Genomic DNA, 144,179 nt, shown 5'->3' with positions numbered 1-144,179 from the left:
GATTGATCTTTATATTACTGAGCATACTAAAGCACAGGAAGTGGTGATGTGGTGGGTAAAAACTTCCTGACATTATATTTTTTTGGTAGGTAATTCACAAAGTGGGTATATGCCACATGTACATATATATGAGGTCTGTCCAGAAGGTATCCAGCCACGTGATACGAAAAATAGACATTTATTGAAGAAGATACAAGATACAAGAAACATCATACTTAGGACAACGATGCATCAGTCCCTTTCAAAGTAGGCACCTTGGGACCTCACACAGTTCTCCCAATTGCCATCAGCTGCCCTGTTACATTTTCCTGAATGTCATCTAAGGTCTGAAATCTCTTCCTTTTCAAAGATGATTTTAGTTTTGAGAAAAGCCAGAAGTTGCAGGGTGCCCAATCTGGGCTGTAGGGGGGCTGAGTCACCTGGGTGATTTGATGTTTCACCAAAAAACTGCATGAGATGTGATGTGTGAGCAGGTGTGTTGTCGTAATGAAGCTGCCAATCACCAGTTGCCTGTAACTGTGGTCTTCTGAATCCAAATAGTTTCCATGAAGAAATGTTCAAGCTTATGGCAAAATTTGATGCAGATCCATTGTTCTACTTGCTCAGTCATTTTGAATGCGATGGCCACACAGTACACATGCTCACTCAACAGTGTCTAACACCCCCACTGACTAGTGCAGTGAAGTCGTCATTGTTCATTCATGCACATTCCAGCCCACTCTCCTTGGCTGCCAGGGTACATCAGTGTCATGCAAACAGTTACCACATTAACATTGGCTGGAATTTTTCCGGACAGACCTTGTACCTATACACATACATCTGTTTTATATCATTGGGATTTATTATATTTTTATAATTTTGTCCCTTGTTCCTACTGTTACAATATATATGCTTTAGAGACCCATGAGTCTCATAAGAAAATGTTTATTATTTTGACATTTATATATCAAATTGATTTTTAAAAATACAGCTCTGTTAAGTCTTCACATCAGAGCCAACAAAGAGCCTTTGTGGGAATAGGAATTAAAAACTGGTGGTTTTATTGTGAGCTTATTTGAGAAAGATCTATAAATAAAATAGCATGGACATTCAATTAGAGCTTTATATATTTAAGAATAGGAAGTGGGAGCACTATGGTCATTTTGGAAAATTGTGTTTTCAGACTCGTTTACTAATTGGATTGTCGAGTACAGTATTAGCGGTTTCAAATGGCATCACAATTCATTGCAGTTCTGACCTGGGGTAATAGATATTGAGGTAGAATGAAATCCATCTTCCTTAAGAACTACTGGTTTTATGAAATAATTAAATCTGATCTTAAAATAAAGCATTAAGTGAAAACCATTAAGAGTTCAAAAAATACTTATAGGTCCCATGAAAGAAGATTTAGTGCATTTAGCTTTCAAACAGTTTGCTCACTCTGGATGGAATGCCTTTAAAGTGATGTAAGTTATCATGCCAATAAATTAATAAAATAGGGGAAGTTATGTGTCTTCTTTTTGGAGTGGGCTCATCCTCCAGGGACAGACGGGCCTCTTTCAGACGACTTTCTTCTGAAGTGCGAAGGCGTCAGAGAAGTCTCTTCTGGGGTGCGCCTCAGCTCAGTGTGGGTGCTATTCAGACTTTCATTCAGTATTTTGAAAAAAATAAGTCATGCTGGAGAATTTCCCTGGTGAGACAGATACAAGTCTTAGAATTCTTTAAATCTTTCTATTTAAAGTGCCCAAAGCATATGTGATTAGGCCAGATTACACCTCTATTCCACGAACCCTGGCATAACCCAGGCCATTGGTGTTAGATGATTTGGGGGATGTCCTTGAGTTCATTAGGGACAAGGGAGATCCTTGGCTGGCTTGGAGGATGGACAGATTCTCTGACTCTGCTAAAAATGAATCTTCCACAGGGTCGCCTTTTCTTCTGACTCTAGCCTGAATGCTGTGCAATGTAAATAGTGATATTTAATGTTGAAATATATGTATGATTTTTTCAAATATTTGCATATCTGATACAAATACTAAACAAGTGAATTTATCACTTTATGTCTGAACATTTTACAGTCATGCTGCTTAGTGGAAATAATGACAATGAGTGTCTGTTGAGAATATTGACATTTTTCTTCCTTTCTCTCCTTGATCGTAAAATATCCTTGTGTATCTTTCTCAAAATGTTATTAGTAATATTGGCCATAGACATCCATTTTGGAAGTATTTGGAATTATTGTGGCTTCTTAGATACCCAGCTGCAGCATGGAACGGTTTTTTTTTTCTTCCCATTTCTGCCCCCTCTCCTCCCCCATATTTAATTGCCTCTGTGCTTCTACATAGAATTGATAAAGAACTCTACATGGACCTGCTTACTTTACAAGCGTGTTTGAGGAGTACCAGTGGAATGAGACTGAGTAGTCATTTCTTCTGTGGTTAAAAGTTTCTTACATTATCTGAATGTTAACTTTCAGCCAATGTTAACTTCTTTTAGCCTTAAAAAAAACATCTGTTGGGGTTCTCTACCTCCTCAACTGCTACCTTTTGGCTTATTTGTATTAAGAGATTGTTCTTCTTCCTTTCTCTCCCCTTGTCTTCCTTCTTTTTCTCCTTTTCACAAACAACTGAATACCCACTACTGGGTGTGCTGGGAGAGCCCTGAAGATTCAGTGGTGAATTGATGACACCATCTGTGTCTCCATGAGAGCCCGGTGGGAGAGAGGCGCATACACGGTGTGCTAGAGTGGGGTGAGAGCCATCCCAGAGCCGCGGTACAGTGCTGAAAAGTGGGGAGGACGGAGGGACTGACTGTGTGTGGTGAGGGCAGGGGGTGGGATAAGAGAATTGGGAACTGAAGTAGAGGTAGGATTTAGTATTTATTCAGTTTTTTACACTTGTCAATGTTGTTTAGTCTGCATGAACTTCAGGCATTGATTTTTCAGTTCACTGTGGTGGGATTTATAGTTGGCCAGGAGGTTTGAAGCATGTATTTTATATCTTTAAAAAAAGATCCCCTGTGATAGATTCTTTTTTGGTTTCCAGAGGCTTAGCAGGAGATATATTGTTGCTCTTGATTTCTTGCCTCTGCATTACTGGAAGCTATTTCTACCTGTTCTACAGAGAAGCCTATTTTGTCGTTTTTCAAGGAGTCTGACCTGGTCACTGAGCAGTCGTAATGATTAGAGTCTGTCGTATGAGTTGTATTCCTGAGGCTTTCACCTTCTGTATTTATTAATCTTTTATCACTTGGGTTACTTGAGTTTTAAAGAATTCTTACATTTAATGTTGTTTGTAAAATATTCATAAATCTTGGGAGGCCAAGATTTGGGTGAGCACTGGTGTAAAAGAAAGATGTGGTTTCCCCCTTCAGAGAGCTCCCAGTTGAGAGGGGAATGCAGAGAGGCGACCAGGCCGTTGAGAAAGGTGCTGTGACAGGGGAAGTGCATGGTACGTCTGGACTTGTAGGAAGGGCGCCTGTTCCAGACTTGGGGGCCAGGAGATGTGTTTTTGGATGAAGTGACACTTCAATTAAGACCGAAGGATAGGCAGAGTTTCTTCAGGTAAAAAGTAGAGTGATGGGCCACGGTGTTTCAAGCAGAGGAAGTGACATAAGCAAAAGTCAGAGTCTGTGAGACATAGGACTGTGAGAACCAACCAGAATGATGAGGGGCCTGGAGAGCGAGCTGGGGCTGAGTGCAGAGACTGCACCGTGCGTGTCACGTGGGCTCCGCAAGCCATGTGGAGCCCAGATCTTAACTCACGGCAACCGGGAGTGTTTGAAGGGCTTTAACAGGGGAATAGCAGGAGTAGACATTCATTTTAGAAAAATCATTTTGGCTGCAGTTTGGAGAATATATTGGAGAGGGCTGGAGATAAAGAGATCAGCTAATCGGAGGCTGGTATAGTAACCCCGGTAAGAAATATTGCAGCTGAGTGCAGGGAGATGGCCATCGGCTTAACAGGACGAAAACTTCAGTGTGATGGAGGCTCAGATTAATTGGACGTTGGGCTGTTTGATTTTCTGTCTTCATGAAAAAATTCTGGATTTTACATTGTTATAGAACAAATGTCTTAGAATATTAAAACATGATGTTTATGTTATAGATAGCAGTGAGTGTTATAAAGTGTACCAGACATCATTCCAAGCACTTATATTATATTCATTTATACTTTACAATAGTCCTATCAGGTAGCTGCTAATATTATCTCAATTGGACAGATGAGAAAACTCGAGACATGGGTTAAGTAATACACCCAAATCAGAAAGCTGGGATTTGAGCATGCCGGTTTGGAACCGGGGTCAGTGCTCTTAGTCCCGGCTCCCCAGCCCTGGACGTTTGGGGGACTAGGCATGAGCCCTCCTCTCCAACTCTCTCTCTTCTGTATCCATTCTGAAGAGAAGCAGATTAATGCTGAAGATGTTTTAAGATAGAAGGAGCATTTGTGGATCTAGGGAGAGGAAGGAGAGTAGAATGACTTTTAGATTTGTGGTTTGCCATTTGGGTGATCATGGAACCATTCACTGTAATAGGGAGCCCAGGAGGCTGAGGAGGGAGAGCAAGTCCAGGCAAGCATTGAGGGTGGAGGAGCAAGGTGAGCACGTTGAGTTTGAGGGGCTTCTGGTCATCCTGGCAGATCTGCTCTGTAGACAGTTTGTCGTTATGTGTTTAAGTTGTTTGCTACTGTTGACGGGAGACGCCTGGTTCTTCTTGCTGACCCATGTAAAGAATTACATATCAGCAAATGTAGTAGTATGTAATCAGTTTATTAGTGGCTCGCTTCCATGGAAGAGAACAGGACTACTGGATAGAGTACGGGGTGAAAGGCACAGTTTCAAGGCAAAGCAGGGTGAGAAAAGCAAGAGCGGCTGAAGACCAGGGTGGCAAGCCCCTGGGCAGCCTGAGGCAGGGTGGCCAGAGGCCTTGTGGCTCAAGAGCCAAGAGCCCCGAAAGAGAGAGAGAGAGAGAGAGAGAGAGAGAGAGAGAGAGAGAGAGAGAGAGAGAGAGAGAAAGAGAAAGAGAGAGACACACACACACACACACATACACACCTTTGTTCTCAGGACTTACATAGTTGGTGGAATAGGAGGTGAAAAGTTACATATTGTTAACAGGTAAATGTGGTGCCAGCTTTCCTGGGGAAATGTGAGTACCCAAACTTAGGGATGAATGGGGGTCTGTTCACTTGAATCCTTATCTTGCTCCAGACTCCATTTGGTCATCCTGTTGTAAAACAAATATGTGACAGGAGGCAGTTAATTAAAATTGAAGCACTTTCCAAAGTTACTTAAGGGCTCTTTCTGTAAGCATCAGGGACTCCCTCCTAAAACAGATAGTGACAATTGGTAGTCACTACCTCTGTCAAGTGACAGAGGTAGGCAATTAACCAAAGTTGTTTTATGGGCTCTTTCTTTGGGCACTGGGGACCCTCTCCCACATTCAGGCCTTGGGATAAAAGCACAGTTTCAAGGCTTTCTTTCCCAGATAGTGGAAATGTTACATAGAATTTCCAGAAAGAAGAAGGACTCTTCTTCTTTCTTGTTAATATAGTGTTTCTTGTGATATTGAAACACCTGGCAAGATTATCAGACCAGACTAAGGACTGCTGAGTTAGCATGTGAGACTTGTCTCTTCCTCCTCCCTGCCTCGGTTTACTATTTATTCCACCTAATTGGTAAAGGGAGTTCCCTGGCAACCAGGGTGATAAATGCTGGCCAGTGACAGTATTTCAGTCTCAGAGTTCTTCCTATGCTGTCTCCTGCCTTACTGCCATAGTAGTTAGAATCCAGGACAGCTTCCGTGAACTAGGCCTTGATTTACACAGGTCAGAGCCTTCTAGGTGAGGGAAGGATAGTACTTGATGATTTCCTGGTGAAAATGTGGGTGAAATGAGCAGTGAAATGGGAGCATCTGAATTATAGGCATTTTTTTTGGTAAATATTTTAAAATTTATTTTTAGAGGGGAAGGGAGGGAGAACGAGAGGGAGAGAAACATTGATGTGCGAGACATCAGTCAGTTGTCTCTTGCACACTGCCCACTGGGGACCTGGTCCACAACCCAGGCGTGTGCCCCGACTGGAAGTGAACCTGCGACCTGTCCGTTTGCAGGATGATGCCCAACCCACTGAGCCCCACCAGTCAGGGCTAGGCATTTTTATTTTTAAAGAATGTTTCACGTTGGCAACTCCTCCTCTTTGGCTTTTATTTTGTTTATTTTAGTATTTAAAATCATTTAAATTCATATTTAGTAGTGTGCCCTTGAATTACTAATATTTATCTGCAAAAGAAGAATAAAAAAATATCTGCTCTGTTTGCCTCATTGTTGAGAACTTAGAATGTCCTTTAGGAGACTTTCTATTACTGAGATTTTTATCCCAGGAATTAAACTCAAATGTTTGAAACTACTTTGTAAATGGTAAAGCAGGGATGTGAATGTGAATTGGTAGCACGTGGTGTTTAGCAGCGACTGTGTGGCTGTGTCTCTGTGTAGTGGCCAATGGGCAGTGGCTGCCGATTGCCTTGCTAAGGAAACTTATTTTATTTGTTTATGTATTTTTTTGCCTTGCTTAGGAAATTTAAATGTTTAGTTAATTCTTTAGCTAAATCTCTAAAATTTAGCTAAATTTTGGTGGTCTGGGCTAATCTCTAATGCTTATAGAATGGCTAGAAACGGTTGGATGTCACATCTTTTTTGAAAGAGGAGCTAGCAAAATTTGCTAAGAATAAGAAAGAGAAAAAGAGATGGGTGATGACTGTGATTTCCAAGTCCACACTACCACTTAAAAGAGAACATTAAATAACAATAAGTTCCAGGCACTGTGCCAGACACTTGATCTGGTTTAGTTGTCACAGTAACCAGGACTGGCCGCAAGTTCCAGAGGAAGCCAGAGAGGCCCGGAGAACTTGCCTGAGGTCGCACACTGGGAAATGGCGGGGTGGGACTTAAACCCAGGTCTTATCTACGGAGCCTCTGCATGGAACTGCCCTATTTATTCTTTTAGTTCAAAGTTTAATTACTTTTGAACGGGTAGTAGTTATACTTGATACATAATTTAAAAACAGGAAGGGTATACAGTGAAAAAGGTCTTCCTTTTGTCCCTCTCTGTCTTCTTGACACTCATTTCCTGACAATGAACGTCCTTTCCGAGATGTTCTGTTTGTATGTGCGTGTATGTGTGAACTAACTGTATAGGCTATGCATATACAATATGCATATACATGACATCTAACATCTGTTTTACACACGTGGTAGTCTACTATAGGTCTGCACCTTGATTTTTTTTTTTTTTTGCCTTATAATATCTAGATTGTTCCAGTTTAAAAAGAAGCATCTTCATTTTTAAATTGCTGCATTCCACAGTGTGGGTATGCAACTAATCCCCTGTTGAGGGGCATTTGAATGTTTTCTGATATTTTACTGTTACAAACAACGCTGTAATGAATAACTTCGAATTTAAGTTATTCATGCCTGTGTGAGTCCACTGTATAAGCCAAACAAGAATGTAGGGGATTGTTCTGAGTATGGTGAAACTCACTACAGGAAGAGATGTATTTTATTACTAATATGGAAGTTTTTTTATTTCAAGTACAGTTGTGCAATAAATCAACAAATATGTGAGTGCTTTTCCATCAGCAGGGCTCCACGTTAAGCACTGTAATCATATACATGTAAGGGCTTGTGATTTCAAAAATGAGAAAATAGAGGGTTATGGCATAGTTGACTGACCTGGAGTGAGAGATGTCTGCATATAGGCAGATATTTACTCAATAGAGTGAAACCTTCATTCCCAAGGGAGAATGACTCATTACTGCATGGAAGAACTTCCCTGGGGAGGCACTGATGCATTTGACCCTTGGTAGGATTATGGTACAATTCTTGCTCAGAAAAAGTCACCATATAGAATAGTTGTATGACTCTGTTGCCATTCAGAATATCCGCAAAGTGGGCCAAAGGAAAACTTCAGGATCTGTGTGCAAAGTGACGAAACCAAAGTAAGCTTGCATGGGAGGAGCTGCAGAGCCGTCGGCTGGAGTGGAGTGCGAGCGGCACTGAGACTGACGTCTGCGCAGCTGCTGTCCTGGTGGAACGTAAGGTGAATATGGGCGCACGTTAACACTGCAGAGCAATTTGTATTCTTCTGTGTTGATGGACAGTTGCTGGTTTCAGGAGTGGTTCTGGATATTTTAAAATTGACATGAAGAGGCTAGAAAAATAATATATGTCTGGAAACACCCTTAAAGAGGGTGACGTGGCAGATTCAAAAAACAAATCTAAGATTACTCTGTTTATAGCACATTGCATAAATAGTAAATTATAAATGACATTTGTGAAAAGTCATGGGGGCTTTTGAAATCTGAGCCAAAAATGAGTTTGATTTGCTCCTCTAAAATTTAATTTGCTAATTATGCATTCTTGGAATACCTTTGCTGATTTTTCTTTTTGGCTATTTTCTGTTTCTTCATTATTAGCATTAAAATCTATAGTTAATGAACTGGAGAATGCAGAGTAAAGTCACTTTAATTAAAAAATTAAAAATCTTTTATCCATAAATATAACCTCTTAGTTTATGTATAGTGTATTTGGAACATAATTATTGCATGTAAAAGAGTAATACTATCATATTTTGGTAGTTGTATCACATTAGCTTCTGTAGAACTCTGTTATAGTACTATACTATAGCACTCTGTAATAGTCGCTATTCTGAAATGAAATCCTTCTTCGTTCAAGGAGGTCTCCACTTTTTTCTAAATGAATCTTCCTGACTCACGACCTGTTTTGACACCTCCGAGTTCCTGCCATTGCCAACTGCTCTCCGTCAAAGTCTGATTAGAACAGAATATGTTGGGTGATTGATACATAAGCTTCCCAGTGGTTTCTGAGCCTTGTTGTGTAGCTCACAGAGGCGACTGGTCAGATGGTCTCATTTGTACGACACTTGACTGGCAGTGTCCAAGGACTTCTGTTCCCACAGTTTTCAGTTTCCTGGCACTGGCTCTGCGGCCGCGCCTGCAGTGTCCTGTAACACGCCGTTCGGTTCAGCCGGGCCTCCGGTGCCTGTGCCCTTTTTTGTCCCACCTTGTCTGCCTGCATCTTCCCTTCTCACTTATTCTGCACATTCTCTTTGCCGAAAAAGGAAGAAACTAAATGGGAATTGACACATCTTTAGGATGTGATTGTACATATAGCGTATTACTCTTTCATTCTTTTATGGACTGTCACGTTTTTATGGAATGCTTACATTTACATTTAGTCTGATAACTAATTCATTTACAAAAGCACCACTAAACCAACTGCTGTCACAGTCACCATGTCTCTGAATCAGGCGTTAGTTTTTAAATATTGTAGTGAAACTACTTCAACTTGTGATGATGTTCATCTGGTTATTTGGAGATAAGATGGAAAGCAACACGAATTTGGGGTTTATTTTAGTACTCTGGGGAGTTTTGCGAGAGCAGGAACTGCTGGAGTCTGTTGGTTGAGCTGGTTGGTTCAGACGTAGCGTCTCACGGTAAGCTCCGGCGTCCTGGTGTGCTGGTTGGCGGGTGTGTGACCCACACTTCACAGCTCGGAAGACTGAGGTGCAGAAGTTAGATGGCTGCCAGGGACACTGTTTAGTAATGTAGTGGGGGTGGGGTCTGAGTGTTGGTCCACTCACAGGGTCATTCTTGTTAGAGTCTCTGACTGAGATATTTCAGGTAATGGCCAGTATGTCCTGTGTTCTTGGTAATTTTGCGTTAATCAAGGAGTGGGAATGAATCTTAGTCATTTGTATGAAAATAGTTGATTACTTTTTTAAAGTTATACTGTGTGGTACATTCTACTTTGGTAATTGCTCATCAGTTTGTCAAAATGGTATGATAATTCTTTTAAAAACAATTTTAACAATATATTTTATTGATTATGCTATTACAGTTGTCTCATTCCCTCTCTTTATTCCCCTCCACCCTGCACACCCCCCTCACCTGCATTCCCTGAGTTTACTTCACGTTCACAGGTCGTACATATAAGTTCTTTGGCTTCTTTGTTTCCTATACTATTCTTACCCTCCCCCTGTCTGTTTTGTACCTACCATTTATGCTACTTATTCTCTGTACCTTTTCCCCCATTATTCCCCCTCCCCCTCCCCAGTGATAACCTGACTCCGCCCCTCCTATCGGTCTGGAGGAATGTTCCTTCTTTAACTCCTTGGCTGTTGACTTCCATACAGTTTGATTTTTTGTCAGTTCTAGTTATTTTTTGTTTTTAAATTTGTTGCTGTCCTTTTGGTTTTGTGAGGCAGTACAGTGTGTCTACTTATGCCTCCATCTTGGCCAGAAGTTGAGAATTCTTTTTTAAAAAGGAGATTTTAGGCTTAATAATTTGTTTTTCCCCCAATAAATGCTTTTTATATTTTCAAAAGGATATAGACTATAGCTTTTACACATTTCCATTTAAAAATTAAATTAGCATCTTTAAGTTCTAGTTTCAGAAATGTATTTTCCCCTGAAAGAACATATTATTAACATTGTATAATTATAAATACATATAGAAAACTTGTGATTCTTGTTGACTGTAATTTCTTAGTGTATTTGACTTACTTCCTTTTAACAGTATAAGTTTATTTTCTGAGTCCTAGTTTGAAATTGATGAAGGTTAAAGTACAGTTAGGTCACAGTTTGAGATTACAGATGCCTCTTATATGAAAAATGCATATTTTCTAATTTTTCATTCAATCAGCCTCAACATTTATTTTACTCTTTTTAATGACTAGTTCTTAAGTTAAACCAGTGGAACCCTGGCTGGTGTAGCTCAGTGGATTGAGCACCAGCCTGGGAACCAAAGGGTTGCCAGTTCCATTCCCAGTCAGGGCACATACCTGGGTTGTGGGCCAGGTCCCCAGTAGGGGGCATGTGATAGGTAACCACACATTGATGTTTCTCTCCTTCTCTTTCTCCCTCCCTTTCCCTTTCTATAAATAAACAAACAAACAAATAAGAAAGAAAATTAAAAAACAAAACAAAACAAATACCAGTGGATTGGTGCATGAAAATTGTTGAAAGCTATTTCTTTGTGACAGTCTGATGGCTTCCATGTCATATCCAGTATTTGATATTCACTTTGTGTTTTTTTTTAAACACCATTTTATTTTGAGACAATTATAGAGTCACATGTAGTTGTAGGAAATAATGTGGAGAGATCCTGTTGGACTCTTCTTCCAGTTTCCCCAATGGTGACATCTTACATAACCGTAGAACAATATCACACAGGGACATCGACATATACATGACCTTATTCAGACTTCACCAGTTTTATGTGTACATGTGTGTTTAGGATCCCTCACTCCACAAACGCCTTCCTCTTCTCACCTAACCCTAGAAACCACTGATCCAGTCTCCCTGACTATGGTATTATCATTTCAAGAAAGTTAGGTACATGCCTCTTACTATTTTTTCCCTTCATGTGCATGGGGTCTGAAAATAAGAACATCTATAAGAAAAAAGACAAAGGCTTCTCAATATTTGTTTCTACCATATTAGGTGTTCTAAGGTTCTCTTTGATAGAAAGGTAAAGCTATAGCTTCAGTGTTCACTAGATAAATTATTTTCTTTGGGCATAAATTATAGTTTTTATATACTAAAATGCTGAGTTGCTAAATCTATGTAGTTGACACATTAAAAATACATGTAATTCAGATTTCCACTTAATATCACCTTTAAAAGAGACTATTTTGATTATTCAAACTAAAGTAGCCTCCGAGTTATTTTTATCTCATCACCCTCTTATTTTCAACATGGCACATAGACATTTTATTGTTTATTTGTCCCTCTTTTCTTTTGCTTTAAATTTTTTCAATTATAGTTTACATTCAATATTATTCTGTACTAGTTCCATGTGCATGGCATGGTGTTCAGACAACCATATACTGTACAAAGTGTTCCTTCGGATATTTCCAGCATGCGCCCGGCATTGTGCACAGTTACTGCAGTGCTGCGGACTGTGTCTCTGTGTCTCCCACACTGTGCTCCACATCCCCGCAACCATCCCGTGACCACCAGTCTGCACTTCTCAGTCCCAGCCTTTTCCACCCAGCTCCCTACCTCCCTCCCCTTCCCTCCAGCAGCCACCAGTCTGCTCCCTGCATCCGTGAGTCTGTTTTCATTTGTTTGTTTACATTATTCTTCAGATTCCACATGTAAGTGGAATCACATGCTATTTGTCTTTCTCTGACCAACTGATTTCACTTAGCCCAGTACCCTCTAGGGTAGGGGAGTCAAACTCAAACTCATTTTCACCGGGGGCCACATCAGCCTTGAGGTTGCCTTCAAAGGGCTGAATGTAACTTCAGGACTGTATAAATGTAACTACTCCTTAACTAGGGGCAAGGAGCTCGGCACTGCTGCTGGGTAGAAACAAGGTGCTGGGCCAGATAAAACAAGGTTGGGGGCTGGATTTGGGTTGTGGGCCCTGTGTTTGCCACCTGTGCTCTAGGTCCATCCATGCTGTCATGAATGTTCAAATTTTGTCCTTTTTTATGGCTGAGTCATAGTCCATTGTGTGTGTGCACCACAGTTTTTTTTATCCATTCGTCTATTGCTGGGCTGCTGCCACAGTTCAGCTGTTGTAAACAGGGCTACAGTGGACACAGGGGTGCCTCTGTTCTTTCACATTAGTTTTGAGTTTCTTCAGATAAATTTCCAGAAGTGGAATCTCTGGATCATAAAGCAGTTCCATTTTTAATTTTTTGAGGAAAACCCCATGCTTTTTTCCTGTTTGCCTCTTAAAGTATAAGCTCCATGAGAGCAGGGCCCTCATTTGTGTTTTTCATTTTGCGTGTCCAGTGCTGAGTGGTCCCCACACATGTCCTGCTGTTATCGAACAGAATGCACTTCATAGGTCTGAAGATATATCTTCTAAGCTCATAGGTTTTTTAAATTTGATCATAAATTTTAATTTTTATGGCATCTGACTGTGCCTGAGTTTTGGTGTACAATATCAAAATGTTTGAATCATTTTACTAAAACTTTACTAAATCAACCAGTGATTTGTTTGGAACGTTAAATACCAGGGAGGTAGCGCAATTCTTTCACACCCCAGTCAGGGCTGTTGAGAGTCATCCAGGTTCAAGTCGTATCCCGTGGTCTTTTGTGAGTCGATAGAACTCTGCAATGCCTGTCACTCGATCCATTATGTGGCATCACTGGAAGAGTTTGCTCTGGTAGTTGATTCCCTGGGTTTGGAGCCTGTCTTTATCATTTATTAGCTGTGTGGCCTTGTGCAAATTACCTAACCTTTCTGTATCTTGGTTTTGTAATCTGTAAAATGGAAATAATAGAACCTATTGAGTAGAGTTGTTACGAGAATTAAGTGAGAGTTTTTAAAATGTACTTGGACCAATTCTTGGCACAGAAGATATATTTAATAAATGACAGCTATTATTGTTTCTTATGAGAAAGTTAGTATCTGTTTTATTCACACATCAGGCAGTTGAAATAACACAATTTATGGCATACATCTGATTAGATAATGGTAATGTATCATAAGAGTTTTGTCTATAATTGGAAAATTAATTTCAAGTTTGTTTTCTCTTTTTACATTAGATGGTTTTATGAACATCAAATAGTTTGGGAAGTGCTAAAAGGAAATGAAATTTTAGAGGCCTGTGAACACGCTCCCTTGACTGTTGATTGTAGTTCTTGCTTTGCATGAGAGTGGTCCCCTCAGAACACTGGCTGCTCTTCTCTTGTCCTCACGCATTGTGATTGTGATCGCGAGGGAAGGTCCCAGGCAGTGGTGAGCGCTGCCAGTGAGAGGCTGTCGTGGGGAGGCTGCTGCTGCTGGTTCTCAGCAGCCCGCAGCCCTCCTCCCAGACCCCTCTCCCCCGCCTCTGTCTGGGACACCCGATTTCTGCCCGCTGCCCCCGGGCACACCGTGGCACCTATGTTCTCTGTGTTCTCTATGTTCTCGGCCACAGATGTCGGTTTGTTAGTGATTGGCTAAGTCTTCAGATTGCGTGCGTACACCGCCCTCCCCTGTAATGGTAGATTTGCAGGAAGTTACCAAAAAAATGTCCAGGGAGGTCCTGTGCACTTTTACCCATCCTCCCCTGGTTTTAAGATCTTGCATAGCTGTTGTGTAGAATCACTGTCAGGAAATTGACATCGGTACAATCTAGGGAGCTTATTCTCTACATTTATTCGTGCGTTTCTGTGGGTGTGTGTGGTTCTGTGGGATTTTTTTTTGTCACAGGCGTAGCTTCGTGCGACTGTCACCGCCTTCCGTGTACGGAGCTGCACCTGAGTCCCACCGCTGCGGTAAAAGTTCCCGTGCGATGCTCCTTCACGGACACCTCTCCCCACCTGTGTGTAACCCTGGAAACCACTCGCTGGTCCTGGTTCTCCGTGATTTTATTTTTTCAAGAATGTTATGTAAATGGTATCATAAAGTATGTTACTTTTCGAGATTGGATTTTTTTTCACTAAACATAATTCCCTTGAAATTCATGCATCAAAATTTGTTGCATGTATTAATACTTCATTTCATTTTTATTTCTGAGTAGTATTCCTTGGTATGACTATACTAGAGTTTGTTTTATGTTTACCTATTGAAAGACATTGGGTAGTTTACAGTTTTTGACTGGTGTTACTCTGAACATTTGTGTACAAGTTTCTGTGTGAACATAAATGATCATTTTTTTTGAATAAATGCCCAAATGTACAATTGCTGGATTGTATGGTCAGGCCATTTTTAGTTTTCAAGGAACTGCCACGCTGTTTTCCAGAGTGGCTTTCTCATTTTCCATTTCTGCCAGCGATGCTTGACGGAACATTGCTTGTTTCTACACTCTCACCCTCATGTGGCGTTACCACTATTTTCTGTGCTCTTTTGCACATTTCCTTGGGAGATGCATCTATATGGCATCTTAAATGAACTAAAGCTGCTGTCTTGACTGAGTCATTTTGTAGAATCATGTCCACATTACAATTTTCAAAAAGATAAAACAATTACCCAAATTTCAGTGCTTACCTCAGGGTTCCCTCTTGGTGTTGTACATGGTGTGAGTTGGGATAAATATACGATGGATTGAACCCATCATAACGTCATGCAGAGTATTTTCGCTGCTCTAAGAATCCTCTGCTCTGCCCAGTCATCCCTCTCTCCCCAAAGCCCTGGCAACTACCGAGCGTTTTGCTGTCCCCATGGTTTTTTCTTCATCAGGATGTCATGTAGCTGGAATCACATGGGATGTGACCTTTTCAGATAGTTTCTTTCATGTAGTAACAAGTATTTAAGATTCCTTCCTATCTTTTCATGGCATGGTAGCTCATTTCTTTTTAGAACTGAATAATTGTATCATAGTTTATCCATTAACCTGATGAAGAACTCCTGGTTGCCTCCAGTTTGGGCAATTATCAATAAAGGTGCTGTAGACATTCATGTTCAAGTTTTTGTGTGGACATGAGTTTTCACCTCTTTTGGGTAAATACCAAGGAATATGATTGCTTTATTGTACGGTAAGAGGATGGTTAGTTATTTTCTTTTTTTAAAATTGAATTTATGGGGATGAGATTGGTTAATAAAATAATAGTTTCAAGTGTATTTTGTGTTCACCACTCCAAGTCAGCTCTCCTTTTGTCACCATTTATCCCCCCTTCCCTCTGGCCATCACCCTACTGTTGTCTGTTTCTATGAGTCGTTGTTGCTGTTGGGTTATTTTTGCTTAATCCCTTCACTTTTATCACACAGCCCCGAAACTTCCCCCTGACAGCTGTCAGTCTGTTCTCTATGAGTCTGTTTCTATTTTATTAGTTTACCTTATTCATTAAATTCCACATATGAGTGAGATCATATGATATTTGTCTTTCTCTGCCTGGCTTATTTCACTTAGCATAATGTTCTCCAGGTCCATCCATGCTGTCCCAAAAGGTCAGGTTTCCTTCTTCTTCTCCTCCTTCTTTCTTCCTCCTCCTCCTTCTCTTCCTCCTCCTCCTTTTTTTTATAGCTGAGTAGTATTCCACTGTGTAAATGTACCACAGCTTTTTTGATACACTTATTAGTAATGGGTACTTGGGCTGCTTCCAAATCTTGGCTATGTAAATAACACTGTTATGAACATAGGGGCACATATATTCTTTTGAATGTATGTTTTGGGTTTCTTTGGATTTATACCTAGAAGTGGATGGGATCTCTGGGTCATAAGGCAGTTCCATTTTTGATGTTTTTTGAGGTTATCTCCATCCTGCTTTCCACAGGGGCTGCATCAATCTGCATTCCCACCAACAGTGCACTGTCATTCCCTTTTCTCCACGACCTCTCCAACACTGGTTGTTTGTTGACTTATTGATGAGAGCCATTCTGACTTGCTATTTTTCATTTTAGCCATTCTGATTGGTGATATGTTATTGTGATTGTAATGAACATTTCCCTAGTAGTTGATCATCTTGTCATGTGCTTGTTTGCCATTTCTTTGTCTTATTGATGAAATGTTTGTGCATTTTGCCAGTTTTCTACTTGGATTTTTTAGAAGGTTGAGGTTTGAGAGTTTTTTTTTATATATTCTAGATACAAATCCTTTGTCAGGTGTGTGATTTACAAATATTTTTCCCAGCCTGTACTTGTCTTTTAAATCCTTAACTATGTCTTTCATAGAGCAAAAAATTAATTTTGGTTAGGTTAACTTACCAGATTTTTCTTTTATTTGTTTAGTTTTGGAAAAACTATGCAGTTATCTTTGATTTGTGGGTTTATAGTTTTCATTATGTTTAGAAAAATTTCAGCCATTATTTCTTTTCTTGTCTCATTTTTCTCCTTTTGATACTCCATTTATATACAAGGCATGTCCAGAAAATATCCAGCCATGTACTGTGCACAATAGAGACAGTTATTGTAGAAGATACAAGGAACATTGTACGTAGACTAGTGATGCCTCAGTCCCCTTCAAAATAGGCACCTTGGGACCTCACGCAGTCTTCCCAATCACCATCAGCTACTCCATCATATTTTCCAGAATCTCACTGAGGGTCTGATATCTCTTCTTTTTCAAAGGTGGTACTAGTTTTGGGAAAAGCCAGAATTCACAGGGCACCAAATCTGGGCTATAGGGGTGTGATTTGCTGTTTTGCCAAAAAACTGCATAAGACGTGACGTATGAGCATGTGATGAAGCTGCCAATCACCAGTCACTCATAACTGTGGCCCCTGAATCATCCAGATAGTTTCTGTGGAGGAATGTTCAAGGTTAATGCAAAATTTGATGCAGGTTTGTTGCTTAATCGCTCAGTCATTTTGAATGCGATGGCCACACAGTACACATGCTCCCTCACTGGTGTCTACCACCGTCACGGACTAGTACAGTGAAGTCATCATTGTTCACACATGTGCATCCCAGTCCACCCTCCTTGACTGCCAGTTACATCGATGTCATGCAAACTGTTCCCATTATATTTACAATGGCTGGACTTTTCCAGACAGACCCCATATGTACCAGAGGCACAGGTCACTGAAGCCCTGTTTATTTTTTCTGTGGCCTTTTTTTCCTATCTGTGTTTCATTCTGTTTGGTTTCTCTTGCTATGCCTTCAAATTAACTGATCTTTTCTTTGGAAACACCTAATCTGCTGTTAATCCTAGCCACTCTGTTTTTTATTTCAGGTACTGTATTTTTTGTCTGTAGAGCGTCCACTTGGATGATTTTAAAAATATCGTCCTTTTCTCTCTTACTGGTGTTCACGTGTTTCTGTAGTCACGTGCTGCATGCTGATGTCCGTCAACAATGGTTTTCCTTTCCCGAGCATCACAGTCCTGTGCTGTCTGTTGTGTGATTCATGAAAACTGCTGTATCACATGTTATATCCAGTTTTCTAGCAATTAAAGGCAGAAGGGTGAATCTTCTCCCTGTTATTCCATCTTGACAGGAAATGGAAATCTGTGTGTGTGTACATTTTTTAACAGCTTTATTGGGATAAATAATTGATATACAGTAAACTGTACATGCTTAAAGTGTACGGTTTGATTGCTTTTGATATGTGTATACCATCGCCACCATCCTGACAATGGACACATCCATGACTCTCATGCTCCTCCTAACACTCCCTCCTGTCTCCGCCTGCCAGGCCCCACCTCTCAGCAGCTCTTAGTCACTGTCTCTGTCACTACAGCTTACTTTGCATCTTCTCAAATTTATGTAATTGGAATCATCTAGTACTCTTCTTTGTCTGTTTTCTTTTGCTCAGTGTATTTACTTCAATATTCATCCATGTTGCATGTTTCAGTACTTCATTCCTTCTTATCACTGTGTGGCATCCCGTTGTGTGGATACACCACAGTTTATCTGTCCACTCACCTGTTAATGGACATTGGGTGGTGTGCATTTTTGGGCTATCACAGATCCAGCTGCTATGAACATATTTGTGTAAGTCTTTTTGTGGACGTGTGTTTTCATTTTTCTTTGGTATACACCTAGGCTATACCAAATTGGAATTATTTATTCATAGTGTTAGATGTGCTTAACTTTATAAGAAACTGTTAAACTATTTCCTAAAGTGATCATCCCATTTTATATTCTCAGCAGCAGCATGAGGTTTTTGTTGCTTTACATCCTCCCCTGTACTTGATTTTGACAGTCTTTTAAATCTTAACTTTTCTGAAGGGTGTTTAGCAGTATCTCATTATAGTTTGAACTTGTATCTATCTAACGAACTCATGTTTTGTGATTTTTTTGGATGCTTACTTACTATTCATATATCCTTTGTAAGGTATCTGTTTTTTTGCCCGTTTTTGTGATGCGTTGTCTTTTTATTATTGAGTTGTAAGAGTTCTTTGTAATTCTCAGTATAGCCCTTTGATAAATATATGTTTTAGGAATATTCTCTCCCAGTCTGTGGCTTGCCTATTAATTTTCCTAATGGTGTCTTTTGAGGAACAGAAGTTTTAAATTTTGTTGAAGTCTAATCTGTCAATTTTTCTTACATAGTTAATGTTTTCTATGTTCTTTCTAAGAAATAACTTATCTGAAAGTCATGAAAGTTTTCTATAATTTATTCTAAAAGCTCTGTAGTTTTATCTTTTGGATTTATGCTTATCACCCATTTCTAGTTAACGTTTGTGCATGGTGGAGGGCGGGAGTTGAAGTCAAACTTCTTCTCCACACACACGTGCAGATGTGTCAGCCCCATTCGTTGGAAAGACTTTTCTGATTTGTTGAATTACTTCGCCCCTCTGCCGACACCCAGCCGACCCCTGTCCTGGTCCACCAGTCTGCCTGTCCTTGCCCTAGCAACACAGTGCCTTTGTTATTGTGGCTTTATGTTGGGTTTGAAACCAGGTAGTGTGAGTCCTCCAACCTTTTTTTTTTTTATTGTTTTGGACTTTCTGGGACTTTAGCCTTTACAAATACATTCTGGAATGAGTCTGCCAATTTCTATAAAATGTGCCACAAAGTTGAGTTGCAGAACAGACTTTGGTAAAACCTACATCTTCTGCTGTTTCTCGTGAATCTTCTCTGGACATTTTTCTTAGGAGAACTAGGCTGTGTTTTCTTTTAACTTCCATATCTTTTAATTTCTAAAAAGGAATTTTAGGCCCTGGCTGGGTAGCTCATTTGGTTAGAGTATCGTCACCATACACCAAGGTTGAGGGTTCGATCCCCAGTCAGGGCACATACAAGAATCGACCCAATGAATGCATGAATAAATGGAAGAACAAATCACTGTCCCCCTCGCCCCTGCCAAATCAATAAATAAAAAAAAGGAAGTTTACATGAACAAATGCTTTTCTTTAAGTGTTTGCTTGGGTACATAGTTGCCTTGCGTGTTACAGTGTCTTTGGTAGAACTTTGTTGTTATTATTTCAGTCTTAAAAAATGTGTTGATTTAGTACAAGAAAAACAAGATAACATAGCATATCATTAAGTCTATCTACAAAGGATGTGTCAGAGAATGAGCTTTTTTCTTTACGATATCAGAACTGATCTTCCTTCTGCTACATTATATTTTCTAGACAAGCGTTGGGGAAACACTCAGCGACACAGTTTTAATGACACTGTATTTGGTAGCAAATACTGTAATGAAGTAGCTTTATTGCTTTTATATTTCCAAATAAACTAGAGTTCCTAAAAAACTTCCTACAGTCTATTTTTTGCTGTTATCTTGAAATATATGCTTTAATAGTGTTACATTTCTTGGTGACATTAAATTGCAGAAAGAATTATATGACAGTATGTATGATATTTTCTAGAATTTACCTCATGATATTGCAGTATTCATTTTTGTAATTATTTCTGAGTTGTGTTTTCACAGATATAAAATATTAAATACAATTCATGATTTCAGTTGCATAAATTGGTCCTTTTTAGTCTCTTGTAGTAAATACATGTAAATGTTATGAATAAGATCTTAGAGGAATTTTATGTCATTTTAATGGTTCATGTTTGTATTGAATAACTGAATTGCAACATTTAATTTCAATTTGGAGTGTTCACAGAATAAAAAAATTTGAATGAACTGAAATGAATTTGAGTACCTCAGGATAGCGATGGAAAGAACTAAAAACTATATTCATTTTATTAGAGTGATCTTATTGTTTTATGAGAAAAACAAGCCATTTTTCTCTGGATGGCAATTATTTGTAGTAAAGAAGTACCTTGGAATTAGAGATGATTTTTCAATTTTATGGGCATTTCTCTCAGCTGAAAATAATTGCTGATTTGGGCTTTCCTTAGAAAAAGAGGTGGAAATTATATTATTAATTTTGTATGGAGGCATCTTTTAGTCATTAACGTGCTGTATTACTCTGGAAGCAATGGAATATTGTTTTAAAATGTCTATAATTCTGTGATATAAGCCCAGTTAAAGAAAAAGCCAGTCGTATGCAATAGAAAAATCCTGCCTGTGTGCTCAGAGCATCTGAGACATGACTTAGCCTGCGGCAAGGGACTAACCGTATGTGCTGGGGACATTAAGTATAAAAAGAACTTAAAGGCTGAAGATCCAGGTGGTTTGGTTTAAAGGTTAGTATGTGGTGGCCTTTACCCTGCCCATAGTGGACAACAGAAGGACTTCCCAGTAACGTTCTGTGGGACTTCCCACAGAACGTTATCCAGCTGTAGTTCACTGGCTTCTGGTCTGTCCTCCTTGCTAATTATGTACAAGCGTAGCCCACTTGTTTCTGGAAACGAGAGGACTAACTTGACTGGTGCTTGAAACGAGAGGACTAACATGACTGGTAACTAAGTTGGTTGGTTGGCTGTAGCCTAATTCCTAGAGAAAGGTGTGCCTGCTAGGGCTCTTCTCCATGTTCTCCGAAGTTGTGATTTGCCTCTGACCATAATCTCTCCTGGGTACAAATAGTAATGGCCAATAATCTTATGTTAGTGAACTATGTACAACGCATTGTTGTAGATGCTTTTCCTGTATCGACTTGTTTGGTTCCCACCTCAGCGCCATGAGGTGAGTAATACTGTTTCTTCCATTTCACAGCTGGGCAACTGAGACAGACATTATTCAGGTAGGAAGTGACAGAGATGAGCTATGAACCAGTGTCTGTGTTAATCACCCTATTTTCTCTTCTGCTTAGCTTGAATTTACTAAGAAATCCCAAGTACATTTTTATTTTCAGTGTCTTAAACATTATTTTCACAAATCACTGCTAACTGGATCAGAGATGTCTCAACAAGCTTGTTCAGTAATTTCTGTAACTTCCACTAGAGGTCAGTCTATCACTTGGCAATGCGAACATTGCTGGCTTTCTGTTACTGAAGTGCAGAATTTTAACTGTTTTAAGTTAGAGGAGTATGCTGTGACAGAGACTTGGGCAGCAGAGTAGTTTTTTTTAATTAGAACATAACCAAAGAGCCATCTTGATAGTAGTAAAAGCATGTGTGACTATTACAAGACCCAGTATTGGCTCGATAGAGCATACTTGCAGAATTTAATCAAGATACCCTGTGAGATAACATCTAGTGTAGAAAAGGCTAATGACCTTCACCTTTCTTTATTGATTCTAAACTCACCACACATTAAACATTAAACCAATTACTAGCACTCCAAATTTCTTTTCTTGATTCATTTAATTCAATCAAGGATTTAGAATATACCCTGAAAGTAATGAAATAATGAAATTATTTAGTGTTCACTAATAGATACTGTCTGGTAAGTTTAAGGCAATATAGATTTTAGGCTCTTTAAATGTAGCCTAGAGAATTTTATTTCAAGTTTTGAAAATAAGAAGGTATTGAGCTGAGATGCAGAAACCAAGAGTCTTCATGTAGAAGAAGCATTTTGAAGCTATTTCTATGGCGGTGAAAGAGGAGAGTCCTATTTTGGAGGGATCAGCTACAGTTGTCTGGAGAGTCTAGGATTTTCCCGGGTACAGAGTGATTTATTGGCTGACCAGAGGTGTTTGTTGTATGTAAGTAATGATCTGGCTGCTGTAGGTTAGATAAAGCCCCTCAGGCAGCCTTCAAACTAACAAAACAATCTGACTGGACTTCAGATTTGTCATGCTGGAAAAGAATGGCAACATGCAGAAGAGGCTAGGCCAGGGAGGGAAGTTGTACAGGAGGGGGTATGTCAGCAGAGTCTGTAGGTCTGGAGAGGTAATAAGGTAAATCTAGGGGATCTTCAGTAGGGTGAGGAACAAGAAAGTCTTGTAGATAGAGATAAATAGGTAGAAGCAGAGATGATATCGGGGTTCCAGGTAGACAGGTTGCCTGTAAGATCAACAGAGAAGAACAAATGAATAGGAAGGAAAGAGTTTATGATTTCTAATTCTAACAGTACTTTCCCCTAATGTGCACTTTTACTTTTAACATGTAAGGTACTGTGCTAAGAAGCTTGATATACGAGGTCTGTCTGGAAAAAGTCCAGCTATTGTTAATATGATGAGAACAGTTTGCATGGCATCATGTAACCTGGCAGGCAAGGAGAGTGGACTAGAATGCCTATGTGTGAACAATGACTTCACTATACTAGTCAGTGGGGGCTTGAGTGAGCATGTGTACTGTGTGGTAGTTACATTCAAAATGACTGAGTGAGTAAAGCAATGAATCTGCATCACATTTTGCTTTAAGTTTGAACGTGAACATTCCTCCAAGGAAACCATACAAATGATTCAGAAAGCCACAGCTATGGGCAGCTGGTGATTGGCAGCTTCATCACAACACATCTCCTGCAGAGTTTTTTGGTGAAACATCAAATCACCCAGGTGACTTAGCCCCCTACAGCCCAGGCACCCTGCAACTTCTGACTTTTCCCAAAACTAAAATCACCTTTGAAAGGGAAGAGACTTCAGACTGTTGATGAGATTCAGGAAAATATGACAGGCAGCTGATGGTGATTAGGAGAACCACGTGAAGTCCCAAGGTGCCTACTTTGAAGGGGACTGAGGCATCATTGTCTTATGTACAATGTTTCTTGTATCTTCTTCAATAAATGTCCCTATTTTTCATAGTACGTGGCTGGATACCTTCTGGACAGGCCTCATGTATTATCTAATGTTCTCCTTCTAACAGTTGTATGAGCCAGAGTCCAATCCCCTTTTACAGACAAGATGACTGAATCTCGGAGTTTCAGTAACTAGCTTGGGGTCATATAGCTTATAAATGGTAGAACTGGTATTTGAACCCAGGGCTTTGTGACTCCAGCTTTCTGATGCAGAAGGTATTTCTTTTTTGCCCCAGTTTTATGCTGCCTGCAGTGTAGAGAGGGTCACAGGCTCACACCCAGTGGGAAATTAGCCCCACAGGTAAACCCCCTGCAACAAAAGTAGAGGGTTATAACTTGCAGGGAGGTGAGGTAAGGATATTTTTGTTAAAAATGTGAAGTTTCTTAACCTTTGCTTATAAACCACGGTAAAGACCTATATTCTCCATGTGGCAGTGATTAGATGGTGAATCTATCCCTTGTACTTCTCACTACTTTGTGGTTCTTTTCCCCCTCTCCTAAAACCCACTAATTACCTTACTAGGTGTCCTCTCTGTTGGCGCGGTTTCTCATAAATGACACTACCGGAGGTGCCCTCTCAAGGACTTTCTAGGGCCTTAATAGGAAGAGCAGTGGGCCAACCTAAAAGAAGTTTAGGGATCACTAATTTGGTCTGTCAGTATACCTTTGTCACTTTATTTTTATACCTGCAGGCAGCAGGGCTTCTGAGACCTTTTCGTCCTTTAAAGATAGCTTTGATCCCAGATCTCTTTCTGCTTGGGATATGTTTTTGAAGGGATGAGGACAGAATGTCAGCTTTCTTCTCCCAAAGGCACCGTTGCTGAGTTTCCCCTGTAATCTAGGGCTTTCATCATTTCCTCCATGTTGATGGTGGCACCAGACCTGGGGAATGGCATTTATCTTTTGTTTTTTGACCTAAGTGACTGGTTAATGGTGAAAGGGCCATCAGCTAAGAATGCTTTTAACAAGGCCCTCTTTCCTGTGGGCCGGCCAAGGCCCGTGGCTGACCACAGAAAGTATTTCCCAAGTCCTCTCACTTTTTCCATCTGAAGTTGCTTGAAGGTGATACTTAGGGCAAGCAAATGGAAACTTCTCTTTATATAGCGTTTAATCTCTGGGGTAAAACTTTGATTTACTTTGACAAAAATAATATAGAATTCTTAGCCTTGCAGTAGAATGTAGTGCTGGATCCACAAGCACCAGAAGTCCCTTTGAAGCTTTGAAGAAGAATTCTATAAGGCCAAAGTACCTGCTCTCTTGCAAGAGGCTTTTGGGATTGAATTTCCTTGTTCATAATCCATGAATGCCCAAAGTTAACTCTCTCTCCTACTTGTATTTCATAGAGAAGGAAGATAGTTGGTGGGCATTTCCCTACAACCCAATTTAGGAGCCCACTTGCACCTGCACGCATCCACTCTTTTTCAGGCAGCTTCCCAGCCAGCTTTCCTGCTCATTTCCACTCTGGACTTCCTTGCATCCTACAACTAAAGTCATACTTTACAAATACTAGTCTGATCATGTCGTTCTTAAAACTTATTTATTCCTTTGCAGTGCTCTTAGGTTGCAGCTTGAAGCTTTACCCTATTTACAGGGCCTGAGAGGAGATTGTCTGCCTCACCCTCTGTGACTGACAGTAGCGTAGCCCTCCTTCACTGTCCAGCCACAATGGCCCTCCTTGATTTCCTCAAATCTGCCCAGTTCCCTCCTGGTTCCTCCTTTTGGAATGCATTCTTTGCTTTTCCTAGCTAAACTGCTTGCTGTCCTTCAGATCTTGGCTCAAACAAATGTAACTCAGAAATCCCGATGTATTCATAGTTCTTTTAATTACCAAGTCAACTGAATTATTTTCTACATGTTCTTATTGCCAGAAAGTTCAGGGTCTCCCTTTTGAGGACTCTCCCTTCACTTTATGGGTTGTCTGAGAACCTGGAGGTCCCAAAGATGTGTTAGTTTCGTGTGGCAAGTGGGGAGTGAACTGGAAATGTGGTAAGTGCAATATAGCTGTTGCTGATGAAGACTGTTGATGAAGAAGACTGATCTTGAGTACCTCAAAGGGGCAGATTATCTGTTGCATTGTGATGACCTGCCCAAGCTACAGAATATTTCATTAGGTTACTTTCCTATTCTCAGTCATTGTTCCTCAAAGTGTACTCTTGTATTACGAGCATAGTGGTTGTGGGCTGGGCCAGAGTCACCCTTCCTTTGTAGACACCTGGGTTGAGTTACCAACTCAGACAGCTGCTGCTGAGCAGGTGCTGCTTCAGCGGCATGTACAGCCCTTCTTGTGCTGGAGGACTTTGGTCAGGGCCGTCTCAGGCTTACCCGGACAGGCTTCCTTCACTTCGAGTCCTGAGGAGTACTCCCAGAAGGCCTGTGGGCTTTGCATTCCAAGAGAAAAAGTAGTTATTTTAAGGTTTTACACCCAAGAAAGGGCCTATTATACCTAGATGCAGGGTACTTATCTTGCAGTCTGACATTAAGGGAAGCAACTTAAGTGACTCTTCACAGAAAAACAAAGCAAAACAAAACAATGCTTCAAGGAGACTTCTGACTCTTCCCATATGGAGAAACACTTCAGAGGTTTTCTAGCTCTAATAATTTAACCCATACCTCTTGAGCACTCTATTTAATCTCTGCTTTAACAGCCACCCTTTTATTCACTTATTGATCTAGTATCCTTGTTTAAATGTCTGCCTGGCCTACTATAATATAAGCTCCAAGAGAATGGGAATTATTTCTGCCTTCTTCATTGGTGTATCTTCAGTGTACCTCAAAGTGCTTTGTACATAGTTCACATTCTGTGCATATATGATGAGTGGATGGAACTGCAAATTTTCCAAAGTAGAAAGTTAATAGCAGCTATTCTAAAAATTCGGAAGATATTTAGAAAAGTGAAGGCATGTTAATTATATTCCTTGCCATGGAACTAATTAAAACTTAACAAATAGAATGAAATATACAGACAAACATTCCATGAAATTAGGAGCAGCTCAATTCCAGGCTGTGGACTGGTATCTGAGAAGTATAATGAACCACGGATCAAGTCTAGGAAGGACGCTAACAGCCGACACATGCTTTTCTGGATTGTAAGCAGACTATGAATTTCACTGCCAGCAAGTGGAGGGCCCTACGTGCTCCCTTCTGTGAGATTTAGGAGTTGGGGCAGGCCATGCAAAAAACTTGGAAAACCCTCCAGGAAGCCTGCTTTGCACCTCAGCACAGACAGAGAGATGAGACTAAGGGAGAAGCATCTTTCATGCCTGACTTCTGGCCTGTAGTGAAGTGAGGGGGAGGGAGAGGAAAGAACGACAGTGAGCTTCACACAGGTTGACCAGAATCCAGTGAACAGAGTGAGTAAACCACAAATTAGCAAAGCCCGAGTTGGCTCCACTGCTTTCTTCTAAGCATGCAGATGAAGTACGTTGAAGATTAAGACTTATTTTGAGGGACAAATTCCAGAAAAATACATCTGTGTTCACTTGAGTAATCCAAAGGGAACATAGAGTTTTTAACAATTGTAATTGGAAAGATCCTTAGGTGAGAATTGTGAGGTGTGGGGGTTGAGCTGCAGGCAGCCCTGTTCCCTACCTCGAGCTGGGAGTTGGTCCGTCTGTAATGGAAAGAGCTAAGTCGACTCTGAGAAGCAGAAATAAAAGATGAGAGGAACAGCCTGGTTGATGTAAACAGACCAGGCAGTAGTGGTGTTGCAGTCTGTGGTTCTACTTACCCCTGAGGCCCAGCCGCACCCCTTTATTTGACACACAGTATTATAAATATTAGTTTCAAGTGTACAACATAGTGATTAGACATTTATGTATCTTACAATGTGATCACCCTGATAAGTCTAGTCCCCATATGACACCATTCATAGTTATTACAGTATTATTGATTCTGTTTCCTACACTGCACTTTACATTCCCATGACTATTAATATAGCTGGAAATTCATACTTTTTTAATCCCTTTCACCTTTTTTAAAAAAATTATTTTAATCATTGGTTAAGTACATTTTTCTGTCCTTTACTCCCATTCCAGCGCACCCACCCATCCCTCCCCACCTCCCTCCCATTTCCACCCCTCCTTAGTTTTTATCCATGTGTCCTTTATATTTGTTCCTGTAAACCCTTCCCATTCTTCCCTGAAATTCCCTCCCCTCTCCCCCCTGGTCACTGTCAGCCTGTCCTCTATTTCAATGTCTTTGACTATATTTTGCTTGTTTCTTTGTTTTGTTGTTTAGGTTCCTGTTAAAGGTGAAATCATATGGTATTTTTCTTTCACTGCCTGGCTTGTTTCGCTTAGCATAATGCTCTCCAGCTCCATCTGCGCTGTTGCAAAGGGTAGGAGCTCCTTCTTTCTTTCTGCTGCATAGAATTCCATTGTGTAAATGTACCATAGTTTTTTGCCCTTTCACCTTTTTTTACCCAACTTCCCAACCTGCCCTCCCATCTAGTGACCATCAATTTGTTTTCTGTATCTACAAGTTTTTTTAATTTTGTTTATTTTTTTTAGTGAGAATAAGTGAAATTATATGGCATTTGTTTTTCTGTGTGACTTATTTTACTTAGCATAATACCTTCTAGGTTTGTCTATGTTGTTGCAAATGGCAAAATTTCCTTCTTATTACAGCTGATTAATTTTCCACTTTATACATGAACCACATCTTCTTTATCTATTTGTCTACCAGTGGACACTTACATTGCTTCCATAGCTTGGCTATTGTAAATAATGCTTCAGTCAACAGATGGGTGCACATATCTTTTCAAAGTAGTGCTTTGTATTTCTTTGGGTAAAAACCCAGAAGTGGAATTGCCCAGCTGCTCTTCATGCATTTCCCGGAGTGTGTGAGGTGCTCCAGTGTCCTTCCAGTACATCCCGTTTATCTAAGCTGGTTCAAGTGAGACTGCCGCTATAGGCTTGCAAGTAAGAGTTCTATCTAATACAGCACAGGTAATGAAGACAAGCAGAGAAGATACAACACATGCAGTATTGGTGTGCCTGGTAAAGGGAGCAGAACAAATGGATAGAAAAATTTTAGATAGTAATAGAGAAAAGTCATTCAGAAATTAGGGAAATTCGTAATCTGTAAATCAAAAAGGTGCACAGTTCTAGGTAAAACTGAAATAGGGTGATCAATACCAAGTAAGCATATTAAAGATAGTGTGCTTTAAGATTAAGAAAAGAATCTTAATAGGCCTTTGGGCAGAAAAAGAAAAAGTAAGTCATCCGAAAGGGAGAAAATCAATCTGGCCTCAGGCATCACGTAAACAGCTGAAGGCAGTGGAGCAGAGTCTTTAGAGCTCTGCAGGGGCATCTGCGGGTGTTTATGAAGGTATCCAACAGGATTCCCAAACACCCAGGGACCTAGTTCCTGAAAAATTACCTCATGCATAAAATTAGTCACCTAAGTGATAAATCAGGAAAAGAACTTGGCTGTGGAGAAGCAGATACATGGGAGGACTGGCAGAGCTCATGGCGTTCATTTAAATACAGAACCAAGTCGAACCTAAATAACTGTGTGTGTTATGAAAACAAGCAAATGTGAAGGCGATACAATTAATAATGAGGAAAGGGATTATGTAACGACCATAAAGTGGGGAAGATAGAAGAGGTGAAGTTGTGTATAAGTGAACTGCTCATTTTTCGCAGCGGAGTCAGATGCAGCCTACAGTCGATGACTTTGTTGGTCTGAGTTGAAATCTTGACATTGCCACACACCAGCTAGCAGTGCAACCTCAGATCAATTGAAACCTCATCTGTAGTCTCAGAGTCTTTGTCTGTGTCCCGGAGGTAATGATGCTAGCCACCTGCTGAGGTGGTTGTGAGGGTTAAATGCAGTAATGTTTGGGCAGTGCCCAGAACAGTGCCTGGCCTCACGTATACATTCAATAAAAATTACCTATTTTACTTGAAGGAGAAAATATGGGCAGATAGTTTTATAAACTCAGGACAGAGAAGGTCTGTCTAAGCAGAACTTTAAACCCAGAGGCCATAAAAGAAAAGATTAATAATTTGACTTCATAAAAAGTAAAAGCTTTTGCATGGCAACATCACCATGATAAGTATCAATGAACAGATACTCAAGTGGGAAAGAATAATTGCAATATACTTCACAGAAGAAGGGTTGGTGTTGTTAATGTTCAGAGATCATGGATAAATCAGCAAGGAAATACGAGCAACCCGATCTAAAAATAGGTAATCCAATAGGAACAAGTATTTGATAGAAAAATAAAAATAATAAAAATTTGAAAAAATTCTTAGCCTCACTTATAATTCAAGAGCTGGAAATTAAAATATGTCATTTTTCATTTATCAAATTGACAAAAATGAGTTTGAAAATATCTAATGATGGAAAGGGTGTGGTGAAATAGGCATTCTCATATCCTTTTTGGAGAGCAGTTTAGCATTTATCAAAACTGTAAATGCGGATACATGTTATCTTTGCAGTGCTACCTCTGAGAATATAGTCCACAAATATATTTATCTTAGGATACAAAGACATATGTGAAACGATGTTCTTCATGTCATTACTTACAATAGAAACAATTTGGAAATGATATACCTATCAATATTAATTTGTTAAATAATTGAAGGTGTTTATTTACCTTGGAACACTATATAGTCATTAAAACAAAAAGTGTATAAATATGTGTAGTAATAATGGAAAAATGTCCAGGCTATAATATCTAGGGCAAATAAAGCAAGTTACATGAGAAAAGTTGTAGTACAATCTTATTTATACAACTAATACATATTATTCTTATATAAATGCACAGAAAATTTCTAGAATGTTACACAATACACAAGAACCAATGGAAGCAGTTGTCTCTGAGGTGGAGAATGGAGATGCTGTGCACTTTCATTTTCATTTTATACCCCCTGGACTCTTCCCATTTTTATTAAGCAGTCATCTTTTAATTTTATAGTAATTAAAAACAAACACAAATAATCTTTGGTGGTGCTGGCGACTATGTTGCTTATGAAAATGGAATTTAATATTTTGGGAATAAAATTATTTTGGGTAAATAGAAAAACTAATTAACAAAGTTTAACTAATGTTTATTCAACAAAAATTGAGTAAAGCCCGACTTTGAGTGAAGCACAGAACCGAGCACGCTCGATGCTCACAGGACTTGGAACAGACCCTGAGTGATACATGCTGCAGACAGAGGTGCGAACACTGCTCTTCAAGGCTGGCTTTTTCCAACTGAGGCCAGATGAAGTTGGATCTGTCCACAAATACTGTCTGCACTACTTAACCATTGTTGTGATACTGATAGAAATGAGCACCAAGGGCAAGAAGAGTGCCGTGGCTAAGGTTTGCATGAGGCTGTCCGAGCTTGCTGGCTCTGTGCTTTGGTTACCATGATGAAGGCTGCTGAATGCGGGAAGGTGTTCTGCTGAAGACAGCAGGAGGAGAAGACCCAGTGTTCCTGAGAAGAACTAGATCTGCTCAAGGCTGCACTTACTATCAGTGTTCAGATTTTGTCACTGTGTACTTAGTGCCCTAAAGGAATGATTACATGGAGAAGAATACTTTCATGGAGCCAAGCAGACCTCAGCATTTTCCAGAGTTTGGCCATATGATTTTACAAATCTATTTAGAAATTTTGACTTTTCTCTTAGGGAGTCTGCGATTCTTCAGCATCTTGTGATTCTGTTCAGCTGATGACATGTGAGCGGTGGCAAGTGACCGCAGTGTCCCGGTGGCACCGGCTGTTTGCTTCCAAAGGCTCACTCACTCAGCTCTGCTGCGTGCCCCTGGAGGAGCTTGGTGCTGTCTCCCTCCCTGCACACCCCTTCAGGTCCTGCTTCTGCTGTGTGACTTTCACACAGTGCAGTGGGTTTTAGGAATGCAGGTGTTTCCTTCTATGCTGATCTTTTTGTCTTTTCATTTTAAATTTATATAGTGCATCAGATGTGTAAAGTTTAGTTGCCCAGCCTCTCGCAAATGAATGATTAAAATCGTATTTTTCCTTTTGTTGCTGGTGCTCCATTGTACCAAGTTATCTCAGCATTTCCAGGGTTAAGCCAACTCCTCTCGTTTCCTATGACAGTTGGTTAGGCCTTCCAAGTTTACAGGTATATGAGTGAATTGGGTGATCTTTCTAAGTTAAAATTTTGCAAAGTGCCGCATGTTATCATGAGGTCCCAAATGCTACACGTTGAACTCCTTTGGACCTCTAGACCTCTGAGACTTGAGGTTGATTGCATTGCTAATCTTCTTTATGTTTATTATAATGTGAGGAAAACATACCAAGTTTGTGGCATCAGGTAGCTACAAGTAGCATGTGGTTGACAGCCACATATTTATTATTTGGAAATGAATTATTTGTGAAGAAGCTTAACCTTCTTTCTTTGAGGGTTTTGTCTGCTCCAGTGATGGTTCAGGCTAGTATAAATTCTTTCATGTTGAATATTGACATTCTTTTTGAGGCTCTAACATGATATTGCGAGGAGTCAGGACAAGTGGACAGCTGCCTTCTTGACATCTGACTTATGATGCTAACCCCGTTCCTTATTCCAGTTCACTTAGTTTTTACGTTGTGGATTATTCCTGCAAAAATAGGAGCAGTAACAGGGTATATTTTGGCTTGAATATTTGGTTTAAGATTTTTGTTTTGGAAGTAGGGACTTGTATTCTGATTTTAGAAGATAGGAATTTGGCCCTAAGTTGAAATTTAAGATTTCTCTTAATCTTCTCTCTGAAAGAAAGTACCTTTGTCAATAGTACATGCAGCACAGGGGGCATTACAGCAGTGACCTTAAACCTTATTCTTCTCTTGTCCATTCATTCGTTCTTCATGGAACAAGTATTTGTTAAGTGCCTACTATGTGTTGTACTGTTGCAATATGATGATGAGCAAGAATAGTGTTGTCCTTCCTCTCGAAATCCAGTGGTGGAGATAGTCTTTAACCAATTACTGACCAAAATAATGTAATTACAAATTGTGGTAAGTGCTATGAAGAAAAAGTACAGTTCCTTTGAAAGAGAAAAAATAGGGAGACCTAATTTGGATAAGTGATGTAAAAAGGCCTTTCTGAGGAAGTGACATTTAAACTGAAACCTACAGGACAAGGAGTTTACCGGAAGGGAAAGGGGGCGGATGGATTTCCAGGCAGAGGCAGGAGGTTTTGTGATATCATTTTATAGTGCTTATGACCTTTGGAAATGCTTATATAATTAGGTACTAGTATATGAGCAAGACAGTTTATAGAGCTGTGTTACTGAAAAGATGTGTATAAATTACATTTTTATAAATGAATTCCTGAATTCCTGCAGGCTTCCATTACACTCACTGTGCTATATCATCTGCATTTGATTGATGTTCAGTTACTTCAATTACTGCTAGATTGATCTTCCTAAAGCGCAACTCTGATAATGCTTTTTCCTGCTCAGAAATCTGCACTCGCTCCCCAGTCACCCAATGAAGTCCAGACTTCTCAGCCTGATAGTCTCCAAAACCAGTCCTCATCTTGATATCTTACTTCGTCTTTAATTATTCCTCTTTCTGCAGTACTCTCTGTTAGTCAGCAGAATTTCTGAATGGGCGTGGATGTTTTCTCCTTACGTCCATCTTCACATGCATTGTTTCCCTTTCCTTACAGCCTGCCTACCTTTTTCGCAGGTTGTCTAAACCCCGTGTGTATTCTGGGCCCATCCCAGATGTTACCATCTAATCTCCTTGTCTTCCCCGGCCACCCCAGCTGGAAGTCACTGCTTTTGCTTCTGACTTTTTATGACCTTTTATTTTACCACCCTTTAGGCACTTCTCCCTTCCTACTGTATTTTGTTTTGAAGTTATTTCTAGGCATGTCTTGTCGTCCCAACTGGAATTGTATGCTTTTTGAATCCAAAGCCTGTAATGGATAAGTCTTTGCTTCTCGCACTGTGCTTAACACAGTCCCTTGCAAATGACTGATGCTGAATAAAAAATTTTGGAAGGAATTTATAAGTTAATTGTGGCTGCTAGATTGCTCTTAAAAAGTAGTTAATGATTTCTAATAAATACATCAAGAGACTGATATATGCAAAAATCCTTTTAATGTTAGAAATCGTAAATTCAGATTTTCTTATAAAGGGAATAGTACTTGCTTGGAATGTTTATATGTAATTTTCATGCATTTCTGTGACACTGATTCACAGAGATTATTTTAGATTCATAAATGGTTCTGTCATTTTCATTTTTGCCTCTCTTTTGAAGATTTGCATGCTCATTTAGCTGTAAAAAAGAACGAAAAGAACAAATTGACACCCTCTGTGGTCGTGTGTACCAGGCAGGGAGAAGGAGATCTGGAAGCGTGTCTAAGTCTCGTGCTTATTCTGATTGTTCGGGGTTTGCCATGTGCACATGGCTTCAGATAAGTTTGGAAGAACCCCACACAGACGTTCCTTACTCATAGGAGGCAGTTTTCATATTTGACTAAACTGGGGACACAGAGGTTTAAATTTCTTCAAGGTTATTTTGAACTGGAAATTTTGAATTGCTGTTTTTTTTAACCTTTTCTATTTACATTGTTCACATGATGAGTATTTTCTAAAGACTATTTGTTTTAACTGTTTAGTCTTGACATAAATTTGAAATACCTTGCTTTATTACCAAATGTGGTCAAATAAAGTAATAGTGTTTTAATTCCCATGATTAAAAATATATTTTTTGAGACCTGGCCCATGTGACTCAGTTAGTTGGAGCACTGTCCCGTAGACTGAAGGGTTGTGGGTTTGATTCTGGTCAGGTCACATACCCAGGTTGCAGGTTTGGTCCCCAGCCGGGGCACACAGGAGAAGGCAACCAAGTTGGTCTCTCTCTCTTTATTTTTCTCTCTCTCTACCCAACCTCCTCCCACCTCATTTCCTCCCTCCTTGCTCTCCCGTTTCTCTCTCTCTAAAAACAATGAAAAAATGTCCTTGGGTGATGATTAAAAAATTAAATAGATAAAATAAAATGCTTTGTTTCTTTAAAAAATATTTTTTGAGATCTAACCTTCAGGCATTTAAAAATGTTTCCATCTGCTGATTTGAGTTCCTCTTTTGGATCCCATGGCACCACGGCACCATGGCACGGGGCAAGGCCCTGGTGAACACGTGGTTCTCACCTGGTTGTATTTGACTCCAGGAAGCGGATGGATCAATGAGGAAAGATCTTGAGAACAGAAATTGACTCTGTATTAGGCAGCATCACATTGATGGAAGTAAGAAGTTATAAAAAGTGGAAACTAAATCTTTTTGTTTAAGATTTATTCATTCATTCTGCAAGTACTTGTTCTTTGTTCAGGCATGTTTGGTTGGTTCAGATCAGGTGTCTCAGCCGTGGCACTGTTGACACTACAGGCTGGTGAGTGCTGTGTGGAGGGTTGTCCCGTGCATTGTAGGTGGGTAGCATCCTCATCTGTGGTTTCTACCCTGTGGATGCTAGTAGCACTCTCCCGATTGACAGGTAAACACATCCCAGACATTGCCAAGTGTCCCCTGGGAGGGAAAGTAACCTCTAGTAGAGAACTGTTTTTCAGATGAACATTTATAAAGCAAATTTTTTGAAGTGTACTTTGCATTGTCCCCCCATTTCAAATGTTGGGACATGCTTCACGTGATTTAGTCTTTCAGTATTCCTGGGTAGTGCCCTATCTGAAAAAGTGACTTAGGTTTTATTATGGAATGTGGAAGTAGACAAATTACCTATAGAGATACTGAAAGGAAAACCTTACATTAAAAAAATTAACAGTTGATTTAACCATGATTCTGTAGCATTTATGACATCTTGGATCAAAGAATCTACTATTTCATGATCTTTTGAAAAGTACTTTGTATCTAGGAACAAATTACTACAAAGAAGTCTTCTAATGCTTGTTATTTTTCCTCCTTTAAGAATGATCATATTCATCTTTTGTTTTAAAGCCTCTGTAACTTGTTGGTACTGCATAAAAATTTCATTATTATAGAGACCATTCTCTTTCTTTCTCACCTGCATCCTTTTCTGAAGCTATGAGGGATGCAAAATATACTCAGAAAATTCATTCAAAGCTTTAAAACTTATTATACCTAGGAGAGACAGATTTAAGATTGCTGAGGTTTCTGGTTGTAGTACTTCAAGCAGAAATCCATACTCCATTAGGTTCTCTAACATTGTGACCTTAATTTTCCAGATATTTTGCCCTTTAAATTGAAAGCAGTATTTTAATACTATTTAAGTCTTCTGGAGGGGCTTGTAATATCACAGACTTAAGTTGTGAAACATTTGAAACAAATGAAAAGTAAAATAGCAACTGACTTAGGACTGTATCATTTTATATATGTGCTTTTATTTCAAAATATGCAGTGGTAGAAAGGTGTGCGCGGAACACACTTCGTGCGCTGGCGTTGGTGGAGGGGCCCCACAGTGAGGCGGGCTCCGGCTGTGCTCGAGCGGACTCTCTTTCATGGGTTCTTTCTGGGAGTCACTTAAAGGTTTCTCATTAGGAACAGTTGTTAAATTCTCTGAATTTAGAAAATTTACTTTGTGTAAAACTATGGTCTGGGTGAAATGAAAATCTACCTGGACAATAGCTGTTGAGTTATCTTGCTTCAGCAGATAAAGCAGGAAATGTAAAGCTGTATTATACTACTGAGTCCCCAAACCCAGAACTATTATAAAAAACTCCATAGAAAAGGAGAGATGAAAAGCCCTTTGTTCTTTCATTAGTAAATTAGGTCAGTTTTTAAATAATATTCTCATTGAAAAATGTACACATTTATCAAGTAATTGATATAATTTAATCCAATTCATATCTTAAAGGTATAAAACTAAACTGAATTCTTTAGGGGCCCTTAATTACTTCGCTCTTTTCTACTGTAAAATATTGTTTAGAACCTAAATTAATCATATAATCTTTAATTTGTGGCTCACTGAAGGATGATACATCAAATATTCTTTATTAACCTATAGGAACTAAAAATTTATACTAGCCTGTGTTTGTGTGTGACATTAGTTATGACATAGTTATTAAGGGGCCTCAGTAACCTCCCTGAGTTCCTTACATGTATTCCTGTTAGTTAAATGCCAAATAAATTGCAGGACTATGCTAATGCCAAGTAATGATTGCTTGAGTTTCCAGGGGCCGTGGTTAAACATAAAGGACCATTGCAGGTAGATTCTCCAAATGTCTTCCTGTCCTGTAGCAGTCCATATCTAGGGTAGTTGATCCCCATTGGCGCTGCTGTTTTTTGGGTGCCCCATTGGTTTAGGGTAAAGGTGGAAAGACCCTTCTCTGATGGCAGGATGTAATCCGTTTCTGCCGAGAGTTCAGTTTGGTGCGTCTCCAGGGCAGGTTCCAGTTTCCATATTGCCAGCTGTCTTACTTCTTCACCTTATTCACTGACCCTCTGTCTCCCAAATGACTACTCGTGGCCTCGTAAGACTGGGACAGGAGAGATCCATCACCTCTGTCCAAAGATGGCCAGCAAGCCCCTGGAGGTCTCGCCTTGCTACCAACATAAGAATGAACAACAATAAAAAATAAAAAAATGTCTTTTCTGTAAACTCAGCAAAGCATTCAGTAGGAAAAACCTTCTGGGTACATGTGACATGCTTTGGCTATGTCTGACATCAAAGGGAGAGCAGATTCTGGACAACTCTTCACCTTGTTCATCCCAGTTCATATCATCAGGATATTTAGAAACATTCCTCTTAGCCATTACATACCTTCCTGTTGTCAGAATGGTTAACTGGCCGGGCAGCAGTGGTTCATTGTCCCATAATTATCACCTGAAATAGTCCCTGACTCCTGACTTTTAGGGGCTTTTCTGTCAGGAGATCATAGCTCCAGAATATTCCCCTCATCTGCACCTTTTAAAAGGTATAGACATTCTGCAGAGACGTGCATGTGTCCATCCATCCATCCGTCCATCCATCCATCCACTCGCTCAGTTGTGAAACACCAGGCACTAGTGCAGGACACAGATGCTAAGTTTGAGTCATTCTGCAAAGTTTATGGGAAATTACCTATGTTCCTGAGCTCTTTGTCTTTCCAGAAAATTTCCTGCTATTGGCCTTTTTCTTTAGTTAGTGGCAACAAAGCAGCCTGTAAACTTACAGGTGTGACTACTAAAATGACAAGACTCATCCTTAATATTTTTCTTAATAGAACATGTCAGCCTAGAAATAGAAGATACAAAGAATAAGTGAAATTGAAATACTGGAAAATATAGCAGTGAAGGAAAACATTGCCGGTATTTAGATTTGTGCTTGACTGAAACCTAGTTCAGTGGTTAAAGAACAACACTTCCTCAGCGTGCTGTGCGGTCCTGGTTGTATCGCGCTGTGGGCGCCACATCACATGGTGAGACATAATATCAGGTTGTCTCACTTCACTGGGGCTATTAGTGATGGTCCGTGGGCGGGGGTGGCATCAGCCAGGTCCCCCTGGTGAAGTCTCCCCACCCTTGTTTCTCTTCGTTCTTGGTGTTCTGAACTTTTATGATTATTGATGTGGATCATTTGTCATTAGCTTGCTGTGAAACCTGTGGACTCTTTCAGTTTGAAAATTCACTTACTCCAGGGAAGGTTTATTTGTATTATTTCTTTGATATCTTCTCTTAATTTCCTGTATTCTTTTTTGCTTGAACTCTTGTCATTCAAGTGTTGGACCTCCTGGACTCATTCTTTAATTTTTTTTTCTAGTCACTTCCATTTTCCATCTTTTTGTCATTTTGGTCTGTTTTCTAAGACATTCCCCAAATTTATATTCTATTTCCTTAATTTAATTTAATTTTTATTTTTAGATGTTAAGGACTCCCTCTGGCCTCTGAATGTTCTTTCCTTGTAGCGTCTTTTTTCACAGATCTTTGAGCTCTTGGAGGGTACTTTTATGCGTGTGGTTAGTTCTGCTCCTGGCCTTTTCTCTGTTCTCTTTGAGTTCCTTTTTCCCTATTGGTTTGGTCTCTTTTGCTTTGGAGTCTTTCATAAAATGTCTAGCTAGCCTTGTTATTGTTCCCTGTTTAAGAAGGAGGTATTAAAATTGCATCCCAAGCTTTGTGTCAACCAGTGCATGTGACCTGGTGAAGATCTAAGTAAGCTCCTTTTCTGGGGGCTGTAGGGTGCTGGGGAAGAATCCCTGTATGTCAGCATCTGTGCTGTGGGTGGGTGGGGGGAGAGAGAGAAAGAAACATCGATGTGAGATGGATACATCGATTGGTTGCCTCCTGTTTGTGCTGCAACTAGAGATCAAACCTGCAAACTAGGCACGTTCCCTGACCAGGGATCAAACCCGCAACCTGTGGGACAACACTCCCACCTACTGAGCAGCCTGACCAGGGCTGTGTCTGTGCACTTGTGTGTGTGTGTGCACACGCGTGTGTGTGGCAGTTTCTCCAGAAAGGAAGCTCTGCTCTCCTGCCTGAAGAGATAAAAGCCTGGCCTCCAGCATCCTTGGAGTAAAGAGGGAAAGAGGGACGGGGAATCTCACAATGGTGCTTCACTGTTGATCACAGATATACTTGGACCCCAAGCCAGAATATGGCTGAGAGGATAACTTCTAGGCATTTTGTAGGGGAGGGAAGAGTAGTGGTCTGGCTCTGCAGGATCTGGTGATACTTTTTGAAATTTTTGCATTGATTGGGATGACTCAAATCTGTAAAGTGCTTTAGTCACATTTGAGACAATGAGACCAACAATTCAGTGCCTGGACCATTTATTGAGGCCTGGAAGGAAATAGAGGACAGTAACAGATGCTGGTAATTGGGACTAAAGTGGCAACTCCATTCCAGCGGTCATGGAGATTCACCATAGTCTTCTGACTCCTGTGCGAAAGAAATGATTTTTCTAAAACTCACTGCTGTATGAGGTTTAGGAATGAATTTCCATACCCTCCCCTTTCCTGGTCTCTTTCTAAGGTGCTTGGAACATTCCATCATCCCAGGGAAGTATTTGCTCTCCTCATTGCTAAACATTTTATCCAGTAGTATGCATTTCCTCAGAGACATCCAGGGTGCAGGGTCCCTTCAGAGGCAACCTCTTCATTGTCCTTCGTGTCTTAAGACCAGTAAGACCTCACAGAAATACACTTTCATTTCTGAGCATTGCAGACTGCAGGTCTCTAATAATAGCAGCTTCATTTCGGTGGATCATATGTCACTCAAACAGTAGAAGGCCCACTGGAACTGCGGATCACCTAATTGTCTTTACTGGATGATGATTTAATACATAACAAAGTTGCCTGTAGTCATTTCTGATGCCTTGGAGCAGTGGTTTCCAAACATTTTGACCCAGACCTCGGTGTGAAAAAGTTTACATCACACACACACACACACACACACACACACACCCGGCCCCCGCTGAAGCTAATGTAATGAAAGGATACCTTTATGAACAGTGTTATATTCTCATATTTTTTCTTCTATTTAAATTTAAAATATTGTGCCCCACAGGTGATCCACAGTTTGTAAATCACTGCATTGTGGTTCTTACTATTTTGGGAGGTATGGTAGATTGTGGGCCTTTTTGGCACTCTGCTGAAAGTACTGGAATCTCATCTCAGAAAAAGGCACATACACACATTTTTTCAGACATTTTCAGGAGATTGGTAGGCTTCAGGTATAAACAGGGACTTCTCCCTAGTTCTGAAAGCTTCTATGCTAGATAACATTTGGAGTTACCTTGCTTTGCTGGTACATTTCAGCCAGCGTGCCTGGATAGCTACCATCAACTGCCCAGCAGATATTCTGTCCTTCCTTCCTTCCTCTTGCTAAGTGTTATTAATATCAGGCTGTAGGCCAGAAACTATATAATAAATTAGACTTCATCTTGCGTACCAAGGTTGAAGGTCTCAGAGGATCCTTATTCTTCCTGGGTATACAGTTGTCTTTATACTATAGAGTCAGTGCACAGGGACCCGGGAGAGACAAACACTTGCTTCCGGATATGTCAGGAGCTGTTGCTCTTTTGCAGAGATGCTGCTTTGCCAGGACCTTAACACGCTGATCCCGGAGCATCTGCAGGCTGATTCCCCGGCTGTCTTCATCCACAGTGCAGAACTTACTCATCACCAGTCAGCTTCCCCTACTCTTCTTTAAACCACCATACGGTAGTCAGAATGGAGCCCCAGCTCTGTTGTGTGAACTCTGTTGCCTCCCCCCACCCTTCACTTTTCATTCTTCCTGTCCTTCCTTTCACAAATATTCAGTGAGTTCTTTCTGTGTGCCAGGCTTTGTTAATGAGAGGAATAATACACTGGTGAGAAAAACCCCATATCCGGGAGTGCATGGCTACCCCTTGCCTCATTCTTCCAGGACCCGGCCTCTGGCTCCTGACCCTGGGCCGTCATCCTCTGGCTCCTAGTGGTCCTGCCGCTTCCTTCCTACTCCCCTGGGGTTTCATGTTTAACTGTTACTTACTTGCCCACATTGGAAATTTTAATCTGCAGTTTTTATTCTGCCTAGAACAACAGACTTATATTTTCTTACGCAGTTTTCTTTTGTCTAGAACAAACAAATGCTTTCTATCCTTTTAAATGATAATGTAAATATGCAAATCTTAAAATATCATTTCTGATGCTATGTTCTGGGTCACTATTCTGGAAATAACATCATGGGAAAATGGTGTTAATGTGAAAAAATTACCCCCAAAGTCGAGAGTCATAATCTTTGAAAAATGTCTTAATGGGACATTTTTAGCTGATAAAATACAGGCTCATAGCATTGGAGCATTATCAGTGTTCTCTCAGGAGCAGACACCAGTCTCAGATATCTGGGGCAAAAACATGACAAAATTGGTCTTTATTACACTGTGATAAAATCCAAAAATGATTTTATCTTCTTCACTTTTTTATGAATGTAATATATTTGCATATTATTTCAATAACTTCCACAGCAGTTGCAACGAAATCTGATACATTGTTAATGGTGTAGTTAAAAGATGTTTGCATTACATCCATATTTTGTTGCAGTTATCCAAGAGTTTTTGAAAACGATTCTTGAGCTTGTATATTTTATAGTCCGACTCAGCAAATAGACCCTGTGCATGCTGCACGTTAGCTCCTTCAGGTGCCCGCGGGAGACATCTCTGAATCAGTCACAGCCTTCCTTCCCTGCGACAACCTCACATCCTTAGCACACTGACCTGGGTCATTGCTAACTGAGTGCAGAGAGCGCGTGTGATAAAAGCTATTTGTCATGTGTGTTTTGCACCTTAACCATTAGAATGAGTGGAGGACACCAAAAGTCTGCTGAAGTTTGGAGAAAGAGAGCAAACAAGGACAATAGAAACGACAGTACCTAATTAAATCACGTAACTGTCAAGCTTATGTCCAAGATTTGCCATCGTTGGTGTATCCAGCATTTTGGCAGCTGGCCTTCCGCAGAGAGTGAGAAAATAGCAGCAAAAGGGAGGCCAACTGTGACAGATTCTTAACTCCTGTTGTTTGTGTTTAGGTTCATGTCCACGGTTGTACGCGGTGGACCCTGGATGCCCTTGTCAAAACAAACTTTTCCAGCGTTCCCAGTATTAACCCCCGTTGAGCACGTAGGTCATTCCTCTTCGTGTTCAGGTTAGTTGGTCACATGCGCAGGTTGGTAATTTTCAGTACCAGTTTGGTCAGCCCTTAACCCTTCCTTGGTAGTGAAACCATTTTAGTCGAGTGGTTGTAGGGCATTGTGGCAAGACTGTTTTCAAAAATGGAAATGGAACAGACAGGAAGAGCAAGTAGAGCACATTATAAGTAGTGAAGGTATTTTCATGAAATATTTACTTATATGTATGTATGTGTATATTGGGACAAAATGTAAAATGTATTTGTTATTGTGGAACAGATAAAAAATGTTTGAGAAATACTCAGCTAGACTGCCAGATCCTTGTAATAAGAGTCCGATTAATCTTTGTGTTCTTCAGTTAATTTCATATTATAAGTGCACATGGAATGATTACAATATTTGCCTCAGTAGACACTGCACATTGAAAATGAAGGGCTTGTTTACCCAGTCAGTTTCTGATTTGGCTTCTGTGGATGTAGAAACTTTTTTTTAACCAGGGGTGCCTTTAGGTGTACCGCCCATTATCTAGTCTTCTTTAGTTGAGTGGGTTTGACATGGCCACACATTGTCTTTCCTCTTCTCCCTTTACTTTTACGTTTTCCTGGGCCTTTGTGTTTACCAGGAGACCCGTCAAAGACTCTTTGTGGAGACACGATGAGTGGTTTGGTTATGACCTAGACACGGTCCCCGTCCATCACCCCACAGCGTGTGTTGAGTGCTTACAGTTTATTGGACACTTTACGTGCATTCGTGTATTATATACAACCATTTTATGTGTATTCATTTACTCCTCATAATAATCCCATGGAAGGTGCTTTGCTCTCCCCAATGCACTAATGAAGAAAGTAAACACAAAGTACATTAAAGTCACAGACTCGGTAAGTGGTCAGGATTTGGACCTAGGCGGTCTGCAGGAAGGAATGCAGCACTACTGACGTGCAGAGAGCTAGGCTAGAGGGCTTGTAGGCCCAGGGAATTTTGCTCAATCAAGGCTCTTTCTTGGGACAAGGTAGCTAGACAGAAGGCCTCCTGTGGTCTTTTTTGTATGACTAGGCCCTGAAATTCAGTGAAGCTGGAAGAGAGACTGAATTCTTTCTTTTCTTTTCTTTTTTTGTATTTTTAAAATTATTTTATTGTTGTTCAAGTACAGTTGTCTGCATTTACCCCTTACCACTTGCCCCCACCAGCCATCCCTCCCTCCCACCCCTGCTTCTACCTCATTTTGGTTTTGTCCATGTGTCCTTTATCGTTGTTCCTGAAAACCCTTCCTCCCCTTCCCCCTCATTATTCCCTCCCACCTCGCCTCTGGTTACTGTCAGTTTGTTCTTAATTTCAATGTCTATGGTTATATTTTGCTTGTTTATTTGTTTGGTTGATTAGGTTCCATTTAAAGGTGAGACCATATGGTATTTGTCCCTCACTTGCCTGGCTTATTTCACTTAGCATAATTCTCTCCAGTTCCATCCATGCTGTCACGAAGGGTATGTGCTCCTTCTTTCTTTCTGCTGTGTAGTATTCCATTGTATAAATGTATAAACTAATTGGGTAAATTGTATAAATGTATAAACTGATTGGATAAATGTACCATAGTTTTTTGATCCATTCATTTACTGATGGGCACTTAGGTTGCTTCCAGCACTTGGCTATTGTAAATTGTGCTGCTCTGAACATTGGAGTGCATAGGTTCTTTTGGATTGGTGTTTCAGGGTTCTTAGGGTATAATCTCAGCAGTAGAATTGCTGGGTCAAAAGGCAGTTCCATTTTTAGTTTTCTTAGGAAATTCCATACTGTTTTCCACAGCGGCTGCACCACTCTGCATTCCCACCAACAGTGCACTAGGGTCCCTTTTCTCCACATCCTTTTCAACACTTGTTTGTTGATTTGGTTATGATGGCCATTCTGACTGGTGTGAAGTGGTATCTCATTGTGGTTTTAATTTGTATCTCTCTGATGGCCAGTGAAGCCGAGTGTCTTTCATATGTCTCTGGGCCCTCTGTATATCTTCCTTGGAAAAGTGTCTATTCAAGTCTTTTTTTTTTTTGATAGTTTTTTTTTTTAAGACTTTATTTTTTTTTTAGAGAGGGAAGGGAGGGAGGGAGGGAGGGAGAGAGAGAGAGAGAGAGAGAGAGAAACATCAATGTGTGGTTGTTGGGGGTTATGGCCTGCAACCCAGGAATGTACCCTGGCTGAGAATCGAACCTGGGACACTTTGGTTCCCAGCCCGCACTCAATCCACTGAGCTACGCCAGCCAGGTATTCAAGTCTTTTGCCCATTTTTTTTTATTGGGTTGTTTGTCTTCTTGGAGTGGAGTCCTGTGAGTTCTTTATATATTTTGGAGATCAAACCCTTGTCCAAAGTATCATTGGCAAATATGTTTTCCCAAATAGTTGGCTCTCTTTTCATTTTAATGCTGTGTTCTTTAGCTATAGAGAAGCCTTTTTTATCTTATGAGGTCCCATTTGTTTATTCTTTCCTTTGTGTCTCTTGCTGTAGGGGACACATAGATGAAAATACTGCTACATGGAATATCTGAGGTTTTCTGTCTAAGTTTTCCTCTAGGACTTTTATGGTGCCATGGCTTATATTTAAGTTTTTTATCCACCTTGAATTTATTTTTGTGTATGGTGTAAGTTGGTGATCAAGTTTCATTTTTTTTCATGTAGCTGTCCAGATCTCCCAACACCATTTGTTGAAGAGGCCATTTTCACTTCATTTTATGCTTCTACCCCAAATATTAATTGACCATAGAGACTTGGGTTTATTTCTGGGCTCTCTATTCTGTTCCATTGGTTTATGTGTCTGTTCTTATGCCAAGGATGTCCGCCTTCACCACTCCTTTCAATGTAGTATTGGAAGTCCTAGCCACAGCAATCAGACAAGAAAAAGAAACAAAAGGCATCCAAATTGGAAAGGAGGAAGTAAAACTGCCATTGTTTGCAAATGACATGATAGTATATATAGAAAATCCTACAGACTCCACCAAAAAAATACTCAACCTAATAAGTGAATTTGGTAAAACAGCGGGATACAAAGTCAATAGTCAGAAGTCAAAGGCATTTTTGTATACCAACAATGAAATATCAGAAATAGAAATCAGGAAAAAATCCCATTTGATATAGCAACAAGAAAAATAAAGTACCTAGGAATAAACCTAACCAAGGATATAAAGATCTGTACTCAGAAAACTACACAACACTGAAGAAAGAAATTAAGGAAGACACAAACAAGTGGAAGCATGTACCATGCTCATGGATTAGAAGAATTAACATTGTCAAAATGTCCATACTACTCAAAGCAATTTATAGATTCAATACATCCCTGTTAAAGTACCAATGACCTATTTCACAGATATAGAACAAACATTTCAAAAATTTATATGGAACCATAAATGACCCCGAATAGCTGCAGCAATTTTGATAAAAAAGAACAAAGTTGGAGGGATCACAATACCTGATATTAAACTGTATTACAAGGCCACTGTAATTCTCGCTTTTCAATTAATTTTTTGATGCTGTGTGGACAAAGCTTGAGATAAGTGGCCAGCTGCCTCGCCTTTTAATACAAATCTGTATTTAGTCTATCCCCACCAATTTATTTAAGGTTCTATTGGCAAATTTTCAAGGTCAACATAATTTTTAAAAATTTAGATATAATTTACATATAAAATTTGCCACTTTCAAGTATGTTGCTCCATGGTTGTACAACTAGTATTAACTTCTGGTATGAGAATATTTCTAATTAGAAAGCTTGTAACCATTAGCAGTCACCACGTTCTTTCCCTCCCTGCCAGGCCCTAGCAAACACTAATGTACTTTCTGTATAGGTTTGCCTATTCTGGACTTTTCAGTCAGTAGAAATTGTGCAATATGTGGTTTTTGTATCTGGCTTCCTTTACGTAGCAGAATATTTTCAAGTTAATCCTTGGTGTGTGTGTATATATGTCACATATTGTTATCCATTCATCAGTTGATGGACATTTTATTTGTTTCCAACTTTTTTGACTACTGTGAGTAATGTTGCTCTGTTTATTAGTGTATAAGTTTTGTGTGAATATATGTTTTTAATTCCCTTGGGTCTATACTCAGGAATTGCTGAGTCAAAGGGTGACTTTGTTTGACTTTCTGAGGAGCCACCAAATTGTTTTCTTTAACAGCCACACTATTTTCCATTCCATTAGCATTGTATGGAGGTGACAGTTGCTCCACATCCTGTCCACCACTTGTTATTTTCTACTTTCGTTTATTTGTTTGTTTTCCTGTAACTATCCTGGTGAGCATGAGGTGGTATCTCACTGTGGTTTTGATTTACCTTACCATGGTGATAAAAGAAAGTAAACATCTATTCATATGCTTATTGTCATTTGTATATCTTCTTTGGAGAGATTTCTATGCAAAAATCACTTGCCCTTTTTAAAAAAATTTTATTTATTTATTTTTAGAGAGGGAAGGGAGGGAGGGAAGAGAGAGAGAGAGAAACATCAATGTGCGGTTGCTGGGGGTCATGGCCTGCAACCCAGGCATGTACCCTGGCTGGGAATCAAACCTGCGCCACTTTGGTTCGCATCCCGCGCTCAATCCACTGAGCTATGCCAGCCAAGACCCATTTTTTAAAAAATTGGGTTGTCTTTTTATTCTGGAATTGTAAGACTTCTTTATAAATTCCACATACTAGACTCTCATTAGCTGTATGATTTGAAAATGTTTTTCCAGTTCTGTGGGTTATTTTTTTACTTTCTAAGTAATGCCCTTTGAAATACAGATATTTTTAATTTGATGAAGTCCATCTATCTAGTTTTGCCTTTGGTTGCTTGTGGTTAAGTGTCTTATCTAACTAAGAAGCTGTTGCTTAATATATAATCAGAAAAATGTATTACCCCTATGTTTTATTCGATGAGTTTTGTAGTTTTAGCTCTTACATTTAGGTCTTTGATCTATTTTGAATTGATTTTATATGTATTGGGAGGTAGGTATCTATACTTGTTCTTTTGTATATACATATAACTGTCTCAGCATCATTTATTGAAAAGACTGTTCTTTCCCCATTGAATTGTCTTGATAACCTGTGTCAAAAATCGATTGACTGCAGGTATGTAGGTTTATATTTGGAATCTTAGTTCTATTTCACTGAACTGAATGTTTATCCTAGGCCAGTACCACACTGTTTCAATTACTATAGTTTTAAAGTAAACTTTGAAATTGTGAAGTATGAGTCCTCCAACTTTGTTATTCTTTTCCACAGTGTTGTTTTGGCTATTCTGGTCTCTTGCACTTCCATACGAATTTTAGGATGGTCTATTTCTGGCCTCCCCTGCCCTCCAAAAAAAGACAGTTGGAATTTTGATAGAGAAGACCTCAAATCAGTAGATCAGTTGGGGGAGTATTGCCACGTTACAATAGTAGGTCTTCTAAAACATGAAGACAGAAGTCTTTCTAGTCGCTTTAATTTCTTTAACAGGGTTTTATACTTTTCACTGTATCAATATTGTACTTATTTTGTTATTTACTCTTGTTTTTTGATATTACTAGATTGAATTGTTTTCTTAATTTCATTTTCAGATTGTTTGTTGTGAGTGTGTAGAAATATGACTGATTTTTGTTTATGGTTCTGGTGTCCTGCAGCTTTGCTCGGCCTCTTAGCCTCTGTGTGTGTGTGTGTGTGTGTGTGTGTGTGTGTGTGTGTGTTTCTCAGGGGTTTTTATACACAGGGTCATGTCATTTGCAAATAGACATAACTTACTCTTTTTCCATTCCACCATGGATGCTTTTAATTTTATTTTTATATTTAATGCAGTCCAGGCTAGAACTTCTAGTACAGTGTTAAACAGGAATGGTGAGAATAGACATTTTTATCTCATTTCTGATCTTGAGGGGAAAGCTTTCCATCTTTTACTATTAAGCATGATGTTACCTGTGGGGTTTTTGGTAGATGCCCTTTGTCAGTTTGAGGAAATTCTCAGTGCTTTCATCATGAGAGAGTGAGGGATTTATCTGTTTTTTTTTCTTTAGATATTGATGATCATGCATTTATATTCTCCTTTATTATATTAATATTGTATAGTACACTGATTTTATATATTGAACCAACCTTGTATTCCTAGAATAAATCTTCCTTTGTCATATTTATAATCCTTTTTACATACTACTGAATTTGGTATTTTGCTAGAATGTGCTGCTAATATTATGCTGAGGAGTTTTGCATTTATAGTCATTCCCAAGAGTATCGTTTCGTAGTTGCATACATCTGCACATGTGTGCATGCATACTTGCATGTGTGTGGTATCTTTGACTGGTCTTGGTGTCAGTGTAATATTGGTCTCAGGCTAGTAGTCACTTCATGTTTGAAGGACAGTTTTTGCTGGATTTTGGTAGACAGGTTTCCCCCCCACTTTCAGAACTCTGAGTATATCATCTCACTCTCTTTCGGATTACATGGGTTCTGATGAGAATCAGTTGTTATTTTTATTGAACATCCTTTGAATGTGATAAATGATTTCTTTGTTACTCCTTTTAAGATTTTTTTCTCTGTCTTTTGACAATTTGGTTAATATGTGTCTAGATGTGAATTTTCTTAAGTTTATCCTACTTCAAGGTTTGTTTGTTTTTTAAGCTTCTTGGATGTAGAAATTATTTTTCATCAAATTTGGAAGCTTTCGGCCATTATTTCTTCAAATATTCTGTCTGTCTTTTTTGTTTCTGAGTCTCCTTCTGAGACTCCCATTATGTACATTTGATGGTGTTCCTATTAGTGTACAAAACTATGTTTATCTTTTTACTTCTATTTTTCCTCAGATTAGATAATCTCATTGGTTTATTTTCAAGTTCATTACTTCTTTCTTCTGCTTGCTCAAATCTGTTATTGAGTATCTCTAATGAAATTTGTTTCAGTCATTGTTGTACTTTTCAATTCCAGAATTTCTACTTGATTTTTAAAAAAATGATTTACTATTTTAATGATATTATCTGTTGGTGAGATATCCTCATACTTTTTTTGAAGTTTTTAGACATATTTTCCTTCAGCTCTTTGAACATATTTAAAATAGCTCACTTAAAGTCTTTGTCCAGTAAGTCCAACATCTGGACTTCATCAGGACCAGTTTCTATTGAGTGCTTTTTTTTCACCCCCCTTCTGTGTGGTCATAATTTCCTTCTTTTTTAAAAAAATTTTCATGTTGAATTTTGTTGTTGTTGTTGTTGAAAACTGGATATTTTAAATAAGTTGGCAACTCTGCAAATCAGATATTCTCCCTCCCCAGGGTTTTTTGTTGCTGTTGGTTCTTGTAGTAATAGTTTGCTTTGCTAATTTTCTGAACTAATTATGCTAAATTTTTGTTTCTTGTTTTCTGTAGCTCCTGAGCTCTCTACTTATTTAGCTTAGCAGTCAACTAATGATTAGAAGAGATTTCTTTAAACACCTGTGTCCAATAAGTCACCAGACTTTGCCAAGGAGCCATATGCACATGTTAGGGTACACCTTCAGTGTTAAGCAAACTTTTCATCAACTCTGCTGGCCTCTACTTTCTGCTGTGCAGAGCCTCAAGGTGAGCTACAGATAAGAGCTTAGGGGCTCCTCAAGTCTTTTCCTGTGCATATGTATAGCTCTATTCATGTGTAGCCTCCTAAATTCTCAAGAATATGTTAGAGCTTTTCAAATCCCATGTGGACATCTTATTTCCCAGCTTTTCCTTTTAAGAATTTTGGTTTAGTCTATTGTTTCTAGTGTTAATAACTGCCTCAGGCAGTTATGAAGTTAGAACTTGCTTGTAATTATTTTCAACAAATACCCCTTGGGAATGGACTTTTTGTATTGGGTGAGCTCTGAATCAGGTCAAGTACAGACTGGCTTATAAGTGAGGCCTCCCAGGGAATCACCAGAAAGTTTAAGTAGTGACTAATATTTGGGAATGAGGATTTGAAAGAGCTCCAGCTCCGTTCTTCTTTCCCCAGTGACTACTAGGCTGTAACAGGAATGTGGGCTATTAATTTTCAAGGCTCTTGCAGAGATGGAAAGTGGGAGATGGGACCGAGGAAAGTTAAAATTTCACCAAGCTTACTGTTCCTACCAAGATCCAACTATTTATTTATTTAATAAAAATGCCTCCTGGATGGCTGCAAACCTTTGGTTAATTTCCAGAACTCTGAAAAGTTTATTCTGATAACTTTTGTTGGCTTTTTTCATTGTTTTTATGGGTGAACTAAATTTTGGAGCTTCTTAATCTGCCCATTTTGCCAATAATCCATCATAGTTTAAGTACAACTTTTCAGCCTTCATCTTTCTTGAAAATGTTGAGCCATTTGGCTTTTGACCAACATTGTTGAGTGGCCTCTCTTTGTCTGATTATCCTTTAGAAGCTGATGTTTCTTGTGGTTCTGTTCTGGACTCTCTTCTGTTTTCATTCCTCAGATGCTTCCTGCGTGATCTCATTTACACCCTGACTTCAATTTCCTCTTCTATATGTGTCTAACCTGGATTTCTCTTTATCTGTGGGCTTATATATCCATTGTCTGTCAGACATCTCTCTTTCAGTATTTTAAAGTCAAACTGGCTTAGCATGTCAAACTGAGCTGATTATCTTATCTAAATCTGTTCTTTCTCCTCTCTTCACAGTCTTAGTGATTTGGTCCTCACCCCCCTCAGTTTTCAAGATGTTCTTGACTTTTCTCTTTCTCACCATGTTCATCCTAGTCATTTACCACTTCTGTCACTCTGCTTTCTGAATATATTTCCCTCATACCTGATGCTACTTTCCTAATTAGGGCCACATTTCTGTCTTGCTTAAACTATTGTTAATACTTTTCTTGCCTTTCCATCTCCAGTCTTGTTCAGACTTCTGTACATTTTCTATACTGTCAGTAAAATATGCTTTCTAAAATGCACATATACAGGGTCTGGCACAAATAATGCCCCCTTTTAATTACAAAATCATAAGCATGTAATTCTGTAACATAACAATATCACACTCAAGCACACCATATGACATTTTAGGTGAAATATTCAAATTAAAACTATAAATAATTACACCTATATTATTACTCTACCAACCACACTCAAACAGGCCTTACAGAATCTGCTGGACCCTGTATTTTTGTCACTCCCCCACTGGGTAAACAATTGGTAAAAGCATAGACACCATCCCTGCCTTGGGAAACTTTGGGTGTAGTGAGGGACGCAGACAAATACATGACCAAGTATGGTTCAGTGTGTGATTGAGCCAGTACAGTGCACACAGGAGAGGCCGACACCCAACAGAGACTCAAGAGCTCAAGAAAATTTCAGAGGAGATGATATCTAAGTTGAGATCTACAGAAAGCGTAAGAATTGCAACGATGGAGGGAAGAATGGAGTGTTCCAGGCTGTCAGTGCGAGTAGGAAGGCCTAGAGAAAGCGTAGGGCTGTCAGTGCGAGTAGGAAGGCCTAGAGAAAGCGTAGGGCTGCAGGAAGGAAGTTCCGTGTGTGGGACAACTGTGTGTTAGGGAAGTAGCAGGAGATAAGCCTTGAAGAGGTAAACTGAGGTTGTAGCAAACAGGCTCTTTTATGTTAACGACTTGTTTAATACCAGTGATGTTGGGAACCATTGAAGTAATTTTTGTTGGGAAAAAGACATGATCAGATTTGCATACTAGAAAGAGCACCCTGGCTGCAGTCCAGAGAATGCTTTGAATGAGAGAGCTGATTTGGAATCAGGGTGACCAGTTTGGAAGGGAAGGGACCAGTCAGGGAAGAGTTAGGAAGCTCTTGCAGTAATCCAGGCAAGAGATGATACTGATGTGGACATTTGGAATGGAGAAAATGGGATGGATTTGAGAAGTGTTTTGGAAGTAGAATGAATTTGTTATTGTTCAATGTGGAGACTGAGGGAGAGGGAGAATCTACAGTAAGTTGTTTGCATTATTTAGTTAATAATGCTATGTATTTCAATAGCTAGTTATTTAGAACATAAAGCTATTATGTATGTAAGTGTATTCATGACAAGAAAGTATATGGTGTTTTGTAAATGTTCTTTTAAAAATTATTGACATCTGAGTTAAGTCTAAACACCTAAGCTTCCTGAAGAGACTTTACTGTTCACTTGGTAAAAGCTAATAAACATAAACCTAATGCCTGGGTCAATTACTTATTTCTATGAGCCTAGCCCTGTATTTCCTATTGGGATTCATGATTAAAATCATCTTGCCTTTTCTAGTCAACAATTTTTTTCCTATCATAAGTATAAAACTACATAGTTGATTCCATCAGCTTTCCCAGGCTAAATGAAGATGTTTCTACTTTGAACTTTGCACTATAAAGCAATTAAAAACTTTTGCAATTTTCTATTTGTTACTAGTACAGTGGGAGATTTGAGTAAAGTCTTGCTGATTTTAGGTTCAGTTTCATTTGGTCACTTTTATCAAATGAATTTATGTCTGCATGACTAACTTTTTCTATTTGATTAAAAAGCATACTTTGAAATATGCATTCTTGGATTTTGATGGCCTTTTAAAAAGTTTATCATCTCATCACTGAGGCATGAAAAGAGAGTCATTGATTATTTTTGCAGAAGATGTTTGGAAACTCCTATTTTTGGACTTTCATATTCTTCTGCATGGACTTTGCTGAGATAATAATCTTACAAAAAACCACTATCCCCTGAACTATTCTAGTATTTGGTAAATGGATATGTGGTTGGAAAAGTATTGTTAAACACAAGTAGCTTTCAGTTTAATTTTAATCAGGATCATCAATCTATTTTTATTTTAGGAACCAAAGAAAAGTTTAATATTTTCAAAATATTACAGAGGACATTTTTTATCTTCATCATAAAAAAGAAGAAACATGATGATTTCCCTTTTAATTGAAGAGGAAAATTCTTTGGCTCGAAAAAAAGAAATCCTCTCTATTCTCAGTTGCCTTTAAAAATCTTGAACCTGTCAGTGAAATTGTGTAATCTAGTAATAACATGCCTGAGGCTTATTGCCTTTTCTTGGGCAACAGTATCAGCAAATGATGTGCTCTATCGATTTTAATCACATTGTTTTTACAGTTCCATTGCAAGGTTTTGAAAACTCACCAAGTAAATAGATCCATGGTTATAGACTCTTCCTTTCTCTGAAAATCTAACCATTTACATATTTTTCCTTCTTGATCAGTTGTTAAGGTATAACATAGACTAGTAATATTTTGGGAGACTGGTTTTAGCTAGGCTAAATAAAATGTTCTCCTTGATATTCAGAATTCATATATTTTAAAAATAGAATTGTTATAAATTCAGTATTTGAGTGCCTGTAGCATTGAGAATTTAACAGTTAACAAGCTGCTTGTGGGCTGGGCCCCCAAGCCGTTCCTGCTACACCTCAGCAGCACAGGTCTAGGGCACGCTTGCACGAGGTTGTGTTCTGAGCTGGAGATGAGCTCATTAGATGGTGGCTTGTTGCTTGGAACCCACATGGAACACTATTTGGAGCATCAGATTGAGAGATGATGACTTTGTTTACATGACAGGCCACTGGCTCTCTTACGCTAGGCAAGTACATTGTGTATTACATTCATAAGGTCTGAAACACTATTTCTGTAATTCAGTGATGACTTTCAATCAATAATCCTTATTTAATGGTGGCCTTTCACTGGATAGAAGATGACAGAACATAGTTCCTGTCCTGAAGGGGATCAGTGTTAAGAGAAAAAGTTTTTGTTGTTTTCTGTTTTTACTAAATTAATATGATTTCTACAGAAACTGGAAAACAGGGACAATGGCATCTGTTTTTGGTGTCTTGTTATAGATTGTTTGGAGTTGTCACATTTGCACAGAGGCACCAAAGGAAGAAAGTTGCCTGGATATCTCTAAACTGTGCAGCTGGTGCGGAGCGTGGTCTGGAGGGGCAGTGCCTTTTCTCATATGATGTGAAAGGTCTGGGTAGGAGCATCATATCACACGTTTTCTTTGCTAATGAGTTCCATGCAAAGTTGATGATTTGGGGTAGTTCATCTCCTCTGACATCCCTGGGAATATTTGGCATACAGGAAAGGCACTCTGACCACACTTATATTGATACGTTTTCTTAATGCAATAGTGTTGATTTGGTAAATGAAGTTTCTAAACCACTCAAATTTACCTTCAAATTCTTAATCTAATTGATCTATTGCTAATTGGATTAACATTCCTGGGTACATATTTACTTTGTGTGTGTGAGAGAACATTTAAGTTCTATTCTCTTAGAAAACTTCAGTTTTGTAACAGTTTTGACTGTTGTTGACAGTCACCATGTGATACATCAGATTGTGAGGATTTATTTGTCTTATGACTGGAGTTTGTGCCCAATGGGTGAAGTGATGGATGTGTTAATTTGGGGGAATCCTTTCACAGTGTGCAGGTATATCAAGTTATCGCATTGTACACTTTAATTATCTGTGACTTTATTTGTCAATTATACCTCAATAAAGCTGGAAAAAAAGATTCCTGAATAGAAGAACACTGTTTTCTGTAAGCACCGTGGGTGGAGCAGAGCTGACTGTCCATGAACAACCCTAGGAGTGAGTGGTTCTGCTTCTCCTCCGGAGTCTGTGGCGATGCGTTTTTTGGTTTCCTTAGCTACATGGGGGCCCACTTGCTCGCTCTGCACCTGTTATGCTCTGTTTTCTTGACAGGAAATCTTATTTCTTTTTCCTTTTGCACTTTATTTAGTGTTTCTAGCTAGTTCCACTGCTCCTCAGCACATCCAGCCTTCCATCTCATCCCTTCCTCCTCCTCACCATCCCCCTGCCCCCAGGGTAAATTCTCACAAAGCTGCTCTGCTGCAGGTGAGATCCAGATTGGGTGAGGTGAGTTTGGGGGCTGTGACTGGTTTGGCCTGGTTTGTGGGAGGACAGACAGCACGACTTCCCTGACAGTACCGAAGCCTTCCAGCAGAGGTGAGGTCAGTTACCGCTTCAGTTCCTTCCATGTCTGCTGTGCCTCGATGGGTCATTAGAAGGGGCGATTTCATCTTTGTAGGGTTTTAGGGCTAGAACGAACCTCCAGACATCGTAGTCTATGTTTAAATACCTTCTAGGGTTTCCTGCCAACTGGCCTCCCAGCCTGTGTGTGTATACTTCCAGCAACTGAGTCTTTCATCTTGCACAGTTCTGTTAGGAAGTCCTTCACAGTAGATTGAAAGTGGCATGTACCCTCCCTTTGAATCGCACAAAGACTCGTTCTTTAGGCCTAATCTTTTTCAGATCTATGAAGAGATTAAATTCCCTTCGTGATATCCCTTCTCCATACAACCCCGTCCTTTGATGAACCTGCCTGTACCCCGCCTGAGTGATTCATGATTCTGGCTGTGCCCCACAGAACGCACATTCCGACATTCTTCCTGTGCGTGTTATGCACAGGGATGGGTCTGTGGTGGCACAAAGGTCCCTAGCTTCAGGTTGCATATTTTGTACAGGGAGGAAAGACTCGGGACAACAACAGGAAATAATCAGGGAGAGGGTCCCCTACTTTTATCCAGTCTATTTAAACCAGACTTTTGTAGTAAAATATGTTCTTACCTTAAACTGTTAGTATGGGGACTGTATTTAAGATTATCCCTCCAGATTACAGTTTAACCAGTGAGGAGTATTATACCAATTGAAATGGAAAGAAACACTAATGGCACGCATCAACTGTGAAACATTTTTTAAAAATCTATGAAATAATGTAAATTTTAAATGTAGTATAAAATCCTTATATAAGGCAACACAGACCCATTTTGCTAATATGCCCTTTGTAGATACAGGAAACAAGCGCCGGTCTCCTTTAAAACACAATGCTGTGGTCTAACAGCTCATCGGGCCACAGCTCCTCCGGCTCTGTGCATGTGCCGCGGGAACGAGGGCTTGGAAAGTGAGTTGTAGTCACTTGGCGTGGTCTGCGTCGTGTCAGGCGGCCCACAAGTTCTTCACGTGAATAGAACACATTCTTGATGGAATTGACTGACTGTTTAGGTTCCTGTAGATACAGTTTTAGGAAAGAAAATGAAAAAATTGCTTTTGGGGAAGAAAATTGTAGCTAGTTATATCTCATAAAACCATTCTTGTGTTCATTTTCTTGAGGAAATTGCTGTAAGTGTATCTTTTAGGGTCAATATGTAAGAGACCTTTTTATGCTTAAATAAAAGCTCAGAGTTGTTCCATTGGCTTATCTTAGTTCTGAAAGTAAAATGAAAACCTTTAGCCAAAGGGAAGCGCATACATTAGTTAAATACAGGCAGGATCTGAACTTCTTTGTTTGCATATTGTCTAACACCTGTGCTGTCCAGTCTTTGGAGGCACAAAGAAACACTATTATATTAGAAACTGCTTTGGTTTTCTAATATATCTTTTTATATCTAAAGTCCTGTTTAAACATAATTCCATGGTTCTATAGAAGTTATTCATCTTTGTGTTTACATAAAGATATGTTAGGTTTGCAATACTTGATTAATTTTATGCCTCTAAAATATGAATGACATTATATGGCCTGCTAGAAAGTAGATTTATTTTAGTAACAAATATTTCATATCAATTCATAAATGAGAAAGAAAGAAATGTGAGTAAACATTTATTCTATTTTGGTTTTTAAGCTAAAATAATTAGAATTCAGCCAGCCAAAAAGAAATTATATTTGAAATCTAAATCTTGTCAAGAAATTTAACATGCAGCTATTCAACCTATTGCTTTAGAATTGTGGTGGTGAGAATGTAGAACATTACTTTGGCAAATGCAGTAGTTGGTAGGTTGGAGAACAGAAATGAAACTTCGCAGTGAGTAATAGAGATTCCTATGCTTTCTGAGTATAGCTACTAAATACTTCCAGGGCCATGGACAGGTCAGAAACTGGAACGAGGAAGCCCTCAGCAGTCTGTGTCAGTGTCAGCGATGTTATGATAACATGAACTACTGAAGAATTGATGAGAAAAGCAAAGGAAATGCTTTCTGAACAGAGCTGAGAAAAAAATCACTTTTTTGAGTCACAAAACATCCATCTTAATATGGGAAATTTAATATTTAAAGATTCTGTTGAAAGCTTGTGTGTGTGTGTATTTGAAGGATATGGTAAGCATACTTTTAGGAGTACTGTTTATTATGAGTTCAGCTACACTTGAAATAAACCTTTACATCATGAACACGTCCTTCAGTTTCTTATAAAAAGTACTCTAAAATCAGTATTCTTAATGCATGCATAAAATAATGCCTTACACATCTGACGTGTGGCTTGTCTACCCCTGCAGAGAGAAAGCACTATTTTTTCTAAACAGAAGGGTTGTCGTTTGCAGATCTACTCCACCGCTCTGAGTCACTGACGGTTACGGGCTTATACTTAACCTGAAATGCAAAGCATTTTCTTCTATGGCCTGAAGTTAAATCATTTTGCAAAGTGTGTACAAATATATTCTGAGTGGGGTTTTGTTTTTTTTTTGCTACATATACTTGAAAAACAAAGCCAAGCATCTGTGAGAATGGCATATGTGTGTTTAGTGGCATCAGTTGTATTCTTTTTTCTCTCTCCCAGTCTGGAGCATGCTTTTTATGTAACTTTTCCAGTGCTCACCTGTATGAGTTTTAATCAAAGCAGGAAAATTTTTACATCACTTTTATAAAAGGTCATATTTATTGGGTTGACTTGTCCACAATTTCTATCTAATGATCTTAGCATACACTGTCCACATTACCTGGGATAAATATAAGTATTTAGAATTTTTACATCTATTCACAAATGAGGTTGGCCTTTTAAGCATTCCTTTCCCCTTTTTGAGATTACTGCTATGGTAAGATTGTGTTTATTCCAGCAGAATGAAATGAACTGTAGGGCCTTTCACTGCTTTGAAACAGTTTATATGGGAATCATCTGTTCCCTAAAAGTAGGAAAGAACTCGGGGAGAGAACTCCTGAGTGACATGGGTAGATTCTATGAATAAAAATAAAGCAAGGTAAGGACAGTGTGAATGGGCCTGTTGTCTCAGAGGATGTGGTTAGAAAGGGTCTCTCAGATGAGCAGAAACAACCATGAAGCGAGGGAGCTAGCCAGGCAAATGTCTGAAGAAAGAGCATCTCTGGCAGAGGAAGCACAGGGCCAAAGCCATGGAGAGGGTGTGCGCTGGGCAGATTCAAGGAACAGCAAGGGAGCTAGTGTGTCTGGAGCAAGGGAGAGAATGGTAAGATATGAAATCTGAGAAGTAAAGAGGGGGCAGTTTGGGGAGGATCTTATAGGCAAAATTCAACAAAACCTACACCTCTTTGTCATTTCTATTCAACTTAAATTTTATTCCTTAATCATATTTTTCTCTTTTTGACCTGACAACTCATGTAGTATATTTTTAATCTTTTCCTATTTTTAATGAAGGTTTAAGAATACACATTTTCTTAATACAGCTTTGCTTTCATTCTGTAAGGTTCGTGGCTGCAAGTCATGTCACCATCCCCAAGCTGCAGGAGAGGCTAGCAAACAGATCGTAATGAGCATATTACTGCCCCAGACAAAATCAGGATTCTGTTAGTAAAGAAGGATGGGATAATAAATATTGGATAAAATACTAGGAATATCATAAAATCCTGTGGACCCAGAGATTTTCCTTTGGATTCCCATGGTATATAGATTGTTACCAAGCATTGTGAAAGGAAAGATACCCAATTTATTTTATGAAACTAGCCAGATCTTGTATCAAAATCTGACAAAGGGGGCTTCAAAAAATTATAGACTAATTATATAAGTTTAACTTATAAATTTAACTATGAAAACTTAAAAACATGTCAGTTTTTCAGCACATTAAAAGAATCCTCCTTCATGATTATGTAGGGTTCATACTATAAATGCAAGAATGCTTTAATGTCAAATAAGCTTTTGATACACTAAAGCATATAAAATGATTCAATAAGAAAAAATATGATAATCACAATAAAGATTTGATAAAAGTCAGTCCTCATTTCTGATTTGAAAACCAGTCTTAGACTAGAAAGATATTTCTTTAATGAAATAGAGACACCTAACTTCTTATTCTGGTTCACTTTATTCAACTTCAAAGGAAAAGGCATAGTCCATACAAAGCCAGCCTTTTATTCTCCTGCTACAATTAAAACTCATAATGAGCCCTGGCTGATGTGGCTCAGTTGGTTTGAGAGTCATCCTGTAACCAAAAGGTTGCAGGTTTGATTCCTGATTAGAGCACATACCTAGGTTGATGGTTCAGTCCTTGATGCGCGTGTGCGCCCCCCAATCTGGATGCATACAATTCCAGTGGGGGTGCTGGTCCCTGGTCTGGGTATGTACGGAAGGCAACCAGTTGATGCTTCTGTCTTGCATGGATGTTTCTCTCTCCCTTCCTCTTTCTATAACAGCAATGAAAAAAAAATGTCCTCAGGTGAGGATTAAAAAAAAACTCTTAATGTTGAGCATTGGATAAGGTGTATAGGTCAAGACTTCTGGACAAGATGGGCTATGTTCTTCCCTCCTGCCATAACCACATGAGAATTACAACTAAAGTGTAGAACAGCCATCAGTGAGAGCCACCGGAAGACTAACTGAACAGTATTACTATAGCTAAGGACATAAAGAAGCAGCTGTGTTGAGACTGGTAGGAAGTTTGGAGATGCAGAATGGGCAGGCCCCACACTCACAGTGTAGAGATTAAGAATCAGGAGGGATACCTTGGCTCCAGAGGCCCCACTGTGGAGTGAGGGGACCCAGCCTCACACTAGGTTCCCTAATCTGGGACATCAGTGCCAGGACGATGAGTCCCCATAATCTGGCTGTGAAATCAGTAGAGATTGTGTCCCAGAGAACCATATTCTCTGATCAGAATGGTATGAAAGTAGAAATCAATTACAAGAAGAAAACGGAAAAGCACATGAACACATGGAGGCTAAACATACTGCTAAACAACAAATGTACTAACAATGAGATGAAGTCAGAAATTAAAAGATAACTTGAGACAAATGAAAACACGATGACTTCAAATATATGGGAAATAGCCAAAACAGTTCTAAGAGGGAAATTTATAGCAATACAGGAACCTCAAGAAATGAAAAATGTCTAAAAAGAGAAATCTAACCTAAAGAAAAAAACAATGGAAAACATCAATGAAACCAAGAGCTGGTTCTTTGAAAAGATAAACAAATTGATAAACCTTTAGCAAGACTCATAAAGAAAATAACACAGAGGCCCCAAATTTAAAAAAGAGAGAGAGAAATGAAAGAGAATGGAAAACAACACCACAGAAATACAAAAGATTATAAGAAAATGCTATGAATCATTATATGCCACCCAATTGGACAACCTGGAAGAAATGGATAAATTCCTAGAAACATATAAGCTTTTAAGACTGAATGAGGAAGATATAAAATCTGAACAGACCAATAACTACTAACAAAATTGAAGCAGTAATAAAAAAAAAAACTCCTAACAAACAAATGTCATGGGCCAGATGGCTTCACAGGAGAACTTAATTCAAAGAAGATTTAATACCTACCTTTCTAGACTCTTCCAAAAATTGAAGAGGAAGCCTCCCAAACTCATTTTACTAGTCCAGCATTACCTTTGTCTGATTCCAAAATCAGACAAAGACACTACAAAAGAGAGAATTATAGGTCATTACACCAGATGGACACTGATGCAAAAATCCTCAACAAAATATTAGTGAACCAAATTCAGCCACATACTACAAAGATCATATGCCATGATCAAATGGGATTTATTCCTGGGATGAAAGGTTGGGTCAATATCTGTAAATCCATTAATGTGATATACCACATAAACAAAATGAAGGCTAAAAATTATATGATCATTTTAATAGATGCATAAAAAGCAGTTAACAAAATCCAACATCCATTTACAGTAAACTCTCAGCAAAGTGGAGATAGAGGGAACATAACTCAACATAATCAAGGGCATATATTTCAAACCAACAGCTAACATTGTACTCAATGGTGAAAAGTTAAAATCTTTTCCTTAAGATCAGGAACAAGACAAAGATGTCCACTTTCTTCACTTTTATTCAACATAGCATTGGAAGTCTTAGCCATAGCAATGAGACAAAAAGAAGAAATAAAGGCATCCAAGTTGGAAAGGAAGAAGTGCATAAAGCTGTCATTATTTGCAGATAACATGACACTATATAGAGAGAACCCTAAAGATTCCATCAAAAAACTACTAGAGCTTATAAATGAATTCAGTAAAGCAGCAGAATACAAAATGAATATTCAGAAATTGTTTGTGTTTTTATATACCAATAATGAGCTATCAGAAACAGAAATTAAGAAAATGGTCCCTTTTACAATTGCATCAAAAAAACCCCACTTAGGAATGAATTGAACCAAGGAGGTAAAAGACCTGTACTTAGAAAACTATAAGACATTAAGAAAAGAAATGAAGAAAGTAAAAGAGCAACTACAGTGTGCTAATGGATAGGAAGTATGACCATTTTTTAAATGTCCATACTCCCCAAAGCAATCTACAGATTAAATGTAAATCCTATCAAAATACCAATGGCATTTTTCACAGAACTAGAAAAAGTAATCCAGACATTTATGTGGAACCATGAAAGACCCTGTGCAGCCAAAACAGTCTTGAGAAAGAGAACAAAGTTGGAAGTATCATACTACCTTATATCAAACTATACCACATTATTTATAGCAATCAAAACAGCATGATACTGGCATCAGAACAGACATATAAATCAATGGAACAGAATAGACAGCCCAGAAATAAACCCATGCCTATGGTCAATATGGTGACAAAGGAGGTAAGAATATACAATGGGGTAAAGATAGTCTCTTCAATGTGGTACATACATACAAATGGAGTATGACTCAGCCATAAAAAGAAGGAAATATTGTCAATTGCAACAAAATGGATAGACATAGAGAGTATTATGCTTAGTGAAATAAGCCAGTCAGGGAAAGACAAATACTATATGATTTCACTTATATGTGGAATCCAAAGAACAAAACTAACAAAATAGAAAAAGACAATTATAAAGAGAACATTTTGATGGTCACCCAATGGGAGAGGGGTGGGGGTTGGATGAAAAAGGTGAAAAGGATTAGGAAGTACACATTGCCAGCCCTAAAAATAGTCACAGAGATGTAAAAAGCACAGCATAGAGAATATAGTCAATAATAGTGTAATAACTGTGTGTGGTCATGTGAGTGCTGGCCTCACTGTGGTGAGCACTTCATAAAGTACACAACACGTCTGATCACACCTGAAACTAGTTTAACACTGTATGTCAATTGTAATTGAGAGACAAGTAAATAAATAAAAATAATAAAAAGCTTTGTGAAAGGTAAAGTGCTATCTAAATGTGAATTATAATTTCAATTTCATGCTCTTTGGAATAAATTTCAACTTCAAATGACAAGCGATCATTGGGAAGTATCAATAGCTTTGTTAAAGACTCAACTTTATAATTTCCAAACGGTTTTCCAGTGTAGCATAACAGATAATGATTTTTTTGCCCATGAGTGCAGTTTTATTCTCCTCATCTTGATACTACTTTATTGAGGAAAAACATAAAGATTATGTTTTTGGTTGACAAAACAAAGAAAGAAAAGGCATATAAAAGTGCCCTGTAGACAGGTGGAGGGGAAAAGAATGCAGCCGATGCCAGTTAACACACACCCCCCCCCCCCCCCCCGGCTCTTGCAAATGCTTGACTTTGTTTTTCAACAAAAATCTGTGACTACAAAATACAGGGTGGAGCAAAAGTAGGTTTATGGTCATGAGCATGTGAAAAAGTTTATTCTTGCATTATTATTATTTGTTAATTACTGTGTAGTTTTCCATACAAACAACTGTAAATGTACTTTTGGCCCACTCTGTATACTTTTAAATGGTATCCAAAATAGTACAGCACAAGACTGCAGTCCCAGCTACTTCTGGAAGTTTCTCCAGGTATCTTTCATATGCACTGCAGACCACATCCTCCCCTCTGTGCTCGTTTAGACCGTGCCAGCTCGCCAAGGTGTCATTGCCAGTAACTCTGGTCAGGTGAACCGCTGGGCAGGCCCATTTTCCACGCAGAGAAAGAAGCACCCATTGATTCCTGTTTTTGCTGTTTGAGTATAAAAATGAGGATACTTCTAATATTGCCTTGACCTTTTAGAATTAGGTGGTTTTATAAAATCAAATTATCCACTTCTTTGTGATGTGTACCATGTAACTTCTCTCACACAGTCAGTAGACCGAGGTTTAACTTTTGAATTACAGTAATGGATGCTTCACATCAGTGTTTTATGCTTTTTTAAAAACCAAAGTCACATTAAGAAATACATTTTATAACCTGACCAAGTGTACCCACACAAACATTATATATATAATTATATATATATGATTAAAGTAAAAGTTGCACAGAACTTGCCAAGAATCTATGCCAAATACCCTGATATTATCTATTGTTTTATTTAAAAAATCGATAATCAATCCAACAAACTGGCTTCTTTAGATTATGCTTTTCAGCAGTTCCATGGTTCTCAACAGAGAGGGTGATTCTTTTGATTGTTAAATAAATAAAATTTCTGGAGTCCAAGAATTCAGTTTTGAAAGAAATTAGAAATATATCCTAATTTTGTTGTAAATATTAACTTTTTATGTACAGACTGCTTTCGGTGCTAGCTGCCAGGTTTTCTCTCATTTCTAGGGGAGTGGTAGGATGAGGCGGAATGTTCTAAATGGTGTTTTGTTTTTTTTTTTTTTCTTTCCGCAGCTCTCGTGCATGAAGAGAAGCCTAGGGCCTGGTTAACATAAGGACCTCGCCGACTGGAAGCTACAGATTTTGCCATCAGCTTACCTTATCCTTTTTGGTCTGGTTCTTTCCCTCAAGCAGTGGAAACGTCCTTTTGAGTTGCTTTTGTTGCGGAGTTAAGGAAATGGCCGATAGTGGCACAGGGAACAAAAAGCCCACGAAGTGCCCCCACTGCTTGTCCGCCTCTCAGGAAGACGTCCTGTGCCTGTGCTCCTCCGGCGCAGGGCTTTCTCCGGTGTCGGTGGTGGAAATGTCCGAGACATCAAGCATTGCTTGTTCAGACATTTCGATTTCAATGGAGAAAAAAAAAGACCAACATATTAAAGATAATTCCTCTGGAAAAGATGGGGTAAATGTCAAAGATTCTACTTCTCAACGCAAGTTGAAATCACATTCTCTAGAGCTATCCCTAGCTTCCTTCATGTATCTCACGGGCCCTTGTCGGCTAATGCTTTGCCTTCTTAACGATTAAAGGAGCATTTCTCTCTTACATAAGAGGTGAACAAAGTTGATTAGTACTTTCTTTTATGGTATTTCCAACACTGCCCAAATTAATTATTTCCTTGGGTTGTAATTTGGAATGTTCTAGCTTTTTAAAAAAAATGATTCAAGTTGAATTAAATCTGAGTTTTGGGGCACTTTTTTCAATGCAGAATGAGTTGTGGTTGTGGTTAAATATAGGGTGGTTATTATTGAACACAATTCCTGGTTATCTAGATGGAATATCAAATACACTTTACAAAACCAGTCTGCACACAGTCTGTGACCACCCCTTGGGACTGGTTCGGATGTGCCCAGCTTTCTCTAGAGGAGGTGGTGTGGAAGGTTTCATTAAACATAGCACAGCTTTGGGGTCAGAGCGGGAAGTTTAAGAAAAGTTAGGTTCTCAGCCCTCAAAGTTGTACCTTTTTCAAATTTTCACCCTAAACTATTTTTTTTTTTGATTTGTATTACAATATAGTTATTGCCATACAGGCATCTCTGAATTAATTGTTAACTGGGTGAGTTGTTACTATGTTATTTTCATTGGAAGCATAATTTGTGAGTGTCTGGCCAGTAATCTTTTATGTATAATGTCTGAAACAATTGCTATGTTTTGAAACAAGAATGATTAAGAAAGTTGTGCAGTTGCCTTCTCGTGACTTGAAAGAGTCATTGAGGAGGTTCTGATCTGTCTGCTCTGCAGCTAACAGTGCACAGCTGACTGGATTTGGGGCTCAGATCAAGCAACTTCTTAAGGACTCTTTCAGCCTAATGAGACAGTAACTCATGAAGGGCTTACTTAGAATTGGAAAACAGACAGTGAGTGATCTTGTCTGCAGTAAATATCATGGCACACATTAAAGATTTGTCAGATTCTCTAAATTAGGGCTTTTACTTTGTCAACAAGTGTGTTGTATCTTAATATTACTTTTTTTTAAAAATTTTTGGTCTAAGCCCTCAAGAACCCCGAATGTAGAGAGAAAGATATCTCAACAACAGTGGAGTCGGGGCAACTTCACAGACGGAAAAGTCCCTCACATAAGGATGGACAATGGAGCTGCTATTCAGGTATTTAGAAAGCAAAGTGAAGCCACTAGGAACTTTCAGGTTTATTCTGTGTCACTCAGTGGTTAATGGCAAAAATGATTTAAAATAAGTCTCGAAGGAAAGGAAGGAAAGGAGAGAGGAGCTTTACTCTTTTCAAGTATGTTGGAGTCTTTACTACCAAAAATGCAGGCTGTTTTTTCTGGTCATAGAGGACCAAGTGGATTTTAATCAAAGTGGAGGGAATTTTTATTAGATAAAATGAGAACAGGATGGTCTTCAGGTCTTGCCTGTTGCTGAGCGCAAACGTGGAGTCTTTGTGAAGCCCTCAGCGGGGTTCAGATGGAGACCAGGCGAGGGCAGGTGGTTTGGCTCTCCTCCCTCGAGGCCACTTTTTGCTGCCTCTGATTGGATGAATACCAATGTTAGTTTTCTTAGGATTCTAATTATGACATACAGATATGAATTCAATATTAGTGCCATTTTAGAAATGAAATGTTATTTTAACAACAGTTTAGAGGAACCTCAACAAGAATAACCACAAAAGAAACTTGTATTAATGTTAACTTTAAAAATTATTTTAAGAGATATTTAGCAATATACTTGAAGTAATCAGAAAAACTTCCTGAGAAATTCTAACTTGAAAAGTTTAAGTCTTCTCTTTTAAATGAAAGGCCTATATATTTTTTAAAATTTACAAATTTACTGATTTTTAAATTAGTCATAAGAGCTTTTATAAAATAAAAATGTATTCATTGTGAAAAATTAGGAAAATACAGATAGAAAAGTGAAGAATATAAAAAAATCGTGAGCCAGATATAACCAATTTTAACATTTATTACCTTTGTTTTTATGCATGTATGTCACTCTATTTTTTCTTTTCCATTTCTTTCCTGCTTTAAATTGTGGAATATTCAAAGTATGCACATATTTTTAAGAAATAACCTTAACTAGGATAGTAGGGGTTTTTCTTCTTCCATTTAATGGACAGGCTTATTTGAAAGATTTTAAACATTTCAGTAGAGTATAAAACAGGAAGTTACAGTCATCCAGAATTTTACTACCAGTGATAACCACTCACTATGAATGAGTGTTTCTACACAGCGTAAGCACCCCCACGTATACATATTTTCAACACTTTTGTAATAGAATCAGATCGTGCATACTTTCACACTCCACACCATATCATGGACTTAGTCTCTGTCAAAGAAGATAGATCTCTTTACTATTTTAATAACATCTTCTTATAATTAATACAAACAAGAAGTCATTTTCTTCTTATTTTACCACTATGAAATGATGTCAAAGCAGATAGTTGAAGAAAAAGATCAGTTTATAAAAAACTAGCTGGACCATTGAGCTGTTCCTCTGCCCATTCCTCATTTTAAAGTCCTGTTGAAACAATATTAAAATTCTGTGCCCAAGTTGTGGTTCTGTATGTTTAGAAAGAAAATGAGAATTTCATTTTTAAAGGTCAAGAAAATTTGGGGAAATGGTTATAGAGTTGAGATATTTTTGTTCTGTGGGGGAATAAGGGGGTAAATGATCATTTAAATTCAGATTTAGTTCATTTTACATAATATAGAGCAGAGAGTAATGTATAAATGTAATAAAACTAAAATTTTTGTCTTATTTTAGTCATCTTAGTTTTTTTACTTTGATTCTCACTATTGAGTGGTACAGGGAGAGGAGCCAAAGTAATGATGTCATCTGAAAGCAGGTGTCCGGGACAGGACGCACCCAGTGTGAACCCGGCAGTCCCCATTCACAATGTTCATGACCGTGAATCTGGCGCTGCTCCTCGGGGGTTCAGCTTCACATACCCAGCCCCCCATTTCTCTCAAGTCTGTCTGTATAGAAGGATTCTGACTGACTTCTATATGTGTGTGTATATAGAAGCTCTGACTGGGTTTATTGATTGATTCATTCACTTATCAGTTCACTAATCCATTCCACATTTGCACTGCTATTCCTTTGGAATGCCTTCCTTGCCTTCCTTGGATTATTGGAAAAAAAACTCAATTTTTCTTTGCCTTTGTTCACTCACATGCCGGTCTCAGCAGCCACCTGTTTCAGAATGTTTACCTTTATTCTCCCAGGGTTTTAGCTCTGGTCTCTGGCCCCAATGTTGTTTTGTACTTTGATTTTAACTTATGACTTTATGACTTAAGAGTAATCCTGTCTCGAGTAGATTACACACTCTGAGAAAATGGGAATTGTTTTATTCAACTATGTAGCCCCCAAAGTGTAAATCACAAGGAAATATCTAAGGAAAGTCTAACATGTTGAAACTGAATTATTTCCTTCTTTCTTCCTTTTCCTTCCTTTCCCTGACCTCCCCTCCCCTCCTCTCTCTCCCTTCCTCCTTCCTTCTCTCCCTCCTCATCCCTTTTCTCTCTTTCCCTTTCCTTCTGTCTTTCCTTCTCTCTTTTTCTTCCTCCCCTCCCTCTTTCCTCCTTCCTTTCCCTCCCCTCCCTTCTCTCCCTCCCTCCCTCCCTCTTTCCCCCATGCACTAAACATGGATCTTTGGCCTACAAGGTTTTAGGGTAGGCTTTTTAAAGGATACAACAGAAACAGCTTCTTAAGGAGCTTCTACATGTCTTATCTTGGGGAAAAAATGAATGAAAACGTAAGCTAGAGAGTAATAACAGTGTTTGAGGATCAATGCGTACATGCTGAGAGAAGTCAAAAGACAGGAGCCCTGACTGCAGGGCAGAGTCAGGCGGGGAAGCCCTTCATGAAAGAGGTAAATAATTAGTTGGGCATTGAGTCTTCTGTTACTAAAGTAAGTAGAAAATAGGAAGACAGTGGCTACATTACCTGTTGCATGAGGAAGGTCCGAGTGACCACACAGAGCCTGAGCAGCAGCCCCAGGGATTGTGTGGCCCGCCTGGCCGAGGTGGCCCCGGTGGCCCTGCCTCAGCTGTTCTCTCACGCTCAGAAACTCTCTCAAGACCCAGACATTCTTTAATGCCCTGAAGTCGGTTTGGATCAGGGAGGCTGACTCCTCTCAACCAGATTCACAAGAAGTGGAAGTGTGCCAGAGTGACCTGCCGGTCAGGTCTCGCACCACCGTGCGAACCAGAATGCTGGCGCGGGCAGGGCCGGTGCACCGTGTGCTCCGGAGCAGGAGACAGATGGTAAGCAGCAAGATGCTTGGTCTGCAGAGGTGGTTTTTACTTTCTTCCCAGTGGAGATTTGTATTCAAGTTTCTGTGACATACCACCTTTTCTAAAACAGAAGGAATAAAACAAAAGTTATTTTCAATAGAAATAATGAAGATAAAGAAAAAACATTACTTGATAAAGAAGAAAGCAGTAGTTCAATGGCTAATATGTGTTAGTTTTATGGTATAGCTCTTAGAGTTTTGGGATAATTTGGGGGGGTGAGTGTATTTTATACACATGTAGATGTATGTGTATGTTAATATTCCATTCCTTTTTCTTAAGATATTTCATTAATATTATAGTTGCAAGAGACTCATTTTTATACTTTTCAGGTTTTCTACATTTCCCCATTAGGATTTTAATGATTTTCCTCCAAAGGACATTTAATGAAATTCATCAAGGCTTATTTTTATTTAATTAAGATGTGTTTATTAATATTGAAGCAAATATGTGGTGTCTTCTCTTTGATTTTACCCTGAAGCAGAATCTCTCTTCCCTTGGGTGGATGTCTGTCAGTATTATGTGTTCATTTTTAATATCCAATGAATGGCAGAGAGAGACAAAGGGACTCTTACTTTTTTATCCAGGAAATCTATACATTTGGAAGAGTATTGGGAAAAGGGAGCTTTGGAATGGTCATTGAAGCAACAGACAAGGAAACAGAAACTAAGTGGGCAATTAAAAAAGTGAACAAAGAAAAGGTAAGGCTTATTAGCAGCGTCATACCAAGAACAGTGCAGGGTGGGGGGCAGTGCAGGGTGGGGGGCAGTGCAGGGTGGGGGGAAGTACAGGGTGGGGGGAAGTGTAGGGTGGGGGGGAGTGCAGGGTGGGGTGGGCAGTGCAGGGTGGGAGGCAGTGCAGGGTGGGGGCAGTGCAGTTCTTTACACTAACACACCTGCCTCTGACCTTTCAGGCTGGGTCTGGGCTCCTCCCCAGGGTCTGTAGGCATTTCTGAAGCCTTCTGGGTAGGGACCAGTTCTTAAACTCAGGTGGATAAGTGTATCTAGAAAAAACAAATGTAAGGATAGCTAACATAGTCAGTACAGCCAAATATAGGCAAAGTCTATGCCAGAGTGAGTTGAAGATAAGCTCTGATTATCAGTGTGTATAAGTGTGGGGCTATTGGCTGTAAATGTCTTAGCCAGAAATGAGTCCTGGGACTCTCTCCTGATGTGGTTCTGCTCTACTTTTCTCCGGTTCTCTCCTTCCCATTGAGTTCCCGTTTCCTCAGTGTCAGTTTATTCTGTTTATTCATCCTACCTGCTCTTTTAGTTTGAACCACCTTTTCCCCAACTGTCTGCTGTACGCTTTACTCGTACCCACTGTACTCCTCACTGGATTTCCCCTGGGCTGGAGAATGGCTGGGCTCGTCTTTAGGGGGGAGTCTGAGTCCTCCGGTTTCACACCTGATCATTTCATCAGCTTTTTAAGAATTTCTGTTTCTGGGGAAAAATTACGATGTTTTTTCCTTAGCTTTGTGATGATAAATACTACAATTACAAAATGAGGTAGTAGGTTTTTAAATGTATTCTTTAAAACAAATGATAACAAATTGCATACCATTTCTCCTTGAAGATTAATAAAGTAATTTCTAAATCTTAATAAAGGGAGATCCAGAGGTTTTCTAGAAATCTTCAGAATTTTAAAGCCATGGTGCTACACGGAACATTACTCCCTTTGCCCCTTTGGCATCAGGTGGGACTGGGGTTTAGGGTCAGGGCGATACTCGTGTAATCTGGACACCTGCTTGTGGTTTTCAGAATTCATAGTCTTGTACACGTGTGTTGATGCTGAGAGTTTTCAGTACACTCAGGTAGTAAGATGAAATTATATAATTGATACATGAATTGGACTGCACATCACTGCGTAATATGTGGGTCAGGCTGTTTGGGGTGGGAGGTAGGAACAGAACTGAGGTGGATTTTAGGAGAAATTGTGGTAACTTTCCATATCTAGTCTAGATAGAAATTCACCCCTCACAGTGGCTATTTGCCTCAACCCTATTCGGATAACTGTAAAATGTGACTTCCACCAACATGGGTAGGGCATAGTAGGTGGGAAGTTTTGGTTCAAGGGTAAAGTTGATTGGAAGCAGGGACGACCCTAGGTAAAATTTTATCTTAGGTAAAGATGGCTTTATGATCGACCCCATTGCAGTCCTTTCAGAACTATTATGTACTCTCCTAAGCTTGGGGTGGGGGGCGGTGCTGGTGTGTGGGGAAGGCGTGAAGAAGGAGGAAGGGCTAAAAATCTTTGTTACCCTTTCAAAGATGTTTTACATGCTTGAGGATAGTGCTTATTTGCAAATAACAATGGTCATTTGGATTCAATAGGGGTGATGACTGGGGTGGTGGCAGCAGTGGTGATGGGAGAAAAGTCCTAAAATTTCTTAGATGACATTGTGTTAATGGAAACTCAATGACTTGCACCCTGATTGGAGGCCTCGTGTGCAGGGGCGGCTGCCTGTGCCTTTTGCTGTCAGGTGTGGTTAAGGGCTACCTATAAGGAAATGAAATAGGAGTTAGGTTGGTTGGAAGTCAGGATCTCGATATCTCTCTCTTGGTTATTAATTTTTGAGGCCTGGGGACCAGGAGGTGATATAATGCAGGGCTAAGTGTAGACTCTCACTTCCTGTTGTTTCCATTGATGTATATACATACAATCAAAGCAAAACCACAACAAAACAGAAAACTACTTTGTTTTTATTTTCTCCAGCGGATGTCCTTGGAAAGCAGATTTTGTTTTTGTTATGCTAACATCAAAGGATCAACATGATTCTGAAGGAAATACCAAAAAGCATATTAAAAATTGGAGTAATTTTAGTGAGGTGACGGAGACCATACTGTAGCTAACTTACAGGAACAGTCCAACAAACAGATGTGGTTTGAGCAAAATTGTATATAAAATTGGAGAAAGGAGAGAAGGGGCATAACTTAATTTTATTATGGAAATAAGTTGCATGTTATCTTTTGAAAAAGACACTTCTCAAGAAAATGTAGAAAAATACAAGAATAACTAAATTTTATTTTGCGGTGTGTAGCAGTGACATTTGTATATGAAATCTGTGCTTCCTCATTATTGAAGGCTGGGAGCTCTGCTGTGAAGTTACTCGAACGGGAGGTGAACATCCTAAAAATCGTGAAGCATGAGCACATCATACATCTGGAACAAGTGTTCGAGACGCCCAGGGTAATGCTCCAGCAGGTGCTGCATTTTGAAAGTTGTTATTATTACAAAATGAACATCATTTCCTTCCGCAGTAATCCCTTTGGGGCATGGTTGCTCATGTCCTTGGCGTGAGTTTGTCAGTGAAGATTGATGAGAGTGTTCTGGAGGACTTTTATTATTGATTGTATAATTAGGTGTCTGATGATTAGATTGATGGCTTTAGTGATAGTTTTGGGTGGCATGTTGAAAACAAATGTTTAAAACTGAAACAACTTCATACCCAACCCAGCAGTGATTAGAGCTTCCTCAGAGATGGCTTTACTTCCTCTTTGGTCCTTGGTTTCTCCATTGCAGTCTCTTGGAATATTGTCATAATTTTGCAAGGTTAGCCTTATAATAAAGTCAGCATGGGTATATTTGGCACTACATAGAAGATATTTTGTCATCTGTGTCTTGTCAATGTGTTTAATCTTCATTCTCCCCCTAGATGTTAATGTTACTTTCTTCGAATGCATGTCATTTTTATTTAGAGTGGTTCTGAAGGCTGGGGATGTGCCATTCTGCCTCCAGACTGTCAGCACCTGTGGCTCTGGTGTTACTCTGCCTGGAGGCAAAATAGTGATTAGACATGTGGACTCTGGGGCCAGATTGTCGGTGCACTTGAATTCCAGCTCCATTATTGGCTGTGAGACCATGACAAGTTACTCCACCTCTCTGTACCTCTGTTTCCTCATCTGTAAAATGGATTTCATAATAGTGTCGACCTCATTTAATTGTTGAGTGGTTAAATGGGAAAATGGATATAAAGTATCTGTCTCCTTAGATGTTAGCTGTTGTTTCCTCTGTCAGTCTCTAAGGCAGTAATAGTCAGGTTGGGTTATGCATTATGCTTGATTCATTAGGAGTGCTTAATAACTAAGGAAGACCACAGCTTTCCTTTATGGGAGCAGTATGTGGCAGTGGTGCTGGAAGTCTTCTCTACTCTCAGTCTTAAAGTTGTGATTTCTTTTTGTTCTTATATATATTTTATTGATTATGCTAATCCAGTTGTCCCATTAACCCCCCTTCATTCCCCTCCACCCTGCACACCCTCTCCCACCCACATTCCCCCCCTTTAGTTCATGTCCATGTGTCATAAGTTCTTTAGCTTCTACATTTCCCATACTATTCTTGCCCTCCCCCTGTCTATTTTCTACCTACCATCTATGATACTTATTCTCCATATCTTTTCCCCCCTCTACTCCTCCCACTCCCCTGTTGCTATCCCTCCATGTGATCTCTATTTCTGTGGTTCTGTTCCTGTTCTAGTTGTTTGTTTAGTTTGTTTTTGTTTTAGGTGTGGTTGTTAATTGTGAGTTTGCTGTCATTTTACTATATGTGTTTTTTATCTTCTTTTTCTTCTTAGATAAGTCCCTTTAACATTTCATGAAATAAGGGCTTGGTGATGATGAACTCCTTTAACTTGACCTTATCTGAGAAGCACTTTATCTGCCCTTCCATTTTAAATGAAAGCTTTGCTGGATAGAGCAATCTGGGATGTAGGTCCTTGCCTTTCATGACTTGGAATAGTTCTTTCCAGCCCCTTCTTGTCTGCAAGGTCTCTTGAGAAATCAGCTGACAGTCTTATGGGAACTCCTTTGTAGGTAACTGTCTCCTTATCTTTTGCTGCTTCTAGGATTCTCTCTTTCATTTTTACCTTGGCTAATGTAATTATGATGTGCCTTGGTGTGTTCCTCCTCGGGTCCAACTTCTTTGGGACTCTCTGAGCTTCCTGGATTTCCTGGAAGTCTATTTCCTTTGCCAGAATGGGGAAGTTCTCCTTTATTATTTGGTCAAATAACTTTTCCACTTGGTTGCTCTTCTTCTTCTCCTTCTGGTACCCCTATAATTCGGATGTTGGAACGTTTCAAGATGTCCTGGAGGTTCCTAAAGCCTCTCCTCATTTTTTTGAATTCTTATTTCTTCATTCTTTTCTGATTGTATGTTTTTTCTTCCTTCTGGTCCACTCCATTGATGTGAGACCCAGTTTTCTTTCTATCACTATTGGTTCCCTGTGCATTTTTCTTCATTTCACTTATTGTAGCCTTCATTTGTTCATCTAATTTGTGACCAAAATCAACCAAGTCTGTGAGCATCCTGATCACCAGTGCTTTGAACTGTGCATCTGATAGGTTGGCTATCTCTCGGTCACTTAAAAAGATTGGTTCTGGGGTTTTCATTTCTTCTTCTGTTTGAGCCATCTTTTTTTTTTTTTTTGCACCTGCTATGTATGAGGGGCAGAGCCTTAGGTTTTCACCAGGGTGGGGCACCCCAGTCGTGGGGTTGTGATGCTGTATGTGGGGGTGGTGTCCAAGAGGGAACAATAGCAACTGCTCCACTCTCCATTGGACTTCAGTCCCTTCCTCAGTGACCTCTCCTGTGAGGCTGGGAGTCTCTCCCTGTGTCTCAGCCCCCACAGGTGTTTTCAGTCAGTGCCCCAAGGCTCTATTTCCCAGCACTGCGATCCTGGGTCGGACTCAGTGCCTTGCTTCACAATTGCTGCCTCGCTGGGTCTGCCAGATGCCACCCCTCGGCTGGGGTCTGCTAGCCGCCGCTTGCGCGACCAGGGTCCGCCCACTGTGGTCTTATGTGCCCAGTCCCAATGCTCTTTGTGCCTTGACCCCTCTCTGCCTGACTGCCCGACTCCGCCCCTCCTACCGGTCTCGATGAACATGTCTGTTTTAACTCCTTGGTTGTCCAACTTCCATACAGTTCAATTTTCTGTCAGTTCTGGTTGTTATTCTGTTTCTAAATTGTTGTTGTCCCTATCTTGGTTGTGCAAGGAGGCACAGTGTGTCTACCTATGCCTCCATCTTGGCCGGAAGTCCTCAAGTTGTGATTTCTTTATCCTCAAATATTCTCAGAATAATTTTGCTCTTTGATTATCAGTTTTAGGCAACCTATCTGATTAGGTTGTGCCTTGGTGTGGTTTTTTTCATTGTTTCTTATGCTAGTGGATCATGGAGCCTCTTGGATCTATGAATTAATGATTTTCATCAAATTCAGGAAATTTCTGTCCATTATATCTTTAAATATTGTTTTGCCATCTCCCATTTTGGGGACTCCAAGTACATATGTTAGGTTGCTTAGTATAGTCCATAGCTTACTGATGCTGTATTGATTTTTTTAGTCTTTTTTTCTGTCCTCTCATTTAGCATAGTTTTTGTCGTGACATTTTCCAATTCAGTCACCTCTCTTTCTGTTGCATTGTATGTGTGTTTATCTTTTTCAATGGAAATTCGATTTGGTTCAATATTTCCTCCTCTTTCTTAAATATAGTCATGATAACTTTTAATATCCTTTTCTACTAATTCTATCATTTGTGTCATTTCTAGTTCAGTTTTATTGATTAATTTTCTTTTCCTTCATCACAGGTTATATTTTCCTGTGTCTTTATATGTCTGTTAATTTTTTATTGGATGCTGGGTATTTTTATATTTTTATAACTGTATTTTAGCTTTATTGTGGGACACAGTTAAGTTACTTGGAAGCTGTCCGATACTTGTAAAGCTTCCTTTAAGCTTTGTTAGGTGATGGCAGAGCAGTCTTGGGTCTTGGGCTAATTTTTTTCTACTGATGAAGAAAGACCATTCAGAGGACTCTACTTGATGCCCCAGAACTGTGAGATTTTCCACTCTGGCTAATGGGAGTGCAGACTCTCTCTGACCATGTATAAGCTCCAGCCATTGTTCCCTCGGTTCCTTTTGGACGGTCTCTTCCCAGCCTTTGGTGGCTTCTTCATATACACGTGCTGATTAGTGTTCTGCTGAAAACCTGAGGGTGATCCTCTGCAAGTCTCTGGAGCTTTCTCTGTGTACAGCTTTCTCCTCTTTGGTACTCTTCCCTGGGCACTGCAGTTGTCTTGGCCCCCCTGGACTACCAGCTTCATCTCCTCAGTTCACGGAGACCCCTGGACTCTCCTCGGATTGCCGCTCCCTGCTCTGCGGTCTGGACGCTCCCTCCAGACAGCAAGCTGGGATGATTGTGGGCTTGCTCGTGTGTGTTCCCCTCTCAGGAACTCTGCCCTCTGCTGCCTGATGCCTATGTCTGAAAATTGTTGCTTTGTATATTTTGTCCATTTCTCAGGTTGTTTTAGGAGAGAAGGTACTCCATATTGGGCACAAGTGAAGGTCCAAATCTAGAATAGTTTGAAGGCAAAGGAAACCATTGTCTGTGACTGTTGTTTCATGTATTGCTTGCCCTTGATTCATGTGGGTCAGATCTGCCTCCTCCCCTCCCCAACTCACACAAGTGCCTAGACCTTCTGCTGAAGCCGTCTTTAGAATTACTGGAAGTTGCTGCCTGCTTGGTCAGGCCATGGTATTAGCACTGACCATCCACCTTGCTTGTGTTATGGTATCTTGTGAGTCTAAACATTCTCCACATTTACACAATGATTTCAGTAATTATAAAAAGCCTGTTAAAAACCTGTTACTGCTATAATTTTTATCACTGTACATACTTAAAACTGACATCAGTGCATATTGTATGCACAGCTAACATAGCTGTTCCTTCCACCATTTCATGTACTGCTGTTCTCTGCCATACTGTCAGCAGAAGAAATGTGGCCTTGTTCAAGAGCGTATTTGTGTTAGACTTTGCAGAATAGTTACTTATGAAATTCTAAGGCATTCTAAGATTTAGTGAATCAGAATTTTGACTATAAAAAGAAAAAGTTAATCTCTTCCTGTTCTCATGCTTGCTGACTGAACACAGAAATTACATTCATAGAGATTGTAGAATAGAATCAGACCCCTAAATTTCAAAAACAACAAAAATCTAGCAGCACAGAGTAGAATGGAGATGGAGAGGGTATTCAGTGACTGAATTGCAACAGGTGTGAAAAAGACCTGCGTTTCAGGTGACCATGAATCTTCCTGACTCAGTGGGCCACTTGACTATTGTCCCACCTCGAGCGGTCCCAGTCTGCATCTGCAGAGTCAGCAGACGTGGGGTGGGCGCTTTGCCTGTGGCTCCTGCCCCGTACAGCCAGGTGGTCATGAAGTCCCACTGTTTCTTTCTCCTAGGTTCCTTTCACACTTTTTTCTTCTTCCCCTACTGGTCTCCCTTCTGTGCCTCTTACCCACCCTCCACAAGCAGGTCAGCACACGCAATGTGCTGCCAGATCTGGCGTGTTGCCTATCTTTGTACGGCCCATAAGCTAAGTTTTTTTTTAACATTTATAAATGGTTGAAAGAAATGTAAAAGCGTAAGCTTTCATGACGTGAAAACTATATGAAACTAAAATTACAAAGTCCATAAATAAAGTTTTGTTGTATTGTTTATGATTGCTTTTATGCTATAACAGCGGAGTTGAGTAGTTATAAAAGTGATTGTATGGCCTGCAAAGCTTAAAGTATTTATTGTCTGGCCTTTACAGAAAAAGCTTGCTGAGCCCTGCTCCACTTTACTGTGAAAGTGTTCATTTAGAAATGCAAAATCAGTAATAGCATATACCTTTCCCACTTCAGACACCAGCTTAAAAATTTTCAGTAGCTCCTTGCTGCATATGGGAAAAAGGTCCAAACTCCTTTGTGTGATATCCAAGACTCTTTATAACCTGGCACCAACCTGATCTTTCTGGCCTCACCCCTCACCACCAGTCTCCTCTCTTGTGCCCTACCAGACTCCCAGTGCTATTGTTAGTGGCAAAATAGAACCAGAATGTAACCAGAACTCGGTTCAGCAACCTCAGCACTTGAGTTTTGGCTAAGAAAGAACTCAAAACCAAGATTCAAATTATAACAGAAACTGTATTTAGAAAGTCACAGAAGTAGAAAAAGTGAGCCCACTGGGCTGTGCGGGCTCAGGAAACAAGTTACAGAGGCAAAAGGACGGGCCCTTGGAGCTTAGGAGAAGGAAGGCCTGGGGGAAGAAGGAGGTGGAAAGGTGAGGGAGTACTCCAGACAGAGAGTGTCGCTGGGTCCTCTGTCCCGAGGGGTTTTATCCCCTTTCTAAAGGTGGGGGGGGGTCTTGGGGGAGGTGCCAGAGGAGGATCTCAAAGGAATATTCAGCAGCTTTCCAGGTGTGCTCTTTCAGGGTCCTGTTCTCTGTTGATTGGGTGGCCACAGGGCAGGGGTCATTAGTCTTCGCAGCAGGTCCTGATGTCAGTCACGGCGTCACTCCTCTGGTTTGGCTGCTTTTCTGGGCCTGGAGTTGAAATACAGCTGAGGTCTAAGTGTTATTAGTTTGAGCAGAACTCTGATTCTGTGGTCAGCAGACCTAAGGCTTTGTTCCTAAAATAATGTTATGCAGTCAGAACCTCATTGTTCTGAGGGCTTAAGGCCAAGGGAGTAACCGTGCAGGGGTTTGGGTAGGAGTTGTAAGGGGCTGTTCTCTGCCCCTCATTCCTTCTCTGAGGAATTCCACGTGACCACTGGCATGCCCGGGGAGGAGAGGTCAGGGGAGGGTCCAAACCGCATGGCTAGTGATGTGCTAGGGGAGGAAAGGTCACCCTGGGGATGGGGTCCCATCCTACAGCTGCCCGTTGCTAGGCACCTGAGACTTTCTGCCCCAGTGACCTTCCATGCATACCTGGCCTGTCTAACTTTGCATATTTTGCTCTTGCGCAACTGCCTGCTACACAATTAACACTGAGATGTTCGTCATTCTTTTAACAGCCAGTGCCATTCCAGGTTTTGTGGTCTCTGCATATACCACATGTTCTGCCTATTCTTGTCCATGTTCTCTATGCCTGTATTGCTATTCGGTCATCCAGACCTGCCTGTGATGTCATCTCCTCAGTGGGCATTCTTTGGGCAGATACTTCCCTCCTCTGTAATCTGGTATCAGGAGCTCCCCTCTTCTGTCAACACTCATCATCTGATATTGCAGTTGTACAGACTGGGTCTTATTCTTCCATGTCCCTCTGGTATCCTGCATGGAAGCTTGTACATGACAGATGATAAATATTTCTCAGTAGACTGATGTGAAAGTTGTGAACATATTTTTACTATATATGTAATATATATAACATATTTAAGATCCCCACCTGTATAATTTGCTCTCTCCCTCTTTTAAAATATATAATGCCAGAAAATGTACCTGGTGATGGAACTTTGTGAGGATGGAGAACTCAAAGAAATCCTGAGTAAGAAAGGGCATTTCTCAGAGAATGAGACGAGGTGGATCATCCAAAGCCTTGCATCAGCGATAGCGTATCTTCACAATAACGGTAAGAGGAGGATCCTCCAGGTCATCCACTCCGTGAATGCAGACATCACTTTTGTTCAAGGGTAATTGCATTCAGGATTCACAGTCACAGAAAGAGTGCCAGCCAGCATGGAAGATTTTATTTAAACATTAAAAAGTTTTTCCTTTTTTAAAAAATATATTTTCCTTTATAACTTATTTTAATTAGAAGCAAGGCAGGTGTACAATTACGTTGTCCATGGACAAGGATGAAGTTCGAATATTTCTATTCAGCCATTTGAAAAGCAGCTATTATCAAATCAAAAGTAGATGAATCAATAAGTGAAATTTCTAAAAACATTTATATACAAGGTCTGTCCAGAAAGTATACAGCCATGTAATGTGAAAAATAGAGACATTTATTGAAGAAGATACAAGAGACATTGTACATAGGACAATGACGCCTTAGTCCCCTGCAAAGTAGGTGCCTTGGGACCTTATACAGTTCTCCTAATCTCCATCAGCTGCCCTGTCATATTTTCCTGAATCTCAACAATAGTCTGAAATCTCATCCCTTTCAAATGTGATTTTAGTTTTTGGAAAAGCCAGAGTCACAGGGTACCCAATATGAGCTGCAGGGGGGCTGAATCACCTGGGCATTTGACGTTTCACAAAAAAACTGCATGAGATTTGATGAGTAGGAGCATTGTTGTGGTGAAGCTGCCAATCACCAGTTGTCCATAGCTGGGACCTTCTGGATATCCAAATAGTTTTTGTGGAGGAATGTTCAAGTTTTACATAAAATTTGATGCAGATTCCTTGCTCTACTCGCTCAGTCATTTTGAATGCGATGGCCAAACAGCACACATGCTCACTCAATGGTGTCTACTGCCCCCACTGACTAGTACAGTGAAGTCGCCATTGTTCACACATGCGCATTCCAGTCCACTCTGCTTGGCTGCCAGGTTACATCAGTGTCACACAAACCATTCTCGTTGTATTAACAATGGCTGGACTTTTTCTGGACAGACCTCATATTAATAATTTAAAAATTATATATTCTCGGAATGTTTTAAAAATATTTATTTTTAGAGAGAAGGGAAGGGGGGAGGAAGAAAGGGAGAGAAACATTGATCAGTTGCCTCTTGCCCAATCCAGAGACAATCTGCAACCCAGGCATGTGCCCTGACAGGGAATCGAACCTGCAGCCTTTTGCTTTGTGGGACAATGCCCAACTGAGTCACACCAATCAGGCTTTCAGAATTTTTTTGTTTAGTTTTTTAGAGCTGTTTTAGGCTCACAGCAAAATTGAACAGAAGTTACCCAGATTTCTCATACAAATTTCCCCACTCTCTGAAAGTAGAACGTTCCTATGATACCTTTTATAATCTGAAATGGCATAAAGCAAAAAATCATCATTCATTTATATGGAAAAGTTTTTGAGTGTTCCCAGACCCAGAAATAACCTACCAAATATCTAATACCAAATAACATTAACGTAGTAAAAACAGGAATGACATGATAAATAAATACCATGTTTTGTATTGCTCAAGCAATAGACTTTCCATTTTATCCAATACTGGATATCAGCTAAAAAGACACCACTTAGCAACTAGCAGAGCCAATAGTAACTTTGTCAGCTTTCAGGATTGTTTGTCTCTGTGTGTAAATAGTGCAAATGGTGGACACAGGCAAATTCAGTGTGTGCATAATATCTTTATTTCAATCACTACGACCACAGTGCTTAATTACGTCTAGTTTTACAGTACTCAGGAGCTCTTTTAGGCTTTTCAGATACCTTAGGACACATCTTGCTAATGAATCCACAAAATAAATTGAGATAAAGCACAGATGCTCACAGACACAGTTCAAAGCTATGGCAGCTAGCTGCTGAGATGCTGAGTGTAGTTCCCAGGAAAGGAGCTAGGTGGTGCCACTCACACTGCATGCTGCTCAGGGTGTGGGGTGCCTCGATAAAGGCTCACTCAAAACAAATGTCGAACTCTATTTTTGTTTTTCATATTTTTTTGTAAAAGCAAAAATCCTTTTGGGATTTCTTTCAGTTAGCAAAAACAGGTACTAATGTATGTTTTTTTAAATAAAAGTGAAGTGGTATAAAATGAACTTTTGAAAAGCAGGGGGTCCCTGTACCCCCACCAATACATGCACAGCCTCCCCCATTAACGACAGCCCCCCAACACAGTGGGATATTTTTGTCATTGATGAACCTACATCGATACATCATTCCCACCCAAACTCCATACTTGACACTGGGATCACTCTGTACATTCTGTGGGTTTTGACCAATGTGTAATGGTGTGTATCCACCATTATAGTACCATGCAGAATAGCTTCACAACTTTAAAATCCACATTTAAAAATTATTCTGTTATTCTAATTGTTTTAGTGTTCTTTGGAGTTACTGCTGCTTTTCCTCATGCCTCCCTCCCCTTTTTCAAGGTTAGTTGGCCTACCGGTGATTTTAGAAATGTTTCGTGTTATAGATGAGAAAAACCTTGTTCTAGAGAGGTGAAGCAACACGGGTAGGAGAGGCACAGCAGGTTCTGGAACACAGGGGTTCCTTCGGCAGGTTCTCCCTGAACCTCTGCATTGCAGTTGGCCCTGGAATAACAGATTCACAGACCAGGCCCCTCCCCCTCAGGAAATTCAGGCTAGTGGGGGACTGAGCATAGAAACAAATTATAGTTCAACCTGATAATTTCTCTAGTAGAGAGACATATAAAGTGGAGCACAGGCATGTAAGAGCTTCATCTGATGTGGAAAGGCAGAGAAGAATTCACAGAGGAGGCAGGTGGGAGCAGAGGACACTGATTCAGATGGAAAAGGGGGCTTTCCAGGCAGGTGGCAACAGCCTCTGCAAGGGCAGGAAACCTAAGGCTTAATGTTATGCTGACGTCAATTTTCCCCCATTAAGGTACAAGTTTAGTATAATTCAAAACAAAAATCTTACCAGGATTTTTCATGGAATTTAATAAAATTATTCCGAAATGGGTTAGAATAGCAAAGAAACCAATGAAAAAGGAGAGCAATGGAGGCAGCAAAGACACTTGCCCTGACAAAAATCAAAACGTATGGTAAAGATACATTAATTAACATCATGTGGTGTTTATGTAAGAAGAGATAAATGGAGCAATAGAAATGATAAAAATTCCCCAAGTATAGGCTGGGCGCTGTGTATGGGAACTATAAATGGTTAGGTATAATTGCCAATCCAGGGTTCATTCAACTACATTTTTCCAGCCATTTTACATATAACCTTTTAAGCCTAGAGAAATGATTGCTATGGATATGCACCAAATCAGTTATTTGCAAAGAAGTGCTTGGCACATGATTGTCTGCCTGTACATAAAAACCCTACTCGAGGTCTAACATATGCACCTGGAGATTTTGTGTCTCAAGGGTTTTTTGTTGGTTTCTTATTTTAACACATGAAGAGTAGTAGTAAAGTGTGGTGGTGTTACAGAAAAATATACTGAAATAGGTGTAGTTTGTATACATTTAGCCAAGTTGCAGTATGTTAAATGTTTATATCAGCAATAACATATGCAAAGAAGGAAAGAAGTGATTCTCTATTTGGAGTAGTACAGATATAAGAAATGTCACCAGGCTTGTAGCTACTGTTGTCTCCCTCCTCCTGGGAACCCTGACCTTGGACAGGATCCTCATCCACACTCACAGGTCACTGGTCGGGAGGAGCTGCAGCCAGGTCAGGCAGCAGGGGAATGGGGAGAGATGAGGGAGTCAAGGAGAACGGGCTCCTTAAGGTTAGAAATGTGGGGAAAGGGATGTGAATAGAAGGAAATGGAACACAGCAGAGTTATGCTGGGCACGCCTCAAGTATTTCAGTGGTGGACATTAATTTGTCAAATATATTTATTTGTTGTATTTGTGTCCCCTCTAATTATTTTTCCATTATTCATTTCATTTGATTTGTTGTTTATTTTCTTGGTAGATATAGTACATAGAGATCTAAAACTGGAAAACATAATGGTTAAAAGCAGCTTTATTGATGCTAACAATGAAATGAACTTAAACATAAAGGTAAGATATTAGAAATGGTGGTAGATATTCTCCCATAAACAGTTTGATAGCAAAGTACACTCTTTAGATACGTTTTAGAAGCTTTGAGCAGCCAGAAAATAAGTGACTTGTGCTAAAACAATAAAAAAATTCACAAAAGAGGCTGTAACTGACAATAATTTTGCAAGTTAAGTGGTGAAGTTGAATTTTTTTAAGTACATATTCATTTGGATAGTTCTAAATCATTAGTTAATAGCAAGCAAACAGATGCTCTGAATTCTAATTAATTTCAAAATTATGCCTTTGATACTAAATGCCAAAGTCTGTATTTCTCACTGAAAATTTTCCTGGGCATTAATATGTATATCCTAAGCAAAATTAATGTGCCAAGTATTTATTCTTGAAGATTTTATTCAAATTAAGTGTTCCTTAATGTCAAATAAATGATAGGATACATTATTTATTACTTAGCATTTTACTAGTGCCTGCTCTCAAAACATACGAGTGTGTTAATTTAGGAATAATATGTCTGTGGGTAACTCTCTCTGCTGTGGGTGGTAAATCCCTGTGGTACAGTAGGTCCACCTAACACCATGGTTGTTTCACCTGAGTGAATGTTTTTGAACATTTCCATTGTAAACTCCGTGCAGGCAGGAATCATCTGCCTCATTCACTGTTGGTCCTTGGAGTAATGCCTGAAACATAGTATGTGCTCAGTTAATATTTGGTGAGTGAAGGAATAAATTCTCTCCAAAGAACAGAATGGATCGTGAAACCTTTTGTTTATTCGATACCCGTATAGATTTTCTGTGGAGAAAGACAGTGTCCTGGAACTTCAAGTGGGAAAATTGTGAAAACTCCTGGGGAAATGGATTAATCTGGTTACAAGAAGAGTGATACTGCATGTTGACAGGAACTTTTTCTTACTCCATAGGAAACTTTCCATTCAGTGTCTGTGGATTGACAGCCTGTCTTTGGTTGTGTGATCAATAAACGGGGCTGTTTTTCTGCCTTCAGCCCAAGGCTGTTCCAACTTGGGAGACAAGACCAAGGGCACATACTGAATATTTAACAACCAATGTTTAATGACCAAGGTTCAGAACTGAGCGGAGAGACTGCAGCCGCAGCAGGGGACTCAGTGTGTTTGTAGTCGCACTGCGTTTTTCCTGTTGCTTCTTGGAGTTTTTAATAGTGTGGTCATTGTTTTAACTAGTACACTCCAGAAAACAAAGGAAATGATAAAGAAAAGAGTGTTTACCAGCGATAGTGTTTTTAAAATAATTACCAAAAGGGGGAGTTTCTTTGCTGAAAAGAAGAGTGATTTGCACTTATAACAGTGCTTTAAAGTGGAAAGTTGCTTGAGTGTCAGAAAAGTATATAATAAACATAATAAGGCCAGGATGTACTTTAAAGTGAAAGAACTTCTTAAAAATAACTTTTTCTTAAAAAAAATTAAATGCCTTCTCACAAGATGCCATTTCCCATGTTGAACTGGTGAATTTAATTAGAAGGAATGAGCAATCAACATCCTGGGCGGTTTCTCAAGATTGGAGAAGCCAAGCTTCTCTTTACCAAGTTTCTTTTTCACTGTGCGGGCGGGGGCGGGGTGGGGGAGCAAAGCAAGATTAAAGGTCTTATTACTAATACAAGTAAAGCCCCTCCATCCTCCATGTTCCTTGAGTTAAATGCGATGACGAAATCCTGCCTCCAGAGTGAGGGAACTCTGGGCCAGGAAGACAGGTGACTGAGTTTCTCTTGCAGGTGACTGATTTTGGCCTAGCGGTGAAGAAGCATGGCGGGAGCGAGGCCATGCTGCAGACCACGTGTGGGACTCCCATGTATATGGGTGAGTTAGTAGCCCAGAATGACTTTTTCAGTATTAAAATGTAGAGCAAGTGATGTGAGCAATTCGCTTTGCCATCAGGACTTTGTGGCCCCGAGCAAGCTACTTTTTAGGGTCAAATAATTTCAGTTGTTTTAGAGTTTTTCTCAGAGTTTTTGTCTTCAAAAATTGTAGTGTTCATTGTTTCTCTAGGCTCTTCTTAAAGTTGTTTATTTCTCTTAAGGAATCACCCCCAAGCTTAATTACTGTTTTTGTTAATTCATGCTAAGATCATGTCTTTTGCTTCTCTTGTTTTTTATTCAATTTCATTGTCACCAAATAGTTTTTCATGAAGAATACTGATTAAATATGTTTGTAAAAGAACAATTTTCCATTTTTCTAAATGTGATTTTAGCAGCTTTACTAAACTATGATTTAAATGCCATAAAAGATGTGCCATTCAGTGATTTTCCATATCCTCACAGAGTTGTGCCACCTCACCACAGCCCAGTTTTAGAAAACTCCTACCCCCAAAAGTTGCCTGATGCCTATTTACTCATCCTCATGCCCATCCCAGTCCCAGGTAGCCATTAATCTTCTTGTCTGTCTAGAGTTGCCTTTTCTGAACATTCCTCAGAAATGGAGCTGCACAATCTGTAGCCTTTTATGTCTGGTTTCTTCCCCTCAGCGTCATGTGTTTGAGGCATATCCCTGTTGTAGAGTGTATCCGCATCCGTTCCTTTGTGTTGCTGCACAGTGGTCCATTGCACGGATATGCCACAGTTTGTCCACTCATTAGCTGATGGGTGTGGGGGCTACTTCCGGTTTGGGCTATCATGTATAATGTGCAAGTTTTTATATGTCCATATAGTTTTATTTTATTTTTTAAAAGATTCTATTTAATTTTTTTAAAGAGAGGGGAAAGAAGGGAGAAAGAGAGGGAGAGAAACATGTGCTAGAGAGACATAGAGCAGTTGCTTCTTGCACTCTCCCAATGAGGGGACCTGGCCTGCAACCCAAGCCCTGTGCCCCGACTGCAAATCAGACTGGCGACCTATCAGCCTGTAGGCCTGTGCTCAGTCCAATGAGCCACACCAGCCAGGACGATAGATGTGGCTTTCTTTTCTTTGTGTAGCAACCTAGGAGTGAAATTGCTAGTTCATATATTATTTATGTTTAAATGTTTAAGTAACTGCCAAGCAATTTTCCAAAGTGGCTATAACATTTAACCTTTCTACTAGCAAGGTATGAGGGTTTCAGCTTCTTTGCATCCTGGCTGACACTTGTTATTGCCTTTTTAAACTGCAGCCATTCTAGTGGGTATGAGGTGGTATCTCAGGGTGGTTTTAATTTGCATTACCCTAATCACCAGTGATGTTGAGCATCTTTTCCTGTACTTACTAGTCATTTATATGTCTACTCTGATGACATGTCTGTTCAAATCTGTACCTGTTGAGATAATTGTGTATTTTAAATTTATTAATGAAGTAATGACATCAATGGCTTTTTAAAATGTTGAACCATCCTTGCATATACTTAATATACTGCTGTACATACATCCTTAATATACATCCTTAATATACTGCTGTATTCAGTTTGTCACCACTTTATTGAGGGACAATGGGTGTAGCTTGCTTTCTTTGGTGCTGCCCTTGTCTTTTTTGGTGTTAGTGTTATGCTAGCCTCATTTATTTTATTTTATTTATTTTGATAATTTTTATTGTATTTTTCTATTACCATTTATCCCCCTTGAACCCCATTCCACCTCCACCCACACCCTTCCCACCTACAGTGAACACATTTGTCCATGAGCATGAGTCCTTGTTCTTTGTTGCTCCATTCCTCCACCCCCAACTCTCCCCTACTCAGCGCTATCAGCCTGCGCTCTGTCTCTGAGTCTGTCTCTGTTTTGCTTGTTAGATCAGTTTGTTCATTAGATTCTGCACATAAGTGAAGTCATATTGTTCTTGTTTTTCTCTGACTGGCTTGTTTCACTTGGCATAATGTTCTCCAGGTCCATCCATGTTGTTGCAAAGGATAAAATCTTCTTTTTTATGGCTGAGTCTTCCATTGTCTTTTTTGCTGTTAGGGTTATCCTACCCTAATTTAAAGAAATAAAACATTTTCACTCTTTATATGCTCGTGAACCATCTAAGAAGTAGAAATTATTTATTCATTAGTTTGATGAAATTTATCCTTAAATTATTTTGGTCCTGGTATTCTTTGGGGAATATAGTTTATATTGTATTTTCAATTTATTCTAGGTTATTCAAATTTTTCACATTTTTTTAATCATTTTTATACTTTTTTTAGAAAATTGTTTCTTACATTGTGATTTTACATTTTATTGACATAAATGTGCAAATATATTCACTTACAATTTCACATTCCCCTGCATATTTGTGGTTATGTCCTCCTGCTGATCCCTGACAATTTTTAAGAAGGCAGTTTGACATTGTGTTGGTGACACAGCCTCTGACGCTGTGGGGCTGACTCGGGATGTCAGCTCTGTCCTCACTGTCTGATGACCCCCAGGCAAACAGCTGCTCTTGTCCCAGTTTCTACATCACAGAACCAGGACCGTGTCGCTTGTTCATCAAAATATCTTTGAGGGTCTTTGTGTCAGACACTGGGCTAGATATTGGAACTATAATAGTGAATAAAATGTCATGTTGGCGAAAATATCAAACAAGATGAAGAAGTAAGATATCTGGTACGTTAGAGAGAAGTGCTAAGGGAGGAAAATAAAAACGGAAGGGGAGATGACATATGTAGGATGGTACTAATACTGTCTTACCAGGTTGACGTGCAAATCAAATGAGAAAATGTATGTGCAGTGATTAGCATGGTGCCTGGTGGTACTTGATGCTCAACAGGAGCTCTTTTAATATATTAATCCTCTTTTTTTTTTTTACCAGGTTTGTTAGCAGTTGGGCCAGTGTATTGGGATTTCAGAGAATTGGCTCAACTCTAATGTTGCGTAGTTTGCTTTTTCATTAATTTCTGCTTTAATCTTTCTGAATTCCTTTTCTCTACTTTCTTTTGGTTTATTTTTTAACTTTCTAGGCTAAATGTTTATTTTCAGTCTTCTCATTTTCTAATAAATGCATTTGAAGTTATATATTTTCCTCTAAGTAATTATTTTACCATTTCTTTTGCTTTATACAGTGTCCAAATTATATAGACTATTTCTTAATAGCCTGTAACTTTGGCTTTAGTCTTCCTCTTTAGTTTGAGATTTATTTAGAAGTGCTTTCAGAATTTTCTAGGTTGTTATGATGTATTTGCCATTCATGTGAATGTGTGTTAGTGTTCCTAGCCTTGGTTTTTCTGTCTGGTTTTCTTCATTTTAGTAGGCAATTGTGACTTAAAGCATTACCAACTTTTAGGAATTTTCTTTATGATTGAACACATGATTTGTTTCCATAAATGTTGCATTGGGTATTTAGAAGTATGTATATTCCTGGTTCGTTAAGCATAAAAATTTCTCTATGTTTGTGTTTATAAAATCAAATGTGATACTTTTGTGATTTAAACTTTCCATATTGTTGATTTAATTTTTCTTGCTGCTGCTTTTGATTTCTAAGAGCGAACATTTTTTAAAGTTCTCTCATCAAGATAGGGCTTTGAGAAATTCTCTTTGTACTTTCAGTAGATTTATTTTAAAAATCTACTTTACTGAATTGTAATTTACATACAATAAAATGCACAAATATTAAGTGTAAAATTCTACAAGTTTTGAGAAATGCATATACTTGTATAATCACCACCCCAGTGGAGGTACAGAACATCTCTGTCACTCCAGTTTCTTTGTGTCCCTCTCAGTAGTCCCCCAGGCAGACCCCAGCAACCACGAATGATTTCTGTCACCACAGCTCAGTGGTGTGTGTCTGGAGCTTTATATACATTGAATTATGCAGTACATATTCTTCTGTCTGTTTTCTTCTGTTCCATGTAATGATTTTAGACATATTAGTAGTTCTTTCTTTCTTCATTTCTCTTCCTTCCTTCCTTCCTTCCTTCCTTCCTTCCTTCCTTCTTCCCTTCTTTCCTTCCTCCTGAGGATTATACTGAGTTATTGATTTTTGTTTTGGGTTTTTCTTTTTGGCCTACTTGATGCATAAGGTTTCAAAATTGTTTTATCTTATTTGGGAAAAGGCTACTTTAGATTCTGTTCATATCCTCCTGTTGGCAAAAGACATCTGGTCTGTGGTTTTATGGGGAAAATATAGCCAAGCACCCTGAGTTGTGTGCCTGCTTATTAGTTGTCTACACTGATAACAAGTGAGAGAACAAGAGAGAAGACAGATGGTTGGTAGAGCTTTGCTGACTTTCTAAATGGCTCCTTGGCACAGTTGTCCTGGCTTCTGCCTCCCTTTGAGAGCTGGGATGGCAGTGCAGTAGAAATGCCCCTGTTAATTAAGGTGACTCTCAAGGAGTGAGGGACAGGAACTAGGCCCCTGTGGTGTGTCCATGTCACACCTTTACAGAGATTCTTCATAGAATATAATCCCAGAATTTGCCCTTGTCATAGACATGTGGCCATAGAGCCACTTGAACTTTGATGATTCCATATTTAAAGAGTAGGTAGAGTTAAAGAAAACAAATAGCTGCTTAAAGGAAAATGTCCATCAGTTAATTTTCAGTGATTTGGAGATGAATTATTCAGTTTGTAAATTATCTATAGTAGAGTGTTTATTCATTCTCTCTTCCATTTACTTTTTAACTTTTTTGTTGCTTTTTAGCTCCTTTAACAATACAAAGGGGAAATGAAATTCCATTTGCTTCTAGTAGTTATAAAAGGGGTGTGTGTGTGTGCGTGTGTGCGTGTGTGTAGGTGAAGGAGATTGAAATGGTTTTATAAAATAAAATCACTTGTGCCCTGACCCACGTGGCTTGGTTGGCTGAAGCATCGTCCAGCAAAGTGAAAGGTGGGCAGTTGAGCTCCTGGTCAGAGCACATGCCTGGGTTGTGGGTTTGGCCCTCGGCTGGGGAGTGGATGAAAGGCAACTGATTGATGTTTCTCTCTCACATGGATGTTTCTCTTCCTCTTTCTCCCTCCCTTCACCTCTCTCTAAAAGTAAATAAATAAAATCTTAAAAAAGTAAAAGCACTTGTAACTTTAGGCAAGTCACTTAACATATCTGAACCTCAGTGTCCTCATTGGCAAAGTGAGTCAAATGCCTATATACTCGTCTCACAAGCTCCTCAACGTCACTTACACAAGTGCCGTAGTCTGTACAAAAGCACTTTGTCAGTGTTAGAGTTCTAATGAAGCCTCTGCATGTGTTTTATTTTTATATTTACAACTATTCTATTCTTCCTTTTTCCTTAAAGACATCTGAGTCCTTGCTGTAGAGATATAACAGACTTACTTCTGAAATATATGTGACTTTCTTAAAAACCAGCATTATAAAAAATCCAATCATTAAAAAATGTGCTACCTTAAAGTTAAAAAAAAAGTTCTACTTTGAAAAGATTGTTTAAAGGAACCCTGTTGTGAACACGATGTAAAGCAGGAAGCATGGAGTGGAGAGGCAGGAGCACGGTGCCTGTTGGCCAATCCAGTTACGTGGCAGGGAGCTCACTCTTTGTGTCGGTTTCCTCATTTAGAAAGCGCGGAAAATAATTCATGTTCTGTCGGAGGAGTGCCATGATGTTATTATCTTACCACAGTGATTTATAGCCCCAAATCTTAGCTTTTCTGTGAATCCAGATTTCCACATATTAGGCTTACTTTAAATCATAACCACTTAAGGCATGTATTTAATGCTATTTTTGGAAAAGAACTGAGATATTATTGTCTTTTACTGTAACTACACAATCTTTGCAAAATCCTTTCTTAACTGCAAAGGAATGAAGAGTAGTCGTGCACTCAGTCACATGGTTTGTGCCGTAGTAGCTTTGGAAGCTAAGTGACAGGAGTGAGGATGCAGTGACATCAGTTGTCAGGGCCTGTCCCTTATTCATTTAGCATCTGCCGTTGGCTCTCGTTTTCCCTGTGGGGGAACAGATTTCAGCACATCAGCACGTTTTTCATGCTTTGTGTTTAAGCATGTAAAAGTCGTCTATTGTATCGTTAATGCTACTTTACTTCTGCTTGTTCGCAGCCCCTGAGGTCATCAACGCCCATGACTACAGCCATCAGTGCGACATCTGGAGCATAGGGGTCATCATGTACATTTTGTGAGTAGCTCGTGGAATGGGCAGTGTAAAGTGAATGTTTTCTAGCATAGTCATGTAGATTTTCAGTTACAAGTAAGCAGTATAGTTTTTAAAAAGTGACTGAAAAAAAATCGGGAGGTCAGTCTGAAAGCTCTCTTACCAGTTGTCAGGTACTTACATTAGGTATTTTTTAATATTGTAAATTCTTAACTTTCAGCTTTGCTTTTTATTGATTTGCAACAATGCACTGTATAATGTGAACACAGTGAAAAACTTGCCCTAAAACTTCCCTCATCCTTTGCTATAAACTGAGCTTCTTTGTATTTTCTCAAGAGATTACTGAGGGCCCATCAGGTAGAGGGCTGTCCTGGGAACTGGCACTGGAGCTGCCCTGGGCACAGGCAGGTGTGACGAGTGGCCATTAACCAGGTGGAGATTCAGCCCAGGGTCCCTGGATCGCATGCCTCTGGGTCTTTCTTTGCTCATGCAGTTCCTTCTGCCTAGAATGTTCTTTCTTCTCTGCTAACCTCTCTCCTGGATGTACCCAGGTCAGACATTAACACCTTGTATTTTGCAAATTCCTACTCTACTTCAGCAGATTTACTATGTTCATTATGTATACTTTCCCAGAGGGTTTAAGGCAACATACAGGAATGTATGCAAAACAGTAACATTGAAAGAAAAGCAAAATAATAAAGTAGGAGTATTTAACCAGGAAGGTTTGCATGTGTGTAAATTTGGTAGAATTAATTGTTCACTCCTCCATGTTCTCATAGCACTTTTAAAAACTAGATTATAATGCTGTGATATAATTATTGTGTTATGTGTACTGTATCTATTTTCCTTACTCTAAATTCCATGAGGGGCAGACATCTTATTCATCTTTGCATCCCTAGCATCTGGTACAATAGTAGGCATGTAGTCAGTGTTCAGTATCTGCTTGTTAATTGAATTAAAGTGAAGTTTGTAAGAGGCATCCTGAAAAGTTAGGGACCATTGTTCTGCCTCTTGATGAATATGAACATTTTTATGTTGATGCAACATTAGTTTTATGGCCATACTGAAGATTTCACTGTGTACTTCCTCATCCAGATCATTTCTAAATATTGACATCACAGTAGTTACACTTTCGTAGTTTTGGGGTGGAACACACAGGCAGTGGAAATTGGGTGATGGGATTATAGCTGTAACTCAGGTGGTCAGCATGCATTACCTGCTTAGATTACATTAAGTATAAATGTAGTCATACAGTTTTGATCATTGTTTTGTGTTAGTTGGAATCATAGTGTAAAAATTATGAGTCTTAGTCTTTAATTAAAAATATAATAATTTTAGTGTTTTATACTCTTAAGTCTTTCTAGGCAATACACATCAAATATATGTGCAATCTAATAATACATAATTCATGTGTTTGCTGCCTTCTTAGTTTTGATTTTGATGTTAAGGAAACTGATAGTGTATTAATATGTTAAATTTTTCTCTTTCTTGAAGATACCATTTTAATTTTTCTGCTTCAGAGCATCACCGCATATCATCACAAATGACATCTTTTTTCCTTTACAGTAGACTCTTACTTAGCTAATCAGTGCCTATTCATTAATCTGCCTGAGCCCAGTGATTTTAGGTAATTTCCTTCACCGAGGGTGCAAACATATTACCTCCTCCAGGGGGGTTATTTTCTTGTTTATCAGTTACTTCTGATTTATTTCTACTTAATTGGACAATGATAACATACTTTCTCAAGGTGAAATTAACATAAATACTCTTTATGGGTATATCCTCTGCTATTTTGATTCCTGTGAATGCAGCAGAAAATAATAGAAAAGCATTAAGAGGCATTTTTCATGTCTTGGATTTACTTTTCTGGATGTGCAGAAAATTGCTGTCATAAAATTTCACATGCTGCTGATTGACCAGCCATTAGATACATTCTTGTGTAAGTAAAATTGCGAAGGACAGAAAAAAAGTAGAATTTAAAAACGTAGCCCTTGGCTATGGTTGCATGCTAGTCAGGCAGTGCAGGAGCAGCGGAGAAACTGGCAAATGTGCGTGTCGCTGGTTATTAACAGACTCGATGAGCTGGTCTTTTGCTGGCCCATACTTGTTACAATATATAGTCATTGTCCATAAGACTGTTTTCCTGGCTTTTTAAAAGTTGCATTTTAAAAGTAAATAGCAGTGACGTAAGTAAGATCAGAGAAAGGAGAGTCAGAATGAGCTGGAGAAGTTGAAAAGTATTGAAATAAGAGTTTGTGGAGCAATTTGGTAAATATCCATCTTGTACCAAGGAAGGGCCTGTTGGTAAATGAAAAGTGACATTGTCTAGCCCAGTCTGATAAACTAGTAGGACAAAAACAAACACTTTTTTCCCCTAGGAAAATCATCATCATCATATCATCATCTTCATTCAAAATATTTATTAAATGTAGACTTATTAAAAAATGTGGGAAAGACTTTTAAAGAACTTAAAGGTATAGCTAAAAAATCAGTAGACATATAACTGTTAGGAGAATTAGAGATAATTATACTTAAGTATATATTAGACAAGAATTTGGGAAGAATAATGGAGTTGCGCCATTTTATTCTTTCAGCAATAAAGTGGGAAAAATATCCAGTCTTGAAAGTGGAAGAGTAGACAGACGGAATTGCTCTGTGCGGAGTCCCAGTGCGACTTCTATCCGGCAGTCACGGGGAACGTCTGGTGGTCATGTTCGGGTTGCTCTCGGAAGGCGGGTTGGCGGGACCGACGGTGGCTAACACTTGTTGACAGTGGACTACGAAGAACTGAATTGAAGCATGTTTTTGTGGTTTGGGACTGGATTATCTACTGAAGCATAGGCTTGCCATGCTCTTTGTTAAGCATAGCACAGTTTTTCCTTTTAAAAGGTCGTAACAACATGTAGTTCCTGTGTTCTGGAATGCGCAGGCAAGCTCAGGTTCCCACACTCTGCTCGTGGCGGTACTGATGTCGATCCTTCTGTCTGCTCAGCTTTCGCCCTTTCAGACTGAAGTGTCACATCATCACCACCTGTTTTTTCTCATCCAGACCTTCTTCAGTTTGTGTACTATTTTTGAGGAGTTGTGATCATTTTAATGCATTTTTTTAAAGCTTTGACTCACAGTCTATAGATGTTTCCAGGGTTATTCTTGGTTTAGTCTTAGTGACATTTGTATAGTATTTTACCCTGGATAAAATTCTTACATGGTCATTTAGACTCTGATAACTCAGTATATTTTCCCAGAAGTTTAGTTCAGTTTATGTGCCTTTGGCATTACATTACCCCTGCTCACAATAAAGTATGTCTCCTCTATTATCTGCAGCTATGTCTGTGTGCACACCTTCCTGTATTGTAACCCTGGTTAAGCTTAGTGTTTCTCCACCTGGAACAGCTTTGGGTCATCTGCAGATCTGGAAGTTTCAGTGACAGGGGTGTCCAACCTTTTGGCATCTCTGGGCCACACTGGAAGAAGAAGAGTTGTCTGGGCCACACATTAAATATACAAATACCAATGAAAACTGATGAGCAAAAAAAAAAGATTTTAAGTAAATTTACAGTTTTGTGTTGGGCTGTATTCATAGCCATCCTGGGCTGCATTTGGCCCACGGGCTGCGGGCTGGACACCCCTGGGCCGAGTATAAGAGCCTAGCACTGACCTCACAAAACCCCTTTGCTTCCATTTCTACACACAGGAGGTACGTGCCATTGTTACATGCCATTGAGTTGGCTCCAGCTCTTGGAAACTCTGTGAGTGAGTGATGTCCGTGATGTCCTGTCCTCACCAGCCCTGCTCAGCTCCTGTAGATTCATGCCTATGGGTTCTTTAAAAAACAAAACAAAACAAAAAAAAACTTATTGTGCTAGGATGATCAAGTGGTTAAAAAAAGTTTTATTGTATTTTCTTCCATTACCATGTAGTCCCCTTGTAACCCTCCCCCAAAATCACCGTACTGATGTTCATGAGTCCTTTTTCCTTATTGCTCAGTCCCTGTACCCCATAACCTGCCCCACCTGTCATCCTGCTCTCCATCTATGAGTCTGTCTTTTCCAAAGAACCCTGCCCTCTCATGATGTGCCCCTAGTAGGACAGTTTCTGTGTTGTCATTTTGCCTTCAGCAATATATCAGGTGTAATTTGCTCTAGGACCCATTCGTTCCTCTTTCTGGCCATCTGGGGTATCCACAGAGGTCTTGTTCAACATCTTTTCTCAAATGAATCACTTTTTCCTATCAGTCTTCCCCATTGTTCAACTTTCACATCTGTGCATAGTAATTGGGACTATGAGGGCATGGATGAGCTTAGCCTCGGCCTCTAATGACACATCTTTGCTCTTGATGGTTTTCCCAATTCTTACATTTCTGCCTTTCAGGTCTCAGTCTTCTCTCTCTCTCTTTTTAGAGATTTTATTTATTTATTTTTAGAGAAAGGGGAAGGGAAGGAGAAAGAGAGAGAGAGAAGCATCAGTTGGATGCTTCTCACACTCCCTCAGCCAGGAGCCTGGTCCACAACCCAGGCATGTGCCTTGACTGGGAATTGAACCGGCGACCTACAGTTTGTAGGATGACGACCAACCCACTGATTCACACTAGTCAGGGCTCAAGTCTCAGTCTTTCCTTGATTTCTTGGCTGCAGTCTCCATTTTTATCTTTTATTTATTTAATTTTTAATTGTTATTAAAGTTATTGGGGTGACATTGGTTAATAAAATTATATAGGTTTCATGCATAGTGTCCATTTGAATTAATGACCGAACCAAGATAAGCAAAATCTTTAACAGTTTCAATGTCTTCATGTCTATCCTTCCTCCTGTCCTTTATGTAAATATGAAGCACCACTACTTCCAAGTCCTGTGGAAACTTAATTTTTAATAGCCTTATTTGGATTTTTTTAAAAATCTAAAGAAAATGATTGCCTTTGTTGTAGGTTATGTGGAGAACCGCCCTTTATGGCAAGCTCAGAAGAGAAGCTTTTTGAGTTAATAAGAAAGGGAGAACTACATTTCGATGATCCAGTTTGGGATTCCATAAGTGATTGTGGTAATGCGGGTTCGTTATTATTTACTAAAGCAAATGTGCACAATGTAAGAATTGTAGTTTGCTAGTAATTCAGATGCTTGAAACCTCTGTTTAGTCATTGAATTTGCTTGTAGAAATAACACTATTTACCTGTGGAAATAGTGATTATCTTCACTATGATTTTTATAGTCAAAACTTCGAACCAAAACAGAAAATACATAGTAAAAATTGAAGAGGAAATGTACTGATTATCTAGTTAATTTTTACTATAGAATTTAAATCAGCTAACCCAGGCAATAAAACCTCACTGTAGGCCTTAAACTTTGTTTCTAAGCTATTTATACTGATGATATTTGTTTTATAATAGTTATCTTTCCTTCATGTCATACAGACCTAATTCTAAATAAATCGGAAATTAAATGTTACTAATTGCAGTTAAGAAATAAGATATTCAAGATATTCCTTTATTTGCAGCCAAAAGTGTTTTGAAACAACTTATGAAAGTAGATCCTGCTCACAGAATCACAGCTAAGGAGCTACTGGATAACCAGTGGTTAACAGTAAGTTACTGCATTACAATACTTCTTTTTTTTCTTGTCGACATTCTACCATTGCATATTTCTTTTCATTTGGCCTCATAGCTTATATATAGTTTTTATTGAAAAATAGTCAATTTCTCTCATCTGACAAGTTTAAAAAATTATTGAGTCTTCACACATTTCTGAGATGGGTATCTACAAACTTAGCATATCTAACAGGGAACTTGTGAGTCACCCCCCTGGATAAACGTATTAGATAGTGCTAAGTGTGAGACACCTATGTGCCGTCCACACAGAGATATCAAATATAGTTGAATACATGGGTCTGGAGCTGGAAAAGCCTGAGCTGGAACTGTAAGTTTGGGAGTTGGGGTAGACAGATGCCATAAAAAGCTATTAGGCTGAAGAGATAAATTAGGAAGAAAATACAGATAGAAAGGAAAAGAGATCCCTGCACTCTCCTTTTACATAATGCAACATTTAGTAGAGGAGAAGCTAGCAATAGAGGCTGAGAAGGAGTAGCTGACGAGGGAGCAGGAAAATTGCAAGAGTGGTGCCGGGAAGTGAGAAAAATGTTTGAGAAAGTGAGAGCAGTCAGCTCCCAGGTAAATGCTGCTGAGAGGTCAAGATCAGAATGAGAAGTTTCCATTAGACCAGCCAACAGAGCGGTGGGTGGTGACCCTGAAGGCCCAGGTAAGTTTAGATTCCATAAATGTATAGTGATATCACTCTTCTTTTAAATTTTCTAATTTTCCTTTGGCAATTTCTAATCATTTCTTTGAGTAATATTTTTTCTCCAAGGCTAAAAGAAATTAGTCTCCACTCAAAAATGGGTTCTTTCTGCCCTCTTTTATGAATATGTTGATCTCTCAAATCGTTCTGTGCAATCAGTATTTCTGGCCTGAAGTAACTGTGCAAGCACACCAGCAGCCAGGCAGATCGCTGCAGACCTGTGTGGAGTGGATTTGTACGGCAAAATCAAAACCCGTACAACAGATGGTGCGCCTCAGAAATCTCTTTTCAGCATCACACAACATTCGGGTTTGGCCATGTAATTATTTGTGTTCTAATTAGTACAGCTTTATTTCTGGCTTTGGTCATTTCTCCAGAAGCCTCCATCTTTGAGCCTCCATACCATTTGTTTCTGTGTGGTCTTTGCCAAATGGATGCAGACATGACAGAGAGCGCGCACTGCATCAGACTGTCCTGAGGAGTTCAGTGCATGAAGTCGAGAATGCCGGCATCTTACCAGCTTCTAAAAGGCAGACCTCTTTTCTTCTTAACCACTTGAAGTCTTACTTCATATCCTCTGTTTGAAATAACCTAAAGGGAACATGTTAGTTTTCTCAGTGCCTTGCTGCTTTATAACCGGAGCTTTTCTTTCACAATATCTAACACATGTAACATTTTTTTTTCAAAGAGCTTTATTGGATAAAAAGTTTCTAGGGTTTAACCTATGTATTGTCCATTTTGAAATATGGTACATATCTGAAGAGTATTCTATGTGCATTTAAGTGAATGGAACTTAAAATAAACACATATTGTCATTCCAATTTCAAAGTCCAAAGATCAGATGTAAGGAAAAATAACCAAGAAATGACTTTCCCGCCAGGAAGAGTTCGATGGCAACTCCCATGCCAGGAATGCCCCGGTAGCCCCTGTCCGTCTCTTCCCTTTGTCCTCTTTACTCTCAACGGCAGTTCAGGAGTTTATTCCCTTTTATTAGATGAATACAGTTGCCTTGTGGTGTTCCTTCAAGTCCCCTGGTGACAACTAACACCAAGAATTTGCATTTTAAACAAGTTTCCTGGGTATTTTTAATGCCTGCTTATATTTAAGAACCCTGCTGTAAATTAAGGAAACATTTTTCTTCTGTGGCTTGTCAAGAAAGCTTCCAGATTTTAGCTCTATTGGCATTATTCAAACATTCAGTAATTTTTTTTTTGGTGCCTACCATGTGCCAGGACCTTTGCTAGGTGATGAAATGTAGCTGTAGACATGTAGGACATGGTCTCTGACAGGAGGAACCCACGATCTAGTAGGGGAGGCGTACCATATATAAGATACAATGCAAGGGAGAGAATGATAAATGACCTAAGAAATTGCCAAATGACCAGAGGTGCAGAGGCAAGCAAGTGTGAAAATAGGAAGTTCAATTTGACTGGCAGATTAAGATGCTTGAAGGAAAGGAGTGGGAAATGAGACTTTTAGAAAAGGAGAGAAAATTGTGTGGAGGACTTGAATCTCAGGCTAGATAGAATTTTAACTTCCTTTCATAAATAGTGGAAACCAATTATAGGCTCTTTGAAATGAAGGAAATTATTGTTATAGTGTATAAGCCTTGCAAGGTGGCTTATTTTAAATGGGACAAGTGCCATTTAAATGTCTATACTGATTTTAACAAGTATCTTTTACTTAAACCACTGGACACTATAGGGGTACAAAGACGAATACAATGCAGCCTCTCCCGGGGAGTCATTTACCACAGATCATGGCGTACTTTGCTTTATAGTCACACCTTGCAAAGGCGTATGTACTCAAGGCGTCTAGGGTCTGATTTCCAGAGCAGTGTGTCCTAATGTGTGAACAAGGCCCTTGTTCATTAATCCAAAAATTGTTATCCATGGTTTGGTCATTAGCTTTTGACCTTGAGCCTTAACTCTACATATGTGTACTCTACATAAGCATATGGAAATTTTCTGATGCCTAATGGATGGGTAGTTTTTTCCTACTGTATACTTTCATCCTAAATATGTTTACACTCAACTTTTATTTTACTATATTTAGTTATTCTTAAACTCTGAATTATGTGTATAAATATGCTGTTGAGGCCCTTTTAAAAAGGCTTTATAAAAATTATGTTAAGAAAAACCTCATGAACCAGAAACCTTGGGGACTTATTCAATACTCAATGATTACTATGTACTTAGTAAGTCAACAAATCTTTACTGAGTAGCAGTTATGTGCTGGTCCAGTCCTGGCCCACAGACCTTCCATGCCCAGCAGAGGGTTTGAAACAAATGCGCTGGAGAACGAGTATATCATGTGTGTGTATATATATGTAAGCATGTACTCTATATATTAAATATAGCATATAATACAATGGTTTCTATAAGATATGTAAATGTATACTCAGTATAAAAATATGTTTTATAGAGAGTATATAGTAGTAGTACTATTAGGTTTTCAAGAAGAGAGCTATTATTTCCTTTAGGGGACTAAATACTACTTAGCGTGAAGGCAACATGTGCCCTAGCTCTGAAAGAAAGGGAAAAAGTAGGAATTAATATTGGAGTCATGCTAAGAAGGAGGGAGATTCTCAATAGGAAGAACTTGACAAAGATTTAAAGACAGGAAAAAAAGCACATTCAGAGACTATGAAGCATATTAGTAGTCCTTTTTCTCTAGAACCCTAGAAGGACCTGTAGGGCGGTAGTGGGGAACTAAGCCATGAAGACCCGTGGGGCTGTTTTGCTGTGGACTTTGGCTTCTGCAGAGAGGACTCTGTATCTGACGTGTTTTGACAGGAGGTTCCTACTGAAAGGCACTGAAGGACCATGATCACAGCTGAATCGGTGTGAATTTTCTTCTTTGTCCACCCCCATCCACGAGTTCCTTTGTTCTTTCCCCAAGTGTCTGCCGTACAGCTCACAAGCAGTGTGCCAGAGTGCCACTTCTGTTCTGCATCTTCTCATTGTGGTTTTAATCTGCATTTCATGAATTACAAATGAAATTGGTCACCCTTATTTATGCATTTATGCTCATTGGCTTTTTTGATGTCTTCTCTTGCAAAATGCCTGTTCAAGTCTTTCTGAAGTTTCCTATAGGTTTTGTATCTTTTACTTATTGATTTGTAGAGGTTTGTTACATTTTCTAGGTATGGGCCTTTTGTCATGCACACAACCACACAAATAAATGTATGCACATTAACAAGCATTGGCAGATACTGACCAAAGAAAAACAACATGCAAAGGATTACTGCAGATCCTTACCCAAGGTGATGATGACTTGGAAAAGAATAGATCACTGGAAATTCAGGATCTTGAAATTGATCCCTGCAAACTATCCTTTCCACACATCCTTGGAAAGTCTTTATGTATAGCCAGATATACGCATACACCAATTTGAAGAGTGTCAGTTTGGAATATATTGAGTTCACTTTATTTTTCCAGCTTTATTGAGATATAATTGACACATAACATTGTAAAATTTAAGGTGTACAACATAGTGATATATGTATTAATTAGTAAATGATACCACAATAAGTTTAGTTAATATACTTATCATATCACAGTTACAATTTTTTCTTGTGAAAAGGACTTTAAGATACACTCTCTTAGCAACTTTCAAATATACAATACACAATGCAGTATTGAAGGCTCAGCAACATCTCTAGCTAGAAGTTCTTAGCAGGCGATTGGAAATGAGCTTCTAGAATAATGGTATATTACTAAATTTCTCAGGCTGTTTCCTCCTGAAGAATAGGAATATCACCACCAACCTGTGTACTCACATAGTTGCTGTACTTGTAGGGGAAAAAATCACCGAGTTTGTCAGAAAAAAATTAAAGTAGCATGCAATTGCTTACTTTAGTGGTTGTTACTACCTTGATGTGCTGTTGCCTTGGGCTCACTGAGAACCATTTGGAAAGGTTTGGTGATTTTATTGGGTGCTATCGGTTCTTTGTGGGTATCTGCAACTTACATTATTTCTCTCCTACTATAATTTACATTAATTATTAGTCATATAAAAGTAATAGTTGAGACTAGCCATGGCAAATGATTTAAATGATAAACAAAACAGAAAAAATAACTTTCTCCTTCCATTAACCTCATTCCCTCTGACTAAAGATAACCATTGTTAAGTCTCTTATGTGTTCTTTCAGAAACATTCTATACATTTTTGTGTATATATTTTACACAAATGGGTTCATATTATGCAAACTATTATTTTTTATCTAATATATCTTAGAAAGATTTTCTTATTTAAAAAAAATAGCATTGTATTCCAAACTATGGACACAGTATTATTTTGTGAATAATCCCTAGCAAATATGGATCATTTAAATTGTCTCATATCTTTCCTATTACCAACAGTGGTGCGATAAATGTTTTTGTAAATACATGTTTGCACACCCTGTCAGCATATCTACCGGGTAAACTCTGAGCAGTGGAGTTGCTGGCCAGAGAGAATGTGCATTACACGGAGGCTGTTGCTAACTCACCCTTCCGTAAGAAGCAAGTAAATGAGAAAGCCTGTTCCCCCCACTCGCCCCCCCTAACATAGGCTGTTGTCAAACTCAAATTCATGTCCACCTGTCAGGTGAAAACTGGCATCTCATTGTTTTGATTTGGATTTTGTGTTTTGTTTTTTTTACATAGATTGACTGTCCTGTTTTTCTGTTGAAAAGACTATTCCCGGGAATGTCGCAGAATGAAGAATTCTAGCTATTTCCAAAGAGTGGAATGCGATGACTATAAGCTAGAGAACCAGCGTGTTTTCCTTTCAGTTTTCCCAGTTTTGTGTTGTATGCCACCTCTCCGTAGCTCATGCATGTCATTCACTTAAAAATACCTGTTCTCTACCCAACACCAATGGGCGTTGTCCCTGAAAAGGCAGGTTTTGTTAGATGGGGACACATGTTTGGGTCTCCGTTGGTGGACCTGTTCACTAGGGTAATAAATCCAAATCATAAAAATTGACCAATGCTTCTCCACGAATGTCTATTTTTCCAGTTTTTCAAAATAAAATAGTCTCAACTTTCTGTTAAACAAGTGGAATTTTGTTCCTATTTTATTGTTGTTCAATTACAGGGGTCCCCATTTCCCCCATTACTCTCCCTGCCCTGCACCTCCCACATTCAGTCCCTCACCCCTGTCCCGTTGTCTTTGTCCGTGGGTCCTTTGTACAAGTTCCTCGACTTGACTCCTTCCCTCTCCCACCCATTATTTATTAACCACGAGGCTGGTTTTATACTTGTGATAGCCTCAGACTATCCCCCTGTTATTGCTGCCTTCTTGCCACTTGCTCCTTGATGGTTGATGAGTTCAGTGTCTGACCCTCTGAATAAAGCCAGTAAAGGGAGTTCAGGGGCTAGTGTTCTGATGGTGAGGTGACAGACAGTCTACAGTGGCTGTCCTAACAATTCCATCCATTTCTGTTCGGTTCATTGGTTCATTTGTAATTTCTGTTGGACCTAGAAGGCTGATGACACATACCCCTGTATATGTTATTCACTGGTCAGTCCAAGCATTTGATGCAAGTTCTCTTTCAACTACTGGCAGCAAGAGGCAGTGGGGTATGGGGGAAGGAAGGGGGATAGTCTAGTAAGTTATTGGCTGGACTTTAGACAATAGGGAAAGTCTGGAATTGATACTACCATTTGATATCACAAGTGAATATAGGAAGCAAAGAGTTAAAAATAGTAGAGTGTTTTTGAGGTAATAATGCTCCTCTTCTGGATCATTTGTTCTTCTCCACAGTCTCTTTGGAATGAGAGATAGGGTCATTTCACTGAGTATGAAGGCATTCTACTTTAGGCATGTGGAGTGTCAGTCACCCAGCTCTTGGGGGTATGTGTGTGTAAACTGCGCATTTGAGAGAGTGCTAGAGAGGCAGAATCAAGATAATACAGGAGTCCTTGCTCTTCGCAGTAGTGCAGGACTACAAAAATAATGCAAGTTGAAACTGTGCAAAGTGATTTTAATAATCAATGGAAATATTATGATTGTTCTATGATTTTAAAAAATTTGTTAAATATTGAAAATGTTCTAACTGCTGATTACAAACATTAGGGAATTAAAAGAAGTAATATTTTGTAGTGCACTATAATTGAAAACATTAGAAATGCTGAGGATTAAAGAATCTTATTTTTTGGTAAAAAAAAAAAACTTTATCAGGATTAGTTTAAGCAGTACTTGCCCACTTTTTGTCATATTACTGACAATGCAGAGGGGACACCGTTTTCATGCCCTGCCAGATCGTCCTGCTGTTTCCTAAGTCTGGGTCAGCTTCCAGCACTTTATCCTTTGTGCTTTCAGTGTTGTGAAGTATCTCTGAAAATTCTTTAAATGTGTAGTATTGTGCGGGTGTCACTGTCTCCGAGGCAAATTCATCCTTTCTGTCACAGCTGTGCTGCTCATTTATGCTGATAAATTTGCCTTCACTGAGTTCTTTCGGTTACGCATCCCGATTCTCTGTAATGGTGGCAGTGTCATCGTTCCTGCGGCCAGCAGTTTCTTCTGTTGCTCTACCTGCGTTTGATTCAGATTGCACTTCCAGCATGATCACTTTCAGTTTTTCTGCTGCATTTTCATCTTTGTTGACAAGTTCCCTGAGAGATGAGGAGACTGCACAATGGCACACTTCGCTGTCTGTGTGTGAACTTAATAGGTGCACAGTGTCGAGTCACCAACAGTTTGTGAAAGCTGTGACCTGATTGGTCACTGATCATGATTCATGTCTGTCATTTGCATAGTGATTCTGGATTAAAGAGCTAGCAGTAAAATTTGAATTCTCTGCAGTTATAGTTAATATGCCATGCAGACCAAAATTTGAACTGTGTCATTGATACTGTTTAACCAAGTCACGATGGCTGAGATTCATGCATATGAGGACTGTGCAAAGCAAGGGCTGCCTAAACAAATGGCCTTCCACATACACGGTGCTGATCGTGTGGGATTTCTGTAGTAGTGACAGTTTTGTTGGGTGTGCTGGTAGTAGAGTAGGCTCACTGTTTTTAAGGATTTTTAGAAGTAACTTACAGAATGTAAATGTTTATTTGCTGTCTGTTTCGGGACAGACTAGGTTATGCTGTGGTATAACAAATCTCAGCACTCTTGATCCTTCCATCGCACATGGGCTGGGAGGGCAGGGGGAAGACAGAAGACTGTTTTCCTTGTCCTCACTCTGGGACCCAGGCTGAGGGAGGCTTTTATACAATATTTCTGTGTTTTTATACAGTAGTTACTGAGACAGGAATTGGGAACATGAAAAATTGCATGCTGTTTCTTAAAGTACACCCAGAAGTGATACATCCCATTTCTAATCACATTTCAATGGCCAAAACAAGTCGCATGGTCATGCCTCAAAAGAGGTAGAGAAGCACAATGCTGCCCTGTGCTTAGAAGAAAAGAATGTTGGGTGAGCAGCACTAGTGACTAGTATAGTATCTAACAAGTTAATTTAAGGGGAGTTAATCTGAAAAGGGCAATTGAGGTTTGGGGTTACAGACATGTAATCTGTTACGTGTTAGATTGTCTCTGTCTGCCAGTGAGAGAATAGAGCTGAGGCCAAATCATGTGTTCTAGCATCCAGGACTCTGGACTCTGTGATTCCATGAAAGTTAGGGTTGGAGGCCACGATGGAGCCAGGAGGTTGTAATGGAGACTAGTTGGACCATAAGGGTCAAGCAGAGCGGTGGACAGAGCCCTGGCGACCAGAGCCTCTTCAGATGAGAGCTGCGACGGTCTGCCACTGTGAATGACTTCAGCTCTCTTGTGGTTTTTGAGCCTCTGTGCTTTATTTGAATTTAAGTTGGTAACATCTTCAGGGGGTTTTCCTATTTTACTGTTTTGTTGTATTTTTCTTTTTAAAAATTTTTATTGCATTTATTGGGGTGACACTGGTTAATAAAATTACATAGGTTTCAAGTGTACAATTCTAACAGAATAAATCATCTATATATTGTATTGTGTTCACTGCCCAAAGTCAAGTCTCTTTCTGTCACCATTTATCCCCCCTTTACCCACTTCTACCTCCCCCCACCCTCTTTTCCCTCTTGTAATCACCGTACTGTTGAAGTTGGCAATGTCTTTGGAAGTTCTGGGATACTTAACAGAGATGATTCTCAAACTGAGCCTTGAAGGAAATGTAGGCTATGTGCTGGCAGAAGGCATGGTTGGGGCATTCTGGAAGTAAGTGGCAGAGGATGCATAAGTGCAGTCAGAAGTAGGATGCTATGAAGTTGTTAACAATATAGACCTTCTTAAAACAGGATGAAATAAAAGAACCACAGGGAATTAATTGCAGGATGATTGTCATTTAGTTATCACTACTTAATGTTTGCCTTTAACCATGAATATATTAAGCTCTAAAAATCCTCAACAGTGTACTCAGAGGGCCACCTTTGAAGTACCCTGTCTCAGAGTGTCCTGTGTCACTAATGCTTGATGCTTCAATCCACCCCTTACCAAATGCATGTAGAATCCTCCCTAGCTGTACTCACACCTGAACTTCCCATGTTAACCTAAATGTGACCCAAACTTCTTGTCCAAACTTTCTCTACTAATCTGAGTTAGGAGAAAAATTATTTAAGGCATACTTAGTCTAGCAGAAGTCATTTGAGACTGCATTCATGTAGTTCTTGGCATTAAATGGAATATTACTGTGTTTTGCCATGTATAATGCACTCCCGTGTTTAGTGTGCACCTACGTTTTTGGCATAAACTTTCAGGAAGAAAATATTTTGTTTTAGTTTTTAATTCAATTATTTATTTGTTTATATTTAGAAACAAAACCAATGATCATATTCTAGGGTATTATTTTGCATGTGGATATCATTATTGCTTTCTAGAGTTATACTTTTAATGCATAAGCATAAATAAAAAAATGAAAAACATTTATATATGTGGAATGGGTATTATCCATGTATAATGCACATCCTTATTTTTCCTCAGGTCTAAATGTTTCAGTGAACAAAAGGCTTTCCAATCAAACGTCCGTATCCTTGGACACAGCACTTGACTAATCAACTGAATTTAGATTTTTTTACCTGGACGTGTTGATATTATATAGGCTTGCCCTTAGTGTTGGATCTGCTAGACTTTGGGGAACTTCTTTCATTCTTCCAGCTTTCCCTGCTACTTGTGTAAGGGCAGTGCTATCAGAAGGTCTTTGGATTTGGGGAATTGCCCCATCTGGGGTCCTTCTCAGTACAGGGGGTGTGCTCCAGTGGGTCAGCAGGTTTGCCATTTTGCAGCATTATAATATTTCTGTGTGACTTACTGAATTTGGGGGAATGTATTACTAAAAGATGTAACAATCCTTTTAATTTTCCAAACCGTCTGTAACACCAAAAATTCATTAACATTAGGGCAATACACATTCTTCGGCGAGACCAATCAATGTCTTAGAAATGATGAAAGAGTGGAAAAACAATCCAGGGAGTGATGAAGAAAACGCAGCAGAGCAAAAGAACAAGTGGTCCAATCAAGAAAAGTTGCAAGTTTCCCAACTCAGCAGACCCGGCGGAGCTGCCCACGATGTCGCCTCTACCTCAGATGAAGACGAGGAGAAACAGGTAGGAAGAACCAACAGAACCAGTAAGAAGAACAGTTGTTTCTTTCTCCAAACTGTAAAATACCCTTCCAGCGCTTGGAACATTTTGTGCCGCCCTGTCTTTTTTTGTTGGTGGTTCATAACAAAGCCCCTACATGACAAAGCAAGTAAAGTTCTTTCCTCCCTTGAGACCGTCATGATGTAGCAATGTAGCCTGCATGTTGAGGATCCCTGCACAGAGGGGAAGGGTCTGCAAAGGGAGAGATCATATAGATCTTAGGCTGTGGGGGCCACAATACTGTGTCAGAACTTCTCAGCTCTGATATTGTAGCATGAAAACAGGCACAGGCAATTTTAGGACTTAGAAACAGGTGGCCTGTCAGATTTGGCCCATGGGTTAAAATGAACAATTTTTTACTCTACCAGGCTACACAATTTGGAGTGTGTTTATGTATTACTTAGACAAAGAATTATTACATTATCTAGTTAATTGTTTCTAGTTTTTTAATACTTAAAACTACTTATGTAGGTTTATCATGCTGTTTTATTTGATCTAAATAATAGTTTTATTCTTTTTGGTGAATAAATTTTTGTAACATTCTGATTGATTGTAGATTGTGTTCTACTAACTGGGTATTCTCACAATATACCCGAACAGTTTTCTGTGTTTGTGGGGAAAAGTTTTCTGCATGTTTATTTTCTTTTGCGTCTTGAAATCTGCTGAGTGCATTTTAGCTCTCCTTTAATGATTGAGCGCCCTGCCGGTGGCAGCCGTGTTCACCTGAGGGCAGCCCAGACCTCCTGCGGGGAGTTGCTGCTCTTTGGTTCTCAGAGCAGGACTGAAAGGGTGGGGCCTGTCCTCACCCAGCGAGGTGCAGCGCTGCTGGCCCGCACCCTGCATTCTAGGAGTCCCGTCAGAAACTGGCAGAAAGAGACCTAGTAGAGCAAATAATTGATTTTGATGTACTGGTTGGAGCTTCATCTACTTGATAGCAAATGTTTAGATAATAAGCTTAACATGTAATGATTCAGGTATTTTGAAATAATCATATTTTTGCCATAAGGTAAACATAAATTTACTGAGATCCCTCCTTCCTCTGTAGTCTGTTAACGGCTCCTGCAGTGCTTGGCTGCTGTGTGTATTTTCTTTCTTGTTAAAAATGATATTTTAAAAACCCATATCTGCATTTTCTAATTGAATGTAATTTGAAGATTTTCCTGTTAGCTGGCTTAGCATTTTATATACACATGTACATGTGCACATACTGATACATACATATACACATATACACACATCACACACAAACATATATTTACATACTCATACATATAGATTACACATATATACTCCCATGCATCTACATACACTCATATATATATACAGACACATACTTACATACACATGCATACAGACATGTAACCTTTTGAGGTCTTAGGTTATATCTGTATTTGTTTCTGAATCCGGCATGAAATATCCTTGAACCAAATGTTTGGTTGTCTTCCCTCACCTTCCCCCTGCTCTGTCATATATCTGCTCTGTCCTCTGCTTCCCTGTCCAAGTCACAAAGAGATGGGGCTTGCTAAGCTGTTCTCAGCTATGTCCAACTAGGGAGCAGAAGAATTGGAATTTGAGGAGCTTATGGATGATAGAGCTATACCCAGTGGGTTGAAAATTCAAAAATATAGATTTCTACCCAACAGGAAGAACTTGTCCACAATCAGAGCTCATCTGCAATAGAACAGGCTGGACCAGGGAGGCTGAACCACACCTCTCAGTTATTGGAGGTGTTCAGGCAGACTCTGGAAAGCTACTTGCTATAAATGCTATAACAGAAATTCCTGTAAGATGGACAGGACTTTGCCCTGGAAATAAGGAGTGACTAAGGAACTTTCCCATGCCTAAGTTTAGGCTATGATATGTTAGGAGGAATACCTTTTCCTGTCTGGAAATTTTTCTGAAAAGTGTTACCACTTAAAAGAAAGAATTCTTGCCTTGGCCGGGGACCCAGTTGGTTGAAGCATTGTACCATGCACCAAAGGGTTGAGGGTTCAATCCCTGGTCAGGGCACATACCTAGATTGTGGGTTCGACTCCCAGTTGGGGCACATACTGGAGGCAGTCAATTGATCTTTGTCTCTCACATTGATGTTTCTTTCTGTCTCTCTGTCTAAAATCAATAAAAACATATTCTCAGGTGAGGATAAAAATAAAAGAATTCTCATGCATTTAACAAACTAAATTTTTCCCAAGGATTTTTATGAATAAGTATGATACTTTGCTAATTATATTGACTTTATGTTAAGAAATTACTTCTTTGAAATCTTCATTAATGGTGGGCAGTGCTACAGAAAGCTCTAAAGAGAAACTGAAAACAGGGTGACCAGTTACTCTCAAGTCCATACAGGATTCATGCAGTCATTCGTATTCTTCAGAGTGGAATTTTAATTTTATTGAAATTTATCCTGTGAATATTGAACTACTTCCCATGGGAAAATTTTGTTTGTTAAAATTATATTATTATAGGGACTATATGATATGATGATATGAATAACCTATACCTACTAAATTAAGAATATGTGTATGATTATCTTTCCATTAAAGTCTTTGAAACTTGTCTCTGATTTACACGGAAACCCGCCAGCAGTCCCTACTCTCCGCTGCATCAGTGTTCTCCCTTCTGGAGAACCTTGTAAATACGTTTAGAGCCCTAACGTTGTGTTCTCCCAAGCCAGGAAAATTACATTTTTTAGATAAGTGCCAGAACTCTTGGAAAACTAACAGAGGAAGTGAGGATTTGTTAAAAAACAAAAAACACTTGAGCTAAGCACTTTTTTCTTTCCCTGAGTAACTGCTCCCTGGTTCCAAATGCCGTGGACGTTGTGGGGAACACAGTCTGCATCACGCATCACTTTATCAAACTTGTTTTCACATAGTTGGCCTTTGGCTATGTCCTTTCTTTTTTTCTTCTCATTTCTAACTTTTGGTGTATTTTGGGTAATGGCATTCTTTGAGGACAGAGATGTTCTCTCATGTTTATCTTGTGTTTTGCAAGCTGAGTACATCTGGATAATGTTTTGTGCCATTAGCAACCCTCTGAAGTCCCTACAGTGGGTCCTTTATGTACTCTCAGACCCGAGACTTGAACTTCAACAGCAGCCTTCTCTCCTCTTCAAATGAGATGCTTGGCAGACCATTGATTCTTGCAGGGGCATGCCTTTTCACATTAGGTCTTTAGTGATTTCTGATAAACATTACTGATACTTTCATTATTTATTAAGCTCAGAAAACAATTTAATTGTTTGTATGTCTGTAATTAAAATGCACTTCCTCGTAATCTTAGAGGGAGGGACTAGAAACTCTGGATGTGACTGAAGTACTATATTTGCCTTACAGAATTCCTGCTTCATAAAGGGGATACTGCTTAGTTGTTAACTTATTTATTGAATGCAGTCAAATATATTTGTTTAATGAAAATGGGGAAAATTTTTTATTCTTTTGTGATCATTTTTCTTGGCTGCAAACATGGCCTTTATGGTATCATAGGTGATAGTACATGTAGCAGATACTTCACCCAGTCTGGTAAGCAGAAAGGCAAGGTAGCTTAGAGACTTGGAAAGTTATTTTGATCAATGAAATATATTCATATATTAGTTCTTCAAAGACAGGATGTGTTTGAATTTAAATAACATTGAAATTAAACAGTTGAGTTATGGTATATTGATATGTTTCAATAAGGAAAAAGTCAGGTTTTCGTGGTATTTTAGTTGAGTAGGATAAAAATTTTTCTTTTCTTTACAAATTAAATCTTAGCCCCTGAGCTCATATGAATCTGTGCAGATTTGGTGGTGTTTTCACAATTTGGCATGCTTTTGTTCTCCAATATTGAAGCATTGCAATCTGGTATATGTGTCCAAGCACTGCACTTAAAATATCATGGTGGTTCAAGCCTAAACTCCAAACTGAAGATGTCTGGGTTCAAATCCTGGCTTTACCACTTGCAAACTTTCCAACCTTGGGCAAGTCTGTAGGCCTCTGTTTTCTCATCTGTAAAATGGGATTAATAGCATCAATCAAGAGCTAAATGAAATATTGCATGTAACACTCTTGACATGTGATAAGCACAGATTAATGTGAACTTAGTTTTTATTATTATTATTTTTTAGACTTGCCTGACACCCAGTATACTTTTATTTTTTATTTCATTTTCTTTTTTAAATTATATTTTATTTATTATACTACTACAGTTGTCCCAAATTTTTCTTCTTTTCCTCCTTCCATTATGCTTCCCCATCTCCCTCAGGCAATCCCCACACCATTGTTCATATCTTGGGTCATAACTCACAAAAAACTCACAATTATTAACAACCACACCTAAAACAAAAACAAACTAAGCAATCAACTAGAACAGGAACAGAACCACAGAAATGGACATCACATGGAGGGTTAGCAACAGGGGAGTGGGAGGAGGGGAGAGGGGGAAAAGGTACAGAGACTGAGTAGCATAGATGGTAGGTAGAAAATAGGGGGAGGGTAAGAACAGCATGGGAAATGTAGAAGCTAAAGAACTTATGACACATGGACATAAATTAAAGGGGGGGAATGTGGGTGGGAGGGGGGTACAGGGTGGAGGGGAGTGAAGGGGGGAAATGGGACAACTGTAATAGCATAATCAATAAAATATATTGAAAATAAACAAATAAAAATATTATTATTATTTGTATTTATTTATTTTTCGAGAAGGGGAAGGGAAGGAGAAAGAGAGGGAGAGAAACGTCGCTGTGCGAGAGATACATCGACTGGTTGCCTCTCACATGTCCCCAACTGGGGACCCAGCCTGCAACCCAGGCATGTGCCCTGACTGGATCAAATCAGCGACCTTTTGGCTCTCAGGCCGGCACTCAGTCCACTGAGCCACACCAGCCAGGGCTAATGTTAACTTGTTTTATTATTATATTGCTAAAGAACTTGTATAGAATATTACTAAAATTGCATGATTTTTTTCCTGCCAGTTTCAAGGCTCCTTTGGCTATAGGTGTTAGAATAAACTAATGAACAAAGAATAAGGAATACCATTTTCAAAGACGATAACGTGATGCTTCCAACCCCAGTTGCCCTCTGAGTTTGGTGGGGTCCCCAGTGTACTGTGGTGGACTGTGTTATGTTTCACAGTTGTTTCATCCCTCCCTGTAAAGGATCGTACAGTCACATCCTTCACCCTGTGACTTTGCAGCTCTCCCTGTTACAATAAATGAAGGGAATTTTCTTTTTCACTCCACTAATGTTTGTCTGAGTTACATGACTCACTTTGGCTCATGCAATGTGAAGAGGTGTAATGTAAGCAGAGACCTTAAGAGTGTGTGTGACTTAGCTGGCTCTGTGTGTGTCTGCCACCCGCCATGAGGAGCACATGCCTGTAGGGAGCCCCAGGTCTCGGAATCCTAAGGACTGTGGAGCAGACTTGAACCCAAAGTAAAGCCTGAAGTCTAGACTAGCACAGCCAAGCCCTACAGCTAATTGAGAAAAATTAATGTCTGTTGTTATAAGACTTGTGTAGTTGTTTCTTACGTAGTTGTACAGAAAAGAGTTAATGAAGCAGGCCTGCACTGCTTTCTTCGAAAAGGTTTGCTTGCAAGGCTGGTCCCTGGCTGGTGTCTGAGAACTTAGTTTTTGGAACGGTTGCTACCATTATCAGATAAGAATGATTCATTGCACCCTGGCTGGTGTGGCTCAGTGGATTGAGTGCTGGCCAGCGAACCTAAAGGTCACCAGTTCGATTCCCAGTCAAGGCACATGCCTGGGTTGCAGGCCAGGTCCCCAGTAGGATGCATGTGAGAGGCAACCTGTCAGTGCATCTCACACATCGATGTTTCTTTCTCTCCCTCTCTTTCTTCCTCCCTTCCCATCTCTCTAAAAATAAATAAATAAAATCTTTTTTTTTAAAGGAATGATTCATCATGCCTAAACTCTTTGTACAAACAATATGCTTTCTGCTGAACACCTGGTTTCCTCCTGGGAGTTTGGAATTTTGGCAGGTGCGAGGCAGAGGCTGCCTACCCAACCAGCTCCCGGCAATAGCCCTGGATTGTGGGCTCTATGAGAGCTTCCTTGGTTGGCAGCATCTCACATGTGTTGTCACAACCTGCTGCTGCGGTAATTAAATGCATTCGGTGTGGTGGAAGAGAGCCCTTGAAGCTTGAGCCTGGTTTCCACCTGACTTCACCTCGAGAGCCTTTTACCGTTGCTAATTGTGCCATACGGCCTTTCACTGTACTAAATCCTAGCAATGAGCACAACTGTATACTGAATCATGGAACCTGGGGGTGGCCTTGGGGGACTCCAAACCCAGTAGCATGACTGCAGCGACAGCTGACTAAGAAAGGTACAAATAATTGATTGTGCTAACAGGAATGGTGACCCCATTTTTCTTTGATCTAATAATGCTGTTTGCAGTGCCAGGTGCTGGTTCGGATTCATAGACTTCCATAAACAACAGCGCTATGGTCGCTGTTTTGACCCGCTCTGGAACCTCCCACGGGAGGGCTTGGGTTTCACCACCACAAACTCAGCCAGGCATTCACAGTTAAATGGATGGACTGGTGAATCCTTTCAGATCATTTCCCTGGTTTCCCAAGACTGTTTTTGCTTAGTGCCCCTTAGAGTCTGGAGCTGTTAGGATATGCCACATACACCTTTTCCCTGGGGAGAACCCACCATTAGGTTGGGTTATTACTAATATGCTTCAATCAGATATGTTAATTTGGGGCCATTCATCTCTTTTCCTGCCTTTATGCTCTAATTGTCACATATACGAGATCTTCATAATTGTAAACCCCACAAAACAGTGTTTTAATTTTTGCTTTAAACAGTCATCTGTATTCCAAGAAATTAAGAGGAAAAGCTGTCATATAGTTACCCACATACTTACTATTTCTGGTGCTCTTCTTTCCTTTCTGAAAATCCGGTTTTTCATCTGGTGTGATTTCCCTTCGGCCTGAAGGAGTCCCTTTGATTTCTTGTATTGCATGTCTGCAGGTGATGAATTCTCCTAGTTTTCTTTTATCTAGAATGTCTTCATTTTGTCTTAACTTTTGAAGGATAGTTTCTGTTTACAGAATTCTGTCTTCCCATGGTTTGGTGTCCACACTTTAAAGATGTTATTCTACTGCCTTCTGGCTTCCAGTTTCTCTGATAAGAAGTCATTTGTAATTTGAAGTGTCCTTCCCTTATATGTAATGTGTTCCTATCCTCTGAATGTTTTCAAGATTTTCTCTTTATCTTTGGTTTTTAGCAGTTTGACAATGACATTTTCAGGCACGTTCTTCACATTTATCCAGCTTGGCGTTTGCCAAACTTCCTGAATCTGTAAATTTGTATCTTTTGGACATTTTGTCATTATTTTTTCTTAAGTTTTTTCAGACACTCTACTCACATGTTAGACCTTTTGATATTGTTCTGTAGTTTATTGAGGTACATTCTATGTTTTATCAATTTCTTCTTTAAATTGGAAATATTCTACTGATCTATCTTCAGGTTTGCTCTCCTGGTATCTCCATGTTCCTATTAAACCTATATTGTGACAGGTGTAATATTTAATTTCACATATTATATCTTATTCTAAAATTTTAATTTGGTCTGCTGATACCTCCTTTATTCATCAAATAATATTTTTCTTAACAGCACTGGTAATAGTTGTGATAACTATTTTTCAAAATCCTTGTTTGCTAATTCCAACATCTGGGTCGTCTCAGGGTCTGTCTCAATACATTAATTGTTATTTCTGTTAAGTAACTTTGCATGTATCCTAGCCATTGAAAATGTTATGTTGTGCTGACTTTGGATTCAGCTCTGTTCCGCCAAAAAGTGTTGACGTTTCTTTTTTAGCTGGCAGTTTGAGGTTGAACACAAACGGCAAATTGTCTCTCAGCCAGCAGTTCAAAGCTTAGGTCAGTTCATGTATCTTCAGCTGGCCAGAATTTAGGATGCCCCTTCTCTGGCTGTGTCCTTTTAGAGATTCTCTCAATACTTCCTGGTGTCTGTGGTTGCTTTGAATACTATTCTCTAATTCTTAAGACCAGAACGGGAGAATTGTAAAAGCACCCAGTCTGGGGCAGCAGTGGGGAGAGGGGAGAGCCCCACTGTCATCAAAGGAGCATCATATGACACAGCGGCAGGAATCATGGAAGCCAGAAAACAATGGAACAGCATCGCTAAAGTGCTAAAAACATATGAAAAAAAAAAACCTGCCAGCGCGGAATTCTTTAGTGATAATTTGCCTTCAAATATAAAGATAAAAATGTTGTCAGGTATGAAACAGATGAGGGAATTTGTTACCAGCATGTTTTGCTATAAGAGATACTAAAAGAAAAATTTCAAGATAAAAGAAAAAATTCAAAGTAAAAGAAAATGATCCCAGATGGGAGTACTGAACTGCAGGAACATATGAAGGTCATTGGCAGGAGTAAATATGTGAGTAAAACTCCTTTTAAAAACATCATAACAGATGCACAAAAATAGAAAATCTAAATAGTTCTATATTTATTTTTAAAATTGAATTTATGATTAAGAACTTCCCAAGAAAGAAAACTGCAGTCCCAAATGATTTCACTGGTAAATTCTTCCAAATATTTAAAGAAGAAAGAAGAGAAAGCTTTTTACACCAGCTCTTGAAACTATTTCTCAACACATTTATAAGGTGAGCATCACATTAATACCAAAACATGACAGGGTTATTACAAGAAAAGGCAATTATTAGCCAGTATCGCTCATAAATATAGATGCAAAAATCTGAAGCTCAATACTGGCAAGCTGAATCCAGAAATACGTAGAAAACGTAAGGCATCCTGATCAGGTGGACAGTGTATTCCAGGAATGTGTGTTTGGGTTAGCATCCAAGAATCAACCGACATAATTTACCACACTAATAGGTAGAGGGAAAGCCATGTGACTATCTCATTAATTTTGAAAAACATTGAGTAAAATTCAACAATCAAACATGAGAAAACCCCTCAGCAGAGTGGGACAGATGGGAGCTTCTTTTACATACTAAGAGATTTTTACCGCGCCCGCCCCCCCAGAACTTGTAAAGCTAGTCTTACAGTGGTGCCTTGGTACTCGCAGTTAACTCGTTCCAGAACATGTGACAAGTGCTGAGACCGACTAGGGCTGAATGCTGAAGCGTTTTCTCTCGTTGGACGGCATTGTGACTCTCAAGTTCTAGCCAGTGCCACGAGTCCCGAGCAAGCACTGAGTGCAGAAATGTGTTTTTCTTACCAAAAAGCCATGAGTACAGAGTTTGATGAGTTGTGAAACTGACAAGTTCTGAGGTATCACTGTATTTTTAGTGGGGGAGGGAGGGGGAAAGAAAGGGAGAGAAACATTGATGAGAGAGAAACATCGGTTGGTTGCCTTTTGCAAACACCAGCTGGAGCCCACAACCCAGGCACATGCCCTGACCAGGAATCAAACCAGTGACCTTTCAGTTTGCAGGACAATACCCAACTGAGCCACACAGTCAGGACTTGCCTTATTTTTAATGTGCCAGAGGTGTTAACCAGTACAACGAGGGAAGTAAAAAGAAGTAAAATTATGTAGATGGAAAAGAGTAAAACTGTCTCTATTTGTAGATGACACTAGCAATGACCAACTAGAAAACAAAATTTTAAAATACCATTTAAAATATTATTGTAAAACATAAAGTACTTAATGATAAATTAATATGTAATACATATATATAATCTAATGTAATACAATCTAATAAAAGTATGCAAAGCATTTATACCAAAATCTACAACATACTGCTGAGTGAAATTGAAGAGTATTGAAATATATGGGGAGATATACCATGTTCATTGATTGGAAGATCTGATATTTTTAAGATGTCAGTTCTCCCCAAATTATAACTTTAAAGCTACCTCAATTGAAATCTAGGACTTTTGCTTTTCTGTTAGAAATTAACAAGATAATTCTAAAATGTATTTGGAAATGCATAAGAACTAGAACACAACAAGTTGAAAGGAACGAGGTTGGAGAACTTACATGACCTGATTTCCATACTTACTGTATAGCTGCAGTAGTTGATACAGTGGGGTGTTGGTGTAAGAACAGACAAATATATGAATAAAACAAAATCAAGAGCTTAGAAATTGACCCACAATTACATAGTCAATTGATTATTGACAGATGTAAAGTCATTCAGTGGGCAAAGGATAGTTTTTTTCAGTAAAATGGTACTGGAATAATAGGATATTTATATAGAAAAATTAACTTTGGCATTCTTAGCTTACATTGTACACAAAAATTTGTTTGAGGTGGGTTATAGACCTAAATCTAAAAATTAAACTGTAAGGCCTGGGAGAGTATCTTCCAACCAGAGAGTAGTCAGAATTCTTAGAACACAGGAAGCACTTTAAAAAATGGATAAAATGAAAGCCCTGGCCAGGTAGCTCAGTTGGTTAGAGCATTGTCCCGAAAAGACAAGGTCGTGGGTTTGATCTCCAGTCAGGATGGAGATATGTATCTATATCTATATCTATATCTAGATAGATATCTATCTATATATACCAGTGCATGTCTGTTTATATATATATGCATATGCCCTGACTGGAGATCAATACAACCAGTAAATGCATAAATAAGTGGAACAATGAATCGATGTTTCTCTTTCTTTCTCTAAAAATTCAATAAAAATCAATCAAAATGAATAAAATGGACTTTATCAAATGTAAACACATTTGTTCATTTAAAAGATATTGAAAAGGAATAGGAAAGCCACAGACAGGGAGAAAATATTGGCAATAAATATATCTGATGAGGGACTTGTATCCAGTATGTGAAGATAATTCCTACAAGTCAATGATAATAAGGCAGTCCAATTTTGAAAATAGCCATGTCTCGAACAGACACTTCAGATAGGAAGATATACAAGAAGTCAATAAGCATATGAAAAGTGTACAAGATCATTAGTCATCAGGAAAATACAGTGATATCAGGAAAAGCCATAATGATATAATAGTATACTCTAGAATTGTCAAATTTAAAAAGACTGGAAAGTCCAACTTTTAGCAAATATTTGAGCAACTGGAGTTTTTCTGCATTGCTGATAAGAATACAAAATGGCATAATTCCTTTGGAATACAGTTGGCAGTTATTTATAAAGTGAAGCATTTACTTACCATTTACCCAGCAAATCCCAAGTGGAAGTTTGAAAAAGGATTTCTAGAATATGTTTATAGCAGCTTTATATATAAACAACCTCAAACTGGCAACAGCCCAAATATCCATTAATAGAAGAATGGATAAACAAATTATACCACATGTACATACAATCAAATATTACTTAACAATAAAAATATTAAATCATGGACAAATCTCAAAAACATGATATAATACCATGAGAATCTATTTTTTTTAAGATTTTATTTTTAGAGAGGGAGAAAGAGAGGGCGAGAAACATCGACATGTGAGAGAAACATCAATTGGTTGCCTTTCACAGCACCCACAATCGGAGGACCTGGCCCACAACCCAGGCATGTTCCCTGACTCTGAACGGAACCGGTGACCTTTCGGTTTGCAGGATGACACCCACTCCACTGAGCCACATCAGTCAGGGTATAGAATCTATTATCTTAATGAAAATTCCAATTAAAACATGAAGCAAAAGAAGTTGAAAACTAAAAATGCATACTGTATGTTATTTCATTTATATGAAGTTTTAGAAAAGACAAAGTAATTTATGTTGAAAAACACCAGAACACTTACAGCCCCAGGACAGAAGGGAGTTGACGAGGATGTGGCACTAGGGGACTTTCTAGGAAGTTGCTCTACTTCTTGATGAGTGTGTTGGGTATACTGGTCTGTGCATTGTCAAAACTCATAAAACTGTACACTTGAAACTTGTTCATTCTACTGTATGTAAATTATACTTTAATTAAAAAGAGATGTTTACATCTCTCTAACTTGCAAGCTGGTTTTTATTTTCATTAACTCCATACAGGACTCAGCTTTTTATGTGAGAAGGCTTATACAAGAAATCTGTGTATTTGGAAGTCAGTTTCTCTTCTTCCCTTTGCTTGTCTTTCCCTTCCTCCTTCGTTCTGAAAAGCAGAGGACTGGGAGCAAAAGTGGGTGACCATTGCAGCTGATGGTGTGGCGGGAAACTTGTATCAGAGTGTTCTGTCACTTGCACCTTGTGCAGGCCTATTATTTGAATGTGTGACTCTAGAAATGGTTGCTATGGTGATAAACCACTTTACTTAAATAGCATATATTTTACTCAAAATTCAGAGAAGTGGTAGCAGTTTCTAGCAATCATGCACTGGTATTAGCTTTCAGGGATAAGCCAAGAGCTCACAGGTTTTGCATCCATTATCACTAGATGAGTTCATCAGGTTAAAGTCATGCCAGTGAATAATGAAATATGTATATTTAGCCCAGTTTTCTTGTTACATACCTCCCCTTGCACACATGATGCCCTCTTTTCCAGACTGGTAATATGAGCTGGAGAAAGCAGGGCAAGGGTGCTGAGTTACTAAAAGATGGAGCTGCAGGGAACCTTTTAAGGTCATCTTTTCCATCATTCTGCCTCTGGGAGGCCTGGCTGTCCTTCAGCAGTCCCAAAGGGCGAGGCTCCTCAGGCGAGGCTCCATCGGAGGGAGGAGTGATGGCAGAGCTGCCCCGACGTGGCCTTCCTGCCAGCCAGCTGCACTCCAAGATGCGGTCCAGCTCTGGTGCTGAAACCTTTTATGGATTGTGATTACACGGGTCCTCCAGTTCTGTATATTTTTGAGACTGAAGAACCCTCTTACAAAGAAACCTCCACCCACTAATCAGATTAGTAGCCTGTCTATAAACCTTCTTGGTCTCTTTTTTCTGTTCAAGCTAGTTGCAGTGTTATGGGTATGAATTCTCCATGATTTTGTATAAGGATAGAAGTTTTTTTTTTCTTTGATTTTGAAGGTGCTTTCTTGGTCACTGTGCAGTAGTATACCAGCATCTTCAGGGTTTAGTCTAGTGATTTTTATTGTAGATCCTCTTTCTTGGACTGAGGATGATGGCCAACAGTCTCATAATGATCCTTTAGACTCCTTCCCCTTAGACCTGAACAGTGATGTTCCTCTCTTGTCTTCTCCCCCTTTGTACGAGCTTATAGGAGCCCTTCACCTTCTGTGTGTCTTTCATGACCTGCAAGTTCCCAGTAACTCCTGTAGCCTTGGCAGTTCCACTTTCGCTTTCTCTGTCTGTGACTCATAAAACTGTCAAATTGTATCAGTGGCAGACCTTCGAGGAATTCCATCAACTATGAGAACAGAAAAACAGAGAGCTAAATTTAGATAATCTATAACCTAAACTCTGTATCCCTGAAAAATTAAGATTTGTTCATGTTGCTAGAGAAAAACCTAGAAACCAGAATTTGCCTTGGCTGGTTATGTTCCAAGGAGATGAGAGACGTGGCTCTTGGTGAAGAAAGTTAACGCCTTGCCCGAAGGGCTGCATGAGGACCGGCCTGTGCCCGTGTTTGGTTGGTGTCGGAGAGCAGTCTCAACGGGAGGAAATGTAAGAGGAGTCTTTAGGAAAGCTCTTACAACTCTGCTTCCTAAAGTTAATGCAAGTGCAAATTATCATCAGAGAGACATGGTGAAGCGTACACACATACAATGTTTAACAAAAAGCACGCATACGCACAGAAGCTGGTAAGCGGTAAACATTCGCATAAAGGTAAGTGGGTTTGCGTTGATGTTACCAGGGAGCAGAGGAACAAATATTGTGATTTATTTCACTGTACCCAGTTTTAGGCCAACTTTGGAGCTCCTTTAAAATATGGTCGACAATATCAGTTTTAACTGATATGCATTCAATACCAGACTGAAAACAAAGAAAACAGGCCCTTGTGTGTTTCTGGTAAGAGCATTAGTGTAATGACTCAAGTACACTGATTAACAAAAGGGAGCCTGAGGAAGAATGGAAGGGAGCCTGAGGAAGAACATTCAACCAGGCAGGAATATGAGTGCATGAGAAAGAAGATGACTGAGTCCCTATTCCTGTTCTCCAGAATATTGGTTGTGGTGGACCTGCTGAAAAACGTTTCCTCGATGTCCTAGAGGTGGAAATGTCAAACAGAGAGGGTTACAGCTAGGTTCACTTTTTAATAGGATTTGTATGTCAAGTGGATTGAAATTTCCATGATAGATTTCATGTCTTCAGGACCAGGACTGCGCTAGATGAAGCCCCTCACCTTCAGCCAGATGCCGATGCTGTGCCAGGACATCTGGGTGCTGTCCTCTTGCCCTGTTGCAGTGAGAGGATACCACCTACATTACTGAAAGCAGTGCACTTTAAGTGTTTTCTGTTTCTTGAAAGACTATACACAAAAACAACACAGAAATTTTCTTGGGGAAAAAAACTGAAGAAAAGACCTGTTTACATTTCAAAATTTATACAAATTAATTTTTCAATGAACAAAATTACCAGTTCAAGAACTAGCACACACTGTCGTCGAGTCATGCAGAGTGGCGCTCTGCAGAGGCACACGCTTCAGGGCTCTCTGTGGTGTGCAGCTGTCAGGTAGATGTTCTCTTTCTTGAAATGCTAGCACCAAAAATCTTTACACGACCTGTAGTTTTGGTGCAGCCCAGGGAGGTCATTTACTCATTGGACACGTAGATATTAAGTGATGCCACTGTGCACAAAACATGGCCACCTGAATCCCAGGAGCCTGAGTGACCAGGGTTCATTGTTTTGGGTCACATGTAGTCTTTCCCTTTCCAGTCATTAACCTGTCACCACGTGCACATGCTGTTTCCCTTGACCGGATTACACACTGGTGAGCCCTGCCCCAAACCACTCTGTGTGCACTCGCGAGGCCTTGCTGGACCACACCTCGAGTCTTGCCCCTGGGCTGCTTGTGTCCGCCTCCTAAGACACTCCCGGCTCTTTCCAAGCTCTGTGCTCTGCGTCATTTAATTAGAAGTGATCACCTGTAGAATGGGTCTAAGGTCAGCATAGACTCTGCTTCCCTCCTGACAGCATTAGAGACCGTCTCCCCCATGTGGGGTGAAGTGGCCTGAGAAAACACAGTTGCCGGTTAAAATCTGGTCTGCCTGTTTCAAGGTTTGAAGCTACAGAGTACTTTAATGGCCACCACCTTGCTCATTCTCACAATAGACTCGTGTAGTAAATGTGCAGTTACCACTCTCCCCACATGGCAGTGAGGCGTCAAGGCTCTGAGGGGCCTGCAGGCCTGGCTTCGCGGTGTGACAGGGCACAGATGCCAGCGCCTGGCCCCAGTGTGGAGAACGGCGAGGCTGTGAGGAGGGGGCCCGTGCAGCAGCTTTGTATCCGGGCAGAAAGACTAGTCGTGATGGGCTTGTGGGGACCCACGCAAATGTCACCGCGTGTCTAGAATCTGTGAAGACGAGCTGAGCACGGCTGTGTGCAAACGCACTTCCCCATGCAAATGTCAGCACACATTTGCTTCCGTTTGGTGTGGCCAAGGGTCTGAAATCGTATCTCGAGTTTGCTCTCCACCAAACACTAAACAACCCTGCATTCCTGAAGGTGCTAGTGGGCCTTTCTGTGCCATAATAACAATTTTATAATGTGATTAGTTTACATCTCACACCTGGAGAGTGTGCAGCTTGCAAATCTGGGACAATTTTGCATTTCTTTGCTTCTTTGAATTGATGTATGTTGCTTTGTACCTGAAAATTAATCCAGCCCTTTTATTTCTAGCCCACTGCTTATAAAAAGAAACTTCCTGTGACCAGTAAGAAGGGAAACACAGAGAACCTGGACTCGAGCAGTACAAACTCCACGTCCAGCAAACTCCTTCCAGCCGGAATCAAGGGAGAACTAGAGAAAACCTCTGTGACTTCCAGCCACGTAACAACCAACAAATACACTTCTAAATCCTACGCCCTGCCCAGAACCAAAAAGAAACTCTGAGGTTCCCTCCAACACTGATTAGCACGAAAACAGAGCTGCTTTTCCTAGTACTAAAATGAGGGGGTAGGATGTGTAAAGGACCAGCGCTACATGAGCTTTTAGCTCCACCAAGCCTAGCAGTGTGCTTGCACCAGTTTAGAATTGAAGCTAGTTACCTCCAAGCAGCGTGGTGTCGAAGGACAGCCACTCGCAGGCTTGATGGCGGGGCTGCGGTGGAAACCAGTGCAAGGCCCTTGTAGGGTTGTTTAGAGGAGCAGGCGCCCTTGGAGCAGGGCTGTGGGCGTGCCTGCCCAGTTTTACTTCACGTTCTTAGATTTCAGCACGGTTCTTTACAGGGGAAGCGAGAGCCACATGTGGTGATGGAAGTTCCTAATAATGATGTGCACTTCGCACTAAAAGACTTTGTTAGGAAATCACTAATAAACTTACCACAGGCATAACAGCAGATGTGCCTTGGCCATTCACATGTGTTCTTGTGATGGTAGGTTGCTATAGATTGTTTAACACAATTTAAATGTAGAAAAATAGGAGATTTTATAACTGCTTGTCATTAACTTGCTGCTAAATTCCCAATGTATTGATTGACTCAATAAAAGACAGATGTTACCCATGCACATTAATTTTTATGTTAACAAGGAGTGAATATCATAAGGCCCTCTAAGCCCCTGTGCAAATTGGGAGCTTGGTCCACCACTGCAAAGGGCGGCACCCATCTCTGGGCAAGGTCATGAGGCTGGGTGCAGCGAGGAGAACATAATTACTCTTTTTTAAAAAAAATTGATTTGAGAGAGAGACAAATACCAATTTGTAGTTCTATTGATTTATGCATTCATTGGTTGCTTCTTGTATATGCCCTGGCCAGAGATTGAACTCACAGACTTGGTATATTGGAATAACACTCTAACCAACTGACCTACCAGACCAGGATCCATAATCACTCTTAGTATTATGGGTTTCTTATTCTATACCTGGGCAAAATAATTTTGCCATTCCAAGTCAAACTGAGTGAGTGGATGCTTCACTCAGTCTTCCAAATCACTTCTAAAGAGAACATTTATATTGGCTTTTACCTTTATAAAGTAGTAACCTAGTTCCATTCCAGCACCCCATCCCATGTAGGGTTGTCATATAGGCCTCCAAAATGACATGCACCTGGCCAGCTGAGCATGTATTAGTTGCATGTAAATCCACTCAGTGGCTAAAGGCAGTAGATGTGCTTCTTGTGATTAATTTAGAAGATGCTGTTGTGCTTTTGAATGGGTCACAGGTAGCACTGACCTGTGTTGCCCCTGGCTGAGTAATTCTGCCTTCGATGTGCTTCCTCTGGGGGGATCTGACAGCCTAAGTGTATGTAGTTTAAATTGTCTAGACCTTATTTTAAAACCGGCATTGGCATAGCTTCTTCAAGGTCTTTCTCCCTTTCTATCACTTGGAGTCTTACCAGGTGCCCGTAAACCATCTCCTGAGCTTTAAGCCTCTCCAGGTTTAGTGGGCCAGTCTTTGAGAAGCAGTTTCTGTTTACCTGCTGAGAAGCCCGGCCTCATTAGCTAGGTGATTTCCTTCCCCACTAGTGCTTCTGCTGGCAGAGGGGATTGCTGCTGCTGGTCTCCGTGCAGAAAAGCCACTCGAGACGGTGGCTTTGATTCTGCCCTCCGCTGGGCCTGAAAATGGAACATGCTCTGTCTTCAAAATACTCTTGACTTTTACAGCACGATGCAGTCTTTTGTATCACAGGGAATTCTCTTGTTAAATTGAGTGCTATCCAAATTTCTGTCTGCATTTCTCTTTGGTCCTAAATGAGTGACTTTGCTCAGTGAGTTGGGCAGAGGTCCAGAACTGAGCACTGAGCGGAAGGCGAAGCCGTGTCCGTGCCCTCTCCCACCCGGCATCAGGCCGGGCCGCCCTCCGTCACACAGGTGTGTTCGGTGAGCTCTCCTCCGTCAGACCTTCACTGTATGTATACAGAGCCTTCTGACAGAGACTTAGCTCGCTCTTTCTGAGGGGAATTCCACATTATATTTATTAATGTATTTGTGTGGACACACCCGGGCCAGTCCGCGTCTGAGCTTTGTCTTACAACTGTTGTACCTCTTTCATATTTGGGACGCTAGGGCCTTGCTTTCTCCATTTGCCTTCATGGCTGTGAACAAAAGTAGCTCTTCTGGTTCAGGGTGGTTTTTGGTGACCAACAGGCCAAATTCAAGGCTTTGATGACAATCACTCTGACCTCTGTGCGCTTCCGCATGAGGGTTGGGCCCTGTATGACCCAGAGGGACATATCATCTCTAGGACAGTACAGTATGGGTGTTATTTCCAAGGAATGCAAATCCTGATCAACATTCTGACTTAAAAATAACAGACAAGTCAAGGCAAGAGGGACACGATAAAGGAGATAACTGCAGGCTTGGGGCTGGGGTGAAGTTCACCGGAGAACAGAAGGTGATGTCAGAGAAGGGCGTAGAGCAGAGAAGAAAGGAAAGTGGGTTTGGGGTGGGGCAAAAAGACCGGACGTGCGTACAAGTCATAAAGAACTCTGATTGGATGACAGCACCGGCTCTGCCAAACCCAGACACTGCTGTCAGAGGAGGGAAGCTCTGTTGCTCGGCCCAGTCGGAGGTGGAACTGGCCCCTCCCACGGCCTGTCCTCAGGCGAGCCCAGAGGAAGACGTGGGCTGAGGGGACAAAGACCCAGGGAAGTGGAAGCTGGGAAAGGCTGTGACTTAAGAGTTGGCCGTGGAATAGCCCTTATGTTTTGAGGAGGGATATTATATAGAGGAGGAAAGGAAAAAAAATTAAAACATTTTGTGGTTATCACTGAAATGCTTTGTTTAAATAAATCTATTTGACTCCAAAATGTAAGTTCCAGGTTAGACAAATCAAAAGCAGCAAGTCTTGAAAATGAAGCTTTTTAAATTCCAGCCCTGCTGTTGGAATAGAGAATAAAGGCTTTGTTCAAACACGCGTTCCCAGCAGTCCGCAGAGCTCTGAAATTGGCCAGGGAAGTGGGGCCCTATAAAGGCGGCACTTGGCTGGAGACCAGGAAGCTGTGGCCTCTGGGAAATGAACCAGAGCTGGATGTGTTCCAGCTGCCTCTCCAGAGCCACTCTGCCCTGCCCTGTCCTCTCCAACCAGAGGGGCAGCTAGCTCTCGAGGGACTGCAGCCACCAGCTCCCTGGGCCACCAGGATTCTGTCGGCGGGAGACACCGCCCTGCGAGCAGAGGGTGGGAGAGTCAGGCCCAGTTGGTTTCCCCAGCACCTTGGGGCTGGGCTGCTACATTTTCCTTCCATGGGACTCAGTTCCTGCTGCGCCCCTCTCTCCCAGGTGTGTCACCTGCCCCTTTAGGCCAAGACCAGGGACTACTGCCCAGGGGCACTGTGCCTTCCTTTGCAGGTTTTCCCTAAACTCTCAGCAGCTGCATAAATAGCCTCTGTGTTAGACTTGCAGCTGCCCCATTTGAGTGTACCACCTGATTCCTCCTAGAACCCAAAGGGATCAGGCCCTTGCCTTACTGGTTCTGCACTGTTCTTGACCAGGGTCAGCTTTGTCTGTGGCTGCCAAGCTCCTCCCAAATCCCAGCGAAGAGCCTACATGGGTTCTCCCTGACACTACCTGAGTTGAGTAGAGGTCGAGGGTGGGGGTGGCTTGGAAGATGTTCCCAGGGTTGGTACCCAGACTGAGCAAAAGAAGTCTAACACTGCCCAGCGGAGTGTGAAATTGTCTAGAGCCAGGAGCCTTGAATTTAGGTCTTAAACTCCAACTGGGGCCTTTGGGAGCCTAAAGAACATAACACTTGTACCAGCCAAGAGGACTCCAGGCTGGCGTGGGAGCCACCCTCGCTGTCCCCGGCTGGCCGGGGACCGCAGGGTGCGGTGCAGGCTTCCAGGGAGCCCGTGGCAGCGAGAAGCCCAGGCCGTCTGAAGCCATCTCCCTGGGCCGTGCATTGGTTTTGTCTCCACAAGGGCTAAGATCAGCTTGCAAAGCATTTTAGAGTAAATGTGTCACTACGCAAAGGTCTCACCGTAGTTCAGTGTTATTCTTCAGGACTCTAATTTTCAGAGTGAGCTGGCGTAGATTGGTTTGATTTCTCTGCAATACATTGTTATCACTTAATTCTCATTGGTGAGCCAACTTTGTTTCTCTGCCTTTGTTCTTCAAAGGAAGTCCATGTTCAGTGTCTGTCCTGCATTTTTGTGGCTGCCTTCCCCGATTGCTAGTATAATGAACCCGACTCTGTTCCCTCTCTGTCAGTTCCCACATTTCCCTGAATTCTCCGGAGCAGCTGTCAGTGGGCGTGGTGGGGATTCCCACTGCTGCCCAGTGGCCTCACTTCGCACGGCACCACACGTGTGACTGTGGAGCACGGGGAGATTCAGGAGGCCACTGCAGGTCACTACTGGCTATCTCAGAGGCCTTCCCTCTCCATTGCCTGGTGCCACCCCAGACATCGTAGGTGGCCCCAGTGAACGCAGGGTGGAGGGAGACCCCAGAGGACCTCCGTCCCAAAACTTGCAGTGGTTCCTGGCCTGGCGCAGAGCACAGGGCCACCAGCTGCCAGGCAGACCCCTCCCTGCAGTACGGACTCCTTCCCGCTGCATTATGCAGCGTCTTCAGATCGTATCTGTCCTTGGCATCGATACAGGGGTCACATAAATCCTTCTGTCCTTGGGGCACTAGACTCAATCTCTGACCCCCTCAGGAGCCAGGCTCTGCAGGCGGGAGCCTACCACCATGCTGCTGTGGAGGGAAGACTTCTAGTCAGCACAGGCAGTTGTCTCTGTCCCAGGGGCGATTACTAGGTGCTGGGAATCAGGGTTTCCAGCGCGACGCAGGGGCACAGCAGGGGGAAGATGGCCTTGTGTGGCGGTGGCAACAATGTGTTCTGGTCCAGGCAGTAGTTTACACTGAGTTTACCAGAAATGGAAGCCCCCCGTGAATGGGACTTTGAACCATGTTAGTACAAGGGGTGTGTGTGTCTTTGAACTAAAGCCCCACTGCAGGGCCATGACCTAATTATGGCGGTGACATTTCCAGAGCACTTAGCACAAGCCACACACTGTTCTAAGCACTTTACGTGTATTCTTTCAGTCCTGACAACCACCTGTGAAGTTGGTACTCACAGGACTACAGAGGACTAAACTACGGCACAAAGAGGTTAAGAAACTTGCTCCAGGTCACACAGCTAAGAAACAGTAGAGCCAGGGTTTGACCCAGCCGTGGCTCAAACATGTCGCCGTCACACCACGTGCCTCTCAAGGCCTTTGTAGTTTGGGCCCGAGACTGCCGTCAGGTCCAGTCTCAGCACTGCCAGAGGCCAAGTGGCTCGTGAGCACCTGTGTTCCCCAGTCAAGCCCTAGAGTGGCAATTTTGGCGAGTTTGGGGCTTGAAGCGTCAGAAGAGAGTAGGTTTATTTGACAGGTTGACAAATTTGCGTATGACCCAGCCACACCATGCCAGGGGGAGGGCAGGCTGCATGCACCCTTTGTGTGCTAAATATGAATTCTAAATGCCTTAGCGGGTCATCGTCAGGACTGGTCTTTTGAAACCTTGGACTGTATTTTTGACCAAAGAGAGAGAAGAGGCTCCGTTGCCTCTTAGGTTGGACAGCCCCATGGGTGCGGACAGGGCAGATTGACACTCACCAGGAGTGGATGCCGGGACTCCCATCCTGGGGCAGTTGGGGGTTAAGAACCACTACGATGTTTCGATTTCCCGTGATTCTCCATCAGGCAGCAGGTGTAGCTGTGCAGTTGAAATGCGGGGTTCAGAGGTCAGCCGTGGGAGCACTTGGCGGCCCCACTTCTCCTGTGTACCCCTCACTATTGCCACCGCGTATTGCTCTGACGTGCGGTGGTGGGGTGGCGTTTTGTTGCAGGTGTACAGACAGCACTGGGGGGGGGGGCGGGGTGCTAGGGCCCATTCTGTGAGGCAGGGCACAGCAAACCTTCTGCCCTGGGCTGCCCACCCCTTGGTCTGCTGCCTGCAACTTGGTTTAGGGAGAAGAGAGTCATTCCTCTGCGGGATCCTCATTGCCCTCTGAACTCTGGAAGAAAGGGCTTCTAGTGGGAAAGCTCCCAAAGCCCATGGAAATGGGTCATTTTTGTATGAGGCATTTTCCCTCCAGAAGCAGTTCACCCTTCCTCCCATCAGTTATGAGACCTTGTTCATTCAGCCACTTACATTTCACACCAACGTTCTGCTCGCTACTGTTTTTACACCAGTTTCTGACCATGAAACCTCATAAGATCCTCCACGCCCCACATGAAATCTCAGCAGCGATGTCCTGCCTGCAGCATGCTCCACCTGCCTGGCTGGGGTAGGGCTCCAGTGTGGCCACTGCCCAAGTGTCCTTGTCCCTCTGGGCTGACCAGCACCACAGTCTGCGGCACCTGCATGGAGGAGCAGGAGTTGCACAAAGAATGTTCACTGGGTAGAATTGGACTGAGAGACACAATCATTTATTCAAGAAATGTTTATGGGCCATCCACTACGTGATAGGTACCGGACATAAAATGATGTAAAACACAGTCAAGGTCATTGCCTTTAAGAGGCTTGCAGTCTGGGGGGCAGGCAGGGGTGTCAGACCATCAATATCTATACAGATATGTAAACTGATAATGTTTGTGATCAGGACTAGGAAGGAAAGAGATAGAGGGCTCCAGTAGAGACTAACAGGGTAGGAACCTTCTTGGAGAGCCTTTCTGAGGAAGCTTGAAGCCTGAAGGGAAGAATCCTTCAGGCGGAGGGAGTAGGGAAAGAGCTTGGGGATTCTGGGACTGGGTCGGAAGGCTGGGGTCACAGGGGAGTGGGAGGGGCAGGGGCCAGGCCCTGCAGGGCTTCAGGGGCACAAGAAGAAACCTGTTTATTCTAAACAGCAGGAAACTATGGGAAGGATCGTTTTTGTCTTTGTAACAGATTGTGAGGAGCAAAAGCAGGACCAGGGAGACTGGTTGGAGGACACTGGGAAAGATGGGGCAGAGAAGGTGGAGAGAAGTGGGTGGACCTGAAATGGGTGTCAGAGGTAGAATTGGTAGGATCAGTGGTGGACCAGGCATGAAGGGTGGAGAAAAGGGACAGGGGACCGAGAAGTGACTTTAGGCTTCAGCAGCCAGACTGATGGTGGTGTCACTCAGGGAGGAAGACCATGGTGCGGGGGTGGGGGGTGCAGTGGAATGAAGAGCTCCACCTGGTCATGTGCAGCTGAGATGCTGCGAGACCTTGATGTGGAGGTGGCTGCTTGACATGGACTTGAAGTCTGCAGTGGGTCAGGGTGGATGGAGAGAAGGGAAAGGCAGCTGAGAGTGGAGGAAAGATGTTAAGAGAGGCCCAGAATTAACAGTGAGTTGTGCACAAGGGCTCCTGGACCCTGGGCAGGGCTCACAGAGCTGGGGCCCCAGGGAGACCTGGTGTCAAGGCGCCACTGGCCACACAGCCGCTCATCTCCCTCCCCCGGGGACCAAGCAGTGACTGTGCTTTGGCAAGAACAAGGATTCGAAGGGAATGGGGTGACGTGAAATGCCATGTGGGAAGTACCCGCAGGAGATGTGGCCAAGCTCCTTGTGGCTGGATTAATCAGATCTGAATAGGGATGGGTAACAAGGCCTCAACAGCTCAATCATAATTCCATAATCCCTTCATCAGAAGTAAATCAGAAAGTGGGGGACCAGAGGGTACGGGGTAGTGGGGAGGGGGTAGTGGAGGTGGGAGAGGGTATAAGGGGGATAAATGGTAATGGAAAAAATACAGCAAAAAATAAACTATTAAAAAATAAACAAAAAAAATGGTGGACCAGACACTTTCCCCGAACCAAATTTGAAGACTCTTGAACCGTCTGCACCTCTCCAGCAGGCCTCTGATGACACCCTTCCTGGGGTGGGGGGGTCCCCACCCCCCAAGGCAGAGGAATTCTGCCCTGAAAACAGGTGAGGGCTAAAGAAGTCTTTATATTGACCTTCCCTTGCCCCTCACTGGTCCCTCTGGAGCTATTGAAATTTGACTCCTTCTGCCACATAACAAGTCCCCTCAGGAATGGAAGGTGATGCCCACAGCCCTGTGCGCCGTCTCCATTGCCAATGGTCCCGCTTGTCTTGGATTCCTCCTCAGGTGACATCTCTTGGCCCTTTGTTCTAGTTCATTCGGACACAGGCCCTTGGTCAGTGGGGCCCATCATGTTCCTGGCAGCCGGTCCTGTGAGCAAGGACTTGGGGGCAGTCTGGTTTGAGTTTGCTGGGACAGGCTTTAGCGACGGTGGTCCCTGAAGCAGATCTTTTTTCCTGTTGATGTCCTTGTGACAGACCCTGTCGGTGACCATGAAAGAGCCCCTCCCAGTGTGCTGCCATGGGGACTGACAGAGTGTGCTGACTGCCCGTGTCGGGTCTGAGGCACAGGCCTCTGGGATTACCCGGGAAGACAGATTTTCCTAAGTGTCTGTCTTGCTAATTATCTACTGAGATGTGCAGAGGGGAGGGGTATGAGCCACATTCCGGCCTGCTGGCCAGAGAACGAATTAGTGGCTCAGCAGCTGCTGGAAGGACAACAAGGGGCAGGAGAGGCTTGGCAGCCTCGGACCAGACCTGTCCCGGGGTCTCCAAACACAGCAAGCAGGGGATGTCCTTCGAGTCCGTGTCACTGAGTGTCCCCGAACCTCCTGGTCCATGGGGGAGCATTAACCTCCACGCTGGAAGTGAATGCCTCTGAGCCCTCCCCCTCTGTGGCCAGCAGGAGTCTGAGTCTTTTCCAGGGGATTCCTCGCAAGCATCTCCGAAGTCCCGGGAGTGCTCCCCCACCTGCCTCTCCCTGTTCATGTGCTGCTCTTTGCCTGGAAGCAGAGGCTCAGATCCGATGCTTGAAACCAAAGCATAACTTCACATGTTCTCACCCCGCACTTTTATCTTGTGTGCAGCTCCTGGGGACCCCAGTCAGATGCTGTGTATCCAAAGTGATGTGAGCCAGACCCAAAGCCTGAGTGTCCCCCCAGCCTGGTGTGACAGGGCCGCCCAGGCCGTGAGTCCTAGCACATCCCTTGCTGTGATGTCCCCTCAGGTGCCCCCAGTGAGGACTGGGCCATGGGAAGTGAGCAGACATGGGGAGTAAGGGGGTGCCGAGGGGCCTGTGGTGTGGGATGTAGGGTGGGTGGGGTGGAGTTGTGGGGAGGAGCACCACGGGCACCAAGGCACGTGGGTGGGAGGCCCCTTGGAGATTTCCCTTTCCGGCCCTCCCTGGCCCCCCCACGGCCTCGGAGGTCCCAGGTAATCCTGGCACTCAGCAGGCCTGCTTCCTGTCTGGGCCCCAGGGCAAGCGATTTGCAGGCTCTTTTCAGACGTCAAGGAAGTAGTGCAAAGAGCATATCTGCCCAGGGTGGATGGCCCTGGCCACACTCATACCTAAAGTTTTTCATTCAGAATCATTCAAAACAACAGAGCCCATAAAAGAAATAATGAAAAGTGCCCTGGCCAGGTGGCTCAGTTGGTTGGAGTGTTGTCTTACACACCAAAAGGCTGTGGGTTCTACACCTAGTTAGGGTATGTACTGGAAGCAACCAATCAATGATGTCTCTCTCTCAATCTCACTTCCTCTATAAAATCAATAAACATCCTTGGATGAGGATTAAAAAATAATAAAAGGCACCTTTGGAGGTACAAAGGGTAAGATGCAGGCTGGCCGCTCGCTGTACAGCGAACCTTGGTGAAAAGGGTGTTCTGGGGCTCGGTGCCCCCTGGACCAGAAGCCAGGCAGGGTGTCAGCTGGGAGCAGGGGATCCTGGGAGCTGGGAGCTGTGTGGTCTCTCCATGCTCTGCATTCAGGATGTTCCCTGTGGGATGGACTTTCTGGATCCTACAAGGGGGCCAGGAAAGGCACGTGCTCTATAACCTACTCACACCTCCAGCAGCTCCTCAACAGCAATCCCACCCCCATTCTCTAGGGGGCAGCAGCAGGAGCCTGAGCCACTGTTGGGGGAGGGGCCAGGCGGGAGACTCAGCTGACCTGGATTTCTGGATACCCTTTACCAATCACGTAGGGGCCCCCACCACTGCCTTTGTGGGTTAAGAGATTTAAAATGTGGTACATTTTAACTGGACAGTTTTTAGGGGAATCTGTTCGGGACCCAAGTGAAGATTAAGGGGCCTGCAATGTCCCCACCTAGACAATAAGACAACAGCATGAACCCAAGGCTATAGGAGTATTTACTGGTCATTCTTGAGTGACAGGGACACCACCTCTAGCTTCCAGTTATTGTTTTGGCTGTGACATGGCTGAAGGAACATGGAGGATTTTACAAAGTGCAAAGGGGCCGGTCAAGTCACTTGCTTTGATGAACCGACCAACTTACGCAGCATGTGGGACTCGGAGGAGGTCAGAACTGATACGAGGGAACCAGCTCCAGATTCCACCAAGGAGGAGTGTTTCCCACCCGGGCACAGTGTTGGGCACGTCCAGAACATCAGGGGCCAACACATGGCCTCCAGAAATGTGATCTCGCTTATTTAAAGAAATGCAAAGCCAAGCCTGCCCGACAAGGTGCTGTGCCGACGCCTGTCCACTTTCAGAGATCACGCTGGCACCATTGGGCCAGGAGCACTCTGGGAGCTCTCCTGCCCTGCTGCAGGCTCCCTGCCGGCTCCGGCTCCTGCTCCGGCCAGGCCTGAGTAACACCTGACCCCCTTCACACACCTGTGAACACCCTCGTGGGCGACCTCTGCCCCTCCCTGCTGCAGCGGACAGGTTGCAGTGGGCCCGCATAACATGTCTGGACACACATAAAACTCATTCACTTTCTGTCCCCTCCAGCCCCCTGCTCCTGCTGGGTATTGCACAGTGGCGCCCGGGTTGGAACCACAGCTCCAACCTGGCTCATTTCCCTGGGGCCTCTCTGGAACGGAAGTCAGGGGGAGCACCCATCCTGTCGGAAGTTTAGAGAGGTCTGTGGCCCATGAGCCCAGGGAGACGGCTGCGTTCTCCGAGCTTAGTTTCCCTCCAAGGTTCACAAACCTGCTTCCACCTTCCAGGGAAAAAGAATTCACAAACAAGTAAGTTGCAGACCACTCACTGCCGGCAGCATGTCTGAACTGTGTATTTACTATTAAAGATACAAGCTTAAATACATCATAAAATCATTCTCTGTGAATTTGAAAATCATCTAGAGGTTCCACTATTCTTACCTTGGTGGTGCCTTGCTAGTTATTTAAGTAACACAGTTTCTAGGACTTCATCACCAATAACGAGTGTCCATCCGTCAGCAATGGGGAGAGGGACTGGCGAGTCACGTATACCTCATACACCCCCGAGGTAGGCACAGGATGGAAATGTTTCACACTTGAACCCACTCGAATGCCTGCCCTCAGGGCTAGGTTATGCACCGGCCCCCTGTTGTTGCAAATGCATGTCCCTTGTAGGGTTAACCGGCAGGCAACCAAATTGGTAATGATGAAGCTAAAGTAATGGGGTCTGTGGTTAAAAGGCAAAAGTAGTGGCTAATTAAAACCACAAGCACTCAGGATAGTGTTCTTCAAACCCCATGAGCGTGCCTTCAGGCGGGAACTCAGTCATCTCCCTGCCGGCCAGCCTCCTCAGGAGGCCTCCAAATCAGAGTCCTCTGTAGACTCTGGAAACGCATTAATGGACTTAGTTTATGCCATGTGATGGGGAAATGCTTTGTGAAAATTCCCACTGGAAAGAAAACGCACTTGCTTGCAAAACTTCCCTTGATGGGCGGGAAGTCGAGATGATAACAAGCCTGAATCCAGGAGCGATGGGTGGGGGAGGGGTGTCCATCCCTCTGAGACGAGGTGGTCAAACCCTCCATCTGCAACATCACCTTTCTGTCATCATCCCCGTTATGGGCTGAATTGTGCCCTCCCGCCAAATTCATGTGCTGAGCACCCCCTCCCTCATGGGGCTGCATTTGGAGACAAGGCCTTGGGGAAGGTAATTGGGGTTAAATGAGGTCATAAGGGTGGGGCCCTGGTCTAATGGGATTAGTGCCCTTATAAGAAGAGACATCAGATCTCTCACCCCACACCCATCTCCCCCAAGTGAGGACATTGAGAAGGTTGCTGTTTGCAAGCCAGGAAGAGAGTTCTCACCAGAAACCAACCCTACTGGACCTTGATCTTGGGCTTCCCAGCTTCCAGAACTGCGAGGAAATAAATTTCTATTGTTTGAGTCACATGGTCTGTGATATTTCGGTTTAAGCTGGCTCTGAACAATTCCATCTCCTAATTCTACCTCTCTCCCCTCCTACCAGCTCACAAAGCACCTGAGAGCAAGGGACAGGGGAGGGGCTGAGGAATGGGGATGGGCTCTGGGCTCTGACTGACCTCTGAGTGGGCTCCAGTGGACCCTTGGACCCCGAGAGAGGTGGTGGGAGCCGAGGCAGAGAGAAATGCCAGGAGTCAGGCCGAGGAGTTTGGAATCCTCTTGTGAGGGCTGTGGGCTCCCACAGGCCAAGTAATTGGATTTCCAGGCAGTGGGTGTATTCCCTTCCTCCATCCCACTCTCTGTCTCCAAATAATCTTGCTTTCCACACAAAATAAGAAGCCCTTTAGTTCGGTGGGGCTTGCTCAGCTCCCCTGCCCCCTGGAGGCTGCTCCCAGGCCTCTCCTGCTGCCCCTGGGCCCCGAGCCCGCATCTCCGAAGCTTTTCCGGTCAGTGTCCTCCATCAAATCAGCGCAGCTCAGTGGGACTCTCTGACTTTATACATACAGTGAAACCCAACCGCCACAGAGAAATGCAAAAAAGGAAGTTAAAAAACTCACCCGAGATTTCACCACTGAGAGAGAAGAACCGTTAACATTTTTGTGACTTCATAACTCCTGTCCCCTGAGTCTTTTTTCTCTCCCTCTTAATGAATATGCTTTTATGCAAATGATATATTATGCAAATGCACTTTAGTAACCTACAGTTTTACCAAAACAGTGTATAAAGGGCGGGTTTTTTTAATGTCGATCAGTAGATTTTTGTCACTGTTATTCGGTGGCTGTTGAGTTGCACTGTTGGCCCCGTAACAAGCCACTCCACACCGATGGACACAGACTGTTTGGGACTGTTGGCTGTGGCACAGAGCTGTGTGACAGGCCTACACACCGCACGTCTGTGTGACTAGCTCCTTCCCATAAGTCCCCAGCGTGGAGCGGAGGGTGAAAGGGCATGTATACTTCATGTCCTGATCTGACTGCCTGACATCTTGGGGTGGCGGGGGCTTCCCCGGGCTGTGGTGAGTGTGACCCTAAGATAAATGGGAAGCAACTGTTCAGTGGGGAATCAAGACCAGGTCAAGGGGGCTCTTGAAGGTCAGGGGCCCTGTTCCCACCCAAGGGGAGGCAGGGCTTTGGACCTGGAGGGGTTAATTAAAGAGGGATTGAGAAATCTATAAACACCAGACATGACGGACAGGTGCTAATTTCTTCTTTAGTATTCACAATGGCTTTCTGTTAATTAAGAAGAGAGGGTGCCCAGGGGAGGGGCGCTGAGCTGGGCATTCTGGTGCAGGCAGCCGGGCAGACTGCCCGTCCAGGGCCTTCAGGGGGCGGGGGCGGGGGGTGGCTGAGGGAGCTCCCGGAGGAGCCTGCCCCTCAGGGAGACTCCTAGGGTGAAAGGCAGCGTTGTGCGCAAGGCAGGCAGCCCCGTTTCAGGTTTCTTCTTCTGAAGCCAGGTGCTGCTGGGGAACCTCGGAGGAGACCGGGGTGGGGGGGGGGACACACGAGACTTGGGAGAGGTCTTGGAGTCTCCCGTTTCCCAGGGAGTCCTTCCCACAGGCTTGTTCACGCACGGGGTGTGGGGGGCAGCACTCTTCCCCCATGGCTGATGAAGAGAAGGAGGCTGCGCCCAGGTCTGCAAACTGGGCCTGCTCGTTTGGGGGTGGTGTGTGGGGAGGATCCTGCCCTCTGTTCCTGGGCTGCAGGGGTACAGCTGCAAGGTGGAGACCACCCCAGGCACCTCCCTCTGGCTCCCCTTCATCACATACTCACCACTCCCCTCCCCCTGGACTCCCACCCTAACCAAGCCAGGGCTGAGCTAGAGCTCTGGCCAGGGTCACTCTGGGCAGCTGGGGACAGCTGGAGACGGCCTGGATATGGGTATGTGCGAGTGTGTGTACATGTGTGCCTGACACACCTGTGTGATGATGGGTGTGTAACTATTATGTTCGTGCGCGTGGTGTATGATGTGCATGTGCAAATGAGAGTCTGCTCAAATCCTGATTGTACCACTTTCAAGCCGTGTGTCTCTGGTTAAGCTACTAAACATATCTGTAACCCATTTTCCGCATCTGTAAAATGGACTAATGATCGTGCTCACTTCATAGGGTTCCTGTGAGGAGTATAGGAATGTGTGCAACACACTTAAGACATTTAGCCTGGAATCCCCTTCCCTTCTCTACTACTCTGTTTGCTTGGCAAACTCCTACTCATCCTTCAAAACCCAGAATGTCAGGCAGTGTCAGGTCCATGTGACAGTACCAGAAGATCTGCCCTTGGAACCCTGGGCTCAAGGGCAGAACCTCAGTGTGTCTAAAAACAGAGAGAGGAGCCTCTGCTCCCTGCCACACACCCACACAGCAGCAGGAGGGCTCTGCTGGCCAGGGTATGCAAGTGAGCACACAGGCACCTGCTCGTGTGGTGCACACACCCATATAATGATGCAGACAGACTGAATGTGCACCCACATACCCATGCACAATCCACATAGGTGAAGGAGGCACAAATACTTTATGTTCTTAGTATTCAGATAGAGGATTCACATACCTAGTGTTTGCACACACATGATGCACACAGATGTAAGCTCCACATTGTCTGCACACCTGGCATAGAAGCACAATTTATATGTGTACACTTTGTGCACAGATAGGACACATGTACAGTACTTAGCACAAATATATAAGATTTACACTTTGTACACATAAGCATCTGTATATGTAACATGCGTACATGTACACGTGTACACATGTGGCTTGTACCAGTGAAGGATGGACATGCTGTTTATACTCAAGGGGAATCAGTGCACGTGCTTGTGCACACCCAGCCACACGCAGAGGCCTGCACTGTTATCCGGGGAAAAGCCACCCTGAGCCAGTGCCCCTCCCTTTCACCTTCAGCGCTGAAGGCTGCATGGGACCCACAGATGGGGAATTAATTGGCATCATTAACATGTGGAGATGATAATGACTTCCCATCGATCCCAGTGGCAGACGCTTGGCCACTCCGAGGAGGTGGAGCTGGGAGCTCAGGACTAGGGGCCAGGCCTCCCTCGGAGAGCCCTGACCTTTGGTGGCCACGCCAGGAATCCCTGTGCTCCCTTGACCCGGGCAGCAGTTCCCACAGAGCACAGTGGGAGGGAGGGATTGGGGGACAGAAATCTAGAGGAGATTGGAGGCTTGCCCAAGGTCACCTGGCCTGCTGCTGGAGGACACAGGACTCTAGTCGCCGCCTCCCCCCATCTACTTTCCTCTCCCCTCCTGCCCCACACCCCCATTTTCTGGTCTCCACCCTTCATCCCTCTGTAGGAGAAGTTTCTATCTCCCCTTCCCCCCTCCAGGTGCCCTCAGTCTCCTGTGGGCTGGCTCTGGCCTTCCTCTGGTGGGTCGCAGAGCACAGGGTGATGGGACTCAGCCATAGGGAGGGCAAGGCCGGGGCTGCAGCGAGACAGAGAAGACTCAGAGGTGGTGGTTGGAAGAACAGATAGACCAGCAAACTCCTGCTCCTCCTTCAAGATGCTGCCCCCTCCAGGAAGCCCTCCTGACTGATCCCACCCCTGGGGTCCTGGGATTCCCTCTTCTTGTCATTCCTCAGTCTCTCCTCCATTGCAGCCCTTCTCTCACAGGGTTAGGTCCGTTCGCTCATCTCCTTCCCCACGGTGTCATGAGCCCTTTACTGACGGACTATAGCTAACTTAACTTTGTAGCTACTTCGGACTTAGTCCAGCATAGCCAATAGTGAGTGCCTAATGAATGTGGGATAAATGGAGATAGGCACAGACAGACAGACAGACAGGCACAGACTCAAGCTGGAGAGCATGTGCTCCAGGCCACGGTGAGTGGACAGGTGGCCCTGAGCTTGCAGGCGGGCCTGGGACCCAGTGTTCTGCAGAGTCTGGACTCTCTGGGGCCCCCCCTTCCTATCTTGCCCTCACAGGAGAGGAGCCTGTAGGTGAGTAGCTGAGGGTCCTGCAGCAGGGAGTGGGGCTGGAAAGTGGCAGTGGCCAGGAGGTGGGGTGCCTGTGTTGACACAGCCAGGTCCAGGGTGTTCATGGTGGCCTTGTTCATGATTTTAATGGGACCCAAAGACAGGGCTCAGACTGAGGATTCAGACGTGGACGCAGAGTCTGAGCTCATCCCAGTAGCCCCCAGAAGCCCAGCCTGGGCCAGGCCCCTGGGGTCACCCCCAGACTGCCTGGTTGCACTGAATTTGTTACTGTCACCGCATTTCCAGGGCTTCTAATGAGCTGCTAATGAGCTGTCAGCTAATTATGAGAATTAAATGGGGCAGCCAGACTGGGCTGAACTTTTACTGAAAGTGTCTGGAGTATCCAGAGGAGGGAAGGTTCCCCCCATCAGCCTCCTGGCCCCACACACCTGATTTGACCTCAGCCCCCAAGAGCATGGGGTGGAGGTGGTGGACAACGGAGAGAGAGAGCGAGAGCCCCAGCAGACCTAGAATTAGGCAGGTTCCAGCCTCGTGGCTCGGAGGGACTGCCTCCTTGAGGGCAGTGAGGGGCCCCAGGTGTCTGAGTCTCTGTGACCTTGGGCAAGTGCCCCTGGGTCTAGAGTCTGTCTTCCTACCTGTGAAATGGGCCGGGGGAGGGCAAGGGCCGAACGAGATCACCCCTGCAGGCCCTTTCTCCCGTCTCACTCCACTTCAGACCCTGAGAAGCTGCTCTCTTTATAGACGGGACTCAGATGTCTCCAGCACTGTGCAGCTGGGACCTGCATGGGGCCCCACGAGATAATTAGTGAGCTGCTCAGATGGGTGTGCACGCTGACGGAGCCAGGCGCAGGCTGTTTGTAGACGCAGTACTCACAGTGGAGGCAGACTGGAAGCACCCACACGCCCATCAGCAGAGGAAGGAACACATGAGTGGTGACGTAGCCACGCCGTGAAGCAGTACGCAGCAAGGAAAAAGAACACACTGGCCCCAATGGGCAGGGATTCGGTGACTACAGTTTTGTTAAATTGTACTCATTCACCAACAACACAGGTCCAGTTTTAGTTACCATGGCATATTAACCGTGACCACATAAAATATGCACTTCCCTGCTGGCTTTTCAGTCCCTGAGTCACTATGTGAATAGCAGGGGCACACGACGATCTGTGACCAATCATGTCAGTTCTTTCGAAGTCTGTTGGAGACCGGCCACTGGGCACCAGCTGTTCGATTCTCACACAGACGGAGAAGTGCAGAGTGTGTTGCCATCTTGTCTTCAAGTTAGAAAGCCACGTGACATTCCACAAAATCGCTCATCCGAAGAAGGAGTTAGCCAACAAAGGTGAAAGTGCAACAAAGAAATGAACGTTGATCATGATGGTGTTAAAATTTGACTCAAATGGAAATGGAGCTGCTGGAAAAATAGCCGACTGTGAGCATGCTGATCTGCCAGCATCGTCTCTAGCTGCTCAGCTACAGGAGCTTAGTGCAGACAGACTTACTGACGCGACAAGGAAGGCAGCAGTGGGGACAAGGATGGGGGCCTCCCAGGGAAAGGGATGCTCACAGAACACTTCACCCTTTCAGGGGTATTTCCCAACATTGAAAGCATGAAGGATGAAATGTTGGGAGCGATCCAAACATATAAAATAGTAGGACAATTCACCGAGACACAGAAAAGACACTCGCTCTGTATCATCAGTCACAGGGTGAAAGGAAGGTGCTCTTGGTAAGTTTGTTACAAAGAAACAGTACCCTCCATAAATATTAGTTACTCATTTTTAAATTTCCCTATGCATTTATAACCAACAGTAAGAGTTTTTAATGTTTTGATTTAAAAGTCACAGGACATTCATCTTCCCCACTGATTATCAAGATCGCTTTGCATGGTTTCAGCCGGCAGTCACGTCCACGCTCCCACCCTCCGGTGCAAAGCAAGCCCTGCCGGTGCGTACAATGTGCAGACGAATCTCACAGACACGGCGTTGCGGGAAAGAAGCCAGACGCAGGAAAGTACATGCCTTAGGGTTCCATTCACAGGGAGTCCGAAAGGAGGCAAAACTGATCTATGATGAGAGAAGCTAGAATACCAGTGGCCCTCGGGGGAGGTGGGGGCATAAACTTGCTGGGGTGCAGGAAATAGTCTCTGTTTTGATTTGGATGATTATAATACTGCAGTATGATATATATATATAAGATTGTAATAATATATTTTATTTGGTCCCAGGCATGTATAAATTTGTAAAAATTCATCAAGTTGTGCACTTAATCATTATGCACTTTATATCAGGTAGTCCTAAATAAATCATTTTTGTTGGAGAAATTCCATGAGCACTTCAGAGTTTTACGGGGCTCCATCTTCTAGAATTTGACAGGATTTGACACGACTGGTCTATTTCTCCTTCAGACTCTCTCCTCGTCCCGCCTCTGGACGCAGCCCTCCCGGCGCTCCCGTTTCTTTCTGGCTTCCAGGTGTTGCTCCTTCCCCTTCCTCCTGCCTTGCCCATCACCTGCCCTGCCCTCGGGGCACTGCCCTCCACCCTGGAGCCCAAGCATGCCCACAACCCTCCCTGCCCTCCCTGGGTCCAGGTGTGACCAGTGGTTTGACTCTGTCACCCCCCCCATCACCTCACCCTGTCCCTGGAGGGAGGGAGGGAGGGAAGAGGGGAGAGGAGGGAGGGAGGAAGGAAGGTAAGGCTGCAGGTGAGGAGAGGCTGTGCAGGCTGGAGCCGCTCAGGGTGGATTTGGGCCTGATCCCCGCTCTGAAGAAGTGACGCCCCATTAATGCCGTCCCAGCCACCCCACGTGTCTCCCTGATCAAGCCCAGAACTCCACACTATTAGCCACATATGGCATTTCGAAATGGCTTTTTTTTTTTTTGGGCGAACCCCAAAGACATTGCTAAGATTTACATTTTCAAATATATGCTGACCTTTTTTTCCTCTTTCTTTGAGTTCATTTGTCATCAGTGTATAATTGAATCAATATATTTCCCGATCAGCCCCAAGATTGAATAAGGTCACGGGGAGCCGTGTGTGGGCGTTAGACATCATTATTTCACTGCGAATGAGCGGCCATGGCGCGGGCATTCCAGGCGCCAAATGAAATTCTATTAGATTCTATTACACTTTTACAATTATAGAGACGTTCCAATATTACAAGGGGAAATGAAGTCATAATAAAAAAGCCCAGAGGTATATTACAGAGAAATGGGCACACTATTTTTCTAGTTAAAAACTTGATGGAAGGCGATCCGCTGGATTCCCGCTGCCGAGATGTGACCTTGTTCTCAAAGCCCCTCAGCCGCTCCGCCCAGCTCTTCCTTCCCCAGCCTCTGCCGGCCCGGGAGCGGTCAGAGCTGCAGCCCAGGGAGCTAGCTGACGCCCTCTGTTCAAATTGAGTCCAGATCCTGGGTCCCAGGAGGCACAGGTGTGTTCCAAAATGATGTCACACCTGGGGAAAGGGAAGCAGCCCAGATACGGAACCATTCTGGGCAGAGTCCCGGAGTGTGTGAGAGAGGATGAAGTGGCCTGAGCTGGCACGCAGGAGGGTGGTGTTGGACCTCGTGGGGGGTGTGGGTTTGTGTGGGCTTGGGGGCAGCTGCCCCTGCTGGACCCCCTTCATGTAGGGCAACATTGGTATTTGGGGGTGCTCACTCCCTGCCATGGAACACCCCACAGACAACTGTGCTACAGTGAGTTAGGGGTCCCTCCAGCCTGTCCTGACCTCACCAGACAGAGTTCCCCCCAGCCATGGAGTAGAGATGAGACAGGGCCCAGGGAGTAGCCTGGTAGGGCTTCCTGAAGGAGGGAGCAGACAAACTAGGCCTTGAAGGTTTGGGAGGATGTGGATAAAGGGATCAGAGAGGAAGAGCCCTGAGCTTGGGCTGCGGGGGAGGAAGGGGTGCAGGGTGATGAAAAAGGCCTGGAGGTTGGCAGGAGCCATGGCGTTGGGGATAAGTGGGTGGAGGGCAGTTCAGAGAGCAAAGGCTGGAGAGTGGACAGAGGGCCAGGGGCCAGGGTGAAGGGGCTGGGCCTCAGCCTCTGTCCCAGAGTGGGGTGACTCTCTTAGGAGATCTGAGGGTGGGGAGGGCCTGCTCAGGACGGGGCTGGGGGCTGCCCAAGAGGGGCTAGCTTTGGGGTAAAGTGACAGCCAGACAGCCACCCACTGTAAGACAGGACAGGGAGCCAAAGGAAGAGGCTTCAGGGGGGTCCGTGGGGCCTGGGTGGGGCTCAGACACCAGGGCCATCCTGGGAAGAGGACAATGATGGAGCCTCTGGGGAACAGGCCAGGGGCCCACCCTCCCCTTGGGTCCGGCCCAGGCCCGGCTGAAGATTGTCTGGTGGATAGATGAATGGATTTGGGGGAGGTTTTCCCGAGCATTGTGATCAATAGGATAATGGTTCACTGAGTTTTCGCTTCCCTGTCTCAGGGGAGGTACGTATTTTCCCATCCACAGGTGTTGGGCTTGGCCAGGTGTGGTATGCAGAAGTCTAAAGATGTCGCCCCCCTCATGCACCAAGATTCCCAACCTCTAGTTATTCATGAAACACTAACCTAGGTATTGCTGTGAAGGGACTCTGCAGATATAATTAAAAAGTCCCAAGTCAGGTGATCTTAAAATGCAGAGACGATCCAGGTAGTCCTGGCCCGGTCAGGTGAGCTCTTTCAAGACAAAGCAATTCCCTTATTGGTTAGCAGCAGTAAGGGCAGCGAGAGATTCAAGGCACATGGAAGATCTGTTGCATTTTGTTACACCGTTGGAGGATGGAGGGGGCCGAGTGACCAGGAATGTGGGTGGCCTATAGAAGCTGAGCACCTCCTGGCTGACAGTCAGCAGGAAGCAGGGACTTGGTACCAGAGGCACAACGAGCCATGCTACAAACCAATAGCAAGAATGGGCTTGGGAGAGGATCCCAAGTTCTAGATGAGACTGTGATCGGCTGACACCTAGACTTCAGGCCAAGCAGAGAGCCACTGCACCAACTTGGACTTACAGACGGGGAGCTAACGAAGAGGTGTTGAGCTAAGTTGGGAAATTTACCATAATTTGTTACATAGCAGAAGACTAACACAGCCCTGTGATTGGTTTGCTCAATGGCGATGACAGTGTGTGGGTTCCTGGACAAGGCTTTGTGCTTCTGCTCAGCGTCTTATCTCCTTTGATGGTGTGAGAAGCCCGTGGCCAGGGAGCTATAGCCCCTTCTGCTGGGTCTGAGGAGCAGGCTGAAACCCAACCGAAACCTGCAGCCAGCCCAGCCAGCCTGCACCCTAAGTGGTCACCCGCAGCTGTGGACCTGGGAGTGAGGAAGGAAATGTAAGTCACAGAGTGCTGGGGAGGCTTGTCATGCTGTAATGTCGCAGTGACAGTTGGCTGTGACAAACACCTCCATTGGAGCAGCCGCTGGGCACAGGCCGGACGAGAGGCAGGGGCTGCGTTGGGTCCTGGAGCAGCGCCCCGTCCACTCCCGAGTTGCTGCACCTGGGCCTGAGGCATTCAGGGGCCAGCTCAGTGTCCTGACAACCACTCTGGGCCTCTGTGTGCCCCTCCTGTTGGGGTCACCCCCGAGCTCTCCGTGCCCTGCCAGACAGGCTCCTTGGGTAGGGCT

The 144,179-nt window shown here is 41.4% G+C and overlaps 1 protein-coding gene across 2 annotated transcripts; it reads left to right on the top strand.

Moving 5' to 3' along the window:
• Nucleotides 1-63,729: 63,729 nt before the first annotated feature.
• STK33 (serine/threonine kinase 33) lies at nt 63,730-122,680 on the top strand. 2 transcript variants are annotated; one of them, XM_045825609.1, is made up of 12 exons: nt 63,730-63,954; nt 65,043-65,156; nt 68,887-69,000; nt 71,384-71,488; nt 78,542-78,680; nt 82,611-82,699; nt 84,440-84,524; nt 90,611-90,686; nt 95,587-95,699; nt 96,153-96,238; nt 106,311-106,517; nt 122,222-122,680. In XM_045825609.1, exons 1-12 carry the CDS (start codon nt 63,730-63,732, stop codon nt 122,432-122,434), a joined length of 1,566 nt encoding a protein of 521 aa, XP_045681565.1. In that variant the 3' UTR covers nt 122,435-122,680. The 2 variants fall into 2 exon arrangements, with proteins under 2 accessions (XP_045681565.1, XP_045681566.1); XM_045825610.1 differs by lacking the exon at nt 106,311-106,517.
• Nucleotides 122,681-144,179: the final 21,499 nt, after the last annotated feature.

This window comes from Phyllostomus hastatus, unplaced genomic scaffold, assembly GCF_019186645.2.
Source record: "Phyllostomus hastatus isolate PE091 unplaced genomic scaffold, TTU_PhHast_1.1 phas_scaffold_585, whole genome shotgun sequence".
NCBI classification, from domain to species: Eukaryota; Metazoa; Chordata; class Mammalia; order Chiroptera; family Phyllostomidae; genus Phyllostomus; species Phyllostomus hastatus.
The sequence above is the reverse complement of the archived record's forward strand: the minus strand, read 5'-3'. Positions and strand labels throughout refer to the sequence as shown.

Bases quoted from the DNA above. Each gene is read 5' to 3' on its own strand.
- STK33 (XM_045825609.1), top strand. From the start codon at position 63,730: ATGGCCGATAGTGGCACAGGGAACAAAAAGCCCACGAAGTGCCCCCAC. The intron at 78,681-82,610 runs GTAAGAGGAGGA...TTTTCTTGGTAG, and splicing joins AGCGTATCTTCACAATAACG to ATATAGTACATAGAGATCTA. The intron at 96,239-106,310 runs GTAAGTTACTGC...CATTAACATTAG, and splicing joins TGGATAACCAGTGGTTAACA to GGCAATACACATTCTTCGGC.